General features: G+C 42.0%; 6 protein-coding genes across 12 annotated transcripts in view; all 6 read left to right on the top strand.

Annotated features, from left to right (window-relative positions):
* Window positions 1-8654, top strand: part of lrrn1 (leucine rich repeat neuronal 1) — an 11986-nt gene extending 3332 nt beyond the window's left edge. Inside the window, exon 2 of the mRNA XM_053868155.1 lies at window positions 5663-8654. Coding sequence (XP_053724130.1) covers window positions 5807-7960 — 2154 coding nt within the window. The 5' untranslated portion in view covers window positions 5663-5806 and the 3' untranslated portion in view covers window positions 7961-8654. The remainder of the gene's footprint in view (window positions 1-5662) is intronic.
* Window positions 8655-15284: 6630 nt separating this feature from the next.
* On the top strand, window positions 15285-21007 carry setmar (SET domain and mariner transposase fusion gene). The gene is made up of 2 exons (XM_053868217.1): window positions 15285-15426; window positions 16114-21007. The coding sequence occupies exons 1-2, from the start codon at window positions 15328-15330 to the stop codon at window positions 16909-16911; spliced, it is 897 nt and encodes a 298-aa protein (XP_053724192.1). The 5' UTR covers window positions 15285-15327; the 3' UTR covers window positions 16912-21007.
* A 3516-nt stretch (window positions 21008-24523) lies between these two features.
* Window positions 24524-96353, top strand: itpr1b (inositol 1,4,5-trisphosphate receptor, type 1b). Of its 5 annotated transcripts, XM_053869265.1 has the most exons (64): window positions 24524-24692; window positions 26205-26317; window positions 30670-30740; window positions 33494-33609; window positions 33698-33784; window positions 35513-35671; window positions 35876-35974; window positions 36053-36136; window positions 36238-36384; window positions 36727-36831; window positions 36908-36952; window positions 37053-37082; window positions 37844-37998; window positions 39866-39965; window positions 40031-40191; window positions 40255-40396; window positions 40462-40620; window positions 40702-40874; window positions 41023-41142; window positions 41214-41405; window positions 41483-41734; window positions 41808-41949; window positions 42018-42171; window positions 42545-42738; window positions 42802-42940; window positions 43005-43059; window positions 43125-43290; window positions 43374-43541; window positions 43806-43877; window positions 44133-44270; window positions 44334-44459; window positions 44758-44958; window positions 45043-45294; window positions 46281-46406; window positions 46478-46606; window positions 46724-46741; window positions 47029-47055; window positions 47328-47448; window positions 48610-48794; window positions 49494-49642; window positions 50660-50771; window positions 51123-51158; window positions 54519-54554; window positions 55020-55067; window positions 55812-55941; window positions 57654-57838; window positions 67198-67381; window positions 67591-67853; window positions 68422-68622; window positions 70103-70213; window positions 70711-70806; window positions 70874-71008; window positions 71356-71463; window positions 73345-73576; window positions 76435-76557; window positions 79909-80084; window positions 80166-80330; window positions 80773-80962; window positions 81202-81294; window positions 82633-82781; window positions 84261-84426; window positions 86106-86266; window positions 93747-93908; window positions 95526-96353. In XM_053869265.1, exons 2-64 carry the CDS (start codon window positions 26226-26228, stop codon window positions 95604-95606), a joined length of 8394 nt encoding a protein of 2797 aa, XP_053725240.1. In that variant the 5' UTR covers window positions 24524-24692; window positions 26205-26225; the 3' UTR covers window positions 95607-96353. The 5 variants fall into 5 exon arrangements, with proteins under 5 accessions (XP_053725240.1, XP_053725241.1, XP_053725242.1 ...); XM_053869266.1 differs by lacking the exons at window positions 46724-46741; window positions 47029-47055; XM_053869267.1 differs by lacking the exons at window positions 46724-46741; window positions 54519-54554.
* Window positions 96354-100325: 3972 nt separating this feature from the next.
* bhlhe40 (basic helix-loop-helix family, member e40) lies at window positions 100326-102982 on the top strand. 2 transcript variants are annotated; one of them, XM_053869048.1, is made up of 5 exons: window positions 100326-100578; window positions 100642-100705; window positions 100780-100887; window positions 101192-101315; window positions 101387-102982. In XM_053869048.1, exons 1-5 carry the CDS (start codon window positions 100520-100522, stop codon window positions 102205-102207), a joined length of 1176 nt encoding a protein of 391 aa, XP_053725023.1. In that variant the 5' UTR covers window positions 100326-100519; the 3' UTR covers window positions 102208-102982. The 2 variants fall into 2 exon arrangements, with proteins under 2 accessions (XP_053725023.1, XP_053725025.1); XM_053869050.1 differs by having other exon boundaries at window positions 100328-100578; window positions 101390-102982.
* A 101-nt stretch (window positions 102983-103083) lies between these two features.
* LOC128761112 (N-acylethanolamine-hydrolyzing acid amidase-like) lies at window positions 103084-109645 on the top strand. Of its 2 annotated transcripts, XM_053869051.1 has the most exons (13): window positions 103084-103178; window positions 103275-103486; window positions 104085-104308; window positions 104936-105100; window positions 105180-105303; window positions 105367-105457; window positions 105974-106059; window positions 106122-106294; window positions 106361-106423; window positions 106489-106555; window positions 106629-106657; window positions 107767-107836; window positions 107907-109645. In XM_053869051.1, exons 3-13 carry the CDS (start codon window positions 104130-104132, stop codon window positions 107931-107933), a joined length of 1074 nt encoding a protein of 357 aa, XP_053725026.1. In that variant the 5' UTR covers window positions 103084-103178; window positions 103275-103486; window positions 104085-104129; the 3' UTR covers window positions 107934-109645. The 2 variants fall into 2 exon arrangements, with proteins under 2 accessions (XP_053725026.1, XP_053725027.1); XM_053869052.1 differs by lacking the exons at window positions 103084-103178; window positions 103275-103486 and having other exon boundaries at window positions 104059-104308.
* A 700-nt stretch (window positions 109646-110345) lies between these two features.
* On the top strand, window positions 110346-116147 carry arl8bb (ADP-ribosylation factor-like 8Bb). Its single transcript, XM_053867930.1, has 7 exons — window positions 110346-110527; window positions 112062-112142; window positions 112237-112310; window positions 112847-112940; window positions 113180-113247; window positions 113892-113962; window positions 114862-116147. The coding sequence occupies exons 1-7, from the start codon at window positions 110405-110407 to the stop codon at window positions 114909-114911; spliced, it is 561 nt and encodes a 186-aa protein (XP_053723905.1). The 5' UTR covers window positions 110346-110404; the 3' UTR covers window positions 114912-116147.
* Window positions 116148-144179: the final 28032 nt, after the last annotated feature.

Here is a 144179-nt window from a genome sequence, read left to right as displayed (position 1 = left end):
AATTATGCACACCAGCAATATGACGCATATGTTGCCTGTTGTTTTTTTTTTTTTCCGCGGCTTCACCGTCGACTGACAAGACGCAGCGCTGCAGGCAACACAAACACAAGGCATGTTAAGTGTAAGGACATGAGTTCATTTCTCATTTCCTGCTTATTTGAACGCATCAAACCCCGGGGTGTTTGATATGAAATGAAGTCGGTGAGGGCCGGAGAATGCATTAGAGGCAGGTGTGAGCGTGACAGCTCATATCTTGGAATGAAGGGAAAACCTCATTTCCTCATCTTGACCCCGACTCCTCCCTGCCATCTGTAAATATTTAATGATTTCAGGAGTCTGGATGAATATTGGTGACACTCCTGGGTCCGTCTGGCTGCGATATGATTTATTCAGGTTTACTTATTTTGGGCTAATAGTCTTCTCTGTTGAGCAGCTAGCTCGACATGGTGCGCCAGAGTTCCTACATTAGTTAGTCTCCTGCAAATCGCACCATTCTTTTCTTTTTACTTTTTTTGTGCAGAGGAACATCTCAAGCTCTATAAGTAAAATCGCCCCAGTTCGCGTGTGCTGTCACTGACGGTTCCCAAGAGAGATTCTAATGCAAGACTCTTGTCTTGGAGCTAAAAAGAGTTCTATATCTCCTTTGATACCGCACTGCTCTTCTGTTGTATAGATGGCTGTGTGTGATATGCGGCAGTGTTGCTTTAAAAGCAGAACTTTGTCAGAAGCAGAGAGCAAGGGGAGATTCAGAAGTGAATTTGAAGGACAATCTGATAGCTAGTAGGGCGTTTTCTTTTTAACTTGGTGCCTAACAAGCTTTGAAACTTGGTCCAATTGTTTTACTTGGGACAGACTCAGGCAGGAATAGCGATGTGAGTGCCAAAGCTCATACTCTGCCAACAATAAAAACTATTGCAGTGAACTTGCTGTATGAATGTGTGTGTGCGTTTGTGTGTTCTTGTACTTCAATATTAGTGAGAACCACTTTTATTCAACATAGTGAGGGCATTTTTAACCATGTTTTAGGGGTTATCATATTTAGGTTTTAGTTTGGTCAAGAGTGCAGGTTGAATTTTGCCATTTGTTTTGGATGCTTATGTTTATGGTCAGGAGCTGGGGAAAGCTTCATGTCAGTCAGCATGTCTGTGTACATGTATCTAGTTTAGTTATATGTTGAGGACCAATTCTTGCAAACACACTTCGTGGTGAAGACATTTTGCTTTGTGGGGACATTTTTTCCAAGTTCCCACAAGGTTAAGCCTCAATTTTAGGATTGAAACTTCATAGTAAACTACGCCATGTGTTGAATTTAAATAGATCCTGGTTAGGGCTAGCCATTTGTTTTGAATGGTTAGGTTGAGGGTGAGCGGCTGGGGAAAGCACCATGGTGCTGTATGTAAACTAGTGGCTTTCAATTCAGGATAAATTCTTTTGTTCCACTATAAATGAAAAAAAATAGTCTGAGAGCATTTATAGGATAGAAGTGTTTCATTATCCAACATTAATTTAACTGTTAAATCATCTGAATTAAAGATCCAATCGTCATTGCGTATTTCAAGAAGCTGCATTGCAGTCGCCAAGAACAATCATTTCCATAAGCTTTTCTGCCTCTGCCAGCCGACGCTAAACCCAGCAGGTGCCCTTTCCTAACTCACTGAATTGATCAGCACTTCAAGCATGTACATGAGTTTTAATTAAAGTCTTGAAGTTGAAGACGGATCATAATAATTAATAGAGAAGTCATCAGCGGTAATTCTGTGGTGAACGCAAACCTTGAACCATGTACATGACCCCATCAACAAGAGCTTCACGTAAAATCCATAGTTGCCCTCGAACAACCTCCTTGGAGACTTATGAGCGTGAAAATCAAAGAACAATTCAGAGAGCTTTGATATACCATTTATTTTTTGCTGAAATGGCTTTTTGTCTTAGTTATTTTGCAACACATTAAAAGCACAATAACAGTAGAATATAGTCAAATGATTTTCCTCTCATTTTAAATCCAATCAGAATTTGTATAAACAATTGAGCAGCTGGTTAGAGACAATATAATAATTCACATTTTCAAGTCATGAAAGGAGGGGACAACCCTTACAACATGTGCAGCTGCTTTTCTTTTCTTAACTGTTTGGTCCCAATGGGTTTCAAATCAATAGACAGTGATGACATGCTGCTGCTCACAGAATTCACTCTCTCTTCGTTCGTGTGACATTTCATGTCATTTAGCAGATATTTTTAGCAGATTCAGTCAGCTAGTTGATCCCGAAACATGTGACCGAAATTCATACACAGCTGCTCGATGGTTAGGAACATGATCAAATGTATTTTTGAAGATATTTTCGTATATTTTCTGCTACGGCCTCCAATATCACTGTAAAAGTGGGGAAAGTAGTAGGTAGTTGGTTCTTTAATCCAACTCCCACAATGTCTCTGTCCTGCTGCATCTGCACTTTGGTGTGGCAGGCGCACAATCGCTGAAACCGAAATATTGCCCCCAAAATATTACTGTCAAAACCTGATCCAGCACTTTGTTAAATTTACGAAGAGTGAATGGTACTCTTTATTATAAGGAGGCTTGACCTATATTTCCACCTTGCTAAGGCACTTCCAGCCAGTAAAGTCTGTGACAAGACACTCTTCAGAGCAGTGCTTTTCAAGTATCCGCTTTGAAGGGCCCTCTTGTTTCAGCAGCTTGGAGCTTCCTCTTCCTGTCTTTGGTGTTGTTTTCTTCCTCCACCTGGGTTTGTGTCCAGTGGACCTCCATCACAATTCTCATACAAAAACAGGATGTTCCAAGATTCTTGAAAGGTGTGAAAAAAAAAGTGTAGTCGTGCTTCACACCTCAGGTGTTTCAGTTTGAGCTTTCATTTGAATGAATATTGTAAATATCTATGGAGCTACAGAAAGTATAGAAATTAATAGGAATAGGAATTAATGTCACTCCACTTGCTGACGGAAGTTATTAAAAGACAATTTACCGGTGATATTTCCTTTGGTTGCGCAGTCTCAGAAGTCGTTGAATTAACATTCTGAGTAAGCTGTTTCTCTCCTCTGGGTTTGAGTCCAGCGCCTGCAGCCAACCTTTCCTCCAATATCACTGTTGGGCTACGACATACGGCAGGCCTGTATTAAACGTCTCACCCAGCCGCGCCCTGCCCCAACGGGAATTTCTAGTTAAGTGGGTGACATGTTTCTGTCTCCCAGGAGCTGTTGCCAGGCAGTTTAGATTCAGATGAATAAGTGAGCTCCCTTGTTTGAAAGCCTCTTAAGTGATAGCTCCTTCAGCTTGTGTTGACCGTCGAGTCATGTGTTTGTGGCTAATGCCGTAGTGGCGTATGGCTCGGAGCTGGGACAGGCAGCTTCCTTAGTAAATAGACCTAATCGACTAATAGGATCTCTTAAGTGTGGCTGAAGGATAATGTCCCGGCACACGTTTGTTGTTGTAGTAAAAATGGAGGGCCTGTGTAATAGCTGTGTAGTTACAGCACTTCATTCAGAACGCCCCAAAGTCATTAACACGGTGTCAGCGATGCAATGCAGTGTTCACTTACATATAGAAGTTCCACAAGCCTTTTCTGAGTTGTTGTCTGCCAGTTGAATTAAACATTTGACTGCGAGCGACGTGGCATGAATTTATAAAGTGCTGTATTTGTGAGTCTGTTTGACAAATGCTTCCACGACAATGAAAAGTCAACTGGATAACAGAGTGCCAGCCCCCTACTCTAAATAGGAGTTGTGTCTAAGGGATGCTCCGATCGATCGATCAGCCACCGATCCTGATCAGCCGATGTCAGCGTGATCGGTGAATGTTGATCACAAAAACCGACAGCCAGCGCTCTGATGAAGCCCCGTTGGTAGCGATGCGCCTGCTCCTCCAGAGAGAAAATGTCCAGAGAGGAAACTTTCATAACTCTCTGTCTCTGAAGCGGCCAGCATGTAAACATTCCACAGACATAGCAAAGTCTCTAGAGATTCACCAAACTGCGAGATCTCACATTGAATTAAAAGTTGCTGGATTCTGCAAGGTTTTTCTATTTTTTTCCTCCTTTGAGTGGTATATAAAAACGTGTCTGAATGAAAATGATTTAATGATGTACACAGAAGATTTTGATTACAAATTCATAGTCAATCCATGTGATCGGTATCGGTGATCAGCAGCAAAAATCCTGATCGGATCATTCCTAGTTGTATCAAGAGTGATATTAGCCTTGCTGTACCCGAACGTGTTTCTTCTAGGCTCCAGCTCCATATAAAAAAAAAAGATGTCCACAGATGAACTCAGTCAAATGAATAATATATCAGAGTATTTTTGTTCACACAGCTAAGTGTCACAGGAAATTTGGGAGTGAGTGATGACAACAGTGCGAGACGTCAGTGACGATGATCAGAAATGACCTAATTTAGAAGAGGTTCGAGTTTGAGAGGTTTTTGTGACTGTGATGGTTGTTCATTTCACATGTTCTCATTGGAGGAAAGGTATTTCAAGCGTTGGAGAACTGTGGGGAATTTAAGAATGAAGCACAACAGTCATGAACGTGAGCTTCAAGGTTAAAAACAAGTGTTTGGAATGGCGGTGGAAACGTGTGCTTGAACATGTATTTGTGGTGCCATGTAGATATTTTGTTGAACATGAGTGGACATTTGGTAGTATTTTTGGGTGAGAGGTTATTTTTCTGCTACATTTTTGTTGCTCTTAAAATGTACTTGAATATTCTCACTTTTACGTGATGTGACGTTTTGTTTATGTTGCTAGTAGAGAATACTTTAATTGGCACAAGTGATCGTTTATATATATTTCCATATATATTTTAAGCACTGCCTCTTTTTTGTTTACATTATAGAGTCTGTTTATTTGCTTTTCAATCCCAAACATGCATATTTTTGCATTGGATAAAACTCATCTGTCACGACACTGTGATAAAAAAAAAAAAAAAAAACTTGACCTACTGTTGTTGAATGTTTAGCCGCACAGTTTTCTCTGAATTTAACAACATTGACCATTTACTGTGACCTGTGGAATTGGAGGGCGATTATAATAACGGGGAAAAAACAGTACACATGAGGAGCTATAAATGGCTTCTTGGCAATGGATTTTTTATTGTCTAGCCTCCAAGTTTGTGAACTAAGGGTTGTGGACATATGGGCAAGCAGATGCTCACTCTCTCGCACCTCAATTCACTGCAATGAATGAAAGCTCTTGTATTGCAGTATTTTCTCCTTTATCATAATAAGACCATCCTGAACTGAGAAGACGGGGGACATGAAATATTAAGTTGTACATCTGTTATTCAGAATTCCAGGCGAGGCACGATTGTGCGTCTAATTTAATGATGTTTCGGCGGAGGTAATGATCGACTCCTCATGGGCATGTTGCATAGATGAAAGGCCTCTGTGGAATTTGACGCAGGAGTCTTTGCGCTCTCTGTAATGAGCTGAAGTTGCATTTTCTCAAAAATGTTGATGCTGCATATAATTAACAGTCTCACAGGGGAAACAGCTTTTCTTCTATTTGTAGTTATTACTAAATGTACTGGAAACACAAAAGGCCTAATTGCTTCTTAAGTGTTTGATGCGTCCTCACCTTAGGCAGTTACCAGTCCATTGTTCACGCTGCATTCAAGTTTCTGTCGAATAATGTGCCCTTTTTCTCCCTTTTTTCCAGATTACTTCCTACAGTTTGATCGCTGTTGGTGACAGTGGGTTATGAACCTGGAATGAGGGACTGAAAACTGGATTGAAGTCCAGTTCATGACCGTAAAGAGCTCACAGCCGCACTCAACAGCCCCTCCTCTAATCCTGCTTCAGCATGGCTAGACAGAGGATAGACTGCTTCCTCCTGGGCCAGGTGTTTCCCGGACTAATCATTGTGTCAATAGCAATGAGTCTTGTCCAGAGCAACGAGTGCCCCCAGCTTTGTGTGTGCGAGATAAGGCCGTGGTTCACCCCCCAGTCCACCTACAGGGAAGCGATAACTGTGGACTGCAACGATCTGCGTCTGACACGCATCCCAGGAAACCTCTCCACTGAAACTCAGGTTCTTCTCCTGCAGAGCAATTACATAGCAAGGACCAGCGAGGAGCTGGAACAGCTCTTCAACCTCACGGAGCTCGACCTGTCCCAGAACAACTTCAGCAGCATTCGAGACGTGGGCCTCAGCAACATGTCTCAGCTCACAACTCTTCATCTCGAGGAGAACCAGATCACAGAAATGCCTGATTACTGTCTGCAGGACCTCAGCAACCTGCAGGAGCTCTATATAAACCACAACCAGATCAACGCCATCCAAGCCAACGCATTCTCTGGACTTCACAATCTCCTGAGGCTTCACCTCAACTCCAACAAGCTCAAGTCCATCAGTAGTCAGTGGTTCGACTCCACACCTAATCTGGAGATTCTTATGATCGGCGAGAACCCTGTTGTCGGGATTATGGACTTCAACTTCAAGCCGCTGGTCAATCTAAGAAGCCTTGTTTTGGCTGGAATGGACTTAACGGACGTCCCTGGAAATGCCTTCGTCGGACTCGACAATCTCGAAAGTCTCTCCTTTTACGACAACAAGCTGGTCAGGGTTCCCCAGAGAGCATTCCAAAAACTGCCCAACCTGAAGTTCTTGGATTTAAACAAAAACCCGGTTCAGAAAATCCAGGAAGGCGATTTTAAGAACATGCTGAGACTGAAAGAGCTGGGCATCAACAACATGGGTGAGCTGGTTTCTATTGACAGAAATGCTTTGGATAATCTTCCTGAGCTCACAAAGTTGGAGGCGACCAACAACCCCAAGTTCTCCTACATCCACCGCCAAGCTTTTCGGGACGTGCCCGCCTTGGAGAGCTTAATGCTGAACAACAACGCACTCAGTGCTTTATACCACTCCACTGTGGTATCCTTGCCTAACTTGCGTGAGATCAGCATCCACAGCAACCCGCTCCGCTGCGACTGCGTTATTCATTGGATGAGTGCCAACAAAAGCATGGTTCGTTTCATGGAACCTTTATCCATGTTTTGTGCGATGCCCCCCGAGGTCCGAGGTATGCATGTTCGGGACGTTCTGCAGAAGGAATTGGCGAGTCAGTGCATCCCGATGATAGCCCACGATACCTTCCCCAGCCACCTCAACTTGGACATTGGTATTACTGTGGACTTAGACTGCCGAGCCATGTCCCAACCTGAGCCAGAAATCTATTGGGTGACACCGATGGGGAACAAGGTGATGATGGACACTCTGTCTGATAAGTACAGTCTGAGCAGTGACGGGACCTTGAGGATTTCTCGGATCCAGGTGGAGGACTCTGGGAGATACACCTGTGTTGCGCAGAATTCACAAGGCGCTGACACGAGAGTGACAGCCATACGGGTGAATGGAACGCTGCTGGACAACACACAGCTGATGAAGATTTTTGTCAAACACGCAGAGTCCCACTCAATTCTGGTCTCTTGGAAGATTAGCTCAAATGCCATGTCGTCCAACCTCAAGTGGTCGTCTGCCACGCTGAAGATTGACAATCCCCATATAACGTACACTGCCAGGGTTCCGGTCAACGTCCACGAGTACAACCTCACATACCTGCAGCCGGCGACCGAGTACGAAGTTTGCCTCACCGTTTCCAACATCCACCAGCAGAGCCAGAAGTCGTGCGCGAACGTGACGACCAAACAAGCCGCTTTTGAGGTGGAGATATCCGACCAAGTGACCAACACGGCTCTCGCCGCAGTCATGGGGACGGTGTTTGCCATCATCAGCCTCGCCACTTTGGGCATCTACATCGCCAAAAGGTGGAAAAGAAAAAACTATCATCATTCTCTGAAGAAGTACATGCAGAAGACGTCGTCGATACCGCTGAATGAGCTGTATCCTCCACTCATTAACTTATGGGAGGCAGACAACGAGAAAGAGAAAGAGGGATCCACAGACAACAAACCCAGCCAAGTGGACACCTCTCGCAGCTACTACATGTGGTGAACGCCACTTCCTGTTCAGACATCCACAGACTTATACTCTGTCAGAAGCACAAATATACATATTTGCTTCTTTGTGTAAAATATGCATTTTTCTTTCACTTCGGTTTGTCTTTCAAACAAAAGACGTTTTTGATCTTTAGTTTAGCATTTTGCCTTTTTTTTTTCACTTCAGCGCACACAATGGCAGCTTCGCTAGGCTCGCTGCGGCTGGTAGCCACACCGCATTATTCTCCCTTGTTTAATAGTCACAGCATGAGTACTGTCACCGATTCATCACAAGCTGAACTTTAACTTGTTTCTCTGGCAGAACTGTTAAAACAGCAACCTCCCTCTTGTGAAGCAGTTTCACCGTTGGCTGTTGTGCACTGAACTATATATATACTGATTTGTCTATGAACTCTAATATAAGCTGACGACGTACGTTGCCACTTGATATTCCGTCTATTGAATACTGTTAGCAAAAACTTCTGTAATGTTGTATCAGCTATTTTGTTCTATACTTTGTTTGTATATTTACAAATGTTTTATTTTTGCAGAGCAACGACTGTAAACCAGCAATAGAAACATGAATGTTATCAATTAGATCAATAGATGTACTGCTTTCTACATTTCTGAAATTTCTTTCCTTTTCTTCTTTGAAAATGTCTACAATCACTGTTTTGTTGTGGTTTGCACACAAAAACATGTTATTTTGAGGAGCTGAATCAATAAACTCTTCTTTCCTCTTATTTTTTCAAACCATGATTGTCAGATTTTCACCTTTTCACAATTATTATTATGCCTGAATATAGTGACCTTCATGCCTATTATTAGCAGCAATACTGCCATAATATTTTTTTTTATTTAAAAAAGGAGAGTTGTGGTGGTTTTCTCGGGAGTTGTTGGATCCCATTAAAAAACATGGATGCAGAAGTCCCCAATGACGGGGTTCTACGGTAAAATACAATTGCAATAGTCAGGATAGGAAACACCATCAATGAAACACATTTACCTCACACAAGTCCTAAACTCAAAAGAGATGAACTAGGTTGGTGTTAGCAACGCACCAATGGGGAGCCTCATGGGACCAAAGAACATGAACGGGAGTCAATGAAGAGATGCAAGGTACTTTCTGATCCAGCTTGAGACATGACGTAGCTGTCATATTCATTCTAATGCTGTGAGAAAAAAAGTCAGGAGTTACTTTAGGTTTTGTGTGATAGTGAAGTAGCGAACTACAGTACTCATCGCATTCTCTCACTCGAAAAGCTCTGTAACTACAGTAGCTGATGGTAAATATTGTGTATTCATTTGCATTTTTATTTTCAAAATTTCTTATTTCAATAGCGAAATTCCTCCACCAGGGGTCACCCACCTTGCAACTGCAAAATACTACAAGGGCACTGTCTGTATATACAGTATATTATCATGGATAATAACTGATATTAGTCTAATGTGCATACACTTAAAACATAATGACATGGTTAGAATGGAAATAAGTGAATATTTTTCCATCGACACACCATAAGCCTGGTTGTCTTGGGAACACTTCAGGCTGCTAATCTGGAATTTTCTCATTCAACTTTCCATATTTTTCCGCATCAAGCAAGCATACAAAGCTTTTCAAAGGGACTGTATGGAAGACGTTGGACTGCTGACTGTTGTTCATCTGATCAGGGTGATCAAACAGCGTCCTTTTATCTTCTCGACGCCGACAGGTCACAGCTGGCTACCTGGTGACAAACTGGATATCATTTTGTCACAAGAGCAGTGAGAGCTTTTCAAAGCACGTCCACCGGCTCCAAACCCCACGGTTTCCATGACAACCCCTCCTTTATTCACCTGCGGAAGCTGCCAGCCAAGTGAAAGGATCCCCCCGGCGCCTGCAATAACACTGACAAGGTCAACACCCTACAGGTGGGAGAGCACTAAAACACCATGTACACCATCAAAGGCGTGGCAAGAGAACAACTGCATCATCTGGCACATGTGAGTTCAGACTGCTCCTGCAGATGAAGGCAAATCATGAGCAAGATTTGGAATTGTGTCAAGCACATAGTACATAGTCAAGTACATAGAGATACTACTCTCACTGCTAAACGTTGTTATACGCGGTATTTATTCCTCAAATGACAAACTTCAGAAGTCAAGACCAAATGGAATCAAATATAGCACACCTGTGACTGACAAGGGTGTCACCTGAAAGGAATATCTCAGTTGGAATTTGAGCAACTTCAGCTCTCCCTCACTAACAATGAAGCAGATTTCACTTTCACAGGATGTGTTACCTAACCAGCGCTGTGGAATGGAACTTGTGGAACTTTCCATGTCCTCAAACGTATCTAGATGCCAAAAATAGAAACAGAATCTAAATGAATTTGTTGAAGCCGAGTGTCTTCGGGAGTGTGACGCCAAAAGAGCTGCCTGCAACTCTTTTAAGTGCTTGTTACCATGAGCAAAACTGGCAGTGAATACTGACATAACATCCACTCATCAGTGTGACAAGCGTGGTTCACTGCAGATGTGCAACATATCAAAATCTTTTTTTTTTTTAATGTTTTAAAACCGTCCAGAATGCTGTTGTCTCACTTTTTTTAAATATAAGCTGAGAACTATTTAATTGAAAACAGGAACAATATATTCAAATATTGTTGTTTTTCAACCAACTAACTCTTTACAATAATTTTTATTTCATATAAATTTTGATATCTTTTTAGAACTACTGTCTGTAGTATTTTTAGAATATTATCTCTTGATTTATTATTAGTTTGGTCTTTGATCTATGTCTTTTATCTCTAACAAGACAAGATAATCCTGGACACAAGATACAATAAGTAGTACATATATTTAGAACAATGCACAGAAAATGCGTTAATTGGAACAAAATATTACACAGGAATATGTTATACATAGATATGTTTTCTAGCAACATTTAGAAGAAGAATTTAAAAGACGTAATGAAAGGCTATGTCATTTTTTTGGAGATATTTCAAAAAATTCATCATAGCAGTGACGAATAAAACAAAACAAAACCGAAATATATATATATATATATATATATATATATATATATATATATATATATATATATATATATATATATATATATATATATATATATATATATGAAATATGTATGTTCTGTATTTACAACATGTAAACAAAATATGGGGCTTTAAATATATTGCGCAAAACTAACTTGTCTGTGGGAACAAATTAGTCTACGAAGATCTCAAGTGAAATAAATGGCTTTCGCTTGCTCTGTTTCTTGCGTTAGATTTACACTCAAGGCTCCTGTGTGAAGATGCCGCTGTACCTGGAACAGTCCCTAATCTACTGTGAAGGAAAACAACAAGTAAAGGGAGGCAACAAGAAGTGTTCCAGTAAAGCTAATCATCTGTTAAACCTATAATGAATTGTTGCATGGATTATTCTGCTGTTTTCTCTCAGGGCCCAATTAAAAAGCGCGGCGCCTGCAGCAGGGTGTGAGTGTGTGTTAAATCACAGTGCTGATGTGCTGGAAGATTATTTTCAACCTCACAACTCAGCTCTTGCTGTTGCTGACACTTGACGCATCATTGCAACTGAAGTGATTAAATATTAAAAGAACATGCAAATACAATGGGAAGAATATTTACCAGCCGGTAAACATGAGGCGTCGCAGGATCCATTCCTCTTCATGAGGTGAACTCATGAGAGTCCAGCTCGGAGGAACACATTCTAAATCAAACGTATGTCGATCTTCACAGTCTATTTGAGTGTTCCCTTTGCAAAAATATCATTAGTCAAGATGGTGAGAGATCTCCTGCATCTTAATTCATCGCCGTGTTGCAGCACTCATCGCACTGAAAAGCTACATCACATCACTGCAAATGTCGGGTCGAGGTCCACTCCAGCTGAACATGGAGCTTTGTTGGCTTTTTGGCTTTCTATAACACGACTAAGGTCTTTATAGAAAAGTGCATTTTTTTTAATATGGCTACACTTTACATTGGGAACTCATATTCACTGTTAATAAACTCATTACTTGCTTATTTATGGTTATTGCTTTGTAATTATGGTGTTGTTTAGAGTGAACTTTTGTTGGATAGTCTGTTTTAAAAGGACACTAAACAATACTTTATGAGCAATATGCATATACACATATGAGTTACTAGTTTATTTAGGGTAATAAATGTTCCCTCATCTAAAGACTGACTATTATGAATACATCGGAAAACTATCGACCAGAGAGCGCAAACCACCGATAATGAAGAATCCTTTAACATTCACAATTCAGATCCCAAAATCTGGATCCAGACGGTGATCCGGATCACTCCCAAAATTGAATCATTTGTCCCTTGCGCCATTTCACATATTTCACGTTTTTTCATTCAAATCTGTTCATAACTTTTCAAAAAAGAATTTAACTCAACAACCCAACGCCATTGAAAACAACCTCCTTGCCAGAGGTAATTAAAGCATCTTCACATGGATCCCAGAACATGGTCCCTTTAGAGATGAGCTTGCCCACCTTTCCAGTAAAGTTCAGAGGTCAGACTCTGCTCTGTAGCCGGGTCATTAGAAACATTTGATCAGCTGAATGGAACTGCAGAATGAATTTAGCGTGTCAACCTGCAACCAACTGGCTTGTGAAAACCTCTCATCGATTTCTTCTGCATCATTTTTAGTCAGTGGTACTCACTATGAATGAGAGCGTGGTGGTGAAGTGAAACCAGAATGATGCTTCAGCAAACATCATCATAGCAGCGGCTTAATCGCCAAAGGATTAAATGGTATGACAGCATCACATTTATCCTTATCCAGTTTCACTGCAGCAACCCTGTTGTCTGCATCGTGCCATAAAGATCTGCCACCTCTCATTGCGGCTGGGCCTTTAACAGAATTTATCAGCCATTTTGGTGACCTCTGGACCTTATTAAAGGGAAGATACCCCTGACACCCCTGACCACGCTCGTACTATCCTGGTTGGAAATGAGTCCATTCCCCGGGCAAAGGTGCCCAAATGTCTTGTTCATGAGTGGAAAAGGATGATTGATTCCATGCTGAAGTGCTGTGGTGAAGAATGGCCTGAGCCGATCTCAATCACAGTGTCGGCTAGCACCCCAGAAAGAATGGATGTCTTGTCGACCAATGTGGGATCTTTGAGGCATGTTACACTGGGAGGAGCACATGCTGGTGAGAGTGTCAGCGGATCTGTCCAGATAAGAGCTGGCAAAGGTTCCAGTTTGAGAGAAGTCTTCAAGCCTCTTTACTTCGGCTACCGAGTAAATGGGGAGGAGAATGGACGCAGTTTTAAAAAAAGGAGGAAAATCCAAACATTTGCTTAATAGTTGAAGATAACAAGGTTCAAACATTGACAAATGTGTCATTGCAAATTGAAGTTTAAAATCAGTGTCCCAGTTTGTCTGTTACCTTCCTTTAAATAAACTGTTTGAATCTGGAGGTGCTGAAAAGTTGTGCCAAACAAACATATAATTGTTTGAGCTGTGCGACTGACTTGCCTCTTGTTTGTTCAGTCTCATGAAACTTCTCATTCTTCAAACCCGCAGAGAGCTAAATGTGAAGCTTTGCCTCGGGAGGGTGTTGAACCCATTTGACGCCTGGTTTAATTGCTTCGCGATATCTTGTCATGTGATTGATTTACGCTGTCGCAGCGGTTGCCTGGCAGCAGAGGAGGAAGACACAAGCTGGTCTCCAGGGATGTCAGGGTGCTTAGCTGTCAGCAGGAGTCGCCCCCAGAAAAACATTTTTGTCAACCCTTAGAGAGACTTGACTGCGAGAAGTGTTTATGTACTTAAAGTAGCATGTTAAAAAGCACTTAGATCACAACATCAATGATGGCTAAACTCTGGGAGAAACAGTGGCTTTGAACCTCCAGCTGAGAAGGGCAGATGAGGAGATCCTTTGACTTTGTTCTGCACCATCAGACGAGACAAAACTGCATCCAGCCGACCAAAGTGCGGCTCTTTCCCTCGCAAGCATTGCAGCCAATTTGAGGCCGAGTCAATCAGCTCGAGAGCAAAGGGAGAGCCTGATGGTTGTTGATGGTCTCCCAGGAGACGCAGCTCTTTCAGGGTTGTGCTTCATTAGCTCCCTGACCAAACTGCGTGTGTGTGTCTTCCTAATGAAGCCACTGGTGCTGATAATACTGCACACTCAGAGAAACCACTCATTTGATTGCGGGTGCTTATGTTTGGCTGTCGCAGATTTCATCACTGACATTCAGTTTCCTGCCATATATCCTAGCTACCAGATTCTGAGGAGTTCTGAAGCCAGACTGCAGTATAATCTCTGTCAGCTACTTCCATGCTCGCACCTGGGCTATATATATATCCAACTACCAGATCTAAGTAAGTATGCACTGTTCTCCCTCCTGCCATCCGGGAGACGGTTCCGTAGCATCTGATGCAGAACCACCAGATTCAGGAACAGTTTCGTTCCTGGTGCTGTCAGGTTGCTGAACGTTGGACAATAGCTGCAATACTGTTTATTTGTTTATATTTAGTATACATTTTTATTTCATTTTGTATTTATTATTATTAGTAGTATAATGTATATATATATATATATATTTTTTTTTTTATTTATCTGATATTTATTTATTTTGGACATATAGTTTTTGTTTTTGGAAACCGGAGGCCTCAGACCGAAATTTTGTTGCCATAATACAGTGATATGTTTTTGAGCAATGACAAAGAAAGTCTAAGTCTAAGTCTAAGTAAAGGTTGCAGGGGAAAGTCTCACTATTAATGGCATCACCCATATAATCTGAATTACAGATGTACTGAGCGGCATTAAAAACGTGAAAAGTATGCATTACCAAAAGCAAAAACGTGTTTGAGAGTTCACTTACTCACAGAGAGCAATGTTTAGTGAAGGGGACCAGACATTTATACCGCTTTTTAATTGTCTTGACAGAAACACATCTGGATATTTCTTTTTAAGCTACAGGTTTCGATGAAGCGGCATGGTTTCTATCAAAGAACCGTAATGTGTTAAGATACTAGAATTTTCTAAATAACCGTACACCATCAAATATAGCAGCAAGACAAAAAATAAATCCTGTAGTTACATTCAATTCTTGTTTTTCTGCCGTTTATAATAATGTTGTATAAGGCTGCCATCTATAGGCGCGATAGAGAAACGCTACAGCTCACCTTATTCATTTTTAACTGACTCAGTTGAAAGTTTGTAAACATTGCCTAAGTGTTATTAATTGAACAGTTAAATAAGTAGGTAAGTCATCAGTACACTGTTTAAGTCCTCACACTTCCGCACTGACGCAGTTGCAATTCTGTATCCCGTCAATAGAGGGTACTGTGCGCAAGCGTGAGCGCCGAACACACCGGAAGTCTGTTGACATCAGCCGCCGCCTGGACTTCAGCAATGAACGGGGCTGACAGGAGCTATGTGGACCTCAGTAACGGTCTGGAGGAGGTGCCCATCATGATTCTGCAGGACCGTCAGCCACTTCCCAAATTTCAGGTAACTATTTTCAGTTGGTTCCTGATGGTTCCTCATCGTTGAGCTAAGCAGAAGTAGCAGCGGTTTGACTGAGGAAGGTGGGCGCCACTCGAACACCCCTGAATTGCAAAAAGCAGTGGAAAAAGTGAGACGTGCCGTTCACATTACTGCGTCCGAGTCATGCAAATGTAAAGCAGAGATACACATCTTTATTGGTGAGTTCGGTAACTGCCTGGCTATTCTTTCATTGACGTTCAGTTACGTTCGTTAGCGGCCATATCTGTAGTAAATGTGAAGGCCTTACATCTATTATATATTTAAGATTAAATATTTATATGCTTTTCAATACAATATTTAAATAAAAAGGCTGTACTTCAATGCATTCTTCAGGTAACAAATTCTTACATTTCAGTGGTGTTACTACAGTGGTGAAACTAAATACTTTATTATATTGTTATTTTTAACCTAACATCATGCTAATATACATTTAACTTGTGCCTTTTTTGGCGGACATTTTATCTGTAAAAGGCCTAGAGTATTTGTATGGATTCGTATGAAGCATCCTTTTGAACTTGTACACAGTTCTACCACTAGGTGACAGCAAACAACCACACGCAATATCAATAGACCTCAAGCAAGAACTCACGATTATGGCTGAGAAGTTGAATTGGTTTTGTTGTTCTGTTACCATTGAATTTTCCGTTTCAGTACTGTGCAGACAATGTCCAGGGAGCAGGCTGCGCCGTTGACCCCAGTGAAGTCAACCTCCCTGGGTGCACATGTCAGTCCCACTCCTGCTGCGGTGATACCTGCTCATGCTTGAAGGTCCACGGACCTGCGTACAACAGGGACGGCTCGTTGATCAACATCAGCAAGACGGACGCCGCCTACTGCGACCCGGTGTTCGAGTGCAACGCTGTCTGCACCTGTGGTGACGCATGCTCCAACCGTGTGGTGCAGCGGGGCGTCAGACTCAAGCTAGAAGTCTTCAGCACCGGCACCCGAGGCTGGGGTGTGCGGACGCTCCAACCAATCACACGAGGGATGTTTGTCTGTGAATACGCAGGTGAGGTGATCGGATTCGACGAAGCCAGGCGCCGGCAGCTGGCTCAGACACCTGAAGATAACAATTACATCATCGCTGTCCGAGAACATTCAGGAACTGGATCCATCACAGAGACTTTTGTAGATCCTGGGATGGTGGGGAATGTTGGTCGATTTCTGAACCACTCTTGTCTGCCAAATCTGTTCATGCTGCCCGTCCGTGTGCACTCGGTGATTCCGAGACTGGCTTTGTTTGCTGGCAGGGACATTGACGCCAAAGAGGAACTGATGTTTGACTACTCAGGAGGATACAGAAACCAACCGTCCTGTGAGCCACAGTCCGCTCAGAGAGGCGGGGACATTCAGGCCAGTAGGACTCCAGCACCCCAGAGGAAAGCTTGTCGCTGTGGAGCCAACAACTGTGCTCAGTTCCTCCCTCTGGATTTATCCATTATTAACTAATCTATCAATGATTTCCTGTTATTGAAATCTTTTTTTTTCCCCTGTCAGCTATATCACTCACTTAAAAGCACTTCCTGCTTAGTTTGCTGTAAATTGAGTAAAAGTTCATCAGCCAAAAACACGTTGGTTGAGCCGGACGTTACTAGCTCACCACTAAAACCACTGTAGAGCGCAGTGCATCACTTTGTTGCTAGAATGAACACAAACCAATACTGAACCACTACTAGGTCATAACCATATCTCACAAGTGCAAAACTTGTTTTGCCGTTCTCATATTCATGTGTATAGAGGTCATGAATTTTTGGCTAAACATATTCATTTAGCTTGCAGGTGAGAAATAAAGACGGAAATGAAGAGTAAAACTGAGCCGAACTATTGTGGTATTGCAGACTCGACAATCTCTCTTGCAACATCAGCTTAAGATTGAAGTGATCTCATATGATCAAACAAGCAGGAGAAGCTGCAATTGTGACTTGATTTAGAGTAAGCACTTTCCACATAGATGAATTATTTATTTTTGTAAATACGTAATATTATTTGTGCACATATTTTATATATTTAATATGCCTCTATATTTAAATAATGCAGGTTAAATATCATTTGTAAGCACCAGGTTTGTCTTCAGGTGTCAATTAAGTTTTCAAAACTGAATCAGAACAACATCACTTATGCTATTATATTGGTCATATACACGTAGTCACAGCCAAAACGTAAGGTTTGCATAAGGCGCTGCATAACTAACCCTGCTACCAAGCCATACTCCACCATCTTTAATGTTGTACAAAATAAAGCTGAGACAATATGACGTCATTTGTGTCACAGTTGGATGACACATCTCTCGCTACCTTGAACATACATATTTTTTTGCTTTACACTGGTTTATACGCCAGTGTGTTCTCAGTTCTCAGTGTTCTCAACAAGAGAGTGTGAGTGTAGCATCTGTCACCCCATCATCTTCTCACTCTCTTTATGTAGATATTCTCATCACCTCCAGGGACGTGTGACCAATTAAAAAAAGACCCTGCGGGTGTTTTTGATATAGAAGCAGGTTACATTCCCTCGCCGTGGGAGGGGCAGAGGTGTCCCACTTTACTGTGACCACTGGAAATCAGGACCTTCTCTCCGCTATCTGCTCCATTTCTCGTCTAGACCTGCTTTCATCTTATTAATACCCTCATCTGGGTTAATTAGGATGGAGACTGATGTCTCTTCAGAACTGGGACCAGCGGCTCTGCCTCACTGGGGGGACTGAGAGAAGTTGGTGGGTGGGCCCCGAAGAATGGTATTGATCACTCTCCAGTCGAGTTAAAAGGTTTTTTCCGTTACGTTCGAGGGAGAACTGCTCTGCTGTGCTGTTGTATCGACCCAGATTTCTCCTCTCGGTCCACCATGGTTTCTGTCTGCTGGTGAAAACATTAAGAGCTTGCTCAAGTTTAGGAAACTGATGTGTTTTTTCTGGATTTTTATGAACCATTTATTCATTGTCATGTTCTCTGGTGAGGTCAACATTGATCTCCAATTTAATCCAGTATTTATAACATAGCCTCCAACCAACAATATTGCCATCACTACTTGTGCTTGTACTACGCATCAGCTGTATACTAGCCTCTAAGTTCACTGTAGACAACACCATACTTACTGATTATTAAGCAGGTATTTATTACCCAGTCTGAAGTGTTACAACCCTTTTTTTTTTTTACAAAATGAATTATTAGTTTTTAGGTTAACATTTTATCTGTCTGTTTTCTTTCCCCCTTTGCTTCTAATAGTTACATCAAAGGTTCAAACTAGAATATAGTGGGGAGAAAATGCCTTCTTATAATCACAGAATCTGACACCAAACTATTCCCCCCATAAACAGGTGACGATGTTCAAAACTTTTATATAGAAAGAAATAATGTATAATAAAACATATTTGAAGCACGCAGACATCACTCCATCCTCTTTCCCCTATTTTTCATCCTTGTTTTAGAATTTTCTAGTAACTGAATTGAAGTTTTTTTCTGTCCTTTTGGCTTGATGGTTACCCACAACAGTCCCAGCATGTAATGTGGCTCCTTGAGAAATTGAAATGCGCACCCCTGGATTAAAAGTGTTCTCAAACATTACTGCATAGAAATGGATCAACCTGGCTGTAATGTTATTCGACTGAATGTCGGTGTTCAAGTGCTGCCAGAATCTGAGAGGGACGGACATCTGGGATGAATCATGAGGAGGACAATCTGTACTTACAACCACGTTAGTTTCAATCCATACAGTTAAAAGCCTGTGCACAAACAAATGGCTTCTTTCCCGGAAGGTCACCAAGCAACCACCCGTTAATGACCTGAGATCAACTGATTGTATCCGTTGTTCAGTCCAGAAAGGTTGCTAAAGAACATTTGCTCGACCACTGTGGTTTTCCCACATCAAGGAAAGAAGATTTATTTATTTATTTTTGTCATGTACTTTTCCCAAATTTAACCAAGCTTTCCTTACCAAATGATCTATTACATTTCCATAAAGATGAACTAATGATGATTTATTCTATCTATTGGAAGAGGAATTAATCCAAAGAAAGGTATAAAAAAAATACAATTCCACTGCCTCTCAACCCAGGATCGCCAAGGCAAACAGATGACTGTTCAGATGAATGGCCTTAACAGCAGGAGAGATTAAAGAAAGAAATTCAGTTTGCTTGAAAATGAATATTCATAATTGTAGATTTAAAATATATATATTTTCCCATTGTGGGAAGAATGAAGGCAGTCTTAAAGTATCTAAATAAAGCCTCAATTAAGCCTAATCTTTTATCTTAAAGTTAGAAAGTTAAAGTTAAATTGAAGTAATTAAACCTATAGCAATCCATAAATCTCAGATGCATTAATTCAAATCTGATTCTCTTTTTAGAGTGTCTCTTTTGACCACCCTCTCTAGTCATACCTCTCCTTTTCATGTCCTCATTTACCACATCTATAAAACTCATGGATCAACTTCCTCTTTCAATTTCTGGCTTTCCTAACCTTTGAATAGATAAAATACAATGCTATTAAAATGCATTTATTTAATGATCATTACCTACAGGCAGCCCACAAAATGCAGCATTAAATTGTTTGGTGGTTGATAGTATTGTAACCTGGGACTGATTTGAAGGTTAAGGCTGAGATTTGATCCTGAGGGTTTAGGATTAAGCAAGGAATTGGAATTCACCCTTAGTCTTGACTTGTCTCAACACTATTTCATAGAACAGTTCAGCTTTCTTTCCCCCAGCATGACTCATCTTAAATGTAAAAGTACCTGAAGGTCAGTGTTGTGTGTATAAAAGTGCAGTATAATATATTAATCTACTGTGACACAACAGCACATTCCTTTTTGGAAATTTGAAATTCTTCTTTCTCAAAGATTTATGGAGGCAAATGTGACAGAATGGCGACTTGATTCTTCTCCTTGCTGAAATAAATCACCAGCATCACCGTCCAGCTGTGTGCTGAAAGCTTGAAGGTAGATTGTGCCAGCTTCTTGAGGGTCATGATTCTCGTCAGGACGCGTTGAGAGCGAGCGTCCAGTGGAGACCAGAAGACTGCATGCAGCCGAAATGAAGCAGCTCATTGCAAAGGGACGAGGCGTCCTTGCTGTAAAACTGAGACCCAAACCGAGACAAAGCAACTTTTGGTAATCAGAGCCAAAAGTCCTTTTTGTGCAATTGAAAAGGTTCCACTTCAAGACATCTCATCTGGATGATGATATTTTTATACAAAATAATCCATAGGATATTGCTGTACCTGATACTGACTATGGAAGCGTTAAACTTTGGCCGTTTTGTTTCTGCTGTGTTCTACAAGCAGGTTTCCTTGCAGCAGATGTTCAGTAAAATTGGGAGCGCCACAGGGGGCTCACCAGAAAGTTTGTCACCCTGAGAGACTCCCTCCCACTCAGCTGCTCTCACTGCTGAATACATACATTCACTCCACCTACACCAAGTGGAGCCAGTTTGCTTCCGTTTATTAAAGCCTGCTGATGTTAAACGAAAGGTGGAGCTGGATATAAATGTTGTCTCACTTATCTGAATGCATCACTTTGCATGTAATGATTATGATGTTCACAATTTTGTGTTCAAACTCAAACAAAAGAAAAAATGTTTATGGACTTCCCTCATGTGAGGATGTCCAGCAGTGAAGCCTTGTCAGCTTTTTGTTTTGGAATAAAACAGTGGAAAGAAGTGGCTTATTATCAATACATTGTTTCATAACCTCCTTTTATTCTGTAGCGTTGTCTAATTGCAGTTCTCTTTTGAGGTCCCAAATGAACAACACTTGTGACTCATCTTTCACTCAGTGTGAAATCTGAACGTCAGCTCTGTGGCTCATGGAGCTCGACAGCCGCGGGTCGATCCACACAGAGTTCACACACAAGATAAGCTGCAGCAATCCCATTATCACGCCGGTCTCACCTGTGCAGCTCAGGCTCTCTGCCTGTGATCTCGCCACTCAGACATGGTTGCTGGAGTGGACAATCTGAAATGACACAGATCATTCTAATAGGTCAACTGAGACTCACTGGAGCAGACATGAAAGGCACAACACAGTTTACAAAACATCCTCCTTCAGTGGATTTTATGCTGAACAGTGAGTTTTCTCGGGTGCTGCTGAGTGGAAAACACTTCATGCACCTGTTTCTACAATCCTCCTCATGGCTTTTTATGTGCCACGACATAATTACACAGCTAAACATCTTCATTACACCGTATCCAAGGGGATGAGGTGAAGTGATCCTCAGCCTGGCTGAGGCAACAATGCTACTTCTCAGGATTCATGGTCTTAAACAGATAAAGACTCCATATCTAACCACCAGCTCTCACTCCAGAATGAATGCTCTTTACCTGCTGGGTTTCATGAGGTTTTCATTCAGTTCTATTGCTCATGGCGACTTATCTAAAAAAAAAAGTGTAGAATTAATTAATTGAAGGTAATGGAATTTTTTTTTTTTTTTAGTCATGTCCAAACCATGTTATCAATATGTGATCTTTCTCTTCCCGCCCTTCTTCCTAACTGTCCGGAGCCTCTTACACAAGAGCAGCCCCTCGATATCTCACCCCTCCCACCTTGACTTAGCCCATTTGAGTTTTCTTCGCAAACAGGCCAAGGATGCAGTCACCATAGCGCTCCATCCAGCTTCAACCTGAGAGCAAAAGCTGCCCACATCTTCAGTCTTCAGACTCACCTCCTAAGCTTTGCCCCCTCCTCCACATTCCTTTGAATCTCTTCGCCGAATATGGCGACATCAAGTTTGCTCATTATAAGACTGTTTTGCGTCTCCTCCCCAGGCTGGATAAGTCCTATCATAACCTGCAGATATCGCTCAATCCTCAACACCACTGTGACTCATGTGTTGACCTTGGACTTCAGGAGGTAGAGGGAAATGAAAGTGCAGTCCATTTTAATCATCAAGGCCACTCCTGAGATTTCTGGATGTTTACATACAGAGGGACCTGAATGTGTCCCACAATCCACTGTAACAACTGACTTATGATCACCTCTAGTTTCTATTTTACCAAGGACAAATCGAGAATTTTACTAATGTTAATCTGCATCTGTGCTGATTTGAAATGACTCCTGAGTGAGTCCACATGAGAACATGTAACACAAAGTGCGTCATGGTAGGTCTTGTGCTCCATTAGTGATGTCAAAGTGATATCACAGACTTTTTACATCGTGTTCTGTTGTTCTGTCTCCAGCGTAGCAAACCTCGGAAGGACACATCGTCCCAGTGGTGGGAGAACATGTGAGCAGATTTGAGTTGTGATGTGACAGAAGTCAGGTTTCCATTTTGCCTTTGCTTTTCTGACTGCATTTCCCCTGACATCACGTTGTTATGAGGTCATCTAAATACAGAGCAACTGTGAGAGCCCAGCACGCCGCTTACACAGCCGCACCATATCAGCAGTGATAAAGAAGATGTGAGGAATAGAACATACATTTCTATATGTTTGTGATTAGTAGGTTTGACTGAGCGTTACACAGAAGGCGGACCAGCCTCTTATACAAAATACTACCAGCCATTGTGCCCACACATTGTTACTGATGGCCTGGATCTGCACGTGAGAATACACCCAACAATGAGACTCACAATCTGCTCACCCACGCAGATGGTCTTTCACCGTCCTTGAATCTTTCCTTCTGGGTCTAAATGCATGCATGTTGTTCTTCAACTTTAACTCAGATTATGTGATATTTATATGAATACGATAACAGTGATGAAATAGAAATAGATTAAAATAACGGTGGCAACAAGGACATATGGGGGGATTCATGTAGAATTAAAAAAAATAGTAGGTAAGGAAATGGATAAATGAATGTACAACAAAATTTAGAATGGAATAAATAGGGAAATAACGAATTAAATTCTGATTCACATCAATGTTTTTGCGATTTTTTTTCCATGCTCTAGTATAAATCTTTGTGACCAACTGTGTCTCTTCTTATTTTGGTTTTACTTCAAGCCAAAGCAGGATTTGATAGAGCTGAGTAGTAAAACATGAATCACAGTGTGGTGATTTAATATTTCTGCAGGTCAATTATTTCCATTTCAAAATCAGACCAACATATCATAATAGTGATCAGATATTGTCCTGCTTATTCTCTTCAATCGGCTGTCTGGGGCGGAGCTGCAGTATGTGCACAAAGGGAGAGGCAGGAAACACCCTAAATTGGAATAATTTATTCATCCTCTGGACTTCAAATTCCTAATGAAATTCTAAAAAAATGAAGCGCAATGTAACTGATGTCCAACTGAAAGCAGGACACACAATCACAGCATTTGCCGGCAGGTTTTTGCGTGGTGCTCTTTAATATTATTGAGCATACAGTGGGGTTCCCTCCAGTGCAGTGACAATAAGTTTAGCACAAACACTCCAGATATGTCCAAATGATAAGATGTTTTGGAGACTCACTTTATTGCCTCATATTTAATTTATTTTTCCCCCACTTCTCACATCACTTCAATGAGTAACAGGACGCGTCACACATGTTGCAGACCTATTGATATGCAGCGCTACTGGATGTATTAGTGACAGACCAAAAACATTTTTAACACACGGCTGCATTTTGTTTTCTTCAGTCTGACATGAGTTTCTGACAATATTACGCGGTTCCTACTTGTAGAGCTGAGCCAGAAGGCTCTCTGGCCAAGAACTCATAATGATCAAAGAATAAATGGTGGACCATTAAACACACATTGGAACCAGACTGATAGTTGGTAGTTCCAACCTCAAGTCGTGTAATGGGCTTGTTGCAAATACCATCTGACTTTGGCAAACTCCTCAAACAGTACTGCTTTATGTAACGTTGGAATCCAAAATATTTTGGCAAAATGCAATTTACAATTTACAATAGTAATAGTATGTCTTCGCGAATACATACTTATCGAATAACCAGTGACTGTAAACACCAAATATTGTATTACATAATGATTATATTTTTAATAACGAATATATTTCCATTAAAATGACCATGAAAAACCACAAACCAAAACCAAGCGATGACTGAATGACAGGCCATTGAACAGCATCCCCCAGCATGCTTTGCGGCAGTATTAATAGCCAGCAAAGGAGGCGTTTCCTCAGAGACATGTGGAGGAGGTGAGAAGGACGACTGTCAGAGATAACGCTGCTCAGCCTCTCTGCACCTGGAGTTCCAGTGCCATGGACTTAACCGAGGATAGCTCCGTGGAAATGATCCTGTGCTGACCCACTTATCCTTCCCACTCCCCGTTCTCGCTGCTGCCTTCCGGTACAACATTTTCAGGCAAGTGTTGGAAACCTTTGTTTGTACGGAGCATCCCTGTCACAGAGCGAACCCACTCACTCTTCCATTTACTGAGCTAGCTGCAATGTTTTTAGCATCACGAGGAACCGCGGGCTACAATGCCATTTCTCCTCCATAGTTATGTTACTGTCAGTCGAATAGCAAACTTGTATATGCACCGTTAGGTACATAACTTTATTCAAAAGTCACTGTCAAGTGGTATTTACATAACGTCGTTTACTGTACTTCATTCATTCATTCATTCATTCATCTGAGTAAAGAAACTTACTAGCTGTTATCGTGAAGTACCTATCATTTCCTTAAAATGGTGGCAGGAGTTTTGAGTCTGCCAATTTAGTGTCGTCAGAAAACTCCATTTGAGACATTTGAGGACCCATCAAACCCAGAATTGCCTCAAGATGGATTATAATTTGTAGCTCTTCGCTGTTACTCAAGAAAACTGAACAGTTGCTCTGCTTCTTTTTCAGTTACTCTGCATCTGTTAAGTTAAATTCTATAAAACAACTTTGAGTTCCTTTTGATGTAACTAAACTGCAATACCACTTGCTCTTTCATTTAGAGTCGGAATATTTATTATACAAAAGTAATTTGTGATTTTTGTGAATTTTGTGATTATCATTATTTTTTTCTTTGTCAAATCACGATTTGGAAAAGAGTTACTGATCCTCGCAAACTGTATGTTTCTGTAATAAGTTGAGTAAAAATAAACAGAATCACATTGTGTAAAAAAGAAATAATGGAACCTTTAATAAACCTAATGTGAAAAAAAGCTTACTGCCAATTTCATTTGGGCACATTTTGCAAAAGTCATGTTTGCTTCTTCACGGGTCGCTTCTCATTGTAAATGATACTAATAATAAAAAATATTTGTGCTTTAGTTTAGATAGTAGCTTTTAGTTATTTGGCCGCTTTTGTAATACTGACTGACTGAGCGCGGTGACGTCATAATACTCATATCTATCTGATCTCATGGTCTGCACCTAACAAACCTGAATGTTTTTTTTTTTATGACCGTACATTTAAAATGTGTACTAAAAGGCGATCTGGTGATCTTTGTTGTGAAATGTCGTCTTAGGCGGAGTTATGCACACTCTGGGTGCTTTTCGTGTTCATTTGTTCCCAAAATAAATAGATTTATTGACCGCCAGCTGGGCAATAATATTAACTCATCCCACATTGCCTTTATATAAAATAGATTCATGGACTGTTTATCAGGATTTCGTCTTCATTTTGCATTTTGTTTATGTTTAGAACCTCAGTATGTAGTAGATTAATTGACATGCTCAAAATTAGGGCGGGCTGTCACCCTGCTCTTTGATTAAACTCGTACTCACCAGCTATATAGATGCACCTGTCCTCCTTGACCACTAGAGGTCGCCATTTCCCAAAGCTGACTGATGACGACAATAGCATGCCAATTCACAAAATTGTGTGTGCTTTCTGGTGTCGCAGGGATGAGTGTTAACTGCCTGCTATTTCAATGGTTTGCAGGTCAGTAAAGCGGGAAGAGCCATGTCGGACAAGATGTCAAGTTTCCTCCATATTGGGGACATTTGTTCCCTCTATGCCGAGGGTTCCACAAGTGGATTTATCAGCACTTTAGGGTAAGTTTTGATTTTCTGAATAATACGATCCTGCAATAAAATGTAAAGGTCTCAAATGTTTTTAAATTAAGTGACTGAGTTAATTTGATGAATTTAGAGTTATGAATGTGCGCTCATGTTTAGATGATTTTCCCACAGTGGCATTAAGGAGGCAGGATTTTAAAAAAAGATGTTGGCTGAAATGGGAGTGGGATTAAAGTACAGCAGGGGACATCTATTTTCATTACAGGTGTCATTCTGAAGAGGAACGCGTTTTAGGTTGGTCTGTAGAAAATGATATTTAATCGCCATGTAATTCCTGCTGTAGCTAAGGATGATATCGGGATACAAAGAGAAGAAAGGTGTCTCCGTTTGACAGGCAGCTGTTTTAATGTTTTGCTTCTGGGGTTAAAGTGACTGTCCCCGATTTAAGTTGCTCGCGAATAGTGGTGTGGAATAGATGCTAATGCTAAAAACAAAGTTAAAAGGAGGAGTTAAAACCCAGATCACTTCACTTTAGTGACGTGTACCAATTCTGAATTCTGATGTTCATGATTAACTAGTAATTTTACTTTTCATCTTATCTTCATCTTACTATGTATTCAGTGGAATTTTATGTCATGTCATTTCTCAAGATGGGATATGATTTATGTTTTTTTTTTTGTCTGTCTGTGCTAAAAATAACTTGTAAAAGGTATGGACACATTTTGATTGAATTTTCCAGAAATATATGAAACGGGACGAGGAACCAATTATTCCATTTTGGGTGTAATCCAGATCACTGTCTGAATCCAGGAATTCTTTCAAAGGATCGTTTAGCATTGCAGGTTTCTGCGATATTTCTACATTGAATCAAGCGTGGTGCTCAAATGACAAATGATCTATTTTTAAAGACGAAGTTTCACACGATCAAATGTATTTAAACGATCAAGACAAACTGATGACACATAATGCATCATGAAATTGGACTTGAATGTGACGGTATCCGGTGTGTTTTTCAAGGACAAATGTAGGACGATTTTTTTATTTTCCCATCTGCCTACTTCTCACTTCTTGATTGGCTGTGTTCTGTTCCATGCTTCTTTCCTGGCGGAAACCCTGTGTATAGTTTTTTTATGCATTACAAAATGTCGGTATTTCTCCCCAGAATTGATATTATTTAGGTAAGATATTACGCTAGTTAGAGGAGCACAAGCACTTTTCTTGAAAGTGTCAAAGATTATTTTACAAACATGCTCACCAGAACGGCCAATCAAAAGCTCAATATTTGAGAAAAACTTTTCTTTTTAAAACAAAATGAAATGAGTACATGAGTCAAATGTATCTAAGGACTCGTTGCTGGATCCATGTCGGTGGTAATCTGCTTGGCGTGTTCTGCAAACCAATGCTCGGTATCGCTCCTCTGAGGGTGTAGATTCTGGATCAACATCCTCAATGGTATCGAGGGTCATACTGCGGTGTAGAAGTGTAGAGAAATTAGTTGGTTGTTGAATCCATCCCCAGTGGCATTTTATTCTGTAGCACCTGAGCGTTGCTCTGTGATGGCGCAGTCCGTCAGTCCCTGAAACTATTTAACCCCAAGATTTTACTGACAGAAGCCGTTCGAGCACCTTGTTATTGCACATGAACTGCATTTTCTAGTTTAAAGAATCAAAATAGCCTTTATGAAAATACCCCAATGGACATATCTTGACAAGCCGTTTTTTTAGTTGCTCAGTGATATATTATTTCTAGCATTGAATTATTTGTTGAATAATCAAGTCACGTCAGCAGTAGATCGCAGTATAAACCTTAACATCATCGTGCCAGACCTGCAAACATGACAGCTGAAAACCACCACTGTGCTTACTTTTCACCCTCAACAGTAACCAAGATGAGACGAGCATGTGAAAGGCTTTGTCCCTTGCATTTGTGGCTTGGATGCATCATTAGCTGATTTGATTAACAGCTTTCTGAATCCCATGATAGTTGGATTGTAATGAAGTTGAAGCAGCTGGAGCAGAATCTATTCAGGCACTTGATGTCTTCCCTCCTCCCAAATTTAAATGCCTTGAAGTGGAAAGGTGAAAGAAAGCATCTGCTTTTCCTTTCAACCATTGCATCGATGCTGGAGGTCTCGTCCCCCTGCCTGGCCGCTGCTCATCTGCCACTCACCAACAGCTGTACAACACACCCCCACCCGCCTTCACTAACAGGCTCATTCACAGTTTCTCTTGTGCGTCATCTTCCTTGGCAACAATTGTGTGCAGCAGCTTTGAGGACAGACAGCATGACCAAAGTCATTTATCAAATTTTGTTATGCCCAGTAATCGTTTCCCGAGCGTCCTGAATGCTGCTGTGAGCTATTTTTTGTTGCACCGGGGAGAGGAGAGGTTTCACCTATAAATAGCTTTTTTGTGATTCTGGTTGCTTAGTCAGCTTCGTCCTGAATGACATGTTGCCACTATCTTTGCTATAGAATCACTTATGCTTAATAGCAGTTGTGCTGATTCTGATAAACGTGACTGTCTCACCTTGGTTACTTGACCCTTAAACATCCTGTGACGTTGCATGTCTGAGGTACAAAGCTAACTGGTGGAACTCTTTCACTGTATGCTTCAATGTGTGCTCTGTTTTTAAACGCCCTCGAAATTATTCAGTGCACCTGAAAAGATGTTTTGCACAGACCATTTGATGAAAGGAATGAAAGGGTGATACCCACGGATGTGAGTGTTGCTAAGCGGTTACTCTCTTCCGAGTTACCTTTTACAACAAAGTTCGCAATGTCCTAAAGAGATCACTTTTTTCACCAGAGAGCACTGTTGAGATCTTCTCTGTGCCTTTAAGTTGTCATCAAAGCAAACGGGAAGAGACTTCTAGCTGGCATGAATAAGTGACAGGGTTCTCAGGAGTTTGAGGGATTCTGTTACTTACTTTCTTATGAAGCCACACATTTGATTTTATCACGATTTCATGATTATTTAAGTTCCACCAGCTTTAAACCATATTTCTATTTAATATTTTACAAAGTAGACATAGACTTTATCTGACATGCCCTGTGTGAAGTTTGGCATGCAGTTCCTTATTTACCTTATTTTGCCACTTTCTATTCTAGTTTTGTTAGTTAACAGATAAATCTTTAATATCTGTTTGCTCAGATTGCTTCATAACAGTAATAACTCTTCTGGGTGTTGTCATTTTGATTGTCCACGAGTGTCAATTAAGGTTTCTAGTGAGACATCTCAGTTATCTCTGCAGTGCAGACAGTCTTTGGGGAAGTGGGTGAGACAAGAAAACCTTGTCATTCTGGTGGCCGTGCGTCACCATACATCTAAGTTTATAAAATGAGTCAGAGACGATTGATGCAATCTCCTTTTTTACCATTGTATTGGTGTGTTTTCTCCCCAGAATTGAAATTATTTAGGAAAGATACTATGCTGGTTAAAGGAGCACAAGCACTTATCTTGAAAGTGTCAAAGATTATTTTAGAAACATGCTCAACAGAGCGGCCAATCAAAAGCTCAATATTTGAGAAAACCTTGTCATTCTGGCGGCCGTGCGTCACCATACATCTAGGTTTGTAGAATGAGTCAGAGACGATTGATGCAATTTCCTCACTTTGGCAAATCGTCAGCATGTTCTAGTCGTTCACAATCTCGTGTCTCGTGTCTGTAGTAACCAAATGATCTCTTACCGTTTTTGCCCCATAATTTTTAGGGAGCTTAGTTGCGGCCAACTTAAGGGGGGGGGTCTAAACACACTTGGGAGACGAGAATGTTGAAGAGAAAACTCGATTGAATATTAAACTAAAATAATCGAATCAAAATAATCAGAACATCTCCAATAAGAAGCATCTGCTCCTGTAAGGTTCCGAACCTTGAAATCATGCGTTTTACAGTGGAACGCATCGAAACTATAAAGTGGCCAATACTGCCATCCCCTACTCCGTGTGAACAGACAGTCAAGCTCTCTCGCTTTTTGTCATTTTTTGTTAGCTTTGCTCACAACAATGGCTGCTGTCCCGACTTGATTCCGATTGTTCTCGCACAATTCCGTACAGTAATAAAATCTTATAACAGATCACTCATCACGGAGTTGCAACACATCAATTTAAGATTTAAAATGTATTATGTTAGATTTAGCTAGTTTGCAAAATGTCTTGCTTTGCTCAAATGGCTGTTTACATTGAAAGATCGACCTACAGGAATGTGCTATACCACAATTTGACTAGAAAAGTATTGTGGACAAAACATGTGCAAATAGATGCATAACTGAATGGAGGAATGTTTTAGGCGATCGACCCTTGGTAAATGAATAACATGTTTACTCCAATTTTATTTGTGAATTATTTGTGACATGCTTTGTTTTTTAATCCGTTTGATCTGTCACTGCAGGCTTGTGGACGACCGCTGTGTGGTACAGCCAGACACAGGTGACCTTAACAACCCGCCCAAGAAGTTTAGAGGTAAGGCTTTTTATTTGTGTATTGTTGAAAAACAATTGTCATTAAATTCGTATTTAGTTTATGTTGTAAGTATTGTGTTGAAATGAATTAATGAGAAAAATAATTTATATGAGGAATGATGACTGTGGAGGGTATGAAATGTGACATTGCTGCCTTCCACTTAAGCCCTTAAGGGTAACGGTCTTGTTTACTTGTATTTAAATACAGAGGGTGGTTATATGTTTCAGAGATAAAAGTCTATAACTTACTGTAATATCACAGTGTTTGCTTTGATTTAAAGCCAGTTTAGACAGTGTTATTCCTCAACAACCTGATGCAGTGTGTGGCTGCTCGGAGTCGCCAGTTTGCGACTTCATTTGTTGTTAAACAGATTGACTGGAAAGTTGCCAGTGAAGACTACAAAAGCTTGTTTTTTTCTTAATGATAGCTGTTCAAGTCATCCTGCGTTTGAGGTTGCGATTAATGTGACGTGTATTTGTGGTGTTACATTCGGTTGAATCAATGTGGCAGGAGCATTTTCGTTTTTTTTGGAAGCCAAATGTGAATGAAGCAACAATAATTGTGGTTGCCTTGATAGTCTTTAGAATGCACTCATTTGTTCCGAATAATTGTTTTTCTGCTCAAGTGTGTCAATGCCTTTGTCACCTTTCATTTACCTTCACTGGACTGAGTGCTGCAGTTATATTGCGTTGACTTCAGTCCCACTAAGGCAGTTAAGACGTTTGTAACAAGCAAACTGTACTAGGACTAATTCCTTGTGACCTTGTTCACTATTATTAGCTCATGAGCTATTTAAATGTCAGTGGTCCAGAGAGCTTTAACACAGAGTTACACCACTACGATAGCAAACTGTTGAGTATCGAAGAAACTATGAAGCACGGCTGTCGGAAAGAAAGGTTGCTTTGAGGATTGGTCATCAGTTTGTATCATTTCTCTGAATTCTGTTGTGCTTCTCTGTATAGTATAAAGAAGAACAATGCATCTTTGTGTTTCCTTGAACTTGGCTGGGAAAATGAAGTTGCATTTGTGCCATGGGGTTAATAAAGTCAGCGGTGTTGTGTGCTGATGGATTAAGCCAACGTTCAAGGCAGTCTTCCAAGAAAAGGCCCTTTTGAGGTGATAATTATGGACGCTGCATGACAGGTGCAAAGTGTTTTGTCGTATTGATTATGAGCAGGGTGATTGTCTTTATTTTCAATAATAGTTGTTGACTGATTGCTATAAGGCTATGGCATGCTGCGAATATTGTGTAGAGGGAGTGACCTGTTCTCAGGTCAACTGTAGGTAGGTTGCTTCTTTTGGTTGAAGAAGGTAATGTAATGCCTGAAGGCCATTTTGCAGGATGTGTCAGTAGTGTGCTTGGATGATCAGGTTATTGCCTATCCAACAGTTTCTTAACATATATAAAATGTAAGCTGCGGTGTAGACAAAATAATTTCTTTGGCATGTAACTTTCAATGGCATGTAAATGAGGTCTGTTTTGTGTTCATTTGGTCTATGGAGGTAGAGAAAATATAAAATAAAACTGCACAAAAAGCTGCTGGAGAAAATGTTGCCAAAAGCAATGTCTGCAGCAGTGGTGTTTTCTATCCTGCTGTAAACGGCAACGATGTGGAGAGCAATATATTCAATAAGTTACATGATTACTTCTAACAGAGTAACTAGTTGTGGTTGATTGTTTTCTTCACCAAATGCTGCAGTTATGGTTTAAGCTGCAGCATTTGGTGCGAAAAGGCTTTGCTGTTGGAATTGCAAAGTGCAAAGATGGGTGTGAAGGGAACCTCCATCAGTGGTATAGAGTGAGCTATTTGCACCTTGTTTTCAAAGAACTCGAGTCATATCAACAAGATACATTAGAAACCTTTTGACCTGTAAATGACCTCGGAACTTCCATAAACAACCGAAGTGGGTGAGTCAAAAAAAGCAAACTGTATATATCTGGACTATGAAATATTGGTAACCTTTGTTAACTTCTAAATTAAAGGTAGATCACATTTTTGGTTGAACTAGTAGTGCTAGTTTGTGTGCATACTGTATATAGGCTTAAGCCTGTTACTGGTGCTCTGCTGCCCACTGCCTGCTTGTGTGTCTACAGAAAAAAATCGCAAATATTACAGGAGAAAATTGCAGCCCCTCCAAAATGTACGCAGTGCTTCTGTCTGCCTGTGACATTCACATTGTTCCAAGTTCACTTGCCCTAACCTCATTTTCTCATCCTCGTCAGACTGATGTTTCCCTATTGCCCTACTTTCTGTTTTGGTCTTCGGTCTCCTCTTTTCGTGTCCTCCTTACTTCTCCCATGCCACTTATCTGTTCTTCCAGCTCATGCCTCATGATGGTTAATCCCAGGGCACTTAAGTGTTGGCCGCTTTTCTGACAGAAGCTGCCTGACTGGTTATTTTTAATCCGGTCGTAACTCATTGGATTCCCTGTACCAGATGTTCCACTGCATGTATGAAGTCAATTAACGTGTGAGGAGCACAACAAAACTTGCCATCCGCTGTTGTCACATTTGTCTGTTTCATAGCAGTGAACAATTTGCAATGGGGTATTATGTACCCAAAATTAATTGGGAATTTCTGTAGAAAACTGTAGATACCGTGCATTTCTGTAGTAGTAAATTGAGTATTCTGCAACCATTTTTTTAACTTCAATATAATACATACCAAGGATACAACATTCTATATATGGACACACCCCCTGCCTTCCAGTTGACGTACATTGACAGTTTTCTCTCGTCTTGTGTCCCCCAGACTGCCTTTTCAAACTGTGCCCAATGAACAGATACTCAGCGCAGAAGCAGTTCTGGAAAGCCGCCAAACCGGGTGGCAACAGCACGACTGACACTGTTCTCCTCAATAAACTTCATGTAACAACCTCAAGATCTATAAGCAAATAATTCTGTGGTTGTGCTTCAGCACAGGTGTCAGTGATGTGCTGTCTTCTCCGTGTTGTAGCACGCCGCTGACCTGGAGAAGAAGCAGAATGAGTCTGAAAACCGAAAACTGCTGGGAACAGTCATCCAGTACGGCAATGTCATTCAGGTCAGTTGCCATAAGAGTGCTCACTTCTCACTTGTCGCCTGGGTTTGTTTTGATTTTATGGCTGTATAGTTGTTAACTAATATGATATGAGTTAATGATTTAGCCTTTTTCAAGAGGCATTACAGTCAAGCTTTTGATTACAACATTGTAAATGGGGAAAAAAAGAAAAACACAACTTCAAAATTTCATTAATAAGAAAGAAACTTTTCACTCTTAGTCTCCTGTTTTTTTCTGCTTTTTGATTAGTGCACTGTTATCGTAATTGGTGTGGTCCTGACACTCATAAAATCTCTCTCTCAACTCGTTTTCAGTCTTTATGAAGACTTTCCAACTCATGCTCTCTCTGTCTCCTACCCACTCTGTCAGTGCAGTTTAGCAATTTTTTTTTGCACCAAGCTCATACCATACATCATTGAAGAGCTTTCAGTAACCACTTCAATTTTTTTGTAGTCACTCCCATCATTCCGAAGTACTCTGCACACATTAGCACAGTGTTTTTCAACCTTTTTTAAGCCACAGCACATGGTGTTCATTGAAAAAAAATCCCAGAGGACACCACCAATGTTGCCTATTCCTGTCCCAGGTCCTGTAGAAAATCCATTTTAATTTGAGAAAACTTGTAGCTACTGACACTGGCATGCTATCTGCAGAAATAAATGTAGAACATCTATTTGTAATGATGTGTCTGTAATGATTTTGTTATAATCTTTTTTGCATGATTTTATTATGCTTTGTGGAATTACCGAAGAAATCTTTAACATTGTTTGGGTTTCCCCAGCTTCATAAATTATTCTTTAACTCTTCACATTTTGGTGCACATTTATTTGGTTCTACATTTAGTTTTCAGCCAACTTTTAAACCATAAAGCAAAGTCTCAATGAAGTTTTGAAGCGAGACATCACGTTGCCTCTATTAGCTCTTGCAGACAGTCATTGGCATCGAGTGTCCGTCAAACAATCCATCATTCTGTTGTGAAGGTGTGAGGTCGAGATAGAGGCACATCAGGTGTAAAAACAACTCCAAGTTGTGTGTTTGACAGGCTTCTTAGCTGTAGCATAGATCTATGGTATACAGAATGAATGTGTCCAAATCCATGCAACCTCCTCGCGTAGTTCATCAACAATTTCTAATTGTTCATGATTCAATGCCATCGTATCGACCATTTCCCGAGGCACAGCACACCGGTTAAAAATATTGCGTTAGCATTCTGAATGTGCACTGGGTTTGGAACTGCTGGGTGCCAGTGTATTGGCAGTTGAGTAAAGCCCCAAAGTGATGCACCATGTCTATCCTGACCGTTATAATCAGCAAAGGCATTGACCTTCGTTGTTAGACGGGTTATCGACGGCAGTCCTGTCCAACCATTGTAAATATGCCTATTTTGGAAAACGAATATCAGATGGGACAAAAATACAGCTCAACATTTTCATATCATAAAATGAGGAAATTGCTGAAACTTGAAATAAACAATTTGAATAGATTTGGATTCTTATTCTCCTGGTTCCAACCCAATGTAGAGTCTTGTTGCGTGTGCACTTGAACTGACTTATCTGAGGGTCATGAGAAACATTTTTCAATGATAGTTTCCAATTACTCAATTTGGTGATGAATGAAATCCAGAAGTGGATATTTTCACTGAAGTGCTCCTCTGGGTGCTTTTTATAAGGGATGGATTTACATTTTTTCTTCATGTTTGTCTGACGTCCATCTATTTTGTTGTGCCAACAGTTGCTGCATTTAAAAAGCAATAAATATCTGACAGTGAACAAACGTCTGCCTGCGCTACTTGAGAAGAACGCAATGAGGGTGACGCTGGATTCAGCTGGGAATGAAGGATCCTGGTTCTACATCCAGCCCTTCTACAAGCTGCGGTCCCTGGGAGACAGTGTGGGTAGAGCTGCCTGGGACGACTACTAAGAAAGAACAGTTTTTACTTTGATTAAGAAGCTGATCATGAACTTAAATTGTACTCAACCAGTGTAACATACCCAGGAGCTGTTGCCCTAGATTGGTAGCTTTTCAACCTGTGTTGTTGGGAGAATACATGGAGTTCCCTTAAAACATTGGTCTTCATTTCTTATGCTTCTTCAGGTGGTCATTGGAGACAAAGTAGTCCTTAACCCTGTCAATGCTGGACAGCCTCTTCACGCCAGCAGCCACCAGCTTGTCGACAACCCAGGATGCAACGAGGTATCTGAACAGGCCGTGGCTGGGAGTGTTGACTATGATGATGAAAGATGAATCACTTGTTTTACTGCTGTATTGTAGGTCAACTCTGTGAACTGCAACACAAGTTGGAAAGTTGTTCTGTTTATGAAGTGGAGTGATAATAAGGAAACGATTCTTAAGGGAGTGAGTACATCCATTTGTGTTTTGATAGCTACCATGTGTTTTTATACAGTATGTGCAGGTCAGTGATACATACGGTGAAATTCTGTCTTGTGTATGTGCAGGGCGATGTTGTGCGGATGTTCCATGCGGAGCAGGAGAAGTTTCTTACTTGTGACGACTACAAGAAGAAGCAACATGTGTTCCTGAGGACCACTGGCAGACAATCTGCAACATCTGCTACAAGCAGTAAAGCACTTTGGGAAGTAGAGGTACAACTTTTGTTCAATATGATTGTGATGTTTCAGCTGTGGGACGTTCCCCTGTTTGTCCTGTGCGCATAAATGCTCTGCAGAGTGGTGACCGAATGTTGACTTAATAATAGAAAGTAATTATTTGCATTTATTGCATTAGATTTTTGGCAGGGGGAAACAGTGTTAATATCAGTCAACGTAATCGTTTTATTCATGCTCTGTAACATCATTGAGTTGACAGTTCAGTCATGCATTTGAAGAAGTGCTTGAATAAAACTGACACTCTCCTGGGGAAAACACAATTTCTATTCTTATGAATAGAGTGCAGAAGGTCTGAACTGTTTTTTTTTTTTTTCCCAGGTGGTCCATCATGACCCATGTCGAGGAGGTGCAGGCTACTGGAACAGTCTGTTCCGGTTCAAACATTTGGCCACTGGATGGTATCTGGCTGCAGAGGTGGGTGAGGTGAGTGTCAGATGTATTGGTAGTGTTTACTCTCTCCCCCACAAGTTTCAAGCATTGGCTTTTTTTTTTTTTGAAGGTGAGCCCAGACATTGAAGAGGAAAGTGCTGAGCAGCGGTCGTCTGTAAGTCTCTTTGATTCTCCCTCCACTGACAGCTGAGAATCTCCATGCTTGCATAAAGGCTTTTGATCTGATGAATTTTGTTGTCTACTTTGCGGTATAGATGGTGGACTTTGCGCCCTTTAATTTCCAGGTAATGTTGCTGATGTGTTTAGTGGTTGAGCTTTGACATTCAACATCAACGTATTCCAGATATTTATTGTGACTTTTACTTCCATTGTCATTACAGTCTGACGTTTCATTCAGACACGCATCTACTAATCATCTGAATTGACTGTCCTAATACAATGAAATATTCAGGGAACTGTAATAACTTTTTTTGCGCATTAAGTACATTTCTACAATCTTATATTCTAATCTGACTGCATCATACAATTATTTATTTATTTAAAAAAATGTACTGTTGTTTCGAAACAGTAGCAATAACTGTGATCATAATTGTGAAAACTCCCGCCATCTTTATCACATTATCGCATTATAAAGAAACTCATGCATTGCTTGAACACTGATATTATTTGTTTTGTGTATACTTAAATTGATATAGATTGATTGATTGATTTTATTTTTTTTTACACATTCCCTGACACGTGTAAAATACAAAATACAATTCATGTAGAAATTCTAAATAATAATAATAATAATAACAACAATAATAATGGACATCTAACGTAATTATATTTTATTACTGCTTGACCACAAGGTGTCACTGTTTCAACATCATTGCCACAGCTCTAAAATTTCCCCACTTGGTGGCAGACTTGCACAGTAATTCCGAAGTTCCTCAGGTGCCTTGTCTGTTGTCTACCTTTAGACTCTATCGTTTCCCATACGTAATTGAAGTCAACCATAAATGAAAGCCCTTCTTTGATCAGGTATATTTATGTTTTCTTCAAGCTGGACGCGGACAACGAAGCTCTGCGCGGTCGCCTTCGTGCCCCTCAGGAGAAAATCATGTACACCCTGGTGCCAGTCCCAGACGGCATGGAAATATCTTCCATTTTTGAACTTGACCCCACCACGCTGAGGGGCGGGGACTCCATGGTACCAAGGTGAAGTGTGACTCACCACCAGAATTAAAAAAGAAAATATGCTCATTTGATTGATAGATTTCCTTTCCAGATCACTAACTGTGAAATTGCAGTACTGCAGCTGCAGACAACGGTCTCCTCACGAACCTCAGTGCTTCAAACTAGTTCCTCAAAGTTTACAACCAGTTTGAATGAAGTTGAAAATAAAACAATCATACATAAAACAATCATACATAAAACAATCATACTGCGCTGTAATTCAGGTTAATTTGAGGCTGACTCATCCTGAGTATTTGTTGTGTAAATGAGTTTCAAGCTAAATTATAATTACCACAACTTTTTTAGGCTGTCTAGAAAGTGGGCTTATGAATAAGTCATTGCTTTATTTTTGTAAGATTCAACAGAAATAGTTGATGTGTGATTATTTGGGAATTTGTATTTACATTTGTTGCATGCAGCTAAAAAACTTTAAACTTTGATCTCAACATGTTTTTCTTTATTTAAGATATAGAGATACAGTATGTACCACTGCTACCATTTGTTGGTTGCAGTACATTTTGTTCTTCAGAAGATCTGCGTGTGATAGCAGACTGGCAGATAAGATAGAATTATTGTTAGATAACATCTCGTCTTTGTCAGAAGTGCCTTTGTGTCACCTCGTCAGGTGCAAGTATGCGTGCTAGTTCCTCCCTCACCTACCTGAAATAACCCTGCTCCTCAGCCTTAGCCAGGGGACTTATTTGTTTCTCAGAACACCGGTGCACAAAGGTAAGCTTGTAAGCTTCGGCGGGGGGGGGGGGAGTTACGTAACACCTGCCTTGAATGCAGCTGCAGTGACTGTGTTGAAGCCTGACTGTCTGCACACACGCACCGACTCTGCCTTACTCACCAGCACGTGGTGTCGCTGTAAAAGACGCCGCTGGTCCAGAGCCTACTATGTGTAAAAGCTTTACAGCTTAAAGGAGGGGTGATGATACGTTACGGGTCAATACTGGCTAATCTGTTATCAGGCCACATGCCTGCAGGAGACGTTTCCCACAGTGCCTTTCTAGCCACTCAGACCAAGTAATTCAGTATTAAAACATTCATATTGTTTAATTTTTTTCCATGTTCAAATTGACTACATTTAATTGTAAAATAATGTAGAAGCTCTCTCCTGTCTGTCATGAAGGCTTCAACAAATGCGTTTGATTGCCCTTCACTTGTTCATGTGAAAACATACAAGTGACTGACACTTAGCTATTTTAAAGATGCAGCTCATGGAACACACTCAATCCGGTTCTGTTTAATGCCTAAATATACCACAGAGTTGCATTTTGAATTTCCAAATGATAGTATTCTTGATAGTTTTATTGCATTTTCCCCTCACATTTATTTGTCTTTTATTTATGAAAGGGGTTTCTGCCCTGATTTATTCATTTGTGTCAAATGTTGAAGTCCTGCCATGATACAGTCTCACATCATAATTATGCTTCTTTTGGAAGTTGTCTCTTTATTTCTTTCTCCCCTATCAGGATTTTTTTGAAAGAGGTTATGCGAGAGGTTACGAGAACAGCAGACAAACACTTAGTGATTGACAGCTGCAAGTCTGCATGATTCCTTGCTATAAACCTGCCTACCTTAGATCGAGAAAAGAGCTGTGTCGTCTGCACTGGATCAAATCTGTGATCAACACGTGATTTAATTTAGTTCCGCTTTTGGAGCTGGATTCCATTAATGCGGTGAAGATAAACACTGCTGTCTCCTCGCTCACGTTTATATGTTGTGTTTCTCAACATTCTGTTGTGTATGCTTGTCTGTGTGATGTCAATGAGCCGCAGCTTGTGAATATATTCCATCCACCGCTCATTTGATTTTCTTTTGATCATCATTTTGTTGTACTTTCCAGGAGCTCTTATGTGCGGCTAAAACACCTGTGCACAAATACCTGGGTTCACAGCACAAACAACCCTATCGACAAAGAGGAGGAAAAGCCAGTGATGTTGAGGGTAAATATTTTGCGTCAGCTTGAGTACTTGCTCATCAAGACAAATATCCCCATCAACTGTTTCAGATTGGTACATCAGGAGTTAAAGAAGACAAAGAAGCGTTTGCTATCGTTCCTGTGCCTCCCGCAGAGGTGCGAGATCTAGACTTTGCCAATGATGCCAGTCAAGTGTTGGCGTCAATTGCAGGCAAACTGGAGAAGGGTACTATCACTCAGAATGAAAGGAGGTGAACACATTTTTGTTGAGAGTTGAGCATGGGATTGTATCTTATATGTAATTGTATTCTCAGGTTTGTGACAAAACTCCTTGAAGATCTGGTTTTCTTCGTGGTGGACATCCCAAACAGTGGGCAGGACGTTTTAGAGATCATGGTTAACAAGCCCAACAGAGAAAGACAGAAGCTCATGAGAGAGCAGAACATATTGAAACAGGTTTGACTGGATTTTCTTTAAGAAAAGGGATTTGTTTTTTTATATTCATATTTCTTACATCACAGATCTTCAAACTTCTCCAAGCTCCATTTACGGACAGCGGTGATGGCCCCATGCTGCGCCTGGAAGAGTTAGGAGATCAGCGTCATGCTCCTTTCAGACACATTTGCCGACTCTGCTACCGAGTTTTACGCCATTCTCAGCAGGACTACAGAAAAAACCAGGTGTGTGAAGAACTTGCATGTAGCACCACAATCCAGGGAACTGTAATGAAATAATGTCTCCATGTCTCCCACCTGCTGCAGGAATATATAGCCAAACAGTTTCGCTTCATGCAGAAGCAGATTGGATATGATGTTCTCGCTGAAGACACAATCACGGCATTACTTCACAACAACAGGAAGTTGTTGGAAAAACATATCACTGCTGCTGAGATCGACACATTTGTGACCTTAGTGAGGAAAAACAGGGAACCAAGGTATGGGAGATGGGAGAGAGCTTTCTGTTGATGACAATCCAAGGTTTTTTGTATCTCAATCTACATTCATAGGCGTGGTCCATTAACTTGTTCACAAAGCAAATGCAAAGCCATTTGGAATGACAGCATGCGTGTGACCCCTTTATAGGTTCTTGGACTATCTGTCAGATCTTTGTGTGTCCATGAACAAGTCCATCCCTGTGACACAAGAACTCATCTGCAACGCTGTGCTGGACCCGTCAAATGGAGACATCCTCATTGAAACAAAGTAATTTCCTTTGACACTTCTTCACCCCACATTTGCGGAGTTGTTTGTAATGTATGTTGTGCTTTTGTTAGGCTGGTCTTGTCACGGTTTGAAATCGAGGTGCCTGCGAATGGAGACCAACCGATGGAGGCAGAGGATGAGGAGGAGGTCTGGCTCTTCTGGAAAGATAACTTCAAGGAAATAAGGAGTAAGAGTGTCCGAGAGTTGGCACAGGACGCTAAGGAGGGACAGAAAGAGGACCAAGAGGTTGTCAGTTATTACAGGTCAGATGCTTCATTTAGGCAAATCCTTCTCGAGGGATCTGACTGTGAAGGGTCAAATGTGTATTGTTTGCCGACAGGTGTCAACTGAACCTCTTCGCCCGGATGTGTTTGGACCGTCAGTACCTGGCTATCAATAAGATCTCTGGTCAGCTGGATGTTGATTTAATTCTGCGTTGCATGGCTGATGAGGACTTGCCGTACGACCTGCGGGCCTCATTCTGCCGCCTCATGTTACACATGCACGTAGACCGCGACCCTCAGGAGCAAGTTACACCTGTTAAATATGCACGCCTTTGGTCTGAGATTCCTTCTCAGATTGCAATTGATGAGTGAGTTCGGTACATTGAATTACTCCTGCACTAATATAAAGCATGTTGCATATGCATATGTTTTCTTTTGTAGCTATGACAATGATGGGACCACGAGAGATGAGATAAAGGAGAGATTCTGCCTCACCATGGACTTTGTGGAGAACTATCTGAGAGAGGTGGTGTCACAAAACATACCCTTCTCTGACAAAGAGAAGAACAAGCTCACTTTTGAGGTATTGCCTCACTCTGAAAACAACGGCGGATTTTGAATCGTCTTTAACGTAGGAGTTTCCTTTTCTAGGTGGTCAACCTTGCAAGAAACCTCATCTACTTTGGTTTCTACAACTTCAGTGATCTTCTACGACTGACGAAGATATTGCTAAATATTTTAGACTGTGTCCACGTCAGCACCATTTACTCAATCAACAAGATAGAGAAGGGAGAGGAAAACAAAGGTAAGAAGTGGAACTGGATACTGGCTTATGCTCAACATGAGTCCTGCTAGATGTATCTTTGTTGATATACATTCCACTTCTTGGCCGAATCATCTAGTGCCAGGATCTTTCCATTACTCTGCGGACAACACGTTCAATACCCTTTACGGATTCGCCACGTTGAAAGCTCTTGAACCTTACTTTTTAATGGACTAGCTTTTATGTAATATTGTCCTGTTTTCTCCCTTACTTCTGTTATACAAAACACACCTGGCTCTGTGTATAATTATACATGTGCATATGGAGATCACATGATGATTTGTAGATTTGAATTACCTGTGTATTAAAAAAGCTTGTTTAAAATATGCCAATCTACTCCGCCAATCATCTGCAGCTGGCAGTAATGTGATGAAATCCATTCATGGGGTTGGAGAGCTGATGACCCAGGTGGTCCTCCGAGGAGGCGGCTTGCTTCCCACCGCACCTGCTCACCAGCCTGAAGGCGATGTGGCTAAAACCCAGGTTGAACCAGAGAGAGAAGACATCATGGTGATGGACACCAAGCTTAAAGTCATTGAGATTCTTCAGGTATGTGCGCAGTGTGTCTGTTTCTCTGGCTCTGCTTTGAACCGCTCTGATAATTTCTTGCAGTTCATTTTAAACGTGCGGCTTGACTATCGCATCTCCTGCCTCCTATGCATATTCAAACGTGAGTTTGATGAGAACAACCAACAAGGTGACAATGTTCCAACTCAAAATGGAATGAGTGGTTTGCCAGGACCGATGCCAGGTATGGAGTGTTTGCACTTCTGACTTCAGCATTCAAAGCTGCGTTTTTGATCAATTCTGTTCAGGAAATCTTGACTTTGAGAACATTGAGGAACAAGCTGAAGCCATCTTTGGAGGAAGGTATGGCTAATTAACCTAAAGAGGACTTCTTGTGCTCCATATTCTAAAGTTTACATTTGCTCCAGTGAGGAGAACACACCGCTGGACTTGGATGACCACGGAGGCCGAACGTTCCTACGAGTCTTGTTGCACCTGACCATGCACGACTATCCTCCTCTTGTGTCCGGAGCGCTTCACCTTCTTTTCAGACACTTCAGTCAGAGACAGGAAGTCCTCATGGCTTTTAAGCAAGTAAGATGCTTGCTCAAGTTGGACTGTGCACTTATGATTAGAGCAAATTCAACAGTGTCTGTTAAATATTGCCTTTAATTCAGGTCCAGCTTCTGGTGACCAGTCAGGATGTTGATAATTACAAGCAGATCAAGTCAGACCTGGATCAGCTGCGTTCAATTGTGGAGAAGTCTGAACTTTGGGTCTACAAGAGGCAAGGAGAAGATGGGTTGGATGGAGACGGGCCTTCTGAGTCTGAGACCAAAAAGAAGGTGTAATCTTTAATGAAAAACAAATCACTAAACATGTCATATGTCTTTCAAGCATAGTTCCTACTTGGAATTATTAAACATCATTTCATTTCAATTGAAAACATGGCTCAAGGTTGGTAACAAAACTTGGCCTTATTTCATGAAAATTGTTATATTTTTCAGAAATGGAGGTTTCTCTGACTGAAATAAAAGATCATATTTACCAGTACTGGATTTTGCAAATCAACGTTGAAGCCCATGTTTGAATCAAATTATTTATTTCAGGGGGATTCGCTCAGTTCCAACAAAAAGAATACTGAGAGCACCAGCAGTTATAATTACAGAGTCGTAAAAGAGGTGAGTTGATTTTTAATAGTGAAGCGTTGATGAGGTTTCATGAAACAGTGTCCTAATTTTCAGAGGCCACCAGATGGCACTGTCTGCTGTAAAATGTTTTGACTTGACTAATTCAGTGAAACCTAACATCATTTTTAAACCAAAAAAAATGAGAGTATTTAATCAAACCTGCAATACTGTTTCGTGATAACTCATCTACCATCACTATTTTTTAAGTCCCTGTCTGTCAACATGTGTCTTTCTGTGTGCGACCAGATCTTGTTGCGTCTCAGTAAACTCTGCGTCCAGGAGGGTAGCTCAGGTAAGAAGAGTAAGAAGCAGCAGCAGAGGTTACTGAGGAACATGGGAGCCCACAGTGTGGTGCTGGAGCTACTGCAGATCCCATATGAGAAGGTACCATAAAGACTGTGTTACGTTTGTTGTTTTGGGAATATTTAACGGTCTTTTCTCAATCAGGGTGAAGATGTTCGAATGCAGGAGATCATGAAACTGGCTCATGAGTTTCTGCAGAACTTTTGTGCAGGCAACCAGCAGAACCAAGCTCTTCTCCACAAGCACATCAATCTGTTTCTAAATCCCGGGGTAAGGATGGATGTTGGAAATAATACTGAAGCCTTGCTCAGAAATAAACAAAGTACAACCTGCTAATAGAAGATAATGATGAGGCAAAAAAAAAACATGCTTGTTTATCAAATTGAAGAGGAGGCTCTGATAACACATTAGAAGAAGTGAGTCCTCTGGAACATCTACATGGCCACAGTAGTTTGAGATGATATTGGTCGTACAGAGTACGCATTTCTGGGCAAAAATATGAAACCACGTCAAAGTGGATAATAATTCCATATTGGTGCACTCCTGAGTCGTTCACCCTCTCTCCCAGATTCTTGAGGCCGTCACCATGCAGCACATTTTCATGAACAACTTTCAGCTGTGCAGCGAAATCAACGAGCGTGTGGTGCAGCACTTTGTCCACTGCACTGAGAGTCATGGTCGACACGTGCAGTACCTCAAGTTCCTGCAGACCATCGTGAAGGCTGAGAATAAATTCATAAAGAAGTGTCAGGACATCGTAATGGCTGAGGTGATCTCTCAAAATGGAAATGACCAGTGTAGTCATGTGTAAAGTGTAAAATGACCCTGACAAATAAATGTTTATCATCCATAGCTTGTGAACTCAGGAGAGGACGTCCTGGTGTTCTACAATGACCGCGCATCCTTCCAAACACTGGTCCAGATGATGCGTTCTGAGCGGGACCGCATGGATGAGAACAGCCACCTCATGTACCACATTCACTTGGTGGAGCTGCTGGCCGTCTGTACTGAGGGCAAGAATGTTTACACTGAGATCAAGTGCAACTCGCTGCTGCCCCTGGATGACATTGTCCGTGTGGTAACTCATGAAGATTGCATTCCTGAGGTACAGTGTACCCCGCTCTATTGTAGATGCAGTCTTTGGTTTGCAGGTGTAGTAACTGCCCTTATTTGGCTTATTAATGGGATCCTTAATTTGTTATGCTTTGTCAGTTTAATAGTTTGATCCATTCCTTCATTGCTATTAATAATTTTCCTTCGATCTGTTTGGTAAAAAAGATCATTGCAGTCATGCTCACACTTCGCAAAGCAGCACCTTCTCCTTTAGGTTTTGCAATCCACTTGAGTTTTACAAAAGAAGTGAATTTGAAGTTTATCTGCTTGATTCAATTATACGTTTCAATTCAACTGGCAACATGGGACTTATTTATAGTGATGACTGAATTTGTGTTAGGAGCTTGCTTGGCATATTGATTTTAAATTTGTCAACAGTAAAATTTGGAAATAAACATCTGAGGAAACCAGTTGGAGGTTGCTCTGAGGCTAATGTATTTTTAGGAACTTTTTGTGTTGAGTTGATGATGTCACATCAAAGATGCACCAATAACTTGCGGATTGGAAGCTGCAGGTGTTCACTATTTAGTAATGAAGGTTTCATCACACAATATTGATGGTTTAGCATTTCATGAAACTGTGTCCTGCTGTAAAATGTCTGGACTTGAACAACAAATTCAATGAAACCTCATTTGATTTCTAAACCAAGGGTACCATTTAGTGGCCTCTGAAAATTGGGACACAGCTTCATCAACCCATAAATACTGTTTCATGATACCTCAATTGCTGTGCTGCTATATCTTCATGAATGGACTCAATAAAACAGTAAACAAAGCTATGAAAACATTTCTGAAAATAGTTGCCAATATACAGCAATACTATTGAGTAGATGCTCATGAACCTTTATCACTGCCTGCTGTATAGATCAGAACATAAATGGTGCTCTTTTTGTTTTGTATTTTTCATTAAGTACGTTCATGCAAACAACTTGTTGGATGTGGATGTTAATTGACAGTGCCTCATGAAATGCTGTTCCAGGTGAAGGTTGCCTACATCAACTTCCTCAACCACTGTTACGTCGACACAGAAGTAGAAATGAAGGAGATCTACACATCCAACCATATGTGGAAGCTGTTTGAAAACTTCCTGGTGGACATATGCAGGGTAAGCCTAAGAACAATCGCCTGGAGAATGCGCATGATCAATAACTGGCCGTGCCTGTTATCCACGTCTAGGTGTGCAACAACACCAGTGACAGGAAGCATGCAGATACCATGCTGGAGCGTTATGTAACAGAGACGGTCATGAGCATTGTCACATGTTTCTTCAGCTCGCCTTTCTCTGATCAGAGCACAAGTCTGCAGGTAACATAAGCCGTTCAATCAAGCGTGTCAAATGAACTGTGCGATACATTTAGATTAGCTGGATCCATTAGCGCTGTTAGTCGATGAATATTCAATGAAACCTTCCTCTCTCCGTAGATGGCCCGTAATATGTATGTGAGTAAAAGGGACTCTCCCAAACACCATTTTTGTGTCGCCCTTCCTTAGTTGTGTACTTTTTCAACCTCCTCGATCTCTGCTGCTGCTAGACATGTGGGTGGACTACTAACACAGTCACACGCCAAGATTTGATGCGGCGATGCCGTGACGCAATTGCTTCAACATTAGTCCTCTTTGTGTGCATTCACAATTTCCTAGTTGACCCTGTTGTGTTTGAAGCCCAATAAACAACATCTTATGTAACCCAGTCACTCCCAATCACATGAAATGTGTTTTCTTTTAAGGCGGCCATTCTCGGAAAGATAACTGAGGTATTTATTGTGCCCAGAGGCTGTGACATGCTACTAGATTGCCCCTTTCCGTTTGCTGGTAGAGTCCAATTAAATCCTGCTTTCCACTGTTTCACTTTGTTGTAAAAACAGGAGTCCCACTACTCCCGATCCTCCGCAGCGATTTAGCCCCAGTTTATTCTATATAACCGAGTCATAAATCCCTTGCCAGCAGAGAAGCTGGTGAGGTTTGTTCGGATATAGTCTCTTTTATATGTTAGCCTTCTCTTATAATTTGTTTTTCTTTTTTCCAGACTCGTCAGCCAGTGTTTGTACAGCTGCTGCAGGGGGTATTTCGGGTTTACCACTGCAACTGGCTTAACCCTGTTCAGAAAGCCTCTGTAGAGGCTTGCATTAAGGTTCTGTCTGACGTAGGTAAGATTATGATGATGATGATGGTGGTGGTGTTGCAGCAGTCACAGTATAAGGTCAAAAGTATACATGTCAGGATGTTACTTGCGATTCACCGCTCTTGCTACACTGCTGGCTGTAGAAGTGTTATCAAATCATCCTTGGGTGAAAGCTTCAATAAGTAGTGTTGGGGAAGCTACTTAGAAGGTGTATCTTGCCTGGCAGTAGTTTGAACAAACTGAAAAAATAAACAACTTAAAAAAGTAACTAACACCTACATTTATATAGGACTGTCAATGGATTAAACTTTTTGATCGCAATTAATTGTGCTACAGTTGAGTTAACTTGTAATTAATGGCCCATTAATCAACTGTTTTGTATCTGTTTTAAATGTAACTCAAAGCAAGGTTTTATCAACACTGGAGGGATGACACCCCGTGCATCTGCTCTAAACTCGAGTGCACATATATTGTACGATGAACATTACCACATAACTGAAACTTAAGGAGGTCATGCAACTGCAGCTGTTAAGGTGTGAGAATATTCCTGTAATAAACGTGTCCTGTGTCTTGAAATTGACTTGCGTTTTGTGCTCATCCTATAAACCTCTGAAAACACAGCACCAGCAATGACACTTCAGTTCCTGTTAGGAACGGACCTGTTATAAAACGAAATGCTTGTTCAGTTAATATCATAAAGGTTATACATAAAAATTGCACCTGGACTGATACACCACATAGGTGCACGGGGGACTACTGCAGAGCCATCCATATTGCGATAAATAATAAGAATATTTACCTCTTAATAGAATGTAATGGGATTAAATTACAAGCGTCTGCTTTGTTTTTAATATAGTGGAGATGGGGGTTGTAAGCAACATATTTGGTAAGGTTGCGATTATTATTGACTATTAAAAATCACAGCCTGTAAATGTTGGAGCACTGCAAAGAAATGTAGCATGGGAAAAGTACAGATAATAATGTTTATATTTAGTGCATTAAAAATGCATTGCTACTATTAATCTCTGTCTGAGGGGTTCAAGCAAGACCAGTTTGCTGATGTGCCAACTCATGGTCAAAAGAAGTGGATCAAAGACATCAGTTGTAGAATTCAAATCAATTTTTCACTGTCATGTTTGGTCAAGAATGCCAGTCATCTTTTTTTGTTTTTAATTGCCCTTTACAGCCAAGAGCAGAGCCATCGCCATCCCAGTGGACCTGGACAGTCAGGTCAACAACCTGTTTGTGAAGTCCAACAACGTTGTGCAGAAGAGCATTCTGAACTGGAGACTATCAGCTAAGAACACATCCAGACGGGACTCTGGCCTGACCACGTCCAGAGACTACAGGAACATTATTGAACGACTCCAGGTCAGTGAAAGAATTTGTCCATTCGAGGGGTGGGCGATTACATTTCCCTCTGGCATGACATTATCTACGATGACTTACGCTGTCAAGCATGAAGAAAAGAGGCAATGACAAAAAAGACAAGTTGACATGATGTGCTTTAATGTTGACAAACTGAACATGTAGTTGGAAATGACAAGCTTTTTATGTTCAATAGTCTTTAACTATGAATCACTGATGCTCAGTGTGCAATAGGCTGCACTCTACACAACCATGGCTCTGATGCTGCGCAACAGAAACAGTGATGCATTTCAGTCGGCCGCCCATGCTGCGCCCTGTTTTCTTGTAACACATGACTCAGAATTCTGTGGAATAATCAGCCCGTCTTCTTCTGTTTAAATGATGCCTTTTGCACAGGAAACCAACGATTTTGGTGAGGGGGTGGCTTCAGTTTTCATGACGGAGGTCCAACTTTCTGTTTTCACTTGCACATTGCTCCCACAATATAAAGTGGAAAAATTCATCCCGGTTTTCCCATGCTGACTCAGCTCTATTGTGTTGCATGACGTTTACAATTTTGTTATTTATGTGTGTTGACTGAACGCAGGAATGTAATATAATGTAACAATCGTAAACAAAAAAAAAAAATCACAATAAAGCTCTTTATACGTTTCAGCAATGGTCTTTCAACAGCTGCTTGTATATATTGTTTTTGCTCTGTAGGACATTGTGTCTGCTCTAGAAGATCGACTCAGGCCGTTGGTCCAAGCTGAGCTCTCTGTACTGGTGGATGTCCTTCATCGACCGGAGCTTCTCTTTCCTGAAAACACGGATGCTCGAAAGAAATGTGAAAGTGGAGGATTTATATCAAAGTAGGCTTCAGCTCAAGTTCCCTTTTCCAACTGCTCTGTCTTCAAATGTTTCCTCTTGTATAAGCTCCTGTAATCTAGTGGTGATGAGCATGATAGAGGAGCACAATTATCCTAACGCAGACCCACTTGTCCTCTGTCCCCCTAAAAAAAAAAAAAAGTACAACCATTTGCCCACAAATCGAGCCGAAAGAGATTTGATTTGGCAAAAATTGAAAAGTTAGTGAGCCCAAAAATCTTGACAAAGTTGCTCATTTTTAACTCGCAATCTTGGCCAAACGGCAAACTGTAGCCACATTCGGATCAGTTAGAGATGAAATCCTGAGGTCTCTCATGTTGTGCTCGGTTTCCGAGTTATGGCCGTTGGTTCGGGCAGTATGAAACTCGGCCGTCTGAAGCATAATGACTCAGCAGAGCCGCTGTGTGTGAGAGGGAGAGGGAGGGGGAGCATTGCCATGGCGACGGAGCTGCAGAGTAGGGGAAAGGTCACTGGGGTGCTCAAACTGCACACACATAACGGGCCATATCTTGGCCATCATTTTAGCTAGAGACGCCGTTCAAAGCTTCAACTGCAGACCTCCACTGACAGCATGTGCATGGCGGTGGCGCACGCTGCATTCACGAGCTTATTTACTTTACTTTATTCATAAACAGCAGTGTGTAGTTCATATATGAAATCTATCTGAACTTGGCATTATTTACTTAATACTAATGTGTTCAAGTGTACCATGTGTGACACTGTCAACCCTTCAGTATGACAGGGCTTAGACTGGATTACAGACAAACTGGTGTGGCACATGGAGCAAGTTACTGTAGAGATTATCTCACGTCTGTCGTGCTACAGTGCGAGTGGATTGTTTGAGCTGTTACTTTCTCTGATGAACGTTATCTGTTACTGCACACCACCTTTTTTTTTTGTTTTCATATATATCTGCAGTTATTTTCCATATATTGTGTTGGAGAAGGAAATACAGAAAAGTGTTTGTTTTATTCAAATCATGTCTCTCTCTACTGTGTTAGATTAATCAAACACACCAAGCAGTTGCTGGAGGAGAATGAGGAGCGGCTCTGCATCAAAGTCCTTCAGACACTAAGGGAGATGATGACCAAAGATCGTGGCTATGGGGAGAAGGTACACCTTCTGCCAGTCTTCTCCATCGCATTATGACCCCTTCATGTTTTTCTGAACTGAATTAACAGCATGCATGCTCTAACCCGACTAAATTTTAGACGTGTTGTGTACCATTCATTTGTTATATCCAAAGCGCTTTAATGTCATGTTTTTGATAATAAATAATGGAATAATAACCAGGCCTAAAAACAATATGCTAATCCAGTAGAAAAAAAAGTGTCTCACTTGAAGGTACTTTCTAATGTAGCTTCTATGTCATGCTAACACTTCAGTTTTCCAACTAACGCAACATGCTACTTTAACTTGTATGTGACAGCTTTTACTAATCTACTAACACATTTTCTCTTGCAGCTGATTGCCTTTGATGATGAGATGGATGTGGCTGAGGTTGATCATTTTACTTATTCCATGCTAATTAGTATTGTAATTGTCTCCCTGAAGAAAAAACAAAACATAAATGAGCTTTCTAGCTTCATGTTTCCATTTGTAACTCCTGTCCGCAGCATAGTGCATCCCATTCCCTTATTTCCATGTCAGTGAACAGTTGGGTATTGGTGTCTATAGCTCGCATTATGAGATGCCCTTGTCTTCTGTGCCTTCATGGTTATGTGGTTATATTCTGTGTTCAGTGGGAAATTCCAAACAAAGAGATTGACGTATGACAGTAGCCAGGATGTGTGTGATGTGCTAGGCAGAGTGGGTATTGCAAAACCTATGACCTATAACTTTGAAGAGTAAGATAGATCAACAGTAAACAATGATGTGCCTACATGGCGCATTAACAGGAACAATTTAAACGCCACCAATCAAAGTACCACAAGCAAACATGAAAGTGGTAACACAAGAAATTGCAGTCACGGCACCAGCCCAACAATAACACTAACTTCTAGCTGCTTTCACACTGTACAAAGTACAGCATCGCACGAAATCTGTTTGATTCTTTTTTTTCCATTTTATTTCTTGAGATTTGTTTCCCCTTTTGATTTGTGGTGACACTGTTTTTAGTTAATGTGCCACATGCTTTTCTTCCAATTTGAACACACGTCCCTCTTCCACACAAAATCGTCCACATTATGTCTAATTCCATGATATTCTGAGCTAAACTGTTTATTCCGTTTTAATCAATCAATTCTGCGATTCTCTCAGTTAAGAGAGTGGAGTAATATATTGGAAAGTCTGGAAAGTCGACTTTTGCGTCCTATACTGACGCTGAAGTCATTACCCAGTGTTTCGTATTGACGCTGTGGGCGGGTGTCACATGAAAGAAGACGTCAACATGTACCACAGAAGGCTGTCTCAGGCGTCAATATTGGACGTGAAAGTCCACTTTCCCAACGTCAATGTATTACGTATCACTGCAGATTATCACATGGCCTCCTTGATTAGATGGAGGAAATGATAACACTGCAATATTATCAGTTGCTATCAAACTAGTCACACCCACTCAACACAGACAATCGCTCTTTATTATTTTTATAATGTGTGTATTCCCTTATTCTCACCCTATTATCATCAGCTGTCGATTTGTATGACACTGAATGGGTTGTTTCTACAACCATGCTGCCAAGGTCATTGTTTTAGCTGACATGTTGTTCATGGAAATGGATTGAGGCCAAGGGTCTTTCCAGCATTATCAGGAAGCAACATGAATGCTGTATCTTATTACTTCCCGCATCAACGTGACCCTGCTCTGTTGGAGTGGAAATCCCCTCCTTTCAGAATATGTTTGGAGAGAGGAACTCTAGTTTGCCACTGTGTCAGTATAACATTCTAGGAATGTACAGGCACCCGCTTCACACTCATTCATTCATGCTCTGTTGCAAGTCAGTTGTATACAGTAATGGCTGCTTTTGTCCGGGTCTCACTCAGTTCAAAGAGAATGCATTCCACTACATCCTTCCTGCAGCAGCCGTAAAACTTAAAAGTGTGTGTGTGATGTGTCAGCAGTGCTGTCGTGTGTGTTCAATTATCCAGGGAGTGTAACCAGAGAGAGCAGGATTAGGCAGAGCGACGCTTCACCTATTAGACAAGGTTATCTCATTCTGCCAGGAATAGAAACATGATCAAACAGAGGAGTGCTGGTGGCAGCCTTGTCTGCATGCATTTGCTTTTTCCTCACGTGTTGGTGAGGCTGAAAGGTCAGATGAGAGGATGTCTGGTTCTAACTGTGGTGACGTAATATGGTTTGAGAGAGAATGCTGCGAAGTAAGCGCGAGACATGTGTGTGTTATATAAAGAAGTGTTGTGAGGGCGTCACTCATTTTCAGTTGGATTTTTGCTCTTTTTTTGTCTTTCATCCCAAGAATGAGTGCGTGGGATTGTCCTTTTTGGTTGTTCCAGACCACAGCCGAGTTCACGCATGTTCTCATGAACGTGCCATTTTCTGCCCCCCCCCAGAATGCTGTGCCAACTTACATAAGAGTTAGCTGTTTCTTTAAGAGTGTCGGTTAGTTTTACGCACCACTATGTTTTGTTTTGTTTTGTTTTTTTGTTTTCAAGTGACGTTGAAACACTAAGCTAGTGTCATATCAATCCAGAAAAGGAGAGAAATGATGAGGTTAGTAATGCAGCTTCATCATAGGTCAGTTGAAGTCAAAAGAGTGACTTGAAGAACAGACTCATTTCGGGGATTTCCTGTCTCATTGTGCAATTAATCAGCAGGGAGGAAGCAACGTGGTGTCTCTTTGTGTCTGTTGCCCTTTGTTGGTTTCTTGTTTTTATAGTGAGTAGTTCTTCTTTTCATTTCTTCGCTCATGGGTGTTGATGTGTTAAATCCAGGGTTAGATTCCAGACTCAATGTTGATACCCAGGAAGGTAGTTTGTAGTGTATTCCACTTTCAAACGAGTGGAGATGAAAAAATTGCATATATTTAGAAACGTTTTTATTAAGTTGAATAACAGAACCACTGATTTAAATAAAATAGGTCACCAGGAAACAAATAAAATTAAATTTAAAAACCAGTTACATCACAAACAAATAACCCAAATGTCGGTTTATATTCAAAGCCTCAGGAGATTTGGAATAATATTTTCATTGTTTTTCAAAGAGCTGTTTCAGAGTTGGCTGTAAATCTTTGTAGGTCCACTCTCTGATTCAGTCAGTCAGTTGGGTTTTCCAAAAAAAAAAACATGCTTGAGTCATGTTTGCAAGCTGAAGGCTGTTAACCACGGCTAATGGCTAATAACAAGGCAAACAAGCTATGTTGCTGGTATAGGCTGTAGTCCTCTACCCACCAGAACAGGAACAAGCAGTCGAAAAGAAAAAATAAAATTAAATATTCTATGTTGAGAAGACCTAATTCTGTAGCTAAGTAGTCATTATTCTGATGAAGAGCCTGCAGGGGTTTCTGGTTCACATGTCATTTGTCATTGTCCTTTACTTTTATATGTTGATGGCACATAGGCTCTGAGGCATAGCAGACGCAGCACGGCTCTGCAGCTGGATTCAGACTAGCAACCACAACGTAGTGAAGTGTGTCTGATGGTCTCTGATGTGGGGACGGCGAAAAAGTGCTGCTGCTTCCGTGCTGTGTTAGATTCATCCCACACTACATGTCAAAGTCATTTCTGAGCATCATATTCTTCTCTAGCGGTGGCTGTGCTATGGCATGCTTGTATGTAGAGTCTAGCAAAGAAAGGCAACTTCATCTCTCGATCTCGGCCGTCAGCCACGTCACAATAACGCTGCCACCCCGAAGCGACTTCATCAGCGTTTCCAACTAACATCATTCTTTTGTTTCCAATTAGCTGGCACCTCCGCCTGAGCCAGAAGTTCCAGCTGAGGTGTGTTTTAGACCCATGCTGACCCCTCATAAGAGATCAGAGTGGTCACTGCTTGTCCTCTTTCTATTTTGAGATAAACAGCCCCATTCCACCCCTGAATATTGCCTTAGGTTGATCCTCTTGAAGTTGGGTTTTTTACTTTCTTTACTTTTCTTTTGAACAAACGGCGACATCAGTCAGTTGTTATGTATGTCCATATGTTTCAGCTCTTTTTTATCCCCCCAAATGTTTTAAACAGAATGAGATAGCAATATGAAGTATAACATGTTTCGTTGCATGACTTACCTTCCCTCACAACCACTCCCTTCTTAACTTGCATGGTCTATTTGCTCCAACTCTCCTGCATGTTAGTCAAATAACTAATTTGCACCTAACATAAATTTTGTTTCTAATTTCCTTCCCAACTCCCCCTTTTTTTTTTTTTTTTACTTTGCCGCTTTCTGCTTACTCACATCACCTTTTAAGGAGCTTGATCCAAACCTGCCACAGAAGCAACTGGAGGACCAGAAGAGGGTAGGTACCGGCGGCCATATATGATGGACAGCGTCTGCCTAATGTGTTGGCTCCCAGTCACAGTGGCTCCAAAGCATGCTCGCATGAGATGTAATTCGAACGAGAAGTCATTCGTGACAGACAAAGCTGCAGATTTAGGAGTTTGAGGATAAGACATGAGGATGTCTGAGGATGACAGAAATGTTCTGAAAGTGGGAAATATTGAAGGTTAGACGTAATAGTGACGTGAGACTAGACTTTTGGACTGACAAAAATTCCAACGTGAAGCTACGTGCATTTCAGTGTCAGCGGCAGTTTGTCTATTTGATTCAGTGGTGTCAAATTGAGGTTTTAAAGCTGCACCAGAGCTGTGCAGTCCCCACATGACAACACAACCACACAAACTCATGAGATGACTACTGCTCTGACAGATGTTTGTTTGTTTTCGCAAAAAAAAAAAAAAAAAAAAAAATCCCAACCAAGTGTCAGGCCTTTCTCACATAAACTCTCATTTATATTTGGACACGTGAGACTGGCTCCAAATTAGTATACGTGCTCTGAATGGAAGTGAAAGGTCAACACCAGGGTGTACTCATTATTCAGTTCCATGTGAGGAAACTAGGAATGTTTCCAAGCACGCTATTCATGAATGTTTCGTGTGAAAATGGTGTTTTCCTCTGTTGTTGAAGGGTAAACGGATGACGCCTTCTCTTATCACCTACACATCAGTCTCCTAACTCTCCTCCTTGGTGTCGTCCTTGACAGGGGGAAGCTCTGCGACAGATCTTGGTCAACCGTTACTATGGGAACGTGAAATCAGGCCATAGGAGAGATAGCCTTGCAGCCTTCAGTAATGGTCCACTTACTGCCGGAACACAAGGGAAATCTCCCACAGGTTTGTGTGAAATGCTGCCCGGCTGCGCACCTGCTTTGCTCGTAAAGATAAGATACAGATAAAAGTCCTGTTTTCGAGGAAACTGTGTCAGCCTACCAGACGAGGTGTGCAATAAATCATCATATTGGCTAAGGTGATTCTCTTCTTTTAACATGACCATGACTGAGCATGCTGTTATTGAGGATACATTAAGTACCCACCTTTTTTCCTCCTTAACAACAACAACAACAAAAAAGAAACATGCGATGGAATGGTAACCTGTATTCCCGCCTCTGGCCCAATGACTGCTGGGATAAGCTCCGGCAACCCACGGTGGATAATTGACTATATATGGACGGACGGACGGATGTCCTCGTTTCTGCTCATCACTTATCGTTATGGTTTGGTTTAAATTAAAATTTGAAAATATGACTCTATGATAAAACATCATTATTAAAAGTATACATAACTAGTTGCTCACGTGTAGCAGGTATTTCATGTATGTTTGTATCAATGTGTACATATTTAAATTACATTCCTTCTTCACCTTCTTCTGCCGTTTATCCGGGGTCGGGTCGCGGAGGCAGCATTCGGAGCAGGGAAGCCCAAACTTCTCGGTCCACACAAACCTCCTCCAGCTCTTCCCGGGAGATCCCGAGGCGTTCCCAGGCCAGACCGGAGACATAATATCTCCAGCGAGTCCTGGGTCTTCCCCGGGGTCTCCTCCGGGTAGGACATGCCCAGAACACCTCCCCAGGGAGGCGTCCAGGGGGCATCCGGATCAGATGCCCGAGCCACCTCAGCTGGTTCCTCTCGATGTGGAGGAGCAGCGGCTCCACCCCGAGCTCCTCCCGGATGACCAAACAATATTTAAATTATATGTACATTTAATCAGAAATTCCAAGTTAAAACAAAATATACTTAACATACTGAAAATTATGATATCAAAATAATACAGTATGTTTCTGAGTGAAATGTTACCCAATGCTGTTGAAGTTTCTTTCCCCATGAGAACTGCCTGTCTTCTGTACACACACAACACAAGATGTGTGGTTGCCTAGGGACCATAGAACCGAGCTGCTACCAGAACAGGACGTGCTCTTGTTTCGTTTCATGTGCAGTCTGTGATGGCTCTGATGGTTGTGATTAGCTCTGTCCACTTAGCTACTGACTGTTGTAGCCAGGAACAGGAGGTTTTGTCAAGTCGCTTTCTATGAGGCTCTGCTTAACACAAAGTACAGTCATATTTTCATGAAAAAAATATAAAAATGTAATATGTAAAATGACAAAAAAATATATTATCACAAATACAAGTAAAATAGACAGCTTTTAATTTCTTTATCTAAGTGCTTGTTCTAATGTGGTTTTGAGCCTTACCAATTGCATTTACCTTCTTTGTATTTTTGTCATTTTGTTTGATAAAAGGTTTGTGACCTGGTCATTGACAAATGCAGTGCTTTTTGTTCCAGCCACTGGATTTGAAAACATGGCATTGTTTTAAATTAGATGATCCTAATCATTCATGTTTACAGTTAAGTGTGGATTGCAGGCTGTACCTTTGTGTTCCCAGAAGCATCTCTGCATGTTCACAGCTAACAAGCAAAGATGAAAGTTAACATGATAAATGTCTACTGACGGGAAGACAATTATTGTTCAAGCTACCTGCTGGTAAAATATTTTGTTGTTGACCCTTCTTTTATTTTATAACGGCATTGTCTGTCCTTCATCCACAGTTGTCAGCTCTGGCATCGGAGGCCGAGGAGAGCTCAGTTTGGCAGAGGTCCAGTGTCATCTGGATAAAGAGGGCGCATCAGATCTGGTCATTGACCTCATCATGAACGCTACGAGTGACCGGATCTTCCAAGAGAGCATTCTGCTCGCCATCGCACTGTTAGAGGGAGGAAACACGGTCATCCAGGTCAGTTGGGGTCGCTGCATTCTCCACCGCAGCGTGCATAGAACCTCTCCATCTACTGTGTAGTTCAGCACTGACATCTATAGCTTGCATCTCTAATCATCACCTGATGCCTGGAGGTGGAGCGGAGTAGGTATCTCTGGCACTTTAGAGAGTGAGAGCTACCGGGGAGTTCTCATGGCTGAACCCACACACTTCTGAAGATGGCATGGCCCAAATGCAATTTCATGTTTACTATCATAATTATTGTTTCATTTATTCCTATTCTAAGATAATTATTTTATTCTTCATACACTCACTCTTTGTCCTATGAAGTACTCCAAGTAGGTGGATGTTAAGTTATCATTAATAGGTGGCTCCGTAACTATATGAATCTCAAGTGTTCCTTTATTTCTGCCGTATGGAGTGATCAGTGCACGTGTAAGCTGCTTTGCATCTAATGTCTCCTGCAATGACGAGTGTGCAAGACTGGGGTCTACACAAGATAATCAGCATTCAGGTTTTTGTGGTTGTGTGCTCGTGTGTTGTCTTGCACAAACAAACCTGTTGCATAACAGGCTTGTATTTGCATACAGCCAACTGACAAGGCCTGACTTAGCACAGTGTACACAGCGGCACTCGCATGACTCCTGTTACATAAGCCTGCCTGTCTAGCTGTTTGACGCCCAGAGGCCCAGGCCTCTTAACATTCCTGGACTTATAAAATGGGTCATGTTCTACTAGTATAAGGAGGGCAGCTCAAGGTAGAAACTGTCGAAGGCCTTTGGAGAGATCAGTAAGTATCAGTGGAGTTGGAGAAAACACCAGCATAGTTGACAGTTACTTTGAGTCTACTTCTTGACTTGACCTGTATTGTGCTGTTATGGATTGTTGTGAATGGGAGTGAAATCATTTAAGGTCAGGCAGGATGTGGAAAGATCAATATGCTGAGGATTGAAACCTCCTCCAGTAAGCAACCCATACTGGATTGAAGTATTTGGTGGCTTATTGTGTATTGCAGTTGTAGGGGTCGGTGTTTGGATATTTCGATTGACCTCACAGCCTGAATACCAACTCAACAAGGCGTGAGGCAGAGGTCAAGCACGGTTTTAGCCTCACACACCGTGGGTTTGAGGGACTTGGCAAACATCTGAGTATTCATAACATCGCCCTGCCACATTTACTGGACAAAAAAAGTCATGGTTTGGTAGGCGCTTGGTTTCTGTTATGAGATGTCTAGGCTCACTGCAGAATGCGTTTAAACTACAATGATGCGCCTCATTTATGCCTTGAATATTTTTAATGACACTAAAACTTCACATCATAAGACTTCTGCATTTTTTATTTTGTGACCAACGAAAGTATTGGTCTTAAACCAGCCATCTCTAATTCATGTCCTCACTTGAACGGCGGCAGTCACAAGTGGGCTCTGTGTAAAGATGGTGTAAGATCGAAAGGGAAATTCACAATCAGCAGCTGCATCAAATCTGTGTGTGTTGCATAATGTTGGGCATCTGGAAACAGAATGCTTCTTGTCTAAATAGAAAGCAGGCGAGAAAGTCAGAGCGAGTGGCCTGTTTGTTTTGCAGTGAACGGGGTCACATTCAAGGCAGAGAAAGCAGGAGGTAAACTATGAGCTGACTGGAGGCAAACGGCTTTCTACTTCAGCCTACCTTGCTGACCTCACTGAAGTCACGCATATTATATGCAGAGATCATAATGTTGGCATGTAACTAATTTCAAATATTTTAAATTTTTAAAAAAAATGTTGCTCTTTTTTTTTTTTTTTTTTATAAAATGAGTGCAGCAGTTAATATAGAATCCCTCAGTGGGTTCTCTCTGGTTTGTGAACACTTCAAGAGTCATTGGATTGACTTGGTTCACTGACCATGTCATGTGACACGTCATCGTATACGTTCCGGCAAGAAGGATGTTGAGTACTCCAGGTCAGCGGGGCCACATTAGTCAAATAGTTTAGTGGGTGTTGAGGACTTACTTTTTTGCCCCCACGTCTTGCTAGCATTTACCTGTATGTTTTCACTATTCATTGAAAGAATAAATAGAAAATGCTTACTGGCCATCTCCCATTGCCTCAGTCTGATGATGCTTGTAAATTGTGACAATTCAACTTTTATTTTTTAGCCTAACCTGACGACTGAACATTTCCATTGGGTCTTGATTGGTCTGCAAAAATCTCAACAAATTCATGACCTACAACTGAAGCTGTATTCCGTGAACACGAGTGTGTTGTTTTTGTGAGTATATGACACGGCGCTCCAAATTTCCATTGAAGTCCTGAGTTTCCCTGGCATGTGTGCTTGTGACAATCTGAGTTGGAAAATGATTTGTAATACTGTGGGCGGGGTGGTGGTGGGTACCACTGAAATTCAGTTGAAGAGCTCTGACGTCGATGAGAAACTTTGTTAAATAATTGTCCCAAATGGTGTGTAGGATGGACCATGGCAAAGCAGTGCATTCATTTGTTTTTCATGCTCCAGACAGTGGCCACCAACATTTCTTGGAATGGTCGACTAGACTCATATGACCCAAATGAATTAAGCAGGTCATCGACCCTGAGACGCCTGAGCTGGTCAAAGACTCATGGGTGACCTCAGTGACTCCAAGTTTTGGCTGCGGAAATCTAGAGAATATCAGCAAATTAATTTGAAATTCTTGAATGATGAATTCCGGTTCCAACTGGGGGTGGGACTATACTGCATTCATTAGGATTTGGGTGGTCAATAGATGAAAATTTTTAATGTCAATTAATCGTGATCAATGTCAAATTAATCACACATTTTGTGTCTAGTTGAGAGGTTACTTAAAGGAAGATTTTATCAACACAATAACGGCCAACAATTACATTGTTGTGCTTTAGCGTGTTTCAGAACCTCTTCAGCGCCTCTGAGGTTATTATAAGAATGTACTTGACCGTATCTGCAATGTTGGGTTGTTGGAGTAAACAAATGGAAAGCATTATGGGCCTCTCTTGTGTTGATAAAGTCTCCCTTTAAGCTACATTGAGAACAGATGCAAATTAATTTACAAAACAAAAACAGAAATAAATAGACAATAATCGCGAGTTAACTCCACTGTAGTGTGATTGAGATAAAAAAAATCGATTTCATAAAATGACTTCATAAAAATGTAGCGCTACTGATGACATTACTCAATTAAATCGATCCAACTTGGAACTTTTATCAGTCATCTCATGATGCAGATGATCAAATCAACAAAGATGAAGGAATCAAATGTGTTCAAAGTTGCATCTTCCTACTAAGACAGTGGTTTCTGTTTTCCCTCCTCTGAGGTTGTAGACACTAGATTAGCACAGTCAGTGTGATCAATGGTCTGACTGGGGTGTAGAACTGCGATGACATTCTCTAGCTGTCCAGCTGTGTTTACGTTTGTTGTGTATGTCTTTGATATGTGTCAGTGTCTTTGTTGTCATTGGCTGCTGGACATGTCGAATTTCCCCACTGTGGGACTTATATAAGCAATCTAATCTAATGTCACCTTCACCTTCGTCTACCGCTTATCCCGGGTCGGGTCGCGGAGGCAGCATTCGGAGCAGGGAAGCCCAAACTTCCCGGTTCGCACAAACCTCCTCCAGCTCCTCCCGGGGGATCCCGAGGTGTTCCCAGGCCAGACCGGAGACATAATCTCTCCAGCAAGTCCTGGGTCTTCCCCGGGGCCTCCTCCCGGTAGGACATGCCCGGAACACCTCCCCAGGGAGGCGTCCAGGGGGCATCCGGATCAGATGCCTGAGCCACCTCAACTGGTTCCTCTCGATGTGGAGGAGCAGCGGCTTCACCCCGAGCTCCTCCCAGATGACCGAACTCCTCACCCTATCTCTGAGGGTGCGCCCAGCCACCCTGCGGAGGAAACTCATCTCAGCCGCTTGTATCCGCGATCTCATCCTTTCGGTCATTACCCAAAGCTCGTGACCATAGCTGAGGGTGGAAACGTAGATCGATCGGTAAATCGAGAGCTTCGTCTTGTGACTCAGCTCCCTCTTCACCACAACAGTCCGATACAGCGACCGCATCACTGCTGCCGCTGCACCAACCCGTCTATCAATCTCACACTCCCCTTTTCCCTCACTCGAGAACAAGACCCTGAGATACTTAAACTCCACCACTTGGGGCAAGAACTCTCCACCGACCTGGAGAGAGCAAACCACCTTATTCCGGTCGAGAACCATGGCCTCAGACTTGGAGGTGCTGATCCTCATCCCGGCCGCTTCACACTCGGCTGCAAGAGTGTGTACCCTGGAGCCAGGCCTGGGGTTGGGGCTCAAATGGTGGCCGGGCCAAGCCCGAATGAACGACATGGGCCGTCCCTCCTGCGGACCCACCAGAGGGAGTCATAGGGGTCGGGTCAACTAGGTGGCAGTCGAGAGCGGGGGACCCGACGACCTGGTTCGTGTGGACATTCTCTGGCTCTAATCTAATGTAATCTAATCTAATCTAGAAAGAACTTTCTTACCGGTCCTAAAATGTAGTGAAATATCATAGAGTTTTGAGTTGTTTGTGCTGTCGACAAGCAAACAAACAAAACGTCGGAAATAATCGTGCACGTGAAAGACCGAAGGCAGCCTGAGCACAAAATAGCCTGAACCAAGCACATGATAAAAGGTTCACTGTGAGCTTCCAAGCAGCCACATGCTGTGTTTGATGTAGAGCCAACATGTGTAGCTGCCGTTCTAATATTTGTCATATGTTACATAAACCACATCCACAGATGAACAAACACATCTTGGATGAAGCGATTTATCTCTGCAGGGGATATTCACTCACTCCGAGCCACTGTGGCGTATTGTCGTGGGCAAGGCTTCAGAGCTTGTCACAGGAAAAAACAGGTGCCACCCCTGTTACTCAATAGTCTTTTTGTGGCACGTTGCTCCCCTCACGCCGACAGGCATCAATTACCAGCCCCCAAATTGTGAGTTCACCTTACCACTGCCTCCTGGAAAACTTTAAAAAGCCTGTGTTAAGTGAGTTTCCTGGTATCCGCACCGTTGACGGACTGGTTTCGCGCCACCTGCCCTGAAGTTTGGGCATTTTGTCAGCTGGTTTGATTCTCAAAGAGTTCATAAACCAGTATTGCCAGCACATAGCAGCCAAAAGTATCAAGTATCTGTCCAATCGCTGCAGACATGGACCTGTCAGTCAGAAAGGTAACAGGCTGGAAGGCGGGCGCATTGTGGTGTTGCTGTAAACAGCCCTTACATAACTGACTCATGTTGATGCCAAGGGCTGGCTTGGCAAGTGAAACAGAAGCAGAGGAGAAGGATGGTCAGAGAGGAGGCCCTGCTGCGTCATCGTGTCGAATCTCAGGTACCAAAAAATAACTTGGGCCAACACAAACATTTTTGGATGTTGCGTCAGAGACGTTGCAGGTTTCACCTGATAAAACATCAAATAGCATCGGAATTATTCAATAAAATAAACATTAAGTACCCAGTGCTCTCAAGGCGAGAGAGTTTGGATCCTGCTGCTGGCGGCAGGCCTTTTCTATTCTGTGACAAAAAACACACGTGCAACACGTGCAGGAAACACAAGATGAGCCGGTTATTCATCTCAAGTGTGGTGACGGTTTGCTATCTCAGTATTTAACAACCCATGGGGTTTGATTCCCTCTGAGGACACTGACAGTTTCGAGTAGCCAGAATTGGTGCGATGTACCTGCTAAATCTTACAGAAGGTGTTGATGAAGGCTTTGAAAAATAACAAGCTCGAAGTCAAGGAGGAATAAAAATAAAAGTGATTCAAACCACATATAAAGCTATCAGCCTTCTGTCCTGAGAAAATTCAAGGGCACAGACATGTTGCAGAAAAGGATTTTCCTGCATCAATTCAGGTATCTCTTGTATTGGATGAGGAGCTCATTAATGCCTTCTCATGGAAAGGTTTCCAGACGCCAACTTTCTGGCAGGCTGACGCACGTGTGTATAGTGGTTTGGCAGCACTGTGGTGGTCATGCTGCCATGGACACATCAGGGACAGTTAACACCAAAGAACTAACTGACAGTCGGTTTTCCTGATGTCATCACACCTATTCGCTTTCACAGACATTTGCTTTCATGGACATAGCTTGTAAAGCTCTGTTGCATGATGAGTATTGTATTATTATTATTGTATGTATTGTTATATTCTGTACCTAAATTACTTTTTATTTTATGAAATTGAAGCTACATGGGTTGTTTTGGCCACAACCCATGTATCTGACAGCTAACTTCACGACAGCACTGTGCACGCATCCACAGAGTTAAAGTGCTGGCGACACACTTTTAGGATGTTTTGTTGAACAAAAAGTAATTTCCAATGATGTTTGTAATGTTTTCAAACATTGCATAACAGAATCATTTTTATTCATATGCTAAATAAAACACTGTCTGGGCGCCGCTTAACCTTCTGTGGTTGCAGCGTATCGCAGGTTTTCACTGGGCTTCCAACTTTCATGCAAATGAGGCTCGTCGGCGACTCTAATGCCACACTTACTTCCTTTCTCGTGTGATAAATATGCTCCCCGGTGTTGCACGGTGTTGTGGCAGACCACCGCTCCGATACAATTCGGCGATGGTTTTATTTTTTTACAGAGCTCTAAACGGCACCGCTTCCAGTTGGAGTGGAGTCATTCAGGCAAGAAATCAGCCTGTGAATAGGAAAAATGTCTACACAGTGTTTTATTATGAACATTTCGTAATGAAACGCTGTGTAGATGTTAATGGCATTTTGCTATGAAATAGCATGGCGAACATTACGAAATGGACTGCCGTTCCACATGGCCATGCAAATCTGGAGGACTTAACTGCTTGATCGTAGTTTTAATTGGACTTTGAACACAAGAAACTCAACACTTTAGGTTGTTGATTTGTGTACCCTGGATTCTCTGGATTCTCTCGCACCGCATGTTTCAGTGTGCAAGGCTTTAACAAAGTTCCCACAATCACAATTATGTCCAAAAAGTTGAATTATCTGGAATTCCTGTTCTAGGTTTATAGGGAAACACACAGTATGACTGTATCTTTGAAGCAGCGCAATCACAGTGTACCATTCAACATTTCTTTCTCTGTTTCTCCTCAGTAGCGCTTGTAAAACATGAATGAACACAGGTAAAGGAAAAGTAAGGTTCTGTGGCTAGGCTATTAAAAATATTCAGATTGTGTCTTTGAAGGTCAGTGGGGATCTATAAAAAATAGTTGGACAAAAAAAGACGAAAAATAAATGAATTAATTATTTGATCAATGCTTCAATAAAAGAATAAATAATCTTAAAATGAAATAAAAACTTGAATAAACAAATACATAATTAACTCATTTGTACGTGCATTTAAAATACATATGTATTTATTAATATTTATTATTTTGTATTATTTATATTATTTATTATTACAATCCACATTTATTCATTCATTTTTTTACCTCATGAAATCATTATACATTGCCGCATCCACCTGGACTGCGGAGAGGTAAATATGTAAATGAAGTGGGCTGTCCTCCTGCACAGGGCAGAAACAATCGACTGCTCTAGTGGTTCCATGTTAGTGTTGGCTCGAGTCAGGGGAAACAAGTGTTTATGCCAAAGAAGAACAAAATATCAGATTTATTATTTGTTTGTTTTGTAAAATTTATGTTGTATCAAAAACATCACTAAGGTAGTAGTAACCACTTAAATGATGTCCTGCCAGTACACATAGTCCTATCACATGCTACAGACCACGTTACATGAAAAATGGCCAAAATGTTGTGTATGGTTAATGACATGACTTGACATGACATGACTGGTCTGTATGACCGTAATGAAGATGTTTACTCTGCTCAAAACATGATTTGCTCTCCATTTTATTGCACTGTTGATGTTCCTAGATGAAAAGGATGCTGTTGGCACAAATTACTAACAGTCACAAGTTGTGTTTGATCTAGCAGTATTTCCACACCACTGTCCTGAAGCTGCTGTACCTCGTCCGGGAATCAGTTTTAGGTTGCGTCAGACTTGATGTCAGCATTTTTAAAACGGTGTGGAGAGAAAAGCAACACCTAGGTTCTTCTTCTGTGTGGCTTCTGCCAGATGACCTCTACAGAGCTTTCATGCTAAGTTGTTGTAACGCTTGTGTTTCCAGGAGCTGATAACGTCAGTGTAACAAGCTTTTAACTGTGCCCTATATCCATGTGTGCAGCAACAGCTGCTTACATGAATCGCTTTGTTGCACCTTACACTGTTTGACCATCCCTCCATCTAATCCCTCATTCTTCGTGCTGTCCTGGCGCTAAAAAGTAGGGCAAGGTTTCCTACTTTCCCTCCGTGCACAACTCTCTCTGCGTGGCTGATGTAACAGTGTTAGCCGTGTGCCTTCACTGTAACCACTCAGCTGATTACAGCGCTTATATAAGGAGGGATTGTGGGGAGGAAAATAGGACAGAACATAAGAGCCTTGTCCGGGTAAACAACAGGTCTGTGCGTCCAAAGCTGTCAAACAATGCTGCGATTGTGTCACATGCTATAGGCAGAACGTGTCCGTCCCAGCGTTGACTTCCCAATGAGGTGGTAAAAAAAAAAAGTTATAAAGCTGAGTCATCAACTGTAGTGAGATCACGAGGTCTGTGAATGATATAGAAATGCATAACCAGCTTCTGCAATGGTGTGACCTTTAGTATCAAAGGTTTTTAGATACTGTAATATGCAATATTGGTCATATATGGTTATTGCTTCATTGTTTTAGTCATGATTTAATAGCCGTAAAGTTAAGTCTCTTCACTTTAAGACAAGACAAACAGGCTTTGCAGTGTTGAGGGTGTGAGAGTGTTTCATTTTAAGAGCTGTCCATGTTAAATCAATGAGCTTACTAATGCCCTTCTGTAGGATAACTGAAAGTGAGACACACTAGTCAGGTTTCCATCTGAATATTTCAACGTTTTTAGCAAATGTGATGAAGTTGCGCCAAAAGAAAATACGACTTCATGCCTGTTTCCATTTGTTATTATTGTGCGATTATCGAGAGGAGATTGCGCCGTGAGATTTCTACAAAACGTTTCTTTGTTGTTTTCCATCCAGAATAGCATTAGGCTACATCTCCAAAGAGCCATACATTTTCCTATCCAGCTATTTTCCATGCCGCTTTCAAAAAAGTGTGAAAAATGAAGCAGTTTCTGTCATCCAAAAGCATCCCCTGGAAACGATGTAAATCAATGTAGTTTCTATGCCAGGACTGTAGAGGCGCTCTAATCCTCTAGCAACAAATAAGAGGACGACACTGCGATTGCACACACAACTCTTCACATATCAAGGACTATAGCCTTCACCTTGTGTCCAGCAATATAATCAAGTATAGATTTATTAACACATTTTTCCTCAGCTTCCTGTGCCGCCTTTTTTTTCCAGAGGTCATTCCTCCAACGTCTGACCAGTGACAACAAGTCAGAGAAGTTCTTCAAGGTCTTTTATGAGCGAATGAAGCTTGCCCAGCAAGAAATCAAAGCCACCGTGACAGTCAACACGAGTGACCTGGGCAGTAAGAAGAAGGACGAGGAGCCACCGGACAAAGACACCCCGGCACGCAAGAAAGGCTAGTCTTGAAATATGTTCTCTACTGTGTGGCGTTATGGGGACCTGGATTTAGGTAGGGAGAAACCACATGGGGCGCCAGGTCCAAGTCATCCCACCCTAGTTGTAGTGTGGGTTTGTTTTTACCAAAACCAAGCTGATTTTTCATGCAATTTTCTTTCTCTTCATTCCCCTGTTGATGTTGTGTGCTCATCTTTTTCCTGTCACCAGTCAAAGATATGCCAGTGGTCGCCGTGGTTACGGAGGAAGTGAAAGAGCAGCTGCTGGAGGCCACTGCTGTCACCAAGAAGGCTTTCACAACATATCGTCGGGAGGTGGAAGCTGAAGAGCATCAGGCGGCCGCTGAAGGCTCCGCCGTGCCAACAGCTGACAAGAGTCAGGAGGAGGGCGAGATGAGCGTCATCATCACCATCATGCAGCCCATCCTGCGCCTCATGCAGCTGCTGTGTGAGAACCACAACAGAGATTTGCAGGTCTGCTGTTAGTTTTGGAAAATGCTTCATAGTCAATGGTAACTGAAAAGTCAAAACATTTTTTCATGAAAGTTGGGACTTGGGTTCCAATAGTCAGGAGGAAATTACGGTTGTGATTCAACTATATCCCTATTTGTTCATTTTTAAAGCAGAGATTTGTAAATATTATACATATTTTAAATATATTTAATGTAGCGAGCATTCTGTCTCAAATTTGTTTTGTTCGTACACTGTGGAGTTAATGATCTCAAAGGTGCTACGTGTCTGAATGTCTTTGTTGATCTTGATCTCAAACAGAGGAGACAGAGAAATGAAACCATGTTTAAATAGAATTACTTACTTGGTATGTCTGGTTTCGAAATGAGGGTCTGGTTCAGGTTTCTAAACAACTGCTGCTTCTTCTCTGAATCCTTCTCTTCTTCCGTTGCACAGGAACCTATGATCTGTGTGAAGATCATATTTAAAAATGTAGAATGATGCTGAAAGAAAGAGAGCTGTTTTAAACTGGTTTAAACTAGTTCACACAAACCCCTCTGTGGTGAGTCTCAACTCAGTCTTCTTCCTCCAGAACTTTCTGCGAAACCAGAATAATAAGAACAACTATAATCTGGTTTGTGAGACGCTGCAGTTCCTGGACTGTATCTGCGGCAGCACCACAGGAGGACTGGGGCTGCTGGGTCTCTACATCAATGAAAAGAATGTGGGTCTCATCAACCAGACCGTGGAAAGCCTGACCGAGTACTGCCAAGGTCCCTGTCATGAGAATCAGGTGGGTCACTGCACAACAAACCGTTGCATGTTCAGTGCACTCATGCTGGTTCATGTCACACTTGACTTTCGTAACGTGAGTTGGAACACAGGCTAGCACCAACACACACTTTGACTTAATATTTTCTGTCTCAATTCACTTAAGAGTAAAAATGTCAACACAGAGAACAAGATGATGCTTGCATTTGTGTTATCTGATGTTGCTGAAATGTTGCTTTTGCTTAATCGTGATGATAGATTATGAAAAGGAAAAGATCTTGTTGTCTTGTGTGAGCCAGCCTTTTCCTGTCATCGGCTTTGAAGCTCTTCGATTCACGCCACACAATATTCAGTAACCATAATAGCATTATACATCTTATTGCCATTGAATTTTGATGTTGTTTTTCAGCTCAAAATTTTCTTACAAAATAGAAATGCAGATAGAAAAGGATATCTATGATTTGACACTTCACTTTTCAGTATGGTCAGACTGCACAGGAGCCAACCACTCTGAATCATTTTCAGCCATTAAATTAAATTCAACTACTTTATGAAAATATGATTGCAGCTAAAATATGTACCATAAACTCCAGACTATAAGCTGCTACTTTTTTTCTCACAGCCTGGACCCTGCAGCTCATACAATGGCACCACTTATATATTTAATATTTGTACAGGAAAACGAGCGTCTTTCTGCCAAAATATTGAGTCTTGTCACTTCAAATTGATAAAATCGTTTTATTTACTTTAAAGCTCGGCAAATGCTGCGTTTCCGCCTGTGTCTGCTGCTCTGCTAACACAGCCGATCCCTTGGAGAACAGGAGGCCGCAGCAGAGACCGGCTGTGGGAGCGGAGCTTCTGACACGCACAGCGCATTTCTTTCTTGAGAAACAAAAAAATTATGAATTTAATTATATTGGTGGCTTATGTTGGAGGATGAACATATTCAGATGATGTTCATTTTAAACATGACATATTGACTGACCATTTACTGACGGTGTCGCTGCATATGTGCACATTTGAAATTACCGTGAGTCTTCTGGTTCATAATATCTAGAAAGTTCAAACACCATCTACAGTAGAAACAGTGAACAATTAGTGCATTTCATGGAAAATCGATTTTTTTGCCCCCCGCGTGGTCATTAGCTGAACACTGGCAACTGCTGCAGTATTCAAAGGGAAATGAAAAGATTGCGTTGTTGCAGTGTTTATTAAGTCAGAAAATGACTGTTACAAAGACTGTTATAAAGCAGGAACTTAGTGTTCAACAACACTAAGTCTCTTTAACTGTTCTTGACCAGCAGGACAAGGATTGTACTATTGAGCGATTTGCATTGCTATGAAGTTGCTGAGTGTTTTTGCATCTTCACTGGACTGAGAGGATCTTCTCAAAAAGTTCACAGCGCTTCAGAGCTATGTTAGGCTGCAGCTCAACCTTGGTGACATTTAATCAAGATCCTGACATTCATTAGCTAATTATCTTCTTTGTTTTTGTCTTACAGAACTGTATTGCTACCCATGAATGCAACGGTATAGATATCATCATCGCACTTATCCTGAATGACATCAATCCTCTAGGAAAGAAGAGGATGGATCTAGTGCTAGAGCTGAAAGTAAGTTCACGGTCAGCAAAAGTTAGTGATGTCAATTATAAGTTGCTCAGTTGAAAGATTCTGCATCATTAGAATTTCTTACATGAATATATATATTAGGTCACATTTTTATCATGATTCATTTCAATGCAGCTCATAGTTAAATAAATCAATCACACTTTTTTATCTGTTCCAAATGGTCAAGATTTTCCAAAGTGTGGAGAATATTATCGACACAAGTGACTTCTTTTTTTAAAATATTTGTTTCTAACAACGATCCAACACAACAGATGCTGTCAAGAATATGAGGCCCGGAATGCTCAACAACTTGCTAAGAGCACTGTAAAAACAGGCCCTTAAGAACAGTACATTAAACAGGGATTAATAACAGGGTTCAGTGCAGCATTGCTTAATCATGTCCTAAACAATTGGAGGTGCAGGGGGAAATGTTAGAGAGAAATATTAGCGGCATTAGAATTCATTTCACTTGACACGTGTGTAATAAATGACTTTTTTAGAATAACGCCTCCAAGCTTCTTCTTGCCATCATGGAGAGTCGCCATGACAGTGAGAATGCAGAGCGGATTCTTTACAACATGAGGCCTAAGGAGCTGGTTTGTTTGACCTTATATTGATTGATGCTGCATTGAAATGTGATATTTACGTGAGTTTTTTTCACAGGTTGAAGTGATCAAAAAGGCCTATATGCAAGGTGAGATAGAAGTGGAAGAGCCTCAGGAGGGTGAAGAAGAAGAGGAAGAGCACTCTGCCTCCCCACGCAACGTTGGTCATAACATTTACATCTTGGCTCATCAAGTACGTCAGAAGCTCTCTATTGAGGCAGTTTTGTTACACTGTGACATCAGTGACAAGGTGTGTGTTATTTCCTGTTGCTGATGAACTGATATGGCTCTGACTCAAAGTAAATAATTCCATGAGATATATAGGTTACCTCTGACAGCAAGGTGTTCATAGCACCCAGTCAAATTCTCAGTCATTGTGACTGACTCAACAGGATGTTGAGGATTGAATGAATAGTAGAATAACAGCACGTGCTGCACTTGGCTGTCAGAAGCCGACAATGTTGGCCCTCCCTGCCACACCTGAGCAGCTGACACATGTATACGTTTAGATTGACGTCCCTGTTTCATGGTATGTTTCAGTTGGCGCGACACAACAAGGAGTTGCAGGCCATGCTGAAGCCTGGGGGGACGTACGGAGAAGGGGATGAGGCCCTCGAGTTTTATGCCAAACACACGGCTCAGATTGAGGTCAGTTTTCTTCTGGACATACTCCTGCTGGTGCAACCGTGCGTCAAAATGTTTGTCCTTCTTTGTCGCCCAAAATAGTGCCACACTATGAGCATGATAATGTGTGCTCATTTAGAGTGGCTTCAGAGTTATTTCTCATCTGTAAAGTCTTTAGCATTCAAGTCTTCTATGGAATTGTTCAGTTTGTTACTAAAGCGATGGTGCAAAACGTCACAGCTAAAGTGCAATATTACTGAGTATAAAAAAGACAAAGACTAATATTTGTGACATAGAGTTGATTTAAAGCATGTTAAATGTTTCACGTTTACTGGCCTCAACTGAACTTGTGATGTGTATTTTACATTAGTGATCATGCACCACATACACACCCGCCTGCCCCTCTCACCCTCAAACGGTCTTTGGTATTACTTTACTCTCAGGACTGATAAAACCAGAAGGCGCATATGTACTCATAGAACTACAGTTACATCCAAGTAACAGGGTCACTGTGTTCTCTTGTGACAGATTCTCATGCTGACATAAAAGCAAATACATCATCAGTAAATATGCCACTTGCTACATCAGACAGACAACTGTTGTTGAGACAACTGTAACCAGGGAGACTCAGTAGGGACAAAGAAGAGGAGGAACCACTGATGTGATAAAGGAGGACATGAGGAGGATAGGTGTTTTGTTTTTGCATCGAGTACGTTGGATCAATCCAACGGTCGCTGAAAAGCAAAGTAGATCCAGTAAATTTTCGAAGTTCAACTCTGTATTTGTGCAGACTTTGAATCACGCTTTATGCTGAAGCGTCACCGCGACAACGGTGCTGGGCACTCTTTATACTCGACACCACGGACAACGAGGAAATGATCAAATGAAGAGTGGACATGTGAGACATGGGTTGGGTGTCCAGATTTTGTTTGGACTGTTGTGTAACACCTCCTGCTTGGCTTGGCAGTCAACCGCTCAAGTGACGGTGCAGCGCCTCTATGACTGGTGGACTGAGGTGCCAGATGTGGCGTTGTGGGTTGCCAAATTTTCCTACCATGCCCTCGTGATGCTCGCCACAACTTTTGCCATTCAAAAATCACATTCTATTAAGTGTGCTGTGAAATGTAGAGAGAATAATAAAAAAGAAGTTTATTGAGATGGTGAATGAGTTGAATTCTAAAATATGTCCATCAAACTTTTTTACACTTTTTTAAACTGTGTTTTTTAGTCCAGTAGGTGTGATTCCTTGTGTCAGCCCTTAGGTCACCTCCACACTTTAGGTTCTAATTGCATAGTTTGTACACAGTTTCCGTGGCAGCATAATTTTAGTGGGTAATTGTGTTTAGCACGAGTTTTGAGGTGAATTTGAGGACAGGAGAATAAGAGCAGGAGTAATAATTAGCTGAATAGAACATGTCATTTCAAGGTCATGCTGTTAGTGGAGTAGCAGGTCTACTCATCGTGAACACTCCGTACTTGTGTTTATTTTTGATTACTTTAAAATGAAAATACAACATTCAGACAAAATGAATGTGATTTCAATGCGTATGCTAAAAGGTCATTTTGACGTTCCGGGTGTTTTTGGCATCGCCCCTTCACCTGATTCACGTGACTTCCGTCTCAGGCCTGTCTCACTTCTTTGACACAATGAAAGTACATTTTGTTTGTTCTCGCAGCGTCCTGTGCTGAGAAGAAGGAATGCTGTCCGTCGACAGTTCCCTCTACTCCAGCGTGTTTGTTCAGCCACGCTCTTCAAGTGGATATCTCTGATTCACGTCATGGTTTTTATTGATAACATGGCACACACTACTTTAGTATTAAACGTGTGAATCTGTAATCACAATGTGTCAGCAGCACATAAAGTTTTATGAACAGGTGTTTGATAATGTTCTCATTTATGTCCAGATTGTTCGGCTGGACCGCACCATGGAACAGATAGTGTTTCCTGTCCCCAACATCTGTGAGTTCCTCACTCAAGAGTCCAAGTTGCGCGTCTACTACACAACAGAAAGGGACGAACAAGGCAGCAAGATTAATGACTTCTTCCTGCGATCTGAGGACCTATTTAATGAAATGAACTGGCAGAAGAAGCTGCGAGGTACTCAGGAGGCCAGTGGTGACACAAACACCATTCCCTGTGCGTATGCTTACTGTATCTTGTTTGTGTCAGGTTTGCACGCTTTTTAACTCCCACCCCTCCAGGTCTGTAAATGACCCATCTGACCACTCACTGAATAAATTAAGTACATTTCTGAAGTTACTGGAACAAGTCCTGGCGGAGTTCCTGAACTCAAGCTTCAAGAAAAATCAACACTACCTTTATACAAAATACACACACACACACCCGTTGCACAACTATGCTGCAGAAAAAAAACATGCTCTGCTGCACATTAAACTCCAGTTCAACCTAAGATTAAAAATAAATAAAATACTTATGAGCTGTGGCACAGACATAATATTTGAAAAATGGGTTCTAATTTCACTGAAAAGAATCCCTGCTATGTTAGATATATGAACAGGAGCCTCAGCAGTGATAGACAACAGTTTGACTGTCAGCGACACCGTTGCATTCTCTGCTTCAGGAGACGGGCGGATCATGTGCAAACACCTGTTCTGTTTTCTCAACCTGCTACTGTAATTCATGTTCCTGCTACATGATAATGAGGTCACATTTAATATACAGGCGTAACAATGCATTATGATTCTCAGGATCTGAAATGCTGCACATTTGCATTGTTTTGAATGTGAAGCCTGGATGAATGGGTGGTTTTAAAAGCTTGGAAACCTCAATAAACTGGGTTAAAGGTCTCATATATAATGCATTATTACTACATCTATAAGACATCATAGTGTATTTATCAGGCTTCATAGAAGATGTAACAACTTATAACTTGTTTATTAAGTATTATATGGCGCAGAATTTACAGCAATAGGGTTATATTATTTCTATAATAAGATGTGGTTAACTTAAGGTTTAGGGTTATGGTTCTACAAAGCCGTGTCAATGCATTATGATTTCTTATGAATGTACTGATAATACATTATAGATGAGACCTTTAACTAAAGTGTTGTCATGAACTGTATAGTTGCCTGACTTAATTTTAATTCTTGTGTCATACTGACTAGTTAACAGGTAAAGTGAGAGTGATTCTCAGCGAAACCGAATCCATGTGCCTCTTCATTTGGGCCACATGTTGAATGTTTTGAATTAAAAATGTGGATCAGTTTATCAAGCGGTCTCTTAGTGTTGCAGTGTTGTTGTACTTTGGAATTCATGACTAAAGTTTCAGTTGAAAGGCTGGAGGAGATACGTGATGATTTGGATTGTGAAATTCACAGTATCTTACTGGGTCTCACAGGGTGCGGTCATGAACATTGCATCAGACCTGTTTTCTTTTGAGGTCAATTGATGTCTCAAACCGATTTTTATGACTGCCTGTTATGTGACTTGTCTGGTGGTAAAAATGCTGTGACCTAAGCTGTTGATTTTATGCTAAAGGTTCCAAGTCATAATGATGGTCTCAAGGCCCAACTGTTTTTATTTTTTTTCAGATGTGTAGGTCCAGTCAGACTGCTTACACGTCGACTAGACTATAATCGGAAAGATCAAACGTGGTTTTCCTGCCATCACATTAGTAATTATGCCGCATTGATGGTTGAGAAAGAAGTTTTGTGATTGAGATTTCACTATACGATTCACAAATTTGTTATAAAGGAGTTCCTCAGTCTTCTATGGCAAGTCTTCAGGCTTCTGAACTAGTAACATTTGGGTTTAGGATGGTCTTCATTTAGATTTTTAGATTGGCCTGGATAAAGTCGAGGAACCCATAGTCACTACACTGGAAATAGTGCCGCACAACATTTAAAGGAAAAGTAAAATTAAAAGTAAAATTCCCTTAAGAGACTTCTGTGTAGCCAAAGAATCAGAATCCTGTTGGTTATTCACTTCCTTTTTGGTGTAGGAACACGTCATGGTCTGTCCCGTGGTCCGCCCTACGGGGAGCTAATTTATCTACGAAATGTGAACTCCCCCTCACCAGAATGAATCAGCACTGCTGGAGACATCATTGTTCCACCGTTTTAAAACCACGCATCATGTCTGGACCGAGTTGTGTTGCTAAAAAGTCCCCACCCTCAGTTCTCCATTTTTAATCAACTGCCGAGCTCAAAATAGCACTGACCATGATACTGCTCTCCTGGCAGAGGTCAGGGATCTGTTTATGTGTGTTTTGCCAGTTTTTTTTTTAGCTTCCTGAAAGTATAAAACCATATGACAAATTGGCTGGTTATGATTGCTAACATCATAAGAAAAAAACAGTGATGTTTTTACACTGGCAACATTCCTTTTTTTCTGATTCTGAAATCTGAACAGAGCATGTGCAAATCTAGCATTAAGGAAAATAAGAATTCTGGATTTAAATTTTTCTCTTAACTCTGCCTCGACAGTCAACTCTGTCTGGGATTTTTGACTTAATCCATTCACTGCTGGATATGCTTCCAAAGTTTGTTGACCAGTGAGGCAGTCTGCTAGTAGAACGGGACGGCAGCTGGACTAGCGCTTAGCGCTGTTAGGGATAAGTAGATACTAGATAAGTAGAAACTGTTCAATTTTTGCATTTTGACTCGAGCGGATTGCGTATAATATTTCGCACAGTAAAATCTATCGGCGCAACTCACGACTATTTTGATATGAATAGTCATGCATACGACAGGTACAAGAACACATCAACATGCCAAAATGTTGTTTTGGAACTTAATATTTATATTTTAATGGTTCAAAATGTGTTGTGAAAGTCATGTGTAGTCTTAGTAAAAGAGTCACGTAGTCCCAGACTGATGACATCACGACTCGTCATTGCAGCCCGAGTAAAGTGACCTGAAAACTAACGTGTTTTGAGCTCCAAATTTGATGTGTGTGTGTGTGTGTCATTCTGAAGTCGAACGCTGTGTGTACTCTCATATTGTTGATGTTTCATTTGCCTATTTATTCCCTAGCTCAGCCCATTCTCTACTGGTGCTCCAGGAACATGTCTTTCTGGAGCAGCATATCCTTCAACCTGGCCGTTCTCATGAACCTGCTGGTGGCCTTTTTCTACCCTCTTGACAGCGTCCACGGAGGTACGTGATGAAATCTTGACATGTGTTTCTCTATCGCCGTCATATCAGATATGACGGCAATTGATTGCACGTGAAGTGTGTCTCAGTGCTTCAGGGTGGATCCAACAAGAGTACATTCAGTCCATTAGTGACGGTGGTATTCATTTCACAGTCACGCCCAAAAGTGTTCATGCTAAGTGGATCATAATGATCCTATGCCGGTGGGTTCTTTTGAACTGTACTTCCTGGCAACCCGACAACTTTGAGTCACAGAACGTGCCGTGAATTAAGAGCTATTTGGCATGTGTTCAACACACATACTGTACATCCAGTTTAATTATGTTCTCCCTCGTCAGATGACGGTGCTTCTCTCGTGACATGAGCTTGTTTGGCTGCATGCTGAGAGGGTGAACAGTGTTATCATAGGTGCGGTTTTGATGGAGGAGCGTGTTCATCTGTGCGTGTTTGCTTTGATGCACCTGTCTAACCAGCCAATCCGGTGGCAGCATCAGTACTACACACATACCTGTTCATGTTCAAGTGTTGGTCGACCAAAACCACAGTGCTGAAACCCACACTCCAATAGTTGAGACAAGCACAAGAGGGGGATAAAAAACAATAAAACCGACTCTAGTTTCATGTGACTAAACTCCCAGCTAGACATTGGGATGCTCAGGTCGGTACGTGGCTAAATGAAAGAATGAATGCAGTTGCCGTGATTCCTGTTGAATTGTCTTTGCTGTACCAGTCAGTTGTTTAAATGTTTTTCTGTCATGTTGTATAGAAATACAACAAAATATTCTGAAATCGTGAGAGTTAAACTGTATTTATCAGAAATTCAGTTTGTTGTCTACATGACCTCCTGGCGCCTGAATTCACGCTTCTATGTTCGGTTTTCTGCAATTAGACGCGTCACAGTGGTTCACGCTGAGAGTCATCAAGTTCCTTTTTGCAATCTATCTTTGGGATCATGTTTGTGTCCATGCAAATGAGACAGTGCTGTCACCGCGGCCTTTTGTTTTGTAACTGATGGTGCGAGAGACGGCACGCATTGTGGATTGTGTGAAGCGTTTTGTTCAGTCTGGGGTCGAACGGCGAGATCCCTTTTGTCTGACCGATTTTGTCAGAATGGATGAGACAACGTGGTTAACGCAGCACCAAAAACCTCACATGGTTTCTCAGGGTCAGAGGTCTTCTCAGGGATTAGCAGGTCAATCCTCTAGTTCAATTAGAGTAAAGAGAAGTAACGTGATGCAGGCTGCAATTAGGTTCAGTCAAGACAATGTTTATGAAGTCTAATGAAAATAGTAAGTTAATTTTGGTCGCGAGAGTAATGCTTCCAGGAAGTTACACCCAATATAAAAGGAAACTGATTATGGTTTGATGATTCTTGTTCTATTATACTTCAATCAATCTGTTTTATTAAATATAATATGAGGAATTGTATGCATCAAGAAGTGAAATGTTGGCTTTACAGCAAGACTGACCTTGTCTCAGTGTCAGTGGTCTTCAAGGGCCACGATGTCCCGCGACCGTTGTGAGATAGCCACAAGCCAAGCGAAGGCAAGGAAGGGACATGTATTGTTTCAAATTATTTGAGGGATAAGAAGTAAGGAAATTAAAGCAGTTAAATGGCCCAATGTGGCCCCGCTTTGTCCAGGTCTTGAACTTGCCTGTCTGACCAGCTCAATGCTATATCCAGTCACACAGCTGCTGTGTGATCCTTGTATTTACCAGTCAATTAAATAAAACCACATCATATATACTGCCATTTTTTGTGTCCAGTCATGCCTGAAACACTTTTAAATTGGAAAATGCGGTGGCACGGACCGGACTGTCTCTGTAAGTGGGGTACGAACCGAGCAGCAGTTTTTAATATCAGTTCATCAATCTTTGTAGTATTTTGGTGAGATTCCGTTGCAAACATTACTGCGACTGAAACTCAGGCATACCGAAAAGACTGATGACAGTAGTGAAGTGTAGCGTAAATATGTGAAACAAAGGCATCATTAATAGCGCCGATATTGGTCCATATATAGTCTTTCCTAATTCAACACAACACAACACAAAGTATTATTTACTGTAATTTCTGGATTATTGAGCACACCTCAATATAAGTTACACCCACCAGGTTTAAGAAGATTTGCACTCACGTAAGCCATGCTGCTTTGAGGGCGCAGGTGCATCGGTGCAGTCTATGCCGTAGAACGGTCAGTGACTTCTGTGGATACGCTTTTAAAATCTGCGAGGATATGTAATATATGAACTCGCCCATGTGTATTCCCGGACTACTTTGCCGGTAGATGTCACATACTCTGACAGAAATGAGATCATTTACCTATAAAAATCCAAATATTTACTGCATTGTGCCTTACACAGTGGTGTTCAGTGCATGAAAGTAGCGGTTTATAGTCTGGATATTGCAGTATTTTTTGGGGTTGCTGTTAATATCTTACTTGATGCTGTCAGATTTATTCATATAACTGTTTCTAATGAAGCATCTAGGGTTTGACTTTGCATCTGTGAGATACTCAAGTAATAAGCTTCAATGACAAAGTCATGAATAAAAGTATCCATTTAAAGGAGTCAGGTGTCCCCCTGGTTTGCATCCGTTGAACATTAACTGCAGTCTTTCATAGCTGAAGAATTTACACCCACAGATATAGTGCAACGCAATAAACCCACACAGAGGTTTTGTGTGTGTGTGTGTGTATGTGTGTGTGTGTGTGTTCTCCCAGCTGTTGTCTAGGTCTGCTGCCAGGTCCAAGTGCGTCCAGTCTCAATACAGCACTCACGACCACCTCTGATGAATTTATCGTACGCCAAGTGTATTTTTAGCCTAACTGCTTATGTAAGAAGGACTTGTCATGTGATCTGCACACAGAGAGGGTGTGAGGAAGGAGGCCTCAGTTGCACTCTGGGCTGCACAGGAACGACAAACCTGGGTGACCCTGTCGTCCACTTGATGCCCCATATGAATTAAAGCACTGAAACATGAAGTACTGAGCCTCTTTATGCTTGCAAAAAAAACACTATTTCGACCTGCAGTTTATTACTGTCAAAGTTATATAACGCCCCAAGAGCTGGCCAAGAACTACTTTTTAAACATGTCAGTATATTTTTATTGTAAGTTTGCTTTACTCGTTCACTGAGAAGTATCAGTTAGCTCTTAAAAATGTCTGTGTTTCTATCCATATGCACACATTTGACAGGGTGTGTCTGCCATCACCAGTATATGCACAAACACTTATCACACATTTACTTGGTAGCTGAACAAATACAATCACATACTCAATCCTTGTGTAGTGGCTGATGATTCTCATCGTGGCTTGGCAATATTGCTCTGCTAAAAGCGGCTACATTAATCTGCAGGACCTCTTGAGCCTCATCTGTCCGCCCTGCTCTGGATTGCGATGCTGGTCTCTCTGGCTATTGTCATCGTCTTGCCTCAGCCACACGGCATCCGGGCCCTCATCGCTTCCACCATCCTGAGACTGATCTTCTCCGTGGGCCTTGAGCCCACATTGCTCTTGCTGGGGGGCTTCAATGTGAGTATGAGCGGGTGTTTCCAAATGATGCATTTGTTGTCAGCGTCTGTGGATTTCCTGATGCGTCTTTTGTTTCACCAGTTATGTAATAAAGTCATCTTCCTGATGAGCTTTGTGGGGAACCGTGGAACCTTCACACGTGGCTACAGAGCCATGGTCACGGATGTTGAGTTCCTCTACCACCTGCTCTACCTGATCATCTGTGCGCTGGGGGTCTTCGTCCATGTCTTCTTTTACAGTTTGTTGGTGCGTAATGGTGCAACAATATGTCAAACCCTGATATGAATTTCCTGATATAAATTGAAATTGTAATCCACTTATCTTAATTGAATAGATAATGTGGTTGCTTTTAGACAATTCTAAATTTGTATCATAAAAATATTTATTTCAGAAATACGAATATTTTGGGATGTCCACAGGCATATCTGAAAAAGCTGCAAAAATTGAGGTTAAAGCTTGAGCTTGTGCTTAAATAAAATATTTTGAGATGTGGAATAAACAATAATAAGTATATAAATACTCAAGTACTCATAATAATAACTATATATGCACTCAGTCATAGGGTACCATGCCTCATATGGGTATTTAGTCCATCAAAAACGCATGCTGTCTGCATGCAAAGCTGGATTCTGATTGTCGTAAGGTCGCTGCATTAATTCACTAACAATGAATGTTTTGCTGTTTCCAGCTTTTCGATCTGGTCTACAGAGAAGAGACGCTGCTCAATGTGATAAAAAGTGTGACACGGAATGGGCGCTCCATCGTTCTGACGGCAGTCTTGGCCCTTATACTCGTCTACCTCTTCTCCATTGTGGGATACATCTTCTTCAAAGATGATTTCCTCTTAGCTGTTGACCGGATTCCAAACAAGACCTTGGGTACGTTCATCCACATGATTGCTCTCGTTCTTGAGCTGAACCCGATGCCCCCAGCGACCTTAACAGATGATTGTGGAATCTTCTTCCACTGCACAGCAACAGCATGTGTGGGGAAAATGAAAGAAGTTTTTGTGTAGCATTGAGAACATGTATATCGATGCAGTTCCTCATTTGAAAAGTCATTTTATGGAACTTGTGAGTGAAAGAATGTACTTTATGGTTCTTGTGCCTCTGAACAGAACATGGAGCCAGTCTGATCAACGAGTTCTTCTCAGGTGGAAGGTGCCAAAAGGAAAATGGAGAGAATTGTTCCAAAGAAGCCATGGTGGATGGTAAGAAAGTCAAAGTGTATTGGTGGTTTTATTAATAATTAATAGGTCTTTCTTTTTATTTCTATCATGTATTAATATTATATATTAACTTATTTTATTATATATTATATTTCATTATATTTACTATTTCCTAAATATATTTATTTATATATTATTGTTGTGTATCTTTAATCTCTTTGGTATGTGCCGGTGTCTTATGTTGAAATTTTGCCACTGTGGGACTAATAAAGGCCAATAATAACAATAATAATAATAATAATCAAACACAATTATAAGCATAATGTCAGTGCATCATTACACTCTCCTGTTTTTTTCTTGTTAAATTATATTTTTGTAACAAAATTGAAGTATAATTTAATATAATAATACTTATTATTATTGTTATACTTTTCTTAATAATCATTTTCTTGTCTCTTTTGGCTTGATGGCCCATTATCACAGTTACAGTATATAATGTGACCCTTAAAGACATTTAATATGGGTTTAAAATATAGCCAGGCTCATCAAGACATTAGTCATCAAGACATTGAACCAGTCTTTCATTTTTATTAATCACTGCCTAATATCGAGCCAATAAATCTGTGCTTTATTCATGGTACCATACATTCTGTAATCTGAAATGTAACTGAATTTTGTATCGTGTGTTAAAGTCTTTTGTCTGAACCGTCGTGAACCACTTAACACCAGGTGCTGAAGTTTCATTATGAGGTCAGAGGGTTCTGATTATTTTAATCCACACACTGTTTCTTTGGACTCTGGGATCTAAAGGTTTTCTCTCACAAATGTGTGACTCAGTCAGAGGAATCGCCTGGCTAATCTGGTTGTTCATGCGATTAAATGTGGCTGGAAGAAGGGGCATCCCTGAGAAGCACCACAAGGTTTGTTAGTCTCGGGGGCCCCGAGTCTGAGACACCGTGCAGGGGCCAAAGGTTTAAAGGTTTAGGATTAGTAACCCTCGGGTAGGAGCAGGTCGAATGGGTCCACTGGTGTGTCGGTGCTGATGTGCTCCCAACCACTGCCAGTGAGTTCCTGCAAACCTAGTGACCTCCAATCCAAATGAGCACCAGTGTCATCTTATAATCACCGGCCAGCCATGTCAAATCCTCAAAAACAGGGGCCCTTGTCTCGTCCCAGAGCCTTGTCCATCACCACGGGGCTGACTAATTATAGCCGTTTGGAGACTCGTCTTTGGAAGTTTGAGTGTGGTGCTTAAGTAACACTAAAATGATATTCAGCGGCATCTCTTCCTTTTAAAAAGAATCCTATGGAAGGGCAGGGGAATCAGCAAGACACGGCTTTGCAGTGATGTCAATTTCTTTTATCTTTATTTCCTCACAGCTTCTGTTGCAATCCAGCCGTCGGCCGTGGTGATAGAGGACAAAGAGAGTACATGTGACACCCTGCTCATGTGCATCGTCACAGTGTTGAGCCATGGCCTGAGGAGCGGAGGGGGTGTGGGCGATGTCCTCCGGAAGCCATCTAAGGGGGTATACAGATGCATTTCATAATTCTTGTTCACCTGACACAGTTCATACTCCTGATGGATCATAAGAAGGAGTGGATGGGGCTTTTAAACTGTTGATTCTGTGATGTGATATGATGTCAATCTCCTCAGATATATGCAAACATTCTGGTGGTTGAGACACTCAGAAGCTATTCTTCTACCAAATAGTACATATGAGTCAACATTATTTTTTTGAATCATTATCTTGAAGCATGGTATACTGTATGTACAACCCAACAGTTCAAACCAAGTCGCTTCGAACAGATATAACTCTAGTGCCTCTGTCTTTCAGCAGAGTAGGTCACTTCAATCATGCGAGCCGAACACCATCCTTTATCACTGCTTACAAGACTTGTTTGTTAATCACCAAGTCGTGGATCAACAGCATGACCTGCCTCACCTTATGAAAGCCTCGCTTACACCAGTTTTCATTTTCAATTACGCCTGCTTTTCAGTTACAAATAAGAGCGACTTGCGCGGAACTGGACACAGAGGGCTCTGAGTGACTTGTGTCCAATAAACCGGTTTTCAACAGCTGCCAGGTGAACATCATGAAATTAGTGTTTTGTCAAGCGCTTAAATGAACAATAGTCGAAATGCTTCATGTTAATTCCAGACACAATCGACAGTTTCAAAGTTGTTAAATCCACATCTGTGTTAATGCAGAATGGGTGATTTGCATATTTTAATAAATATAGTCACATATAAACATTTATTATGAATTATGTATATATTATTTTATTTTTTTAAGTGTTGAGTGAGAAGCAAATTACATTTTGTAATGTATTATTTTACTATAACACGTAAGTAATTGAGTTACAGAAAGTTAATTTTAAAATTAGGGGGTTTTTTAAGGCAAAAAGTCCATAAACAATGTCACATCAAATCAATAAATATAACCGTTGATGTTGCCATGGTTGAGAGATGTGAAGGGGATATATGCAGTTTGACATAATAATAATAATAATAATAATAATATAGCAAAAAGGATGTTCATTCCCGTTAAAAAAATATACACAGTTCAAGTGTTGTCTTTTTGTAGCTTGATTTGGTGCCACTGTACTTAGTTTTTGGTTTCAGTACTGGAGAAAGGCTATATTTTCTTATCTACCATGCCAGTCACAACCCAGACAAGCTGAACCACTGAGAATGTGCATCTGCGAGAGCCAGTGGACAGGTGTCGGCAGCACTTCTCAGAGTACAACTGGAATCCCGCACCTTTGTTTCAGGAGCTAGAGTAGATTTTCTAAGCCTCAGTTGGTAGCTGTCAGACAGCTGAAATAGTCATTTAGGAGCTCCATTCAGGAACTGCAGATTTGGTTGTACCATGATAGCTTTCACAGTATTATGTTGATACTAATCCATACTTGCACTTGATGAACAAGAAGCCATAAGCCAAACTCGTGATTTTGTCACGTGTTACATTTGGGTTGATTTAGCGTCTATTGTTTTCCCCCCACAGGAGCCTCTTTTTGCAGCCAGAGTGATCTACGATTTGCTCTTCTTCTTCATGGTCATCATCATCGTCCTCAACCTGATCTTTGGTGTCATCATCGACACATTTGCTGACCTGAGGAGCGAGAAGCAAAAGAAGGAGGAAATCCTCAAGACAACGTGTTTCATCTGTGGTAAGAATCCATGAACTCTTCTGGTCACTGGGTCAATGTTACGTATTACAGTTTTTTTACTGCCAGTTAAATTTTGACTACAGAGGTCAGCATTTTAGGAGCTTTTATGTGATGCCGTCATCATCATGAAACAATAAACCATTTAATTGCACCATTTTTTTTAGATTAACCACCAGGTACCACTGTTCATATTGAGAAACTTCAATGACAATTCAATAAAAAAAAAAATCAAATAACCCGAAAAATAACTAAATAGGAAAACAAAACAGTGGTGTTTTCTCTTGCAAGTAAATGCTTAGTAAATGAGCCAAATGTCACTGTATATTCACAGCTCCCGGAGACTTTTTAAAATAGAAGCGGAGTTGGCTGTAACTTCTCGGGTTTAGTTGCAGCTCGGCATCTCTCTGCTTCTGTCTGCATGTTCACATGAGTGTTGGCATGTTGGCGAGCTAATGGCTAATAAAACACCCAGCATTCAATGAGCAGCAAGCTAAAGATGCAGACTACAGTAGCATGCTAGCCATAATTTCACAGTCAGTGCTGCCACTGTCCTGACTAAGGGCATGTATCAGTTTAGTACTGGACAATAAATGAACAGGAGCCTAACTAACCAGCCAGAATTGGTCAGGAAGTCCAGGGGTCGCTGCTGTGCTCCTTGTTGACTAGTGCGTTCAGCTGGCATGTTATTGATACCATGCCAGATTAGAGTCCTATCGAGATACTACGTTTGAGTATCGATACTCTTCAGACTATTTATGTGTTTGACAACTGTACTACAGTTATGACAGTCGGTTAGAAGACTGTGTTAGTACTGTTGTGAGTTTTCTCACCAGACATCCCATCAGATCATATCAGACATATCAGTGTCATGCTCGAGGCCAGGGGACCAAATCCGGCCCATATTGTGACTGAATGTGGCCCACTGGACCTTGAAATGTGAATAATCGAGGTGAACTTGATTGAATTTGAGCTAGGAGGAAGGATGATGTGTGTCTTTTGTGTACCTTGTGCAGTGTGACATGGTTGTAAATCCACTAAATTCTTCATCTAGGTTTTGTTTTGAAAAAACCCTAACTGAAACTGTTCGGCTGTTAGGCTATCTATCTATCTATCTATCTATCTATCTATCTATCTATCAACCTATCTGTTGAACCTAGCAAGATAGTCGCCTCTGCATCATTTTTTTGTTCAATTTTATGTTTTATATTGATCACAACTTGCTCCTCCCTTAACTCGAGAAAGCTTCAAGATTGACTGGTCATTGCTTTGAACAAAAAGAAGCACATTAAACCTGCAAATACTACTGTAAAGACTTAGTCATCCAAAACAATGTCTGTCTCTCAGCAACACTCCGAACGCCTTTTCTTCCCAGAATGAATGTCGTCATGGGAGGTGGTGTGCAAGAAGAGTGACTCCTTCTGTTCCCTTATATGTCTTGGCCTCACTGAAGTCTCGAGTCTTAACCACCTAAAACTAATATTGTTTTGTGAATAATGCTTGCTTAGCAAATCTCATGGTTACTTTTCTCTTTTTTGCTTTCATCTCTTCATCTAATGTGTAAACGTGTGAATTTATGGGTACATCGGTTTCACACACATGCTGTGTACGCGTGTATTATCCTTCCTGTTTTGTTAGTGTCTGTGGGCTCTGTGTGTGATGAGTTTTGCCGTGTCTCTCAGGTCTGGAGCGGGACAAGTTTGACAATAAGACGGTGACCTTTGAAGAACACATCAAAGTGGAGCACAACATGTGGCATTACCTGTTCTTCATCGTCCTGGTCAAGGTGAAGGATTCCACTGAGTACACCGGGCCGGAGAGCTATGTGGCTGAAATGATCCGCGTAAGAAGGTTTTCTTTCACTTGAATTCATGCGCCTGAAAGCGGTCCATCATTTTATTTATTTAAGGAAGACTTTCGTGATGGTTAGATTTTTTTTCTGATCAGATTAAGGATCAGAAGTCTACTATTAGTTAGGGTCATAATCCTTTGACCCCAGCTAAGAGTTAACCACTTCAGTGGGCTTCGAGGATGAGGAATTCAACTTTCCAATTGGTGTTAATCCTATGAGGCAGCCTTGGCTGCCCACCCCTCTCGCCCTTTGCACACAACCATGCGACACAGTTTCCTTTATCTGTTGGCAATTCCTCAACAAAGTTACTATCACTGATCACCCTCCTCCATGCGTCTTTACATTGGTATTGGAATTAACCAGTATATCCACTGGGGTGCAGCCCATCGCGAAGAATTTCCGTCTTCCAAATTTCCGTCTTCCGAATTTCCGTGTCTCTCATTATAGTTACGTATCGGAAACAGCAACACTGCCCCCACGCTTTCCGTGGGGTACTGCTCCGTTTGCTGTTTCATCCGTATCTGTAAGGTTTGTGGGTTTGTGCAGAAATATGGACAAAATGAAGACAGATGGCTCCATCTGTAGCCGTATGTAACGTTGACCATGAAGCTCTCCTGAACCCAAATGAATTGAATGCATGTATGACTTGGTGTGAGATTAGTTTCTCATAAGGGAATCAATATAAGGAAAAGAAAATATATTAATCTCCTAATATAAACTTGAAAAGTTTGTTGAGGCACAGATGAAAATTATTTTTATTTTATTTTATTTTCCTTCACACATTTTTATAAAATGAATTAATTTAACCAATTACCTTTTTAGCTAATTATTCAGGAAATGTATTTACTCAAAGAATTTAAGTAAATTTCTTTTATGCCTCTTGTGCCGTGACAGTCATACGGCAGGTATTTCGATATTCTAGGGGAGCTTTGTACATTAATAAGCAGTTAAGATTTGTCACAGTTTCCTGACACCTGTCTTGAGCCGCTTAACAGCAAAGGTCACCAATGATCCCTGACTGACGCAATACCTAAGCAATGAAATGTCAGTAGGAAGTCCTTACTTAAATATCAATGATATTTTTACCTATATGTTTACGTTTAGAATATTCCGATGTGAGCAATTATGCTGGCTTACACTGCTGTTAGCATCGTCGGTCATGTGTTACATTATTGCTGAATGTTAACGTGGTGATTCGACCCCATTAAACAATTACCTTATGACTACAAAACACTCCTATTAAACCACATTAAATTGAGATACATAACGATCATGGAAATGCAAACGCATTCATGTGTCCTATCAGTTTGCTTGTCTTGTCGTAGGAAATGCATGGTGGGCTGTTTGAGTGCTACGTGTGATACTGAGTACACAGTAGCTGTAACGGCGGCAGGAAAGCCCCATCCTATGAGGTGGCCGCTTCCCTGACGCACTTCAGCTGCAGTTCTGACTCAGTTCCATTCTCCATGCCCTTTGATGAGCACTGGTCATGTTCTACTTCCTTTATCCTGCTCACCACCTCACAAACTGTCATGAGTTTATCCTGAAGTTCAGAAGTAACGCACTCGTGACCCGCTTCACCCATCAGCAGACCCACTTTTATTTCACTTTGCAGGTCACTAAGCAAGCGTTTGATGCGACGGCTTCAGGCTGTCGCCTCAGTTATCTGCACCGATATTTTTTTTTCCATCCTACTTATTACATCACTCACAAAGATTCTATTTATTCTTGATTATCAGAGACATGCTTGCAAAGAAAGTGTGACTAATGACTGTGGAAAGGTCAGACATTTTTTTGTCTGCATTGATCAACACTCAGTCCAACCATGAAAAAAAGAAAAAAGAAAAGTACATAAACCCCATTAAAACCTGATTTAACAGTGTTTTCCCAATTATGCGCAACAAATTGTTGTAACTGACTCTTTACAAGGGGAGTCTGTGGCGAGTTTGTCTCAGACAGTATTCTCCTTCACTCTTAACCTAACCTGTTTATGGCATCCATGAACCTCATTTACTGCCGCTGTCTTTTCCTGTTCCGGGAATCTCCATTTCTAACACTCTTCATCCCACACCTCCGATGTTGCTCCTTGTGTCTGTACCATCTGGCCTCCCTAACTTTGTCTCCACACATCTCCCCACAAGGTACTCTCTGGTCTTATTGATCCCGATGGCAACACCATCAGACACATTTAACTCATCTTCAGGGCTTTGCTTGAAACACTCATCAAAACAAAAGCTATTTTTTGAAATGACTTATTGATATTTTGTTGTGTAATATTCCAGTGTAAATTGTTGGAAAATTACAAATAACACATTGGTCACTATTTACAACCTTTGTTTTTTTAGTTATGTATTGGTTCTCTCTTGCAACTTTGGTTTGTAATTACTGATTCATATTTTATTGTATGTTGTCATGAGTTTGCATCAAAAATTGACGGTCGACTCAGTTTGGTGAAATCAAAGTCAAATTTACTATCAAAGCAACTGATTTAGAGACAGTTCTTCAACTCTTCTTATCTCAACCATGAAGTTGTAACTTTGAGAAACTGGGTTTTTTTTATGCTTCGGTTAAAAAGCTGTTCTGGTTACTGGCTGATGTCAATCTCTCACCAGTGAGTGCAATGACTCCCAACTGATTCACTTAAGAAGCCTTTTTCAGATAACATTTTGTATCTGCCCTTCATCTTTGGTCACACTTTTGACATGAAGGTGGAAAGGTTCATCCAGTATAATGTGCCTCAGCCACTGTCTTGTGTGATATTTCTATTCTTGTGTGGTATTCAATTGAGAATTAAAACAACTTAATGTTGATAAGAAAACCTCAGTTTTAAATGGTGCACTGCAAAAGAAGTGCACGGCAGTTACCTGCATTTTTTTAAGTCTGAGTGGGTTCTGAGCTGCGGTGGATGCGTAGTTCATCACCACAATAGGGGCACAAGTTATAGGCTTGATCAAAATCTCAGTGTCAGTGAGAAGTGTCTAGATTTGGGCTTCAAATACTGTCGCGTAGCTTCAGTTTTAGGTTGTTAGTTGTCACAGCAACGCGAGAGGATGTGATTTGTTGATTTAAGGGAATGTCATTAACATGACAGGATAGATGTATTGCTCATCGACTGTGTGCACGCGCGCACGCTTGCAAGTTCATCTATATTCTTTTCAGGACATTGTAAGGTTTCTCATTGATATAATGCTTTCCTCAGCCTCTCACTCTGAACCGAACCATCCCACACAAAATGCTAACCTTAAACAGAACTCTTAGCCAAACTTTAACCCTCTTATAATGACATAGTTATTTTAAGTTTTCATCCTTCTACTTGCAGGCTTTTATCTGAAAACTTGTAAGACGTGCTCCGTCATTGATTCTGGACTTCTTTAGATAGTTTAGTTTAGCCACCCATCATCACAGAGTCGACTCTGCTCAGTAATTTAGTTTTGAAGCCAAAACAGGTGACCTACATGAATTGCATTGACTCGATGAAAATACTTTTGGGCGGTGCCATACGACACTCCATACTAAACATGCGATACTAGCAGTTAAGTGTTCATGAGCTGCTGCCACTAACACTCTCCATCTGTACTGTACCTCTCTGACTCATGCACACGTCTATCCCTGGTGAGCGACTCTGTTGCAAACAGCCAGTGCACGCGACATGCCCTCACCCCGGACACTACTACAGAGCATCAGAATGAGAAACACCCTGCTGCGTCTACTGTAGTTTCTGGCCTCAGTGTCATGTGTATTATCAGGAGCGCAATGTTAAGTCTGTTCCTGCCACACTATCCCATCTATCTCCAATAAACAAAGGTAATTCACACGTTTCCATCAGTTTTTAAAGATGAATTTCAGTCAACTTAGTTTGCTCTCTTCTCCTCGAGTGCTTGCCTCAAAGGTGGCCTTCTTGCTGACATCCAATGGGATTCAATTAAACAATGTTTCCTCACCGTTTAGCATTGTGCTGAGACGGAGTGCCTTTCCTAGGCAGCACCCACACGGGACGAGCCACGCACGTGCAGACCCCTTAAGGCATCCGTCTCAATACAAAGCACAGAAGACCAGAAGATCTTTTGTTCTGTGCCACGCCTGCTGGTGACGGACCTTTTCGTCAATTATTGTCCTTGTTATCAAAACATCTGAAGCAACCTTTAAAGGTGCGGAAAACAAGAAACTAATCTTTCTCATTCAACTGGTCACAGAATGATTAACAAGCAACTGAGGGAACACAGTAACACCAATGATCATTGTGCTTCATGTACAATAAATAAAGCCATTGCTGACCTGGTTATTGAACAACTATGCTAAGACGACAGACATAAAAACAAATAGTTCCTCACAAGTATTGGGGTTGGTCAAGTGTTGCTCGGTCACACGATCTCAACACCAGGCTCGTGACTTTGATTGGACCCAGTCATACCATTTATTTGGATTGAAAGAAACACTGGAGCTTTACAATGAAGCCATCTGTGAATTGAATCCACAGTGAAACTGTGAAAATTGGGAGGCTGCTTAAAGAGCCCTGCACCCAGGGCATGCGGTGAACTGATAGATCACATAGCTTTCTATGCACTGTTTTCTTTAAGGCGTTCATAATGGGGTGCTCATGACTTCTTCATGGTCGTGGAATTTCCTGGAGGGACTATATTGTGTATTCACCACCCATCTTTACTGGAAACAATGCAACAGCTTTAAAATACTGATCCCATTTCATGGCTACTTGATACAGATGGTGTCAAATGGTAAGACTCTCAAGCTCTTCACCTTGAGCGCCAAATGCATTGGGTTGTCTTTTAAAGGGATGCACCCCAAAATCGAAGACGTGTTCAGAGAAACAGAAGGCTTGCTTCTCGGAGACATTTCCTGACATAGGTGTTGTTCCTAAAGTTGGTGGAGGAACAACTGTGCGATGGCAGATGGAAAGTTGCTTAAATGGTTCTGAGTTTCCATCATTAGAAAAGGGAGAGAAAGTACCTGAAAGTCCCGGGCTGTTATAAACCAGTTTATGATACTTTGTATTATGAAGCATAAGCCGCTGTGCATGAAATAACTAGCTTTTTCTTCTTCGGTTATTGGTGTCACCACCATCGTCCGTTTTTTGAAAGGCTTTCTGTTGAGCTGTTTTTGGCTGTGAAATGCTTTGATTCTAATGTGATCCAATTTCATGTAGTCTTCACGTGTCCAGTGTCTGTGGCAAAGTGTGTCTAAGGCAACCAAATATTTATTTAGTCAGCGTGAGAGAAGTCTTCCTCGTTTCCATTCAGTCGCCTACACAGTGGTCGTGGGGCTGATGGGAGCTCTCTGGCAGATTCTGTTGTGAGTGTAACCACACAGCATCCTGTTTCTGTGTCACGGCCCCGAGCTCTTAATAACGAAACATCCACTTCCGTCATTTCCACTGAAGTGCCGTCATGTGTAGTCAGAAGTCGTGGCTGCAGTTTACTGGAAGTGGTTTTGCTTGTAAACATTGCCGATGGAAAGAGGGCGTGGTCACTGATAACACGTCATTAAACAAACACGTGCAGATTTGCCTAAAAACACCATCCAGATTGTGGCTATTTTGAGCTTTCTGACCGTGTTGAGACAAACCACTTCCACTCCATGTTTTATTACCTGCGTGACGTGGAAGAGTAGATACTACAGACACTACAGCTGGAACTTTAGTCGCCTTGAAATTGCTTTGTGGGGCCTCGGGGGCCTGAGCAAGTTGCTTGTCGTGAATAAGCCATTCCTTTTTCTTGAAGCTTCATGAAGCTTGATTATGCCATGTAGTATTTTTAATATTCATATTTTAAATGCATATCATTGGATAGTTGTTTTCTTCCTTATTTCTATCTGGGAAAACATGTATTTATGTATTCTGTGGCCCCAGTGTGTGGTTCAGGTTGCAGGTCGCGGGTAATTGGGTCAACATGTCTGAAGTTGCCCAAAACTGTGTCCTTGCGTGACTTGCCTTGTGATTCCCCGTCTGGTGGCCTTTAACCCTAAAAACTTGGGTTTGTGGGTTAGACAGGCACCTCACATGAGCTACCTTAACCATGGGACTTTTTAAGAAAATCTCACTTCCTTCTAGCACTTTTGATTTTCTTCCCACAGTGCTCTCTTAAAGATAGAAGTCATCACATGAAGGGGGCAGGGTTGCCGAGATGAATGTCAGTCAATGTTGACACTTTCACATGGCTTCAGGCGGAGGCTTCGCTCAATTGCAAAGGCATGCGGGGTCAAGCTGCGGAGGAAGCCTGAGGGGTCATAGGTTTGTTGCTTTTTTAACAGGTAATTTCACAGACTTGGATTTGAAAAAAATGCAAATTTTAATAAATGTTGATCTCAGCATCGATACAATCATTATCACCCTCATCTTCCCAACAGTCAGCAGCATCTGACTGGTGCTGTCCTCAGCGCCCCCATCACCTGCATCGCTTTATAATCCCAATTCTAATCCTCACTTTTCCAGCCGTTAATCCGACCCCTATGTTTATGTTCTGAAATTCTAACTGTGCACGAGTTCAAGTGAAATGTTCTTTTTTCCTCTTCTGCAATGGTGACTTCTGGTTTCTTGAAAGACAGTTGTGGTGGCGTGATAATACGTTTCTCGGTTCTGATGACTCTTCCAGAACTGCTGATTTTCACAGAAACTTACTACCCAGTTACTTACAATTAATCCTGCAATTCTCAGTTCTCTGTAATTATCACTCAGCATGTGACACATGGTTGTTTTCTTCATCCGCGACAGATGTCAACCCTTCTATGAGGCCGCTTGTTGCACGATTCCACCTCCCCAATACAGTACAACGCAACCTTGAGTCACATACCAGAAGAATCATGACACAACTAAACATGCTGCCTTGTAAACCCGAAGCAGCCATTTAAAGCAGTAATATCTACGTCGCAAAGTAATCCAAGTTTGTTTTACTGATCACATTTAGACTTAAATAGCATAAAATGAAAATAAAAAGCATATATATATATTGTGATAATACGTTTAATACGCTAATATATATATATATATATATATATATATATATATACTTTTTTAAATATTAATTCCACATATTGCTGCTTAGTTGATGTACACAACTGATGTCAAGACGTGTCAACTCATCACATGTGATGAGTTATGGCTAATAATATTCTTACCGTTGTTGTTTTTGTGCTGGTGTCTGTTCAGTCATGAGAAAGACGACACATAATTCAGCAGGAAACACGTCATGTCATCTGAATCAGGAAGGTCCCTCCAGAATAGTTTTCATTGAGCCTGTCCCCATCCATCACACTGAGAGGCTCAGGCTGTTCCTCATGCCAGTTTACTTTGGGCGGAATAGAAAAATGAAGAATTTCATCTATATCTGTCTTAAATAGTTTTCATCCGTCAGTGACTTGTAGTGATGCTACAGGGTTGATTTCTGCCTCGGGTGTTAACGTGTTTTTCAACCTTGCCTGCTGAGTTGTGTTGTAGTCACATGGTCCATATGTTGTCCAGGATCACAACCTGGACTGGTTCCCCCGGATGAGGGCCATGTCCTTGGTCAGCAGCGATGCAGACGGCGAGCAGAACGAAATCCGAAACCTGCAGGACAAACTGGAGTCCACCATGAAACTGGTGTGCAACCTCTCCGGTCAGCTGACGGAGCTGAAAGAGCAGGTCAGTGCCGAGTGCCGTGCGTTTGTCATCGTGGTGGCAGCTCATTTTTAAGAACAAAAACACTGTTCGTGACGTCGCACAGGTTTTTCTTTAACAGAAAAAATATAATTGCGCAACAGACACTTTGACTTAACTGAAATGATAAAAATATCTTTTTCCTGGAAAAAAGAAGTTACTGTGAGAGGAAGTGAGTGATACTGAGACATCTTGACCCAGACACAAGACGCTGCAACATTCATGTTACACACACATGCATTTATCGTCACATAACCGAAATGTTGCTCTCGCACTTTATCCCACAGACCCGCAGTGAAGCCGCATTTTCTGTTTCATACAGATATTAACAGAACAAAATATCAACTGTTATGAAGTATTTTTCTGTGAACATTTTGTAGATAGTCTCCAATAATACATTTTTATGTTGCTTTTGATGCTGTATGAAGGCTGAAAAATGTGAATTTGAAACAGCCAAATGGTGCAGCTCTTTTTTGGCACCAATATAAAAGGAGAGTATTTTGATGCCTGATTTCAGTCAGTGGATTCGGACGTACCCACCCCCGTCTCTGAAGTGGCATTAAAGAAGTAGGTCAGTCTGCTGAGGGGGCGGGGCAGGTGCACCGTTGGTGCCTGGTCAAAATGGCGGATGGAAGAGGCACAATTGTTGCCCTTTAGCTAAAAAAGAAAGAGAAGAAACGCACAATCCAAGATGGCTTCCCCAAACATAAAGGAAGTCGAAGTTCTGAATCAACAAACACGTGCTGTGAATTTGTTTCCTCTCTTCATCTGGCTGCTTCTCTAGTTGTAAACGGAGCACACGCCTAAGAATCCTTTTCATCGACATCTTGGACTTTGTTGACAAGAAATTTAGGCTATGATTGGTTCATATGTCGTAAGAAACTAGGGCTGCAACTAGCGACTATTTTGATACCTTAATGACTAATCTGTACGAGTGTGAGACTTTGTACTTGAATTTTTGCTGCTGAAAATGTGGTATGAAAAGCGCGTGTCCTTTGTGAAATGGTCCAATGGTATTTTTCTCCTCTAGCTGTGGAGTGTTAGTGTCGCGACTAGTCAACCTGTTGGTGACCAAGTTAATCTAAATGCATTTGACGCATAGTTTCTCTGTGGTGTGAATGTGTGTTTAAATAGGATTTTTTACATTTTGGGTTTTTTTTTTTTTTAAATAATCTGTTTTGTGGTGCATTTTTCAAATATTTTTTACCACGATGACAAAAAAATGCCTTTTGTTGTTGTAGATTTTCTTCAGATCGGTTCAAAATAAGTACAAAGTAAATAAATTCATTGCATCCACCACATCGCCGAGGCATCAGCGTGACCCTTGTAATACACGTTTGAATTTAAAAGTCAATTGTCATTGCAGCCTCATTTGTTTTTCCTGCTATGATGTTTAACTTGCAACAAATGACTCATTCACTTTTTGGAACTTTGATATTTCTTCTCAGTAAGTTTCACTTTTAGTGGCTGCTGTCGTCAGAGTAAGCAGAGCGTATTGATCACTTCTTTTTTTTTTTTTTTGAGGATGAACAGTCAAAAAAAACGAGACAAAGTTGGAGAATAACCAGGATCCCATGTGTGTTCTCACTGTCTGCCGCGCAGATGACAGAGCAGAGGAAACAAAAGCAGCGCATCGGCCTGTTGGGACATCCTCAGCACCTGAACCCTCAGCAGCCCGCCTGAGTCGGACGGAGCCACGTGAAACGGCTGCTGTGAGTGTGACTTGCATCTGTAGGGAAATGTAACTGTAGTAGTCCATCAGAGAATGTGTAGCTAACCCGCTGGCAGGCGTGCTGCCGCTCACCTGGCCTCCTCTCTTCTGTCTCTCCCGGTGCCAAATCACGCGGCTTTGTCATAACTAGCCTTTTATGGTTCTACTTGAAAACAACTGAATTGGCAGTTTTAGTTTTGGAGCAGATATTCGTGTATCTTATTCTCAGTGTTACAGGTTTTTCTATATTGTGCAATATTTAAACTTAATAAATATTAAGTTCATCCGAGCATGTCTTATATGTGCAGAAGCCTGTTGCATCGACTTGAGCCGTAGTTTCAATTAATATAAATATTTATTCTATTATTATAGAGGGCTATTGAAATCACTGCACTTGTTATGTTTGCAAAAACAATGGAATACTATTGCTTTTGTTCTTTTGAATTTCTGCTTTTTGCTTTGTACTTCTGCGAGGGTTTTTTTCTCAATACAAATTACAAATTCCAAAGCATTAGGCTTATTTTTTCTTCTTAATGTGTCATTTTATTTTATACTATATATTGTACCCCTAAAAAATAGTCCGTATTCTTTTGTTTTTTGTTTTGTTTTTCTCCTTTTTTTTTCACTTTACTGAAAAGTGCTTATTTTATTTTTCTGAATTTTTAATTTTATATATATATATATATATATATATATATATATATATATATATATATATAGTAAAATCAGTTGTCATCTGCATTTAATTTGGGGGTCGGAAGCGAAGCTGTCAGTTGTAGAACGACGTGACGCTCGCGCTCATCTCTCCTCAATTTCAGATCAGAGCGTTCCTTCATAATTATTCATTTTGTTTTTCAATTCTGAAAAAAATGCTTTTGAGTGTTTGCTTAAGAGAACAAAATCTAATCTATCAAGTTAATGCAACTGTCTTCAGTATATATGAACGTGTTTGTGAAGGGGAAGGTGAACATTTATTGTCTTATTCAACTTATTTAGAGATTATATTAAATGAATCGCCTTTTGACGGACAAGTGCAAACCTCTGTGCCAACTGCAGCTCTAGAATAGTGTTAGCAATATTTAGCATCCTTAAGTGTTTTAACTCGTGACTTTCAGGGACGCTCAGTATTTCTCCTGCAAGTCAGTAAGATTTTCATATTTATAAGCTTTATGTTTCTCATTTATTTTACAAAAATGTCTGTTTGTGCCTGTGTTGCATCTTTTATTTATTTATTTTTGATCAAACACGTGCTGCGTGTATAGATGTTTATATTGTTAGAATATTTAACTACAGTGTAAAGAGTTGTGGCTTCATTTTTGTATAGAAAATGTGACTCAGATAAATGCTAGGATCCATTATGAATTTGTATATTATGTAGAAAGCATTGAATAAAATGATAATAAGACCCTTTACTTTGTGTTCATTTATTGTTTTGACTCTTACAGACGCTTCACCCCGTGTCACGACTGTGTTGATGCCGTCGGCACGGCAACCAGCTCAACAGCAACACAATCTGGGCGTATTAATAATCCATTTAGCGTAAATCAGAGTCGAGGTCTGACAGATGCTTTAGTGAGGAAGTGTCATGCTTTTACACTCATTTACTGTTCAGTGAATGAATCACACGTTTCACTCGTATTTGTTTGAGGGGACTAAAGTCTAAATAAGAGGTGGGCAGTTACATTTCCTAAAAGGCCACATTAGAAACTGTCACAGTTGTGAGGGGCCATCATGCCAAAAGAAAGACAGCGATGACTACAAAACATGACGGGAAAATATCCCAAATATATGCTTAAGTAACAAGGACAAAACAAACCTAAAAAGATAAATGTGACTAAGGATATTAAGAAGAGTAAACATACCATGAGACCTATTGAAATATTTCATTTTACATGCACTTCATTTGAATATATACCAACTATGGACTAGATGTTCAAGATAAAAAGGAAATTTATTTCAAAATACATTTTAGGACAAGAAAAACAAAAATGGCCATGGTCTTGAAACAAGAACATGCTATATTTTCTGCTGAAGACTGCAAGAGAACAAACACAAAAAAGCATAAAAATTCAAACATATAAATTATAGTTTTAGTTTTCTGACGTCAAACGGGCCATGAAAATGTAAGCATCGGGCCACATATGGCCCCCGGGCCACACATAGCCCAGGTCTGGTCTAAATCATCTATGTGTTAAATGAAGCCATTCATTTCTGTTATGCATGAGATTAGATGGCCTTTATCACACCCACATTAAGTGACATTCAACTATTGTTTTTGTCTCTTCTTTTTTTTATTTTCTATTAAATGTAGTATTGTCAGATTACTTCTTATCTTTATGATTGTTAAGTAAACTGCATGTGTGGAGCTTCCCAGCTATAAGTTATACAAATATAATTTATCATCATCCATGGAAAATGTTTTAAGGCTTGACAGTTGACTGAGTCATTTGAAGACATATCTATATAAATGTAACTCAGTTGTCAACCGTTTTCACACATTGCTTCACTTCGTTAAGTCAAAATAAATATGCGGCCCGGGGGCCACTGGTGGCCCTCTGCCAGCATGCATGTGGTCCTCCCGAGGTCTGTGTGCCATTTGAAATGTTCTGATGGTTTCAGATGCTATAATTCTTCTACATTATGCCATTGTTTTCATTTCATGCCCTTAGTGTTGGTTCATATTAAAAATAAAAATTTAAAGAAATCTAAGGCAAAAACAATATTTCCTGAATGATTTTGTGCCTTGATATTGACTTTCTTTCCATATTAAATAATAGTTAATTTAATTCATCGTTATTTGTTTTTTTAAGTGACTTTTTTAAAATTAATTAATTTGTTTCCCCCATATACATTGATTTATGTTGACAGGTATATAATTGCAATAATTGTAATTATAATTGCATTAATTTATCTATTTTTTTCCAACCCATGTTCTTTTTATTGTTATTTAAAATCATATGTGTGAAGATAAAAAAAAGAGCAAAACTTCATACACCAAAAAATTACACTCACTCATTTTATGTACTTTAAAAATATTAATTGACAAATTTTATTTCATTTGTCATTCTGTTTAATCTACAAACATTGCCACTGTATTTTTTGCACAGTATTATTTAACTGTTTAATATTTTTGTGTTGAACATTCCAGCTTAGTTTTGTTGTGCTTTAAAAGTTGGTGTGAATTTGAGGGAGCTTTATGTCGAAATAAAATTAAAAGAAGCAAAATGTGTTGGAGGAGTGAAAGAACTTACTGATAACTGATGGAAAACACATTTAAATGGAGTCCGAGTCTGCAGTGGCACATCTGTAGGCGAGTATGAAGATGTTGTGAACGTATGTCACAAGCCTTGTATTTTGGCGGCGGCAAGTGGCCCTCAGACCATGATTTTCACACAGCTCAACAACGTTGTACACTGAATTGCAAAGACAATTTCGATTCGGGGCAATGACGAATTATTTTGTCTCTGTATTCTTTAGTGCAGAGCGGGGAAAAAATCAGTATAAACGGTCTAAATGAAGGTTCAACAGTTCGATGAACTGGATGTCACGTTACGAGCTCAACAGAGCGCAGCGTCAGCGAAAGTGTCGCCGCCGTCAACAGGAAGTGCGGGAGAGTCTGAATGGACAGCTGCGTTCAGGGAAGTGCGGGCCCCGCCCCCCGGCGGTGACGTCACCGAGCAGGAGCCGTCTCCCGCCATGAGGAGCTCAACGTGACCGAGCTGTTGCTGCTGCTGCAGCCGCGACTCCCGACGCCTCCAGCCAGACCGGAACACTTCTGTCACCCGTGGATGCAGGTGCTGCTGCCACAGGAGACTCGGTCCGACCTTAAGCGCTTGTGTTGACTGACTGAGACAGTCACATGCGCAGAAGCAACGAGCTATCGCCTCTGTAAACACATCGACTCAACTGCTGAACTGAATGTTCCTTTGCATATCTTCAATATATGAATGTTTTACTTGCATATTTGACTTTATTTTGCCTTACCGTTTACGTTTTAAATAAAGATTCCTGTTTAAATCTTACAATTTAATTACATAATTATATCTTTTAGGTCACAAATACTGCTTGGCTATAAAAGACAATAGAAATATGGCCCCAAATAAAATTGTTTTATGCACTGTGTTAAACACAGTGCGTGATGTGGTAATGACTTTACAGAAGGAGGAAGAGATCACGGCAGATGAAGAAGAGAATGGAGGCAAATGTATTTTTAACTAGTTTTCTGGGACAGTGGTGGAGTTGGAAGTGGCAAATAAGAAGATTGAGAATAATAAAAAAAAAAGCTTATGTACACCTCAAGTTTTTTACGTGTGTTGGGCGATGCGTAAAAGCGCATTAATAATAATCATGTCAGAAGATAGTTTTTTGCTTGCATTGTTATGTCACGTGATTGTGATTTCATTTCAATAATGCGTCTCTGTGACGTATAAACGCTTCCACAATGTATCTCCAGAGAGTCAAAGGGAAGAGAGAAAAGAAAACCAAGCGCAAGTGTCGATATTTGGGACAACGCGCCTCCAGTTCTGCTCTACTTTCCGGAGCATGGTGCAACACGGGACCTGGGTGGCGGAGTACTATGCTTGGAGGCGGGCTGTACTCTGGCAGCGAGGGGCGCGCGTGCGTGTGTTGAAAGCGCCGACCGACACGTGAGGCTCATGTGACCGGGAGGGCTCGCGCTGGGAGACGTGCGCGCAGTCACACGGTTTTATTTAACACGTCGCCTCCGACCCACCCAGCTCGCGCCGCACTCCGCGTCTGGGCCGCGACGAGACAACACCGCCCCGACAACTCCCACCGAACCTTTGGATTTACTTTTACCCTTTTAAAACCCGACAAGCGGAGAGGCTTTTTTCCCCCTCTGGAAGTTGTTTGACCGCAAAACAACATGGAGAGAATTACTACTGCGCAGCCGCCGCCGTGTGCGCCGCTGGACGACATGCAGGGGTAAATAAACGAAGACGCGCTTCCATGTAAACTTATTGAAACTAACTTCAATGCTGCCCTTAGACTGGACTTTTCCATGTATGTGTACAAGCAGAGGCGAGGCATGAAGCGCGGAGATGAAAACAAGGTACGGCGAATACGCGCAGCATCACAAATGTGCTATTTATGTGTATTTAATTGTACATTGTGAATCACCTGTAGGAGACTTACAAGCTGCCGCACCGACTCATAGAGAAGAAAAGACGCGACAGGATCAATGAATGTATCGCACAGCTGAAGGATCTGCTGCCGGAACACCTCAAACTCACGGTAAGTCTGGTGGGAAATTTTTAAAATATGAAAAAGGAAAAATCTGTTTATGTAAAATCGGAAACATGAAAACACTATAAAGAATAAAGTCTGTCAGTGCATTTTTTAATAAAAAACAAAAGATTTAAAACAACAAATACATTTATTTGTTTAGATTTTTCATGTTGTATTTCGGTCGTGGTGGTGGATAGTTTTTGTTCCTGGCATGAGTTCTTGGCGGTTCCAGGCTTGTCCTCTCCGCTCAGCTGTGAAATGTGTTACATAATGGAGATCAACATGCTTATCGAAGGTCTTCCTGTTTTAGACGCTGGGTCATTTGGAGAAAGCCGTGGTGCTGGAGCTCACGCTGAAGCATGTCAAAGCCTTGAGTGCCCTCCTGGATCAGCAGCAGCAGAAAATCCAGTCGCTCCAAAAAGACCTGCAAATTTGTAAGTGTCCAGAGATGTTCTGAGCAACTGTCGGGAGACGTATATTGCTTAACTCGATGCTTCTGATCCAGCAGCTGATCATGGCGACGACAACGAAAACGCTGAGGAGATGTTCAGATCTGGTTTCCACCTGTGTGCAAAAGAGGTCGTCCACTATTTGGCAAGCCAGAGCAGCAGCAGTGACGTGACACCGTCTCATGTGATCAGCCACATCCAGAAGGTTTCAGCCGAGGTCATGCAGCATCACATGGGGGAGTCGGGCCACAGCGGGGCAGAGACTGTGAAGAAGCCAGGCGCACAGACCCCGAGAGCCGTGGAGGGTGGGGCCAGAAACTGCGTTCCGGTCATTCAGAGGCTGTCCCCGCACAGGACGGGCGAGCAGAGCGGCAGCGACACGGACACTGACAGCGGCTATGGCGGCGAGCACGACAAGCCCAAAGCTCAGTGGTTGGAGAGCCACATCAAAGAGGGCCAGCTGAAGCACAGCGCGGCCAAGCGGACGGCAGAAGCGGTCAAGCATGAAGGGGACGAGCCTCAGGCCAAGAAGTCCAGATGCGACTCCCCAGAGGGCGACGATGACTCCCGGCACCCGGTGGATGCATCCAATGGATACATGGGATTCTCCTCCAGTCAGCCTCCCTTCTGCCTGCCCTTTTACCTCATTCCCCCAGCGGCCGCCGCGGCTGCCGCCTACCTGCCCCTGCTGGAGAAGTGCTGGTACCCCGGGGCCATGCCAGTCATGTACCCGGGCGTGGGCTCCGGAGAGACACTTCCCTCGTCTCTCATGTCCCCCAGAGCTGGGTCCCCAGCCCCCCACCACTCCCTGGACTCCCCTGTTCATCACAATGTATTAAAGCAAGTCCCGCCTTTGGACTTGGAAACCAAAGACTGAGCACATCAGGCCTGAACTGTGGTCCCCCCATCTTTGATCAACTCCTCACACTGAAACCTGAAGTGGCTGCCGGCGCGGGCCACTGGAACACTGTGAAACGTTTGAAGATGAAGCCAGCTTGTCCAAGAATGTCATCGATGCTCCCCTCCTGCAAAAGAAAAGATGCGTCCTGCGTCCTCCAGTCTGTGTATGAATGTAAGGAAGGAGCAGGACCCCCCCCCCAAACACCCCAGAGATGCTGCTTATTCACCCGCTGTGGACTCGTGTCTCTTTTTAGTGTTTGTGTCTTGTTTCATGGCAGTTATTATGTGGATTTCCAGAATGTTGTCCCCACCTCTCCGACACCAAAGTAGTTCCTGACCCACTTCATTGACTCCGGGGCGAATAATTCAGGGCGTTGTCCCTCGTTCAGTTGAGTGACGCAGCCGTACACCATTTACCGTCGTGACTCTTCGTGCGCCTATACGTGGAGTTCATGTCCTGCTGTCTTGTTTTATGTCCTGTGTCCCTCACCTTTGTTTTTGATACCATCAGTGTAATTACCGCGACACAAGGTTATTGTTTGCCCACTGTAGCTTCTGTCCTGCCCCGTCAAATGGAGGCCTGGTCTTCAGCCCATGATGATGCCTTTTTGCTCGTGTAGCGCAGACACAACCACTGAATGTAAAGCTGAATAGTTTTGTATAGGGTTTTCTCGTCAAATGTAAAACGTCATCAGGTGTACATATTTTGTATATAGAGTATGAAGCTATTTTAAAATAAAGCCTTTCTCTGCGCTCCTGGTCTTGTCTGTTGAACATGTTGCAGCCAGCCTCGCATGAGAACACGCGCTTACATAAGACTTGCATAACCCGCCGAGCAGCAGCGCCTCTGTAAATCAATAGCGCGTCTTAGATGACCAGCGACGCACTTCGCATTCCGCGTCTACCTGGGGGAAATGCTGACGTCTGAACCATTCACCTCATGCGGAGGTAAAGGAAGGCGAATATCGCTTCGGTTTAAGTCACCGTGCGCCGACACCACGCGCCAGTGACTCATCTCAGCTCTCTGTTTCCTATGATTTACAGAAAAGTGAAAGTGAGTGTGACGTGCACAGCGACCTCCGTGAAGCCAAATGATATTTGAGGTTGCAAAGGAAAAGTTTAAGTTGTCGTCACTTCTGAACTGGAGGGGAAGAACAGGCGAGTGCTGAGCGCCGAGATCGAGCCAAACAGCCCAGCCCGTCAAGACTGACGCTTCGTTTGAAGTCTGGACCGCAGCGAATGGCGCACACCAACAGGTTAGATGCGAAGTTCAAATGACAGGCAACACCGCCATCTAGTGGTGGACCAGCGATACGTCACCACTGCATGAAGTCGCAGCAAAGTCATCGACAAGCTACTCATAGTGGTACCCCTGTTCACCCACTTTATGTATGTATTTATTTATGAATTAAGATGTTTGCCCCATTAAAAAAAAAACCATGCAACTCCGCTGACTTCCGGCTCTGTGAACGCGTCAATGAAAACGCGCAGCTGCGATCCTGCAGCCCGATATTACTGACCCGACCGGGGATGTTTTAAGTTGCTTAGTTATTGTTCACATGAAGGTCAAAGACATTTAAATAATACATTTAGAGGCTTCAGAAAGTTTGGCACTTTAAAATAGTACATCAAAACAGAAGCAAATCGACATAATATCATATTCAGCTGGAATTCGATTACTTATTTTTCTGTAAATTAATCCAATTTTACACAATAATATCAACTAATATTTATTGTTTGGTCCTCAATCATGTGGATAATCCAATAGATAGGTTTATATTATGTTTTTGCTTTTATTCTGAAAGTACGTCAGCGGACGTTCCCTTCTGCTTTCCTTGTGACACTTGCTACCAGGAGCGCCACCGAGTGCCGTAGTGTGCGACGCCGAGCTGCGCGGTGATGATGCGGCTCAGCCCAGCGGTGGTGTTGGCCGCTCTGGTGGTGGTGGTCTACGGGGGGGACCACCCGCCTCCCACCGTGAACATCAGCCTGGACGACCCTCCGGAAGTGCGCTGGCTCTCTCTGCTGAAAGTCTTTGACGTCGATTTCCTCGAGAAAGCGGCAGCAGAAGTCATCGAGTAAGAGTTGATGTTCGGGTTCAATGAAAGTTTCACAAGTTTAAAAGTATCAGAATTGTGACGCTTCCGTGTTGTTGCCTTCACGTTATGTTTTGAGGATTGTATTTAATGGAATGGCGAATCAGGTGACTGTGAAAATGTCAGCAATTTCACTAAATAGGCATTTAACAAGAGCTTTAATAGTTCTAACATCCATCTGCGATGACTGCTTGATGATAACAAAGGTAACTAGCAATAGATTTATATCGTTTTTGTTCATTGCGTTTCATTGAAACAATGATGTTTAGTTTTAACATATGCATTAATAACACTGTAATAATAATTGTTTATTCACATCATGTCAGTGAATTGTTTTTGTCCGGAAAACACAAACTTTGTGGTCACTGTAAAACTAGTTTTTACAAAAGCCAAATTCATTTGGGCTACAGCAAGGTTCAGTTTTAGGTCCCATTTTATTCTGCCGATACTCGCTTCAGGTGGATTGACGTAAACGCATCGCAGTGTCTCGCATCACGTGTGAACTGGCAAACTGGGAACGAGCTCTAATTTGAATGTTTTCTAACTTTTCTGTCTTTACTTTGGACCACAGTTTGGCTAACATCTTCTTAAATGACATGCCTGTAACAGCACTACGGTTCCAAAGTGGGTGCACCACGCTGTCAAACCGATCGTCCTGGCCCTGGATAAGTACATCCCTCAGCCGTACGCCGGAGAGATCCAGGGCCTGGCCTCACACTTCGGGGGCAGCCTCTCAGACGTCATCATTCTCAACTTCGCCTACGAGATATCTGCGTAGGTTCCACTCTAAAGAAGCAGCTGGAGCTGAACCTTGTCCATCAACCCACCGGCGGGATGTTCTTTTGCTCTGCAGGTTTTGCACCAGCATTGTTGCCCAGGACACGGCCGGGAACATTTACCACGGCCGGAATCTCGACTACCCACATTCTATCTTGAGAAACCTGACTATCGATGTGGTTTTCTTTAAGGATGGCAAGGTAAAGAGTTGAATTGCGCATCGCAGAATGGTTGACTTCCGTTGCTTCTTCTTTCACCTGCAGGTGGCGTATCGTGGAACGTCTTTCGCTGGCTACGTTGGTCTGTGGACCGGACAGAGCCCCAACAAGTTTACCATCTCCGGAGACCAGCGAGGTGAGAAGAGGGCTCTGTTATCTGTCTAGCTATCGATCTATCGATCTATCTGTCTGTCTGTCTGTCTGTCTGTCTGTCTGTCTGTCTGTCTGTCTGTCTGTCTGTCTCAAGCTAATCCCATCCATTGGGTCAAAGGTGGAGGATACAGACTGGACTGACTCCAGTCCGTCACAACCAAAGTTGACCCCTTTTTCGGCTCAGTTGACTTTTGAACGTGGAAGTCTGGACAGTTTACTCTATATATTTGGTGATGAAGTGCAAATTCCTTTTGTTTGTTTGTTTGTTTGAGGAAGCGTGCTGCTATCTGGTTAAAAAAGCAGAAGAAGCAGGAGGACCACGGCGTTAAAACAAGATCAAATACACATGTGGAAGAATGAGAACTCTCATTTATTCTCTTAATTTCTTTAGATATTTATCACATTGACAATGACTGCAGCGGTTTGTATCTTCGCTCCGCTCCGAACAGTTGTAGTTCGTAATGCAGCGGAAACTAATAGTGTGCTGCTGCTGCTGCAGGTGACGATCATTGGTGGAACTGGTGGAAGAACTTTGTGTCTGCCTTCCTCCTGAAGAGATCACCGGTCAGTTGGCTGGTGAGAGAGGTGAGTCTGCAGACTCCAGTGCCACAAAGGATCAAAGCAAAACCCTGAAATGTTTTCGGCAGACTCTGGAACAGGCGGAAAACTTCCAAGCTGCCGTCATGCGCCTCTCCAAAATCCCCATCATCACCGGGGTGTACTATATCGTGGGTGGTGTGCGAGCTGGGGAAGGAGTCGTCATCACCAGGGACCGCACCGGCCCTGCTGACATCTGGCCCCTGATCCCAGTCATCGGAGAGTAAGAGGCCTCAACTCTGCCCTTCACTTTCACTTCGGACTGTGATGCATGTGTTGCTTGGGTTAGATGGTACCGAGTGGAAACCAACTTTGACCACTGGCGTCCTGCTCCAGCCAGAGACCATCGCAGGTGATTCCTTCTAACCTTCGGTTTGGTGGCCTGAGCGTTCATGTGCTGTGCTGTTTGGTCCACAGAGAAGTCGCCAACAAAGCCCTGAACGTGACAGGTCAAGCCAACATCAACCTGGACACGTTGCGTGAGGTGACACTGAACCCAACCACAAGTGCTATTTTGAAGTTTCATATTCTAAGAGCGAATCTTTGTCTCCCTCCAGGTCCTTTCTCTGTTTCCAGTGTGTAACGGGTGAGCATGACTCTCTCTTTTGTTTTGTGTACGGAGTCACATGTTGCAGAGATGGGAAGCAACACTTTCGGTTCCCTCTGCCCGATGTGTGGAGGTCTTTGTTTCGCGGCGTCCTTCTGCATGAGTCACATTATGGGCTGCCAGTGTTGCATTTGTTAAGGAATATTTTGAAGTTTTTGTGGGAAAATATCTTTTTTATTTAAAGACATTTCCTTCACTGACCACATGGAGTGAATAGCAGGATTTTCTCACATGGTCTATGGGCTTGTGGAGGTTCAGGTCGGAAATATAAAAGTTAGTCAAAGAAAAAAGAAAAAATCAGTGATATAACAGAGTGAGTTAGTTCAGTCTGACTCGGGAAGAACTGGGTGCGACATTTGATTCAAAGGACTAATACTGCTGCCAGTCAAGTCTGACTTGGTTTCTCGCTTTTTTTTTTTTTGTTTGCTAGCCACAACTGTCTAGTTGAGCGCTTTCATTTGTCACTATGAGGCGGCGTGAGTGTGAGATCTCATGACTTCTGCAAAAGAATCTTGAGAATTTCTGCTAGAGACACCTCCGTCTATCCTCCTAAGGAAGCTCATTTAAGATGGTGGAGTTCTTGGACAGCAGCCTTGCGCGCACACACCCTGAAACATGCTCGCACTACTTCTTGTTAGGACAAGTAAGGTTTCTCACTGAGCCTTTCCTCAGCCTCTCACCCTCAACCTAACCATCCAAAGCACATGGCTAACCTTAACCAGGAGTCTGAAACAAACTTCAACCCAATTATAATGACCCACTTATTTTAACCCTCCAATTGAGGCTTAACCTTGTGGGGACTTGCACAAATGTCCCCATAAAGTAAAATGTCCTCACAAGTAGGTCTGTGTCTAGGAACTGGTCCCTACAAGTACAGCTAAACCAGGAACACACACACACAATGACCTTCATGTTTTGTTTTTCTAGTTTATCATGAAAATGTGGACTGTACTGGTGTGTGTGTAGGTGTTTATCTTCATTGTGTTCATTTTTCACATCTCATTTCTGTGTTTTACTTGTGTGCATGTGTGCGCGACACTCCGACCGCCGTTGAAAGTGCGATTGAAATAAACTGGTGTGATTTGCAGAATCACCGTGTACACCACGACGATGTCTGCAGCGTCGCCTCACCAATACAAAACCTTGGTCAAACCCAACGTAAGTGACTCGAACTTGTATAGCAAGTGCTTTCTATTCTCATCCCCGTCATCATGTCGCCTCTCTGCAGGGCTGCCGCTGGACCCACCTGTCCTAATCCCCTTTTCTAATCCATGATTCTCCCATGATGCTCTCTGGTGCGAGGATGTCTCATAAGCAACTTTCTCACCAGTGACGTGTTACCAAGATGACCATGTGACCTGTTCCTCCTGATGACGGGACAAGACGCCAGTGTTGGACTGGGCATTTAATTTATTTTCTAATGGCTATTAAATATATTTACAATGAAATGGTTATTTTTGTCAACCTCACATTCAGCTCAGTGCTTCGAGGAGGTTGAGCCTCTTCTCCTCCTGGAGCCTTTCACTCATGACTCTGAGGGAGTGTGAGAAGCTAATATCAGCCGCTAGTTTCTGTTATCTTTCTCTCGTGAAGTACATATTGAAATCACATGAATCTTCATAAGTACAGCACAGCAATGACCTGCAGATCCGGAATGTAGATCATGAACAAACCCTTCACAGAGGGAGCTGGATCTGCCTGTTATTCAGCACTGAGCTCATTCTTTTATGCTGCCTGGCTTGTTTGGATTGTTGATGGAACCACATCTTGTTTGTTACATGTAACCCAGGAGTTCCCCTGAGAACAGGGTCAAACTCAAGCCCTCACCACCAAATCATTCTGTGTGGCTCTCTGAGTCATGACTGCAAGAAGATGGTTTCAACTGAAGGCTCTGAAAAACCTCTTCCTAGTTTGGGAAGTTTTGAGCAAGTCAGTGTGTGATGTGGGGATGACCTTGCTCCAGTACTTGACCTCTACTTGCACACGACTCACAAGAGATGCAAGTGAAGAGGTCACAACTAGTGATGCTTCACGAAAGCTTCACCGCCCAGTGGGAGATTTGACGACGCCTCCTGAATCCATCACTAATCCCAGCATTCAACCTGCAGAATCAAATGTTGGGAGTCGGTGGATTGCAGGTTGAAGTTTGAACCTGTTTCACCCTTTGCATAACAAAACCCTGTGTTGAACCTTGAGCGAGACATCATGGGTTATATGTGTAAGTACATGTTTATCTATGAATTCCAATGGCCACATGAACCTACCAAGTCAGAGGCCGGTGGCGGCTGTGCACCGGATTATTATTGACTGAATTGCATCATGAAGCCATATGGATGTGGGAAGCAGCAGCCAGGAGTTTAGTACCATTATAGTGTAAGATGAAACATTTCCTTTTTTCTCTCCCTTTGTTTTTACAGTTGCTGCTGTGGGTTTTAAAGCTAAACAGCCTTTTAAAGAATAGAAAAATGTTTTGATGGAGACCAAAAGAAGCACCTTTTGTCTTGCGCTGAGAAGATATTTGTGTGATATTGACACGCATCTTGCAAAGTTACGACATACTGACCTCATCTGAAGGGTCGAGTCAATTATGTTTTTTCTGTTATTATTATGCATTTTAAACCTTTATGCATTGATGGTCGAGAGTGAGACAGTAAAGTCTTCACACAGGGTGAGGTGAAAGGTCAAACTAATGAGGTCATGAGTCAGATTAGTTTTCCATTAAGGTGAGAAACGTTGGAATCTCAATCAATAGTGCAGCAACAGTTTCACTGGATCCACTCATGTGATATCGTCATTGCAACAATGGAAAGTTGATCGTTGCTTATCTAGCTCTGTTCACTTGTCGCTCTCAAGCACCATGTAGAGACAAGCTATTGATGCTTTGTACTGAAGTGGCTTCAGATCGTCTTCCTGGATGCTACAGTGAGGCGAGCTTATTGTATTTATGAAGAAAATAAAAAGATGGAAATGACTGGAAGTAAATTGGATACATAACAAACTAAATAAAACACATCATTCGTTTTTCCCTCTCTCATTTATTTAACTAGTATTGCATATTTTATGAGAATACATTTTAGTTTTAGAATACAAGAACCCACATTTTTCAATTTGAATGCATCTGGTATATTAAAGAATCAAATGATGGTAACATACATACATTTAAACAACAAAATATTGTTTATTTTGCATCAGTTTGACAATATCACAATAAATCACGATGGTGGCTATATTCTAGTTTTTATATCACCTTATTTAAACTAAAGCTCTTTTAATGTCTTGAAAATATATGCATGAACATTTCAATTTTAGAATATTAAATTAAATTATTTTTTGTTGTAATTAATCGTGTAATTAACGAATCTTAATCAACTCTATATATTTACTTATTAAATATTAACTATATATATATTTAACATTATATATGTTTACATGACATGTACATTCATGTATATATACATTATATCAATATTTAACGCTTTTGTTTTGGAGATAATGAGCTTAACCTTTAAATAAATCAGAAAAAGTGAAATTGCTCCACGCTTTTTTTCTTATCAATAACGCCTTATCAACAAGATGATCAACTTATCTACGCGAAGACGCGCTGTCACGCAGAGACTTGTTTTCATTGGCTGTACTGATCACATGACGCGCAGAAGCCGCCCGCTACTTCCGGTGTGGTCTGCTAGCACAACAGACGCAGCGACTGCGACTCCTGTCTCCTCCAAGATGCTGGCGCTCATCAACAGGCTCCTGGACTGGTTCCGCTCGCTCTTCTGGAAAGAGGAGATGGAGCTCACCTTAGTCGGGCTGCAGTACTCGGGAAAGACCACGTTCGTCAACGTGATCGCAGTAAGTTGCTGTCAGACCGGGCCCGGCTGCTACGTGGGTTGTTTCCAAAGTACAGTGAATATCCTCCACAAATGAGCGTGACGTGTCTGAAAGACACGATTTGTGGTTAGTGGCGAATCATAACATCAATCGTGTGAGGTCGTTTTGACTTTAGAAGGCTCCAATATGAGTTGTTTTTACTCGCACAGTCAGTTGTTTGCTAGTATGACTGTGCTCGTTTGTGCAATCCGCCGGGTCATGTGAACGGAGCTGCCGCCGCTGGTGTAATATCTCCGTCAGCACGAGCTCAACATGGTGTCAACACTGGAAGACACTGCGTTCCCCCCCAGAATATAGTTGCTTGGATTCTGCTCTTCACATGATCTGTTTAAATTAGTGCTGAACATTCATTGTGTGTCATCGGGATTTTCATGACAAGCAGTGACACACCGATGAGTTGGCAGAAACACATTGGTGAAGAGAGGATTCACCTGAAGCTGAAACCTCAGCTGTGATGTGTGGAAAAAAAGATCACAGAAAGGACAACAACAGCTGGACTTGTGAGTCCCTTTGCTCTTGGAATGAAGATGAACGAGACTCGTCTGTTTATAAGAGTTGAACCTAATGGCAGGCTTGTTTTGAAGAGCTCACACCCATTACAGGATGATCAAGGATTAAAAGTCAAGTCTGAGTTTTGACTGTTTCCTGGTGACAGACGTCGCTGACAAACCCAGCTCCGTCAGGTGATCAGTCAACGGTTGAACCTGCTCGGGTTGTAAATCTGAAACATTATGGCTTCTGCTAGTTTCACTTCGGTCCACAACAAGGAAGCAGCATCTTTGATGTCATGAAGTTTAATCCCAGATAGTCTGTTATGGTCTTCACCGAATGTTGGAGTGGCATCATTTTCGAGGCTGACCCTCAGAGAGACACTGAGGAAATCGACCTTTCATGAATGAGATGTCACCGCTGATAAAGGAAGGAGGACTGCAAAGTGTTATGCAGCGGAAACTGGAAGGAAACATGTTATTACTGCCTCTTACAAAAGTCAAGACAAGTGGTCTGAAATGTAGGAGTGGCCACAGAGGTTGATGGAATATGGAGGTTATGACAAGGATTGCTGCATTTATGCTGTTGGTTTAAGAACAAATATATTTGCGTTTACTTGTGGAGTCCCTCTACAAATCTATATTCCAGGAAGCGCTGCTCTCATTGGCTTCTGAGTCATCGTTCATTTTGCAGGGTCCAGTGAAACGACAGTAATCCAGCCCCAGTTCTCAGTTCTCAGGAGAGTGTAGTTGCTGTATCATGAGCCTGTCGTGACCAGCATTGAGCATTCTTTATCGATTATGTATCCTGAGCATGTAATCCTACATGACGCTGCAGCTTCAAAGATGCAATTTATTATTTTTTTTAGAACAAATAATTCTGTGAAACTGAATTATCAGAAGTTAATCGGGCTCAAAGTTCACAGACGTCTGTTGTGCTCTTGTTATGTAACCATGGCAACTGTGTAAAAGTGAAAGTGTTTCATCTGTTTTTATGTCTCTTTCAGTCCGGCCAGTTCAGTGAAGACATGATTCCGACGGTTGGTTTCAACATGAGGAAGGTCACCAAAGGCAATGTCACAATAAAGGTTGGTTCCTTCTCCCTCTGCAGGCTGTGCCTCCTCCACTCACGGGCCTGTTTCATCGCTGGGTCGTTTTTCATTCGGTGGTTTCTGTGCACAGATCTGGGACATAGGCGGCCAGCCGCGCTTCAGGAGCATGTGGGAGCGCTACTGCAGAGGAGTCAATGCTATCGTGTGAGTGGCCTGTGATGCTGTAGGTCAAGCGTGTCCAGCTCATCCTCAGAAGGCCCCCTCTGGGCGCAGGTTTTGCTCCAACCAAACGCGCAGCCAGACACTGACCATCGCCTGATGGCAGGATTCAGGGGCCGACTGGCGAAACCATGTGGATTGTCATGGGACACCGATGTGTACTATATGATGGTTTATTACATGCTAAAAGCACATACTGATATTGGTAATATGTGTCCCTTAATCTGAACAATTGCTTTCAAGAATCATGAAGAAATTAGCTGGAGCGTTTAATGCTGAAAAAACAGTTTAGCCAGCAGCCACACGGGGGCAGTGTTAATCCATCCAGCCGAGACAACTAGAACAGTTTGCTGAATGAAGTAATTGTTTTTTTTTCTGGCCTCCTTTTTAGTTGAAAAGTGCAGGTTAATATTTTCTAGATGTGATGCTCCTGAAATGACATGTTATGGTATTGTAGATTTGCTGGAGACACAGTAAGTCAGTCTTATGTTCAGTGGCTAATATGTTTTGCCTTGGTGCAGATACATGGTGGACGCAGCCGATCGAGATAAAATTGAAGCTTCCAGAAATGAACTGCACAACCTGTTGGACAAACCGCAGCTACAAGGAATTCCTGTAAGTGCCTGACCCTGGTGGATGGAACCCAGAACTCCTGATGTGGCTGGATTGATTTGTAGCAAAGCTGCAGTGATGAGGACGGTGACTCCAAATGTTCTGCATCTTTTCGGACACGTTGTTCAGTGCTGTAAATGGCTTCTTTAGTCAATAACATGTCTGCTTCTCGTCTGTCACTCATGTCATGTCGTGTTGTCTTTAACTGAATAAAATCTGACAAATCTTTTTGTGCCTCGCAGGTTCTAGTGCTGGGGAACAAGCGGGACCTGTCGAACGCACTGGACGAGAAGCAACTCATTGAAAAGATGTAAGGACTGAGTGTGGATGTTATTTGGAAATCTGACAAAGCGGTGTAGCCGTATATATATATATATATATATATATATATATATATATATATATATATATATATATATATATATGCACTATCTTTACTTATTCAAGTATTATTTTACTTGAGCTCATAGTCAAGAATATGTGCTTCCTGCGGGATGAATGTCCAGAACATGCTGACATGTCACCATGAGCGATAATAGTCATTATAATTCCATTTCAACTGAATTATTTTGGTCTTTAGCATAGCGTCGGTCAGACCTCGTGTTCCACTGAACTCTGTGGGTGACGCTGCCCCGGGTTCGTGTGTGTGTCACAGATGTGGCAGAGCCTTGTTTGTTTTTCCTCTCAACCATTTTTTCAGTGGGATTTTCTTTCAATTTCAGTCTCCAAATGCCACAATTTACATATTTTCAACCTTTCTGTGTTCGACACCAACGCCTTTCTGTCCTGCTGCCATCACAATCAAGCAGCAAAGTAGTTCAGCTCCACCTCAGGATTCTATTGCTTTGATTTGAAGTTGAAATCTGTGAGATCATGGAATGCTGTTATTGATACTGAAACAAAAAAATTGACAGCTCACTGGCCAATTTTTCGCTTCCTCCCTTTCATCCACAGGAACCTCTCAGCCATCCAGGATCGAGAAATCTGCTGCTACTCCGTCTCCTGCAAAGAGAAAGACAACATAGGTAAATGTCTCTTCCAAGCGAGGAATGTTCAACAGGCCTGTTACACAAACTCAGATATTGATATTTCAAGTACACAGTGTCATTATTTAATACCTAATACCTGGATATGTTTGTGTTTTTGAGACGAAATAAGGCTTCTACCAAGCACTCGACCAAGCTAGTTCCCCCTTCAGCTGCTTGTAATAGACCAAGAGATGTCACAAGCATCCAAGCCTGAGTTAGAATTTCACCAGCAGCTACACTCACCACAATGGTGGAACAAACTGGGAACTGAAGGTCGAACTGAAATGAGTTCACAGCAACTCATTTCAATGCGCATGATATTTCGTTTTTCTATTTTCTATATTATTTCTTTCCTCAAAGTAGTGGTACTTGTTAACTGTTATTATTATTATTATTATTGAATTATATGTTTCATGCGATGTCTTCAATTAATCTGAATGTTATTATTTACAATCTTTTGTGTTTGCAGCAACATTTCTGACCTTAATATTCCTTCTCAAAATAGTTTACAGCTGCTGTGTTTTCACTGAAGTTCAGTAGAGAGTCAAAATGTAATCTAGAAAAAAAGCCATAATTCCTTTGTGAGAAGCACCATGTGTTCATGACACAGCGTTTATTAAGTCTCTTATTCTTTTAAAAAATCTTTTACAAATGCAATGGATGAAATAGCTCAGTGAGATTTCTTGTGTTTGTCCTCAGCGCTTGTCTTACTGACTGGACAAAAGCATGTTGACATGAATCTAAAACTGGATAACTCAATCCTTATCTTTTTTATTTGTTTGTTCTGCCGTGAGAGAGTCTTGTCCCTGGGTGCGGCCGTGTTCTGATCAACTCAGTGTGACTCCCGCTCGACTGTGAATGCCCAGATGGTTCACCCGCGGTGCTCTGATCCACAGACATCACGCTGCAGTGGCTCATCCAGCACTCAAAGTCGCGGAGGAGCTGAAAGTGAAACCCGTCTCGGTCTCGGTCCCAGATATCCCCGGATCATCGACAGTCATCCTTTTCACTGCCTCTGTGATGTGTCCAGCTCCGTGCTCACCACCACCACCACCCCGTACAGCATTACCCCCCCTCACCACCAGGAGTCCAGTAAAAGGTGTTGCACTTTTTCCAACCCTTCATGCCTTATCACTCGGCGTTTTCAGTGCGCTGCACTCTCTGCTTTTTAACTCGAAATCGCTCATCCCTCCAGTCGTCCGCAACGTTTGTGACATTGTAGTTTTTAAAGATAATTTGCCTCCGAATCCCAGAGAAAGTGATAGCAATGTAGCCCGTGTTATACATGCTGGTGGACTGTATGTTTATTTTGTGACTTGAATTCAAGTTTACACCCACACACAGCCGCTCAAGCTGAGAATGTTTGTCGTGTTGAAATAGGTGAATGGGTCAGCAGAGTTTAAGTGCCTTTGGCTGACCCGAGGTTCCGATGGTCCAGTGCAAGCCCTCTTTTATTAGACGAGACACCACCCCCTTTTGACAATCCCATCATCCTGATGCTGAAGACCAGTGCAAGAAAGTGTTACATTTTAATAAGTCGGTCGATTTGAATGTTTTTTTTTTTTCTTTCTGAATCATGTGGCTTGAAATGTGAGCAAAGTGTTTGCTTGCACTTCTCAGGTTGTTCTGTCGAGGGCGTGAACACAAGCGGGTGTGCCTGAACACAAAGTCTGTTCCGTTATATACAGCTCAGGTTGGACAACAGTGGAGAGTGCTCGGACAACAGGACGGCTATTCAGAGCCTTGTCTCAAACGTGATGTCTAACTGTGACGCCTTAGCAGTCTGCCAAACTCCACATCCTCCATTCACATTTCAGCGAACAGACAATGACTTCTCAGCCAGTTGGAGAGCGACGTTTCTTCCTGCGACGTGACCCCTTCATTTCATCCCGCCACACGCTTTGTTTTCTCACGCCTCATTCTCTGTCCGTAACAGGGACCACAGCAGCAGTGAGGAGCTGTTTTTTATTTGGGAGACAGTGCGTCTGTGATTTAGGGGAAGTGCTTTGTTACCTATGTAATGATCTCGCCTTGTTTGCGTTTGTATGTGCATGTGCTCAATTATTCATATCCAACTGCATATACTTTGTAAATAAGAAGTTGGGGTTTTGAACTCCAACAACCGGCTCTTGTAGATGTCATGCGTTCTCTCCCTGTGATTGCTAATAAATTTGTTTTTATTTTTAACCTCCCGTGGTTCTGTGTCATGAAGGGGTTCGGCCACTAGATGGAAGCAGAGAACCTTGTGAGCTGGATGGTGACGTTTGAACCTGCACATGGACGTTGTCCTGAAGGAAAGAGCTTTTCAACTTGTTGAATGGTTTTGCGCTTGTGCATGGTCGACTACACACCTTTTGTGAATCTCTCTGACAAGGAATCTCAGATTGAAGATGCAGCTGGACAACAGCCTCCCGATCGAACTTTATTTTTCTAGTGCAGAATGGTTCCGCCTCCAATTTGAAACAACTGGGTCTGTGTACGCTGCCTTCTCCCTGTACTTGGGTTCTCTCTGGCACTCTGGTTTCCTCCCATTGTTTAAAGAGATAGAGGTTAGTTTATGACTCTGACTGAAACTGTTGGCATGGGTGTGTGTGTGTATTTTGTCCCCCACCTCTTGCCCCGGGTAGCTGGGATTGGCTCCACAGTCTCCTCCAAGTCAATGTGTCATTTCAAAAAGGAGTGGAGTCTCCTGTCACTAAGGTAGTTACCTGGTTCTGGAGTTGTTGCCATTCTGGATTCTCAGGTCCTCTGTGCTTTCTATGGGACCAGCCCACCTTCATACAAGCTGAAGTGGAACTAAAGTGGGAGGGCGCCATGAGGCGCTGCTCGTGCAAATAAACACCAAACCGGCAAATGAGAAATGGCACCAATATTCCGAAGGTGTTTTCATCCAACAATCACGCATGCAACGACTTTTGAGGATGCTGCGACGTGTGACACATCCAACGATGATGTCATGGCACCTGAGCTCGAACAAACTTTTCAGGATCCAAGATGGCGTTATGCCAACTGTGAGCAGTGCTGCTGTCAACGGCCTCATGGTAGAATATGATTGAATGTCAAATAAGTCATGGGTTTGGCCGTCGAGGAGTCGTGCGTGTGCGAGTGAGCACAATCCACATGAGGTTCCGGATCCAGTGTGACCCAAAACGACCCAAAAAGTGTGTGAGCATTACTCAACATTTACTTTCAAACCACATTTTGATGGTTTCAGGACAACATTTAAGTCCATGGAAGTGGGATTTGTTATTTCTTTTTTTTAACAATATTTTTATTGACACATAACAGCAAAAATACACATCTCAATGATCAATATCTTCTTTTTTGTATTTTAGTCAACAAATTATGTCCACAACATTGCAATAAAAAATAGATATCTAAATTAAGAAAAAACAAACAAACAAGAAAACAAAACAGAACAAAAGAAAAACAGTCACACACAAAAAAAAAAAAAAAAAAAAATCACCTGTACTGCGTGACAACCCTAGTCTTGTATAGAAGACATTGTGAAACATATCAACAATATCATATGAGGGGAGATTACAGTCTGGTTGCAGCGTAGCTGATAAAGGGGAGCCACATCTTATCGAGGGATTTGTTATTTCTAAATGATTGTTTACAATCCACCCCTACATGTCATATTCCGACTGGGCGACCTCGACCTCCTCCTGTCGTGGTGTCAGGTCACGTCTAGAAGCAACTTCTTTCATGTGAACTTGAGTTCTACCTTGAAAAAGCTGATTCAGAGGGGTTGAACACAACGGTCACGTGCGCTTTTGTTGGCTCACACTGGTCCAGTCCCTGGTTCTGCAGACCCACCTCCAGTCACACCTCCACACACGGGCAACTATGTGCACATGAACGCAGCAGGGCAGTAAATTTCCCTAATGAATGACACATTCCAGCGTATCGCGGAGGAGAGTTGACATCACCTCCTGAACAATGTCAACTCCGGAGTGTTCAGCGAACAAGTGGGCAATAAAGCTGGGGCTTGTTCCTGCTAATTCCTGTCATTTGGTAAAGGCCGTGTTTAATGAACAGCTGCTGGCAGTTAGCGTCTTCCCGCGCTGCCACGAGGAACGTGCGGACAGATGGAGGTGTCGCACAATGAGTTCCATGGCCCGACTGTTGCATGTGTGGGTCCTTGTGTGCCAGGCGGCTTGTGTGTGGCTGTCGTGAGCGCAGGGGAATTAGTGGTGGATCAAGGCAGGGCGTGACAGAACATCAGTGTAGCTCCGCACCATCACCGCTGCGCTTGCATGTGAGGCGCCTTGCTTCACACTCGCCACCTCTGCTGTCCACACGAGTCTCAACAACTCAGGCTGCGGTGATTTAGTCCATGTAACATTCACTGTGATGACGTAACGCCAGTCCTGCTGGACTCTGACGCAGCAATCTGCTTTATTGAATTATTAAGGAGAGCTTGGAGTTCAGTGTCTTTTTGGACTGTGGGAGGAAACCGGAGTGTCTTGGGAAACATTTGTGATCTGCACACTTAGATTTCTAAACACGCGTGCGTCCACATTACTTTGGTGGATCCACTTGCTCAGGAGCTCCATCGTCCGACTGACACTTGGAGAAGAGCAGAAGTGAACCTGAGGTTCTCAGTCTGGAGGACAACACCTGCAGAGAGGAAGTCTAATCTCATCTAATCTAATCCTGACTCTCACAGGTGAAGTCACATGTCAATGTTTTTGTGTTGTGAGCGGTGTTTATGTACATTTGTTATCGGAGGCTACCAACTGTAAGATGTGTTCAGGTTCTCCAAAGGAACTTCTGGATAAAGAAGACCATCTTTGTGCCTATTAAAATATCAGTTGATGCAATGCCCCCTACTGGTTACTAGCGTGTATAGCTACATAAGGTGGGGCTGTCGAGCCAAAAGAGGGGCAGATGAAAAACAGTCTTATATTGAAATTGTTCTTTCTTGCTCATATATTACAAGACATTGAGATAACAGGACATAGTGTCAGTACATCCTATTTCATGTTAAATATTACGATTATTAAAATGAATATTGCAAGATCTTTTTAGGTTGTGAATATCTTATATATGATTTAAATTATTTATTTTGATTTAAAAATATATTTGTCATTTATTTTGTGGGACTAGACGCAATATTGAAAAATAAAACAAAAATAATGACAGCCATGAAGGTCGAGCACAGTACTAAAATTGGGAAAAAAAAGAAAGAAAGAAAAAAAAAAGAAGATTTATTTAGATTTCTTAGGAATGGTCCGCATGTGGCCTCTGGGCTGCACGTTCTCCACGTCAGCGACACATGGTCATCTGTGCTGCAGCCCAGCTATTACCCAACACTGGATAAAACAGCTGCAGACCAACATCCAGCCGATGAAACGTTCCTCCAGCCAAACACACAGGAACAGGTCCAGCTTTGCTCTGCTGTCACTAATGCTGATCAGGAAGCAGCCTGTGAAGTCTCAGCTCAACACTTATTTTGGAGGACAGAGCTTTTCACCTCATCAGATGTCGTGACGCTCAGACTGGACCACAATTCGTGGTACTTTTGTTATGTAGAAGAGCGATGAGTATGTGATGTTTCGGTTTTAAATGTCAAATTAGACAGTGAGCTATGGAAAATAGGCAACTTCCTCTTTGAACAGGAAGTGACTCTGAGAGAGAGCTTCAGTTTTAAGTCGCTGTGTTTCAAATCTTGGATCACTGCTCTCCTTTCTAAACAGTTTTTCTATCATCCAGCCTGGACGCAATAATATTTACAGCCAATATTTATTCTCCGACTAAACAGTTTATAACGATACACTGCATGAACCCACTCACCGACCTGCGCTGAGAGAAACACGAGATGCTTATGTCATTTCCTGTCTGTTTTTGGGTGAGATTACAGTGAACTCTCTATAAATAAGATAAAGATGTATGAAAGGGGTTATTAAATTGTATTTACTTTTGTATTGGGTGACATGAATATAAATCCATATTTTTTTGGCATGGACTTTTCAACATTATTTATTTTATTTTTTTAATATATATTAACCCTTGTAATAGATGAACATGATAAAGATTCATTATTCTTATTTTTATTGTTTTCTGTATTTGCTCTTGTGATTCTTGTCAAGGACATTTACAATAAATCTTGCAGTGTTACGTAAATTTACTAAAAACACACTGTATTAATAATAATAATGATAATAATAATAACAATAATCTCATTTTCTTAATCATCAAAATCCAAACCACTTCTGAAATTGTTGATCAAGCACCTCCATGTTGTATCCTGTTTCTCACCTGCCTGCACCAGGCCTGATGTGGTGGGCACCAGGGTGTGAGGTGTCTGCTCCGGCAGCTGCTCACACTTCATTGCTGGGCACTAACCAGCCTGTGGGGAGCGTTCCATGATTAATCCATATCTGTGTGGCACATCAGCATCTTTACTGCTCTGCACCCAGTAAAACCCAGATGGTGACACACGTTTATAGCTCGGCTTAACAAGGCTCCACAGACGAACACGTTCCACAGATTTGCGGGTTTACTTCGCCTGGTTAGTGACGTTTACGAGACCGGACACCGGCTTTATTAATCCCCGACTTCGCTTCGGTCTCATCGTAATTTTGAAAGTATATTTCTCTGTGTTTTGACGTGAAAATAAATCATATTAAACCGTATGTAGATGTTACAGTAAGGGAGCTGTTTCTGGGTACGACCCCTCTCTGTGCCTCACGCTATCGACAGTACAACTTTTTATTTCATGAAAAGAAACTTTTCACACTTTTCACTTCAGTATTCATTCTTTTTTTATATGATTTTTCACTAATGCCTAGAGCATTCAAAGTCCAGGCCATATTCTGTTTTTAATCCAACATAACAAACACATCTATTTAAAAGACCTTTCATTGGGTTTGTTCAGATTCAGGATTTGCAGCATGAAAATTTGGGCCATGATCCAACCAAACATTTGTCGAAATGCTGAGCTCAGATCCCGCTGAACACACTTGCAATGAGCTTCGAGTGAGTTTGTTTCATTCCAGCTCTCCACAGTTCCAGCCATCACCAGTCCAAACTGCAGGTGAACCTCAACGGCGCCTTATTTTCTGTGGTTGTGCGACTGCCTCCTTGGAATGCAGTAATTGCATTTCCACAGAGAGTTATCTCTCAGGTGTGCGCTGTTATCCAGCGTCCTCCCTGATCCCAGCTCCCCTGCGAGCACTTTCATACGCTCACCTCCTGCCGCCCTCAAAACCTTCCATTAAAAGGCAGAACTTCAGCTTCTGGGCTCTGATCAAATATGGCCAGCTAATGCAATTTTTAGACCCGACCTCCCCCCACCACACCCCCAATACACCTCTTATTTACATATAGATTGAGTATTTATCAGTGTGCAGCGTGCTCCACTTTGTTAGACTGAGTTGGATTTATGTATATTTAATGAAAAGCTGATGTAGGGAGTGTAATTCTTTTGAACAAGAGAGTGTCTGTGGGACGCCACTGGAATAATAATAGTGGTGTTTGGTCACTTTTTAATGGTCTGGTTGGAATAAATATTTCATGTTTCCAGTAGAGAGAGAGATGTTTTCTGGACCCAGAGCTTCAACCACTTGAACACAGCTCATAAACGGTCTTCATCATGGTATCTAAAAGCACTTTGTTTATCCCAGTGGATTTGTTTGCCAGAGCTCTTCACCCTCCTCCGCAGGAGCTGTCCATTTTTTTTGTCAGTACTGATGGTTAAATGAAGTTTCATGAAACAGTGTCCTAATTTTCAGAGGCCACCAGATGGCTCCGTCTGCTGTAAACTGTTTGGACTTGAACAACAAATTCAATGAAACCTCACATCATTTCTAAACCAAGAGCGCCATCAAGTGGCCTCTGAAAATCAGGACATTGTTTCATCAACCCTGCAACACTGTTTCATGATACCTCATCTGCCCATCACTGGTACAGAGGTTCTCAACTGACCTGCTTCAAAAACTCCAACAATCCTTTTGGATACTACCTTTAGCTGAGAGTAGGAACACTGATCACTGGTAAGTCCAGAGCTTGGCCTTTTGGCTCAGCTCTTTTGCCATCAATAACTGAGGATGCTGGGGGAATTCTACTCTCCCAAAGCTGGGTCACATTCCTAATCTCAAGTGGCTCTCACTAGTATCATGAAACAGTAGCGCAGGGTTGGTGAAACAGTGTCCTAATTCTCAGAGGCCCCTAGATGGCGCTCTTGGTTCAGAAATGATGTGAGGTTTCAACGAAATAGTTTAAGTCCTAACATTAATTATTCAAGTCCAAAACATTTTACAGCAGTCAGTGCCATCTAGTGGCCACTGAAAATCACTACATACTCCTGGTTTGTAGACAACGTTTCATGACTCTGTTTTGAAGTGTTGTGGTTCCCTGAAACAGCGTCCTAAGTTCCGTTTTCCGTTTCATTGAATTTGTTGTATATAGCAGACAGCACCATCTGGTGGCATCTGAAAATCACGACACTGTTTCATGCAACGTCATCCACCCATCACTACATACTCCTGGTTTGTAGACAACGTTTCATGACTCTGTTTTGAAGGGTTGTGGTTCCCTGAAACAGCGTCCTAAGTTCCGTTTTCCGTTTCATTGAATTTGTTGTATATAGCAGACAGCACCATCTGGTGGCGTCTGAAAATCAGGACACTGTTTCATGAAACCCCATCTACCCAACGCTCACATTCAGACGAACAGAGGTATCAGACCTGGATGAGCTGATCCTCATCTCTGTTGCTCTTGTTTTTTTTCTGGGCCTGAGAGACAAACAGGGAAATGAAGGGTTAAAGGCCAAAAGCAGCGTTGGGATCTCATCTCACCACAGCTGCTAACAACACTCCAGACTCAGAGTGGGTTTGTTGGTGATTACTAATTAACGTCCGTCTCCTGGGGGGTCCGGAATACTACACTAGTCAAAACGTGTTAAAACTCTGATACATTTTTCTCCCGCCGCTGACAAAGAATGACCTCAGCGTCCACTCTCCACCTCCGTGGTGGACGGCGTGAGGACTCTGGTGTCCTTTGTTTGGCCGACGGCAGGTATGGGAGCATTGTGAGGACGACACGTCTTTTATCCTCCAGTCACTATGGACGCTTGGGAACAATGGCTGAAACCTCTGTAGGCTGCGAGCCGACGGGCTGAGAGGACAGATGTGACTCGGCAGGTTTCATTGTCTTCCAGCATCAGGAGTCATGGAACCGGTGTGAATAAAGTTTGCTGACCTGACGGTGACTTGCTCATGTTGTGACAGAACTTCATCCAAAAACATGAGGCTGGAGGGACAGGTGTGCGCTCTTCACCTGGGACAGATCTGCTGCCAGCAGGTCCAGCTGGCCCTGACTTGGAGCAAACATGGGCGACTGCATCAGAAATAGGAAGCGCCACTTATTTCCAGGGAGGGTTTGAACAACACCATCCACACCATCACCTGCCCAGGATCTCACTCCGTCTGTCCTGTGTTTGAGAATCAAGTCTGACTAATGCGTCCGGCGCAGTGACGTCCTTTTTCCTTCATCCGACGCGCTCATGCTTTCCACTGCCGGCGTGAAAGCTTCATGAATTCTGCTGTTAATTTCTCCGACTTGCTTAAGCGAGTTGGTGTTGATCCATGTCCAAGACAAACTTTCCCCTCATTAGTTCTACTGCCTTGTTCTGCGTGAAGCCTGCGCATCCACTTGCTGTGATGCAATAAAACAAGCGGTTCAACAAGAGAGCATTTTGATCGACTTGTGGCTGCCACTCGGTGCCAACTGGAAAGTCACTGTCTGGCCTCACTCTGTGTTTGACATGTCGCTATTTTTAGTGTTGCCAAACCGACCTCACTTTCAAGAGGATGGCGAACATGACTCAGCACTTGAATGCCATCACAGGTTCTCATTTAAAGATGATATGTTTGAAAAACAAATGTTGAGGGGTTTTGCCTGGTGTAGTGGAAGGAAAGGGCTCAGCAATAATGTGACCTGGAGATAAAGCTGCTAGTTTTTAAGGACAGTTTGTGGCTCTGCATCTTGGGTTTGCTGGGAGCCTCCTGACTGAGGTGGGTGTCAGTCTAAGAAAAGCTCATGTTCAGTCCGCAGATTTTTTTTTTTTTTCTGAGTGGTGGCCGTGCGATGCGTGCGGCACCAGCGAGTTCCACTTTTTACTTCAGTCTGTTATACATTTAAATCATGGGAATTTGTTAGGAATTTCAGAATTGTTGATGTCCGAATTGCGACCCAACGTTTGTGGGCAAATGTGAGTATGCAAAACTCTTGTTTTGAATTGTGTTAATAGTTAAGATCAGCATTTCCCAGAGGGACTTGTTGATTTTAAACACAGTCCAGTTTCCCTTTTTTTGCCACTTTACACCTGTTCTATTCAACCTTGAAGTACAGGCACAAGAATGAAGATATTTGGTTTGTCATGCACTTCAAGGTCACAGAACAGGGAGCTCCCAGAACATCACAGGGCTTCAGTGGGAGATTTGAAATGATGAGCAAATGATGAGAAGTGCTGAGACATCCTCTGCCCAGGTGCTCATGACTTTATGAAAACAGAGGAATTAAACCATTGAAACAACTTCCATGATTCAAGGATCCCTTGCGCGATTCAAACCACAATACTACCAGAGATTCCTGGGTTTTCAGAGCTCTGTAGTTACTCTGAAACATGCCAAATGAACAGCAACTGCACACTCAGTCACATGAAATTAGATTTTTCTTCATGCAAGTCAGGATTCCGCGGGCTGAGCTACATTGAAAGTACACTCCTGCTCCGAGCAATTTCAAGAGGCTAACTCAAAATAAACAAAGGGGAATCGGTTGTTTGTCCCGCTGAAGTCATTCATATTATCTTTGGAACAAGACCCAGACAAGTTCTTGGCTCGCAACACGCTGGAAAGGAGTCTGGGGACAAAGAACAGAAGGGGAGTCTGTATGTGAGGCAGTGCAGGGTAGAAAAGGTTTCAAATGTTTGGTGTGTGTGTGATATTTGTATGTTTCTGCTCTCTTTCAATTTTTTTTTTTGCTCCAAGATGTGAACAATGTTGCAGTCTGGACTCTTCAGCGATCATGGAGCGGATGAAATTCTCCAACATTGTCTGCTTTAGGTTTGGCTGGACACGTGGAATGTATTGTGTGACGTGCTCACTTGTCCACAGCCCACTGCTTTCTCATTAGGCCTCACTGTTGTTGACCTGCTGTCTGTAGCCCCGGTGGTCTGGAGTGGTGGCGCATTGCTTCCATTGTCAACCACCCACTTACACTCAAAGACATGCACCTATACCTTTTGAAACAGGCCGTGCCGCTCTCACTCCCACTAATCTCTTATGCATAGTTTATCCAGAGAGAGTTCACAGCCATCTTTGTTTCTCCTGGCGCTGTCCCTCCAGGGCGAGAGGCTCCACATTCCTACTCTGGCCGCTCATTGAGCCACTTCTATAAGCTCTGTCTCTGGACTGATGGATGGGCTGTCCCACTTTATCTGAGCAGGACGGACGCTGCGATGACTGGGCTCCAGAGATTGACACTATCAGGGTTTGACGTATAGAGCTGTCATCCTCTCAGAGCAAAGTTCCCAGGCACCTCCAGTTCTCCCACCGCTCTTGTCGGTCACGCTGCCCTCTCCAGACCTTGACCAGCTCGCCAGTTTGCCTTCCACCCATGTGGCAAAGCTATTCAACTATATCAACTATTTGTGAGGAAAAATAATGTAGTATTGAATCAGCCTGAGCACTGCATCACTTTGTCCTCCTCTTGGGAAGTTTTGGACGGAAGTGGGATGGAATTCTGATCGGTGATTCTGATCCCGTCGATTCTGATGTTCAGGGTTGAACAGACAATAAATTTCAATTTTATTCATCTCTTAGTTCATAATTACTTTCACTCATTTGAAAGTATTTTTAATGGTTTGGACTGTTATTTTACTATTGTACTCTAGTATGTCTCCCAAAGTTCATGGATGAGATAAAGGAGAACAGGAAGTGATCTGGGCGGATGCACAAGATAAGTTAAGGTTCAGGAGGTGGACTTACTGTTGCCTCTCCTGATGGAAATTGCCATAAGAGTTTTACCACATTTTTTACAAAATTGCTAATTTATTAGTGTTTTCATCAGTATTTTTACTTGGCTATGTGTTTACTCATTGCACTTTCACTGTTCTACTCGAGTACTTTTAAAATAAGTAGTACCTTTCAGAAATAAATGCATTATTTTTTCCCTCCGCTAATGTCTAATCTCTTCCCACCACACTCTTTTACCTTAGCTTTTCTATTACTTAAATTATGTTATTCGTTTTATGTTATATGTTTTTCGTAACTGTGATTTTATTATTTTTTAATGTGGTATTTTGACTTGATTATTTCCACTTAGTTGCTAAAAAAAAAAAAAAATAAAATACAGCGTATTTTATTGAAGTACTAGAAGTATTTTTACCTCCTTTGTTAAAACTGACCTGCGGTTTTGGGGAGTGTCATAGTTGCATTTTATCTGTATTTTCTCAAATTTCGCATCACAATCATTCAAAACTCAGGGAGGATTTCTGTTCTTACACTTGAATCCATGTCCACAGAACCAAATCATGTTCAATAAGCAGTGTTAAGTCGCAGTTTTTAATTCTAACCATAATGGTTTGAGTATCTGGACTCAGGTTTCATGTTCGCTTCATTCATTCATTTCAGCTCTTGAATTGCAGTCAGTGGCTCTGGTAAACAGTGTCATGCGTAAGTGCTGACGGGGAGGAGGCGAGACAGTGGGGACTTGTTAGGCCCACTCAGCATATTCCATCCAGATGTCAGCTCATCTCAGTGCTATTAGAACCTTCACCCAAGAGAGAATTCTCCTGATCTGCCTCATGACTTGCATCAGTTCCGGAGTGGTGGAGACCCCTTCTGCGTATCCACTTCAAAATAGAGCGTTGAACGCTCAGCGCTTCTTCTGTCTGTCACTAAGTTTGACACGATGACATAATATCTATGTCGAGGAGTGGAGGACATCTGAGAAAGGATGCCACACTGGTTCCTCATGTCCAGTCTTGTTTGAGGACGTTGCTCACTAGGCCATGACATGATCTGGCAGTCCCACCAGATCAGCTATCAAATAATCCGCCTGCATGTTGAGCTAAGAATGGGGCCACTATGTCAGAGTCATTTCAGGAGTCTTTCCTGCAGCCCCCATCCCAGCTCTGCTTTCCATCCAAACTGCATCATATGCTTTTAATAGATGGCAATCTGCGCACGGTCTGAGATTTATGTTCCGCACCTCCAGAGACCAGAAGTATTTTCATAGAGAGACTGAAGACTGGTGTAGGATGAAACCACCTTCATGTTTTCATGTGTGTTTGTTTGCGAAATAAACACGGAATAAATCTGAATCAAGTTTCTTTCTGAAGTGATATCGACCTTTTCACCTCCACATTCCCTATAAAGATATTTTTAAATACTTTTCTGTGTGACCAAAGAATAATACGAAAATGCCAGTACTCCACCTCATAGCATTGTAGATCCTTTAAATCTCTGCCACTCAGCCTGCTGAGTAAAGCCGTGTATTGTTGGGACACACTCACCACTAATACACTACACATCGCGATACAGATGTGCCCATACGTCACGATACAATATTGCAGCATCAAGTATCATGATATTTGAGAGTATCAATATGTTCTTACATCCCTGCCACTGAGTCATTTTGGTGTGGAAGAGTTTTTGGCATTGGTGAGCCCATGTAAAGGAGGGGACTGACGCTGTGTTCTGCCTCCAGCCTTCTTGGGTGAAGCACTTTGACGCCCCTCACTTATGTAAATGCTGTACTTTAGTTACGCTGCATTCTCCACCTCATGAGTTGCAGCAGCGTGCACCCTCCTCCCTGAGGGTCTTCACCTTAATGACCCTTGTTTTAGCTTCTTTATATCAATGATTTTACCTGCCTACTTTTCAGTTGGCATTTTTAAAGTGAGGCCACTGTTAACTGTAACTTTAGGCAGCAATTTAAGCTGAAATCATTGCCTGGGATCTGATCCATTTCAGCTTATCTGGTTCTGTGTAACTGTGCTGTCCTCACCACTCAGTACTCAGTACACGAGGGATTATCTTCTTGTTTTATGGTGTCTTGTAGTCATATATAGTAACAACAAAATGTACAAAAAGTAGATATTCAGTGTTCAACAAACCAAACTAGAGCCTTACTAACATTTACATATACTAAGTTCAAATGTAAAGTTCACATTCAATCTGACGGTGAATCTGAGCACTTGGTTTGAGACGGAGAGAAATAAGTCAGAGATCATCTATATGTGCAGAGGAGTTCAACTTACTACCACAATGCTAAAATGAAACAAAGATATATAATAGGTGGAGCCTTCAAAAGCATTTTCATGCACCTCTTTAGGGTCACAGATGGCGTGAGCCTCCAAAACGCCCATAAATTCTCCCTTTATATTCATCCATTCACATTCTCCATTAGTGACACTGCCTGAATGACAACTGTTCCCACCGAGGCGCACATCTGGAGAGCACTCTGGAAATATGGGAAGGATGTCGGCTCAGGCAGCAGGTGTGACTGACAGTTGGACACGGTTTTAGGTGTGCTTTCAAGAGAGGATCAGACTGGGCCAACTGGTTTCTCTTCCTTGAAGAAATTGCTGTTTGATGGGGAACGCACCGCCCTTGGTATGTCCTCCCGACTCCAGATTCCTTACTGTCTGTGACCGCACCGACAGTAAGCTGTCTTGGCATCAACGTCTGCCTCCAGCGTTGGAGTCTTTGTGTTAATGGAGATTCAATGCTTGACTTTTGACACACAGCAAGAGTCTCGGGTGTGTAGTTTCAGTCCTCCTAGAGTCAACATCTTGTCTGGATCAACCATTGTCTTTGTTACTGGAGCATTGAACCTAGTCAAATTGCCAACTTGTTCTGAAATTCATTCAAAGGCTTGTTTTTTGCTTGTTTTGCCAATACAAGTTAGTGGAGTTTCTGGAAAACTGAACTGAACTGACTGCAGACTCTGCTCTCATTGGTTTTCCTTGATATATCTGAGTTTTCACAAGTGAAATTGCTATAACAAGAGATAACAGCGGCTGATAGGAGAAGGGGGTGGAGCCGATCCCAGGAAGGAGTGAGAGGTCAGACGATCGCAGGACACATATCGACAAATGTTCCAGCACCTGCAGAATATTTAGAGTCCCCAGTTCTGGAGGAAACCAGAGTGTAGGGGACATACAAACTACAAACAGAACACAGGTTCACTCCAACCCATGAGTTGCATCAAACTCAGAAGAAATATCAAGAACAGAAATAACGTAAAGACTATGGAGCGCACCAGAATATAGGCCCACCCACTAAATTTAAGAAGGAAAATAGATCTTGTTAAAAATGCATGAGAATCACTTCTAAACTAGTTCGGGAAATGGGCTCCAGAATGGAGATCGACTCATGAAACAATGTTCTGAACTTGCATCATCAACTCCTCACATCTTTTATTGACAATAAAACACTCAAAATGCGCTGTTTTAGCCAGAGTGTCAGAAGCTCCTACACCACAGCTGATCTCAGCTGCTTCTTCCCGTCTCCGGTCCTCCAGGAGATCGACTGTGTGGGCGGAGCTGCGGACACATGGGTGAAAAAAGTGCATTTTGAGAGCTCGAAGGTCAATAAAACATGTGGGGTTTCATCACTTTCATGTGGCGAGGCTCAATATTTTCACAGCATGACGCTCTTTAGCCTGTAAAAATCTATATATTATCCATGTTGTTGTATAAGCTGCAGGGTTCAGCTGACTGTGTGAACATTTGATGGCTGCTTTATTTGGCCACAATGAAGGCAAGACCTTAAATAAATGTTGGAAACATTGATCTTGATTTCAAATTATATCGTTTAATCTGAGCTCAGATGTTTGGAGTGAGAGCTGGAAACCTCTTGACTCCATAACCACTAACCCAAACATGCTGTGTGCAGGTGCACAGACGTCTCGACCTTCTGTCTTGTGCGACATATTGTGCTTTTCTCTCTGGTGGTTTAGTTCGTGAAAGACAATAGACCTTTGCTGAAGTTATGAGAAAATCAGTGATGTACGGTTTCTCTCCTGGAAGGTGGATATTGCTCATAATTTTGATGGACCGTCTGTTCCTCAATAAAGCGCAGTGACATCGGTGCCGCGGGGCACTCTGGACGTATTAGCTCCGGGAAATGAAGACCAAATGTAAACCATCTGAGGGCGGCCAAAACCCTTTATTTCCATTTGATAAAGATTTTGCAACTACACATGCAGCTTGTAAAATTTTGGCCGAAGCATGTTTGCTCTTGTTGATCTGATGAGGTAGCGGCCGGTTCTTTCTTTGATCAACAATGTTCAGGGAGAATAAATGAAGCACCTCTGCTCCTAATCCAAAGCAGAACTATGGCGCTCGGTGAGCGGAACGCGCCACATCATACATCAGGCCAGGTAAATATCTTCAGAAGTGACTTGGATGTTCTCCGACTCACGGTCAGTATGAGTGTATCGTAGCCAGTGCTGCTGTTGTTGAGCCATAAATCACCGTTCAATGTTCTGGTGAGTTCACTTCTTATGCCAGTACCAGACTCTTTAGTGAGTTTGGAATGTTCAAGTATAAAAGTCTCACTGACTGGAGCTCGCTCACGTCTGCACCACTCACCACGGATGTTTAAACATCCAGCTCCGTGTGTTCAGATCAGGCTTTTAGCAAAGATTTTGAAACAGGGCGTCCAAAGCCCCGCCCCTCAGCCCATAACCCCGCCCCCAGCCCATTCACCACCCAACAACTTACTTTGTAAAATCAAGCTGTAAAAATCTATTTGTACAAAAATAACTTTTTATAAAAACAGAACAAAAGCAAAAGGGGCGAGAATGAGCAAATTTTCGGCAAAATTACCGGGCGGAAGCACCCCTTCATGGAAACCAGTGTGATGTCACTACAACTGAGGCATTACAGACAATAATAATTGGAGTTTAGTGCGTCCTGCTGAGAAAAAACTGGGCGTCCATTTTGTCATGTTTTGCAGTTCAGGGCGTCCTGAGGTCGCCCAGACGCCCTCCTAGCTAAAAGCCTGGGTCAGACCCATCAGGGTCCTGACATTATAAAAGCAGCTTGCCGCTCCTCTGGTTCGACTGGTATGACGGTGCCACTTGGTGCCAAGGTGACCTGTCACCACAGGCTTTAACGTGGCGGAGCGTCACAGTCTGACGCGGCCCAGGGGGCCTGTAAAAGTGTTCACACCATGCTTGTTGTGTGATGGTATTAGAGGAAGGCCTGGTTACAGGAATAGCCACCTGTCCCCCTCTAGTCTAGGACGAGTGTCCCCAAGGACCCGCAGCTCTGAGCAGAGTAAACAAGCCCACGGCAGAAACTGCGGCTGAAACCATTAGTGCTTTTTATAACTTGTATTCTGTGCATATAGTTCCAACAAATCATTTACAAATCTTACCTACCATTTGGGTATCAGAGCCTCCATACAGTGGCATACAATCTTCCCTCTTCTGCTTGTGTTTCGAGCTTCATAAAGGAAAAAGAGAAAGTGCTTTCAGATGGTCTGTTGCACGTTCGGGTTCTCTGCGATACGTACATGCAGCAGGCATCACTTCGACGGATGATGTCATGATGGCGCTGTTTCTTGCACCCACACACCGCGTCTTCATGTTTCTCGTCGACAGCTGCAAAAACACGCGCATGTTGCTCGGACCTCTGGCCACCGACGCTCCACGTTAATTGTATCCATTTACTTCTCCAAATAAAGTCGGTGAACTGTGTTTATTTTATGCATGACGGCTGATTATTACTTAGCCGCTGAGTAATGTATATTTAGACGACTGACCCGAGACCGCGGCAGGATTTCCTGAATGTTCACCTTATTTATTATCCCAAGCTCTTAAAGCGGTTTTAGGGTTTGTGGGACGTGTTGGTCGCACAAAGTTGTGTAGCTCGGTTTTAAACAAAGTGTAAAGGATTTACACAGTTATGGTGGCGATGAATAAGTGTGTCGTGAGTACTAGAACGTGACTGAGTGCTAACAAACCAGGTTGTGTATCATCTATTCAGTCTGACTTGATGAATTCATTGGGCTGAGTGACATCTATTTTCCATAGATTTTCCGAGCACGATACAGAAGTGCAACAGAGCAGTCCAATTGAGATTCTGGGTGCAGGTATCACAACAATGATGTACCGACTCATCTGGGTCGGATTTATGGTTTTGACAACCTGGCGATTCAAGGTCAGGTTGAGGTTACGAATGAGAAGTGTCGAGCACAACTCTCTCATTCTTCTGTTGAATAAATGAAAGACACTAACCGACAGCTCTTCACAGCTCAGAAGCTGAAGGCGACAGATGAATTTTCATTGCATGAGCAATAAGGAGCTAGAAGTCGACTTTCCAGTTTTGTTTGACAGCTAAACACTGAGCTTCTGGACAAGACCTGCTTCTAATGATGGGCTTAGGAAACAGTGGCCTATAGATGGCGCTCTCTGCTCTATTTTAAGGTTTTGCAAACATCTCGATGAAACCACAGATCATGTCCATGCAGAGGGCGCCATCTGCTGAGCTTTGAAAATGAGGACACTGTTTCATGAAACCTCATCACACACAAGTTTTCAGTGTCCTCATTTTCTGAGCATACAGAACCATTTCAACAAAACCTGACGAGAGCGCCACCTACTGCTCTGAAAATGTGTTTCATGAAACCCCATCAACCCTTCACGACCTGAACGGTGATGGTCACGTGGCACTTTGATGTGAATGAAAAGAAAAAAACAAACAAAACAATACAGCAGCAGTGTGGTGCTCTGTCCTCTTGTCTTTAGATGCCCCATGTGAAACATCTTTAAATGAGCGATGGAAATGGATGGATTTGTCTTCCTCTCCACTGCCACTCATATGATACACTACTCTACTGCTTTGGCAGCATAAAGTACTTCAGTTTTAGTCTGACGTATATTGAAAGCAACATTGTATGACAAACCTTAAATCACTGACCGATCCCTGACACTTTGTGTTACCATCATGTGACTTCATGTTAAAGTTTTGTAAAGTGAAAAACAAAATCCAAACACGTGCTCTTACAGGCAGAGAGGAGAACAACCAACAAACTTGTAGATTATCGTCCATGTATTGCTGTAATAAGCCTCAGATTTATGCTTCTGACCCGACCTTGGAATGTCAGGAGATATTTCTTTGGCTGAGCTCTCGCTGCAGCTGCTTGAAGATCATCTTTGGTGGGGAAGTTGGTCCTGGTCTACTCTTCAGATAAAGATAGGAAATCTTTCAGAATGTTCCTGCTCCTGTGGGTGTGATCTGAGTTTTCTAAAGCTCTGCCTGTGCCCCCTGCGAGACAATGCCCAGGTCTGCAGTGGGATGTGGCTTCACTTCTACAGAGTGAGGTCACCCCCACGGCTACATGTTTCTCACGTGATGTCACCGATAACACAACGCTGTCATGCTGCCTGTGAACACAAACCCATGTTTTAACCAATGCAGCGGTGCTTGTTGTTGTCATGCGATGCTTGCTCAGTGAATGAATCCACTTAAGTTGTTTTTTTGTCGTCACAAAAGACACAACAGAAGATGTGTATCTGTTCCGCGAGAGCTCATCAGAGTTGTACTGTCTTTCCGCCTCTTGTGTTGTTCGTCTCCTCAAAGGAGGACAATTACAGCCTTCTATCTTCGCGGGCATCTTGATTGCAGTGAATTGCTTTCATCATTTTGAGGACTTCCAAGCCGACAGATGAAATCTGTAGCGGCTACGGTTACTCTCTCTCTCTCTCTCTGTATATGAATCATTACCCAGCGGCTTATGGCTAGGTGGAGAGTGTGTCGGGGACTCAGTTTCAGGGTGTTGGCACTTGAGCTGTACCAGACACGGCCAGTGCCCAAAACCAAGGTGACAGTCAAGGTGGCAGTTGGAGCGACAGGCAGGGCACATCCTGCACAGGCTGCCAGCACATCACGGGTCGCACAAGACACAACCATCCTGCACACACACACACACACTCACGGACAGTGGGAGTAAACCAGAGTGAAACCCATCTATAACCATGGTGTTACTAACAAAAATGTTGAGGAGCTGAAGCAGGAAACCTTTTTATGTGACTCACGTATAGTTATTAATGAGAAGAACCATCAACACCACGTGTATGATGTGAAAGATCAACTACTTCATTATTTTATTGTTTTTTTTATATACTTTGATTTAATTGCCTACAGGGAGTTTCAAGTTTCCATTGTGCCATTTAAACAATTTTATTTAAATCAATCAATTATTTATTTCATTGATGTAATTAATAGCATTTAAACATACTATTTTCTTATACTATATTTATACAAATATGCATATTGGTTTTAATTATCCATATTTTAACACCTCACAATTTTTTTAAATATATCATACATTTGCTCTCATAATGCTTGTCCCTGTTATTCTCTGCTAATATTTTACTCACATTATTAATTAATTCAATTTTCTGCTTCATTTTTGGCCTTTCTACATTTCTTTTTTTTTTGTTGTTAAAAATTTGTTTCGACTCTGTTTCTCTTATCTAAACAATAGAAGCCAGAATAAACTCCATACAGAGTTAATGTCACATTGACAACATTTTTCGCAAAAAACAAATAAATCAAAACACACTTCCTTCGTGTCCCTGTGATTCTTGTCTGATGGAAGAGCTTATTACATGGTAGCATGTTGGTTTTCAGGGTAAATGTTTTGATTCTTCATGCTATAGGACGTGCATGTGTGTGTGCTCGAGTAAATACATCAAAAACAAACCCATCGCACATTCATGTCTGAGTCCTGATGCTTCCATCAGTTGAATCCTATTCATAACTAATTGCAGACGTGAAACAGCCGTCGCTTTCTGTGTAAAAGCACCGCACAAAACAAATGTCATCCTGACCTTTTCATGCCTGACAAGTTGTTGCTGCCACACCTATTATTGCTCAGACCGACCAGTGTGAAGCTGCCAGCTCCGGGATGGAACTGACACGGACCAATTTGCCTGGTATTACAAGTGGTGTACTGGAACGGAAAAATAGATCCTGTCATTGAGAAAGGAAGGAGAGGCCTCGCTTGTACGGTTATGAAATCAGCATGCTTGGACTGTCCATTGTTAAAGAGGCACAACAATATTCGGGCGCCACACAACTTCAGCTGACAGCAGCAGGAGTGATTCTCACGCCCTTCAGCTGCTTTTAATTGGGCCATAGGTGATTGGCAGGAGAGGGTCATGCCTTCTGCCTCTCAAACATCCCATTAGGTTTTGCGGGTCACTGGGTTTAAATGAATGATGGGGTGGGCATTTTTTGCCCCAAACTCAAATTCTACACGCGTGTAAAATCCTTTTCAGACGTGCGGCTGAAACATATGGGTGTTTGAGTCAAAAACTTTCCAACTGACTGTCAATGTAACAATAAAACGTTCAGTACAGTGAAGAAAAAACAAGTTGGAGAGATTAATATTTGCTCTCCACTTCAGGATGGAATAGCATGTCATGCAGGAGAGGAGCTGAGAGAAGAGCCTGGAGGCACAAGACAAGCAGCAGGCAGCAGGAAAAGGTGAACAACAGAATCACTCAGGTTGAATAAGTGATGGTCTATTGCCTCTAAAGGCTCCTATACAAACATGCAGTGCAAATAGTGGGGGTATGATATTCACAATATAAACTTTCAAAATTGGTTGGATGATTGAGGGTTGAATTCTGTAACACTGAAACACTGATCAAATGAAACGTTCATGTTAGTGGTTCTAGTATGTCAACAAGACTTCCTCTCCTTCCAGTTGAAATGAGAAAATGTCATGGAACGTCCAGACGCCACTTGATATTTGGCTGTTTGAGTGTCAGCAGGTAGATTCCACAGAATTTGTCTCGATGATCTAAAACAGCTCCCAGCTTCCCGATCCTCCGCTCGGAGGAGACAGACCACATGTGGCCTCCAGATGTGGATCGACGGCGTTGCACACATGAATGTCTCTGCAGAGAAGACACTCAAGCAGGGCCACATGCATCACAGTCAATGTCCAATTGACAAGAATCAGAGGCTTTCCAAGAGCAGGAAATGGAGACAATATCCTCCATCCTCACCGGACGTGACTGGCGCTCTTCGCCGCCGTGCTGGCATGCTTCTGATTTGGTGAAATAAAAGGATGGCAAGCATGTTGAATACTTGAAGGACAGTTACAGATGAAATTCGATTTGCATGTCGAACAGGTCAACTGACTTGGGCGAACAGAAAGAGTTTTACCAGTGAGAAGTGTTCAGATAAAAATGTTCATATTTGTATTTTTCTGAAAGAAAATGGTCAGCTTGTTTTCTAAACAACACATATGAAGCTTATATGAACTATGCTGTATTTGATATTATGGCCAGCATACTGAAGAGAAAGGGCAAGAGATTCACTTGCAGAGTACTTTATTATTGTATTTATTTCTATTCTCTGGTACAACCAAGAACTAATAAAGTGGAACCATGAAGTTCAAACACTTAAAAGTCCAATTTGTCAAAACTTGGCTTGAATTAATTTTGCGATTTGAGCATGTTCGAGGAAGTTAGCATGTACCTGAATGCACCACATTCAGGGGGTGGCAAGTGAGCGTGAAGGTAGTTGTTATTGAGCGGGGCTTTTGTTGTCTGTGGTGTGTCTTACTGCTCTAAATCAGTGGCCCCTTGGCCCCTGAAAACCTGGCCAGAGCTCAGGCCGGTCCAACTCCACAGGTGGTTTGAGTGACACCAGACGAAAGCTGTCCAGTCTTGTCCCCAAATATCCCACAGTGGAGACGGTGTTGAACAATTTAGATGACGGGTGGATCTCCATCTTGCTACTGCTCAGACTACTCTCACAGGTTTGAGCAGTTCCTATCCACACTTAGGTCCATCTAGTTCTGCTTTGTGAGGGTTTAATGAAACACTTAAGAAAATCGAGTTACAAAACAAATTATTGTCAGTATTCATTGTTTCTTATGACTAACCTCGAATTCACTTCCATTATCTCTTATCTCAAAACTTAAATAAAAGCAATATTTTCTGAAAATATTGTCTAATTTTGTGTTGTGGAGACATTGCCTGGAAGGGGTGCAGAGTGCCCAGGGGCCCCGCTCTGTCCTAGACTGGAACAGTCATCTTAATCTGAACCCTTGCACGAGGATGTAAACCTTCTAATGGTGTGTGCTACCTGCCCTCATTTAACCAGGTTTTCTGTCCACCTTACCTGTGCTGGCGGCTTGTCTCCACTTCTTGCGTACATTACTGCCAAGTGTCCAGCATCAAGTGACCAGAAGAGAGACCCATGAAGCTCCTGATATCAGCACAGACCAAGGGAAGGTGTCTTCTGTCGATGAGTCTGAAATAGAGCGATAGTCTCTGAAGTGAAACAAATGGACGGCTTCAGAAGCCGCTCATACAAACTCATCTCTAAATGCTTTATTGTTTCACACTCTGGAATTTATTCCCATTGGCCCTAGATGAAGGATGCTCCAGTCAAAATAAACTGTCACTCATCTTGGTGCTGAAGGCTTATTCAAAGGCAAAGTCTCCTTCCGTTCTTTTGACTCTCGAGTTTGGACAACTGGACAGCACAGTTGTGTTTGATCTCACACACACTTTTTGGAAACTCTGAAGCTACTTGGAAACATCCTGGCCACGTGGGTGCATCTGTGTTTTGGAGCAAGGAGAAAAAAAAGAAGGACGCATAACTCTGATCTCTGCAGCAATCCTTGGAGAAGAGGTTTTCATCTCCTTCCCTGGTAAATCCCTGAACAAAAACAAGGGGTTCTGATGTTCTTCAAAGGCCTTTGTGAAAATCTACGACCCGCCAGGGCGGAGCCTTTCATCAATATCACATGAGGCTCCTCAAAATGCTCTCATGTGTGGAGGTTTTTTGTCTTTCAATACTGTTCAGATGGTAGCTCAAGTCACTGTTGTTCGGGAAAATGGCCCTTGCAAGAATGAAGGTCTTGAAGTTGTTGAGCACAAGATCTTAATATGTAATGGTTCTCTTCCTTAGGGATCCAACTGAACCAAATGTCTTCTTGCCACCAGTGCAAACCACATGGAGATTATGTGTGAGGGTTCATCTGTAAGATAGAAAAAAATATATTGAGCGGAAACTGCCACTACCAAGTCCGACTTTTGAAAACGGGGACCAGAGTTGGAACTGGTATTCATAAGCTTTCTAAAAACTCCCCCTACTAATGTCTTCTGTGCGCCTTATGTATGTGTGCTGAAGCCGCTCAGCAAGGCAACGCCACCTGCTGTCAGATTGAGCAACATACATTAGATCAAATAACTGCAGGGCAATAATAATGGCAAAAAAATCACGGACAGCAGAGAGCAGCGTGGTTCTATAGTCCGCAGATATTGTTTAGTGGTTATTGGTGAACCATCACACACAAGTCATGATTGATTTCCATCCAAATTTGGCAACACCATGTTTGGAGTGAAACGTAACTTCAAATTGGTCTGTTCATGTTCCCTGTGATGGACTGTCCAGAGTGTCCCCAGCCTCATTCCCACCAGAAGCTGCTACTTTTTCCAGTAGGTCTGAACACTGCAGCTCATACCAGGTGGCTAATCCAATCGCGACAAAGGGGCTTCATGCCAAAATACTGAGCCTCGACAAATCAAACCGATGAAATTTCAAGCGTTTCATTTACCTTAAAACGCTCCAAATGTGTCGATTTCACCTGCATGCGCAGCGGAACTTCGGACACGCAGGTGGGTGGGCACTAACCCTCTAATTAAAAGATGAGCCCACTGACATTGGCAACATGAGTGGCGTTCAGAAGATGGTTTCAAAAATCAGTCATGAACCCTTTTCAAAAGTGATGCATTTTTTATCCGGGTGCACCACTGACCACCACTTTGTATGACATAGACAGCACTGCTACACTCGTGGCTTATGTATAACCAAAATCTGTTTTCCTCCTCAAATATTTTTATTGTGACTTGTATTCTGGTGCTCTCTATAGTCCAGAATTTATGGTACTTTTAACTCCCACTAGCAATGAAGGACCATGTAATGTCAGATCAAGTCAATGGCGACGGCATCTGGGTTCCATGCCGCTGCACGTCAGCTCCCAGCGTTGCTGTCATTCTGCTGGCTTTAAAGTCTGATGTGCGCTGCTTCTGAAGGCTCCACATACCCTGGAAGCCATCATGCTGCCCAAAAGTCAGCCGCTGTTCCTGAAAATCTGCACCCTCTTTCAGGTCCTGAAGCACCAGTCGTCCTCGCCAAGTGGATGTCTGTTCCTAGCTCTGAAAATCTCTGCTGGCATCACAGATGCTCATCCGTTGGATCCAAAGTCTCCCTCTGGTTCCCTTGCTCCACTGTCTCCCCCGTACACTGAGACAAACAGAGCCAAACGTCATTGTTGCCTTCCCCAGGAGTTCAATGTTATCTTGCAGACATGGATGTGATCAGCTGAGCCACACCCGGGACTGTGTCAGTGCTCTGACCTCCCGCTGTCCCCTCAGGTAAACACAAAGCCCAGCGTGCTCCGACCCAGCAGACACTGAACAAACAGTGTCATTCATCTCCACGCCCCAAAACCTTTATGTTCCCTTGCGAGAGACAAACAAAATCTGATGAAGGGTGAAGAGAGTCTTTGTCCATGATGATTAAAATCGCAGGCAGACTCATTCCAGGAAGGAACAGAACAGTGGATGAGAGCAGGACTTTCAGGTTAGGTGACCTGGAACTGATGCTGTTTGAGGTACAGCTCGGACGGAAATCCTCACGCCTAATGGAAAGAAAGCAAAGTCGCTTTTTTCTTTGAATCTGTACGTTTATGTTGAAGCAGCTCCTTGGAACACTTCCCAGCTTAAGCTCTATGCTTTAGCTGGCTCATTGTGGCTGCAGAGATATACAGCAGGGGAATCCACTCACAGTGACTAAATCACCTTTGATCTTGACCCATCGTCATCATGGGGTTTGTCAAACTTTTCTGACTGTGGACAGGCGATTGACTGTAGACTGTGGGGAACCTGTCTCAATAGGGCCGCAACTCACAATGATCTTCTGGCGGAACGGTTAGTCTGCACAATGCTAAACATGTGTAATGTCTGTCTGTAGTGTTGGAGAATATCAATTTGAAAAAGGTAACTTGAAGAAGGTACTCGCTCAAACTGTGGTGTAAAATAAATGCGTCCTAAGTAAAATAGTAGTAGTGTAGTAGTAGTAGTGTGACATGCAATTCCGATGGAAATGAAACTAAAACTGAGGGTGGAATATGATGTGAAGACTAGTTTTAGTGTTTCAAGAGTTTGGAATTTGTTGGGGACTGTGAGTGTGCAAAGACTTAAAAGGTCTTTTCATTCCATTTGTGAAATGGAAATCAAGTTTATTTCGATGAGACAATATATTTTAAGTGAACCAGGACAGCCTAAGCACAACTTCACTTGCTTGTTTTGCTTTTCAATTCTTTAAACTTCATGTCAGGGACAGTGTGTGCACAGAACCCAAGTGCGAGTGGTCACCAGGAGTGAAGAGACTTTTGTCGATCCTCAAACTGGTTTCTAATTTATACTTTGTGTTGAAATCAAGTACTGAAAAATAGTGCAAACATCACATTTATATTTCTTTTAACTTGTATCCGACATTTTTGGGTCACAGCCCGGCAAAGTCAGAGCAGTTGAAGACCTGCGCTATACAGCATTGATAGGAGTTGAAGTACTTGCTGTGATCTTTATCTTTGGATTCCTCTCCAAAGGTTACGCTCACGATGAGCTGGCACCACTTGGTTCAACTTAACTCCCAAGAGATTTGGGTTCTGCTGGAGCAACACGTGAACTCTGCCAACAAAAGCTCCAAGCTGATAATGAATGTTTTGCTGTGTCACTGAGCAAATGTTTCACCACTTCCAACAATATCTTCTTGAAGATGTGTCCATTCGATTTGACCCTCAGCACAGTGATTTGTCAGGTGCCCACTCAGGTTCAACCTTCCCTATAGGGAGGACTGTTGACTCATCTGAAGAGATATCCAACCTTGATGATCTGTGTCTTACTGCATATCAGGGTTAAAAACTGAAAGCTGTCTGGAGTTGAGCCAGCCCATCTCCCAACCTTGATAAATGCATAGTCAGGATGCTTCTGTGGGGTTCACTGTAACACTAGACCAGAAGTAAAGGAGCATAAACTCTGCAGGTGTGAACTTTATGGAAAGGAGAGCCAGGAACCTTCCACTCAGACTGAGTCCCTCGCAAGACTCCAAGGCCTTTTCTCGACACCATAACTGACAGCCAGGGTGTGTCAGACATGATGGTTGAGGACAGACTTGGAGCAGCAGCCTATTGGTTTAATCCGACTGGACTTCCAGTTCGTGTTTGAAAAATGGAAATTCAGTCGCAGTATAGCTGAAAACGGACCAAAGTCATGCAAATGAATTCAGAGTCATTGCTTTGTAGAAGAGAGCGGAGAAGAAAAGTGCAGGGCCTCTTTATTGAGACTCAAAATCATTTTAATTCTCAAGAGATCAGTTTGCCATTTGTCTATTGTTGCTTGAAGGAGATCAATGCAGTGAAAGCACTGTCACAACTAACAGTATGCTCATCACTAAGTGTTTAGTCCATTAGAAAAAAATAAATATTCATCCCAAAATATTCAGTCACTTCTATGTATGGTACATTTATTCCAATAAAAGATTGCTCCACTGATAGCAACTAAATTGCCATCCATCCCTTTTCAGAACAGTAACCTAACGCTGAGCAGAATCCCCAATAAAGACAAAGTATTACCTGAACCAGAATCCCAGTAATGGTCTGGGGGCTCATTACGGCACACATGGGGCGCAGTGTCATTCCACGACTCGTAAAAACAGCGCAGTCACGGCAGCTGTGGAGACTGTGCAGCTCACTTACACAACCATTATTTATGCTGAGGGCGAGTTTATGTCGGTGCCCTGTCTGTCTCGCTGGTGGAGGGGTCCGACTTTTTTTTATAAGTCCATGGTGCCATGGCTCACTCCAGCGTGGGAAACAAACTCACCACGGAGGTATGGTTTTTACTGTGCATTGTCCAGAGAGGCTGGGGAGAGGCGCCCCCAGGACTCTGACCTTTCTTCACAAACAAGTACAACCAAATATAACTCACCCACCTAAACACTCCAACACATCCGGCCTGGAAAGTGGAGTGTAAGCACATGTGGTCAGTGACTCATCCAAGTGATGCTGTTGACTTAAACAACTCTTATCAAGTGTATTTAGCTGTGATCCATGGTTTCTTCGTCCACGGATTCATTGAAGCACTTGCACGTGACTCAACGTTTCTGAGTCATCACACATCCACTTTTCACCACTGAGGGCCATGTTGCACCTCATTTTTTTGTGATGAGGTTCTTTTGTAAGTGAGTCAACGCAACATTGCAACAGGCTCTGCTATAAATAAAGCAAAAACAACAGAAGATGTGACATTACTAAAAAGATTAGCAACAAATGATGAAATTCATTTATCCAGTTTTCACCATCTTAAGCTGATGATGATTTAGGGAGGTTGGTTAGGTCAGGTTTATACGGTATGACTTCTCAGAGCCACTGCAACAGCCAGAACTAGCAAAAAACAAACCGACAAAACAGAAAACTTGACTTGAATAAACATGGCATACGGTGGAATTACTAAAATTAATCTGCTTACATGTGCCAGCGGTGACAAAATGTGTTGTTATTGGTGATGGTGCTGTTTTAAACAAGTCAGCAATACTGCTAAGCTAACATCACTTGTGGTTCTGTGGTGAGAGCTCTGTGTGTTTGGCCTTGTGGTTGCTGGCACAAGATAGACAGACAGGGAATTGGCTTTTTTGTCACGAGCCAACACAATTATTTGGTCGCACAAGTTGTTTTATTGATTTTTACATTTTATTTTATTGTAATTTTGAAAAAAAAAAAGAAATGGTAGAGGAATGTGCTGTCTCTGTGATTTTTGAGTTTTAATTTATTTTACCATTGAAGTCAACAGTGACAGATAAATATAAAAGCAAAGACAGTCGAGCGCAGGGAAGTGGTGAGTAGAGTGACAAGCTTAAGACTTTAGTCACAAGTATCTCAGAAGTCACTTTCTACCATTATCACCGATACAGACAGAGAGGAGAATATGACACAAACCAGGAGACCCAAAGACATCCACACTTAGCCTGTATTTATGAATTATGATAGAATAATTCTGTCTTGCCCAGAACAGCATCCTGGTCTATGGCCAGCTGGTGACGTTCCAGTTCGGTTGCATATTTTGTCTAGCGTACAGAAAGTAGGCTGTGTTGAAAAGGCAGAAGTCGAAGCGGCATATTAATATTTTGCCCTGTCTTTCATGCATTGTTTAAAATGAGTGAGAATCTGAGTCAGGCTCAATGGACACATGATCCATTCAACCCTCCCAAACTTGGCTGATGTGTATAACCCGCCGTTTAATGCCCCGATCTTTCAGGACCAATGCTCTACTTCACTTGATTTACCGCCCAGATCCTTCTCTTTTACTACAGGTACTGTGTACGAATGAATCTCCAACATTCTTTCTACCTTCCTGTCAGCGCTAGCTATCATTAGGTGGTCAAACCCCCTCACTTGTCCTTCCTGTGTGGTTTCTGCTTGTTTCCTTCAAGCCTCTCTGGATTTCTCTGGTTTCTTCATGGAGCTACCACAGACCAAAATAGCACAGGCAGTTGACACCGTGATGTGAGTGTCAATGTAAGTCTCTTTATAACACTGGGCCTCATCATTTCTGCTCTCACACCGACAAGGCTCTTTCTCTCCATTCTGGCGGCCATCTTGCCACTTATCTTGTCTCAAACAATCAGCAACATCCTCCTGAGCTTTTAATTTTCACGGGTCTTGCATCATGGCGTGGCGTCTGGGACCAGTTGTGTATCGCATTTGAAGCCTGATGGAACCTGAGATGGGTTTTGCTCCCACGGGTTCATGATGCGCAGTCCGCCCTCGCGCTGGCGATCCCTGACCGCAGCAGATGTTGTCGAGTGAATATTTGTAAATATTTACTCTGCTGAGGAGTCTGCATGTGACAGGAGAGGCGCGCTTGGCAGGGATGACGACTGAACTGACAACATCCTGCCTTCGATCCTCGATGGTGTGTTGAGTCAATTACATCACAGGCCTCTGGGAAAATCAAACCTGTGGAAGGAACAAATGTGGAACGGCTTCCTCACACTTCCTAATTTATTATTCCAAACAGTTGATCGTGCAATTCCACGAGTCAGGACCAGATTAATAACATGCGCTCCGTCATTCATCTAGAGCTTGAACTGAATGAC

This window comes from Synchiropus splendidus, chromosome 6, assembly GCF_027744825.2.
Source record: "Synchiropus splendidus isolate RoL2022-P1 chromosome 6, RoL_Sspl_1.0, whole genome shotgun sequence".
Taxonomy (NCBI): Eukaryota; Metazoa; Chordata; class Actinopteri; order Syngnathiformes; family Callionymidae; genus Synchiropus; species Synchiropus splendidus.
The sequence above is the reverse complement of the archived record's forward strand: the minus strand, read 5'-3'. Positions and strand labels throughout refer to the sequence as shown.

Bases quoted from the DNA above. Each gene is read 5' to 3' on its own strand.
- setmar (XM_053868217.1), top strand. From the start codon at position 15,328: ATGAACGGGGCTGACAGGAGCTATGTGGACCTCAGTAACGGTCTGGAG. The intron at 15,427-16,113 runs GTAACTATTTTC...TTTCCGTTTCAG, and splicing joins AGCCACTTCCCAAATTTCAG to TACTGTGCAGACAATGTCCA.
- itpr1b (XM_053869265.1), top strand. From the start codon at position 26,226: ATGTCGGACAAGATGTCAAGTTTCCTCCATATTGGGGACATTTGTTCC. The intron at 43,878-44,132 runs GTGAGTTGATTT...GTGTGCGACCAG, and splicing joins ATTACAGAGTCGTAAAAGAG to ATCTTGTTGCGTCTCAGTAA. The intron at 68,623-70,102 runs GTGGGTCACTGC...TTTGTCTTACAG, and splicing joins GTCCCTGTCATGAGAATCAG to AACTGTATTGCTACCCATGA.
- bhlhe40 (XM_053869048.1), top strand. From the start codon at position 100,520: ATGGAGAGAATTACTACTGCGCAGCCGCCGCCGTGTGCGCCGCTGGAC. The intron at 100,579-100,641 runs GTAAATAAACGA...TGCTGCCCTTAG, and splicing joins CCGCTGGACGACATGCAGGG to ACTGGACTTTTCCATGTATG. The intron at 100,888-101,191 runs GTAAGTCTGGTG...TTCCTGTTTTAG, and splicing joins CGGAACACCTCAAACTCACG to ACGCTGGGTCATTTGGAGAA.
- LOC128761112 (XM_053869051.1), top strand. From the start codon at position 104,130: ATGATGCGGCTCAGCCCAGCGGTGGTGTTGGCCGCTCTGGTGGTGGTG. The intron at 106,295-106,360 runs GTAAGAGGCCTC...TGCTTGGGTTAG, and splicing joins CTGATCCCAGTCATCGGAGA to ATGGTACCGAGTGGAAACCA. The intron at 106,424-106,488 runs GTGATTCCTTCT...TTTGGTCCACAG, and splicing joins CCAGCCAGAGACCATCGCAG to AGAAGTCGCCAACAAAGCCC.
- arl8bb (XM_053867930.1), top strand. From the start codon at position 110,405: ATGCTGGCGCTCATCAACAGGCTCCTGGACTGGTTCCGCTCGCTCTTC. The intron at 112,311-112,846 runs GTGAGTGGCCTG...GCCTTGGTGCAG, and splicing joins AGAGGAGTCAATGCTATCGT to ATACATGGTGGACGCAGCCG. The intron at 113,963-114,861 runs GTAAATGTCTCT...TCTGATCCACAG, and splicing joins CAAAGAGAAAGACAACATAG to ACATCACGCTGCAGTGGCTC.